Genomic DNA, 144179 nt, shown 5'->3' with positions numbered 1-144179 from the left:
CCGGAATCATTTGGCGTTTTGTGGGGACGGCTGCATCTGCGGTTCCTTCCAGTTTGTGGGGGTGGGGGGAGCCCTGGCCCGTGGCGGCTCCTGGTCCGTTCCCTCTGCGGGTACCGCCTGGCTCGCTGAGTTCCTCCAGCACTGTGTGTTTTTTGTTTGGCTCTGGAGTTGAAGGTGGACACGGGGGGCTGGGGTGGCTCAGCGGGACGGGCAGTGGCTCTGGGGAGTGGGTGGCATTTCGGGTCGAGACCCTTCTTCAGACAATCACAAGTACTCTCACCGACGAGAGTTCAGTTCAGTCTGAAGAAGGGTCTTCTCTCCAGAGTCGCTGCCTGTCCCACTGAGTTACTCCAGCTTTATGTCTATCTTCAATTTCAGAGTTAAATAAGAAACAGAGTGCTGGAGGAACTCAGCGGGCTAGGCGGCATCTGTGGAGGGAATGGATTAGGAGTTGTTTCGGGCCAGGGTTCTTCTTCAATAGGAAGGAACTACTAGTATCTTTGCTGCAGATCAGGCATAATATTCTTCCGATTTAAATCGGAATTCCGATTTTATTGTTTTTCTATTTGTCAATTTTTTGTGCCCGATTATTTGGCGGCCAATCAACCGCTGTCCCCAAGGGCATTGTGTCCAATCACATAATGCGCTGGTCACTCGGCGGCCAATCAGACACAGTCTCTGAGGGGCGTTGTGACCAATCACCGACCTACTTCCATCACTGAAGCAGACGATGGCTGCAGCCAACACAGAGAGAGAGAGAGAGAGAGATGCAAGAAAGCAGCTATGACTTATAATACACAATAAACTGTATTACAAATACACAATCAATAAGTTATGCATTCTTGTACTCTTAATTATCATGTGTAACAAGGTACAGTGACATTCTTGTTTTGTATACAGATCAGGTAGATTATTACCGTAGTTAAGTCCAATCCCTGGTTAAGTACAGAACATATAGAAACAATCCACTGGTTCGTAAGTTCATATATCATAGGAGCAGAATTGGGCCATTCGGCCCATCAAGTCTGCACCACCATTCAATCATGGCTGATCTGCCTCTCCCTCTTATCTCTCCAGCGTTCTCATAACCCCTGACACCAGCACTTATCAATTCTGAGGCTGTGGCCTCTGGTCCCAGATTCTCCCACTAGTGGAAACATCCTCTCCACATCTACATTTTCCAAGTCTTTCATTATTCAATAGGTTTTTATGCCGTCAAATGCTCTCCAAATGTCAAATGAGCCCATATGCACGAGTCGCCAGGTTTTGGCGCCATTTCACGCTCCCAGCCATAAGGGTCATAGATGCCTCCGTCCGGATCGTCCCGTGAACCGGTGTCCTTCTCCTCGCCTGGCTGCCTTCGTGCCCCGGGAGAGGGGGGCGCCTCCCGCTGCCGACCTTGAGGACGCGGAAGGTAAGACCCCCTCCCCCTTTGCCCAGTGTCCACCATGACGGACTCCCTCCTCTTCCTGGTCCCCGGGGGTGAGCAGGAGACGAGGTTCGGACTCCAGTCAGTTACCCGGGTCCGCAGCGGGACACGGCAGTGATCTGCGGCCTGTCGGGAGCTTCTGAGGGGCGGGGGTTGGTTGGCAAATGGTTGGTCAAAGGCCAGAGATGAAAGGAGAAAAAAAAATGAGATAAGGAGGGAAGAACGGAGAAGGGTTTGTCCTGCCCCCGCCTCTTTTCCAGCCTTCTCCCACCCCCGTATCCCCACCCCCGGGAAGGATCCTGACCCAAAATATCACCTTGTAGCGGGGCCTACTGGCGCACGCAGGTGTCGAACCAGGCGTTCGGAAGCCGCGGTCACGTGACTCGGGAGGGGCTGCTTGTTTTCGCGCGGTTTTGCTTTCACGCGGTTAGTTCAGCGCTGACCACCGATGTGGCCGTACGTGTCTAGAGAACCTGTGTACTGAAAACCGAACTTTTGAATAAAGATCCTTTTGAAACTTCAGTTGTCGTTCTTGAGACCGCCAAAACCTATCCATATCCTCCAGAGATGCTGCCTGACCCGCTGAGTTACTCCAGCACATTGCGTCTTCTTTTGTAAACCAACATCTGCAGTTCCTTATGTCTTCAATGGTGCCTGGATTGCTTTATTGTCGCCTGCACAGAGATGGTGACATGCTTGTTCTGCACGCTATCCATCAAATCGCACCATACAATACGAATAAAAGATCCTCTTCTGGATTAGCACGCAGGGAATCACCATGTTCCAGTGCCATTTTGCAACTTCCAAGGCTATGAAGCATTTGATCTAGGCCTAAGGCAGTGCAATTTTTATACCCCACCTTAAGGGCCAGAAACCTAGCGACACTTGATCGATGAAGTAGGGATCGGCCTGGCCCCTTCAATTGACCTGAAACATCACCTATCTGTGTTCTCCAGAGGTGCTGCAAGACCCACTGAGTTTAATTTAGTTTAGAGATACAGCGCGGAAACAGGCCCTTCGGCCCACCGAGTCGGCACCGACCAGCGATCCCCGCACACTAACGCTATCCTGCACACACGAGGAACAATCTACAATTATACCAAGCCAATTAACCTACAAACCTGCACGTCTGGGAGTGTGGGAAGAAACCGGAGCTCCCGGAGAAAACCCACGCAGGTCACCCATCGGAGAAAACACACACCTCCACATTCAGAAGATAGACACAAAAAGCTGGAGTAACTCAGCGGGACAGGCAGCATCTCTGGAGAGAAGGAATGGGTGCCGTTTTGGGTTGAGGCCCTTCTTCACACTGGTTAGGGATAAGGGAAACGAGAGATATAGACGGTGATGTGAAGAGATAAAGAACAATGAATGAAAGATGCAAAAATGTAACTATGATAAAGGAAACAGGCCATTGTTAGCTGGTCTCCGTGGTCGTTGGGGCTGCAACGAGAAGTGGCCTCCAACAGGAAGACCGGGGGCTGTGGTGCCGACTACTCACCTCACCGTCGCGGAGCTGGCCGAGTCCAGAGCGGGTGGAGCTGTGGTGGACGCTGCTGCGGCCCGACCCCCGGAGATTCGGAGGCTGCAACTGCGGGTTTGGCGGACGGCGGCATCGGGAGCCCGCGGGTCCCTGGAGGGAGACCGCTTTTCGGGGCTTCCGCAACGGCGACTTCTCCCGCCCGAGTTGCGGGGTTGAAGAGCTCCTGGAGCGGGGCCTTACATCATCGCCTCGCGCGGCTTGGAATGGCTGCGGGATTGCGAGCGCACGCCGGGGGCTCTAACACCAAGAACCCGGTGCGCGACCTTGCATCACCCGGCGTGGCTTTAATGGCCACGGGACAATCGCCATCGCCCGCCGGGGGCTTTGACTTTGACGTTGATATCGGGGGGGGGGGGGGGGGGGAGTGCAGTGGAGAGAGAAGTTTTTTTGGCCTTCCATCACAGCAATGTGATGGATGTTTATGTAAATTATGTTGTGTCTTGGGTCTATTTGTTTGTAATGTATGGCTGCAGAAACGACATTTCGTTTGGACCTCAAGGGGTCCAAATGACAATAAATTGAATTGTATTGTATTGTATTGTATTGTATTGTATTGTTTGTTGGGTGCAAACGAGAAGCTGGTGCGACTTGGGTGGGGGAGGGATAGAGAGAGAGGGAATGCCGGGGCTGCCTGAAGGGAGAGAAATCAATATTCATCCCACTGGGCTGTAAACTGCCCAAGCGAAATATGAGATGCTGTTCCTCCATTTTGTGTTTAGCCTCACTCTGACAATGGAGGAGACCAAGGACAGAAAGGTCAGTGTGGGAATGGTGTAGATTAGTGTCAATCATGCCGTGAGTCATACTATGGCTCCGCCCACAGGTTTAATAGAAAGCTCTTTTCCTCTCTCTCTCAGACTAGTGCTGTATGCTGAAATGATGTTACTTATGCTGAATTGCTAATAAAAGACTTTGGATTCCATTCACTTTGTGTGAGTCTTGTCAATCCAATAAATAGGAAGAATTAAAGTGTCCAGCAACTTTAGTTCAAGATCAGGTTGGTTCACGCTGGCTGAGTGAAGTTGTTTTGCAAAACGATCGCCCAGTCTGCGTTTGGTCTCGCCGATGTATAAGAGTCCACATCTTGAACAACGGATACAGTAGATGAGGTTGGAGGAGGTGCAAGTGAGCCTCTGCCTGTCGGGGTCCCTGGACTGAGTCGAGGGAGGAGGTATAGCGACAGGTGTTGGATCTTCTGTGGTTGCAGGGGAAGGTACCTGGGGAGGGGGTGGTTTGGGTGGGAAGGGATGAGTTAACCAGGGAGTTGCGGAGAGAACGGTCTCTGCGGAAAGCGGAAAGGGGTGGAGATGGAAAAATGTGGCTAGTGGTGGGATCCCATTGGAGGTGGCGGAAATTTTGGAGGATTATATGTTGCATGTGACGGCTGATGGGGTGGAAGGTAAGGACCAGGGGGACTCTGTCTCTGTTGTGACTAGGGGCAGGGGGAGCAAGGGCGGAGCTACAGGGTACTGAGGAGACATGAGTGAGGGCCTTATCTATAATGGGAGAGGGGAACCCCCGTTCCCTAAAGAAAGAGGACATGTCGGATGTCCTAGTATGGAACACCTCATCTTGTGCGCAGATGTGGCATAGACAGAGGAATTGGGAGTAGAGGATAGAGTCTTTGCAGGAAGCAGGGTGGGAAGAAGTGTAGTTGGGATAGTTGTGGGAGTCAGTGGGTCTGTAATAGATAGTCTATTTCCTGTGATGGAGATGGTCCAAGTAACTTTGAGTGCAGGATGAAAATTGGTGGTGAAGTTGATGAAGTCCATGAGTTCTGCATGGGTGCAGGAGGTAGCACCGATGCAGTCATCATTGTAACGGAGATAGAGTTCGGGGATAGGGCCAGTGTACGCTGGGAACGGGGATTGTTCAACGTACCCTACAATGAGGCAGGCATAGTTGGGGCCCATGCGGGTGCCCATAGCTACGCCTTGGACTTGGAGGAAGTGGGAGGAGTCAAAGGAGAAGTTGTTGAGGGTGAGGACCAGCTCCGCTAGGTGGAGTAGAGTGATAGTAGAGGGAAATCGATGGTTCTGCGGTCGATGAAGAAAGGGAGGGCTTTAAGGCCTTCCTGGTGGGGGATGGATGTGTGGAGTGACTGAACGTCCATAGTGAAGATGAGGGAGTGGGGGCTTGGAAAGCGGAAATAATTAAAGAGATGAATGGCATGTGAGGTATCTCGGACATAGGTCGGGAGAGATTGGACCAGGGGGGATAGGATGGAGTTGAGGTGCGTGGAAATCATTTCCGCGGAACAGGAGCAGGCAGAAACAATGGCCCTGCCAGGGTAGCCTGGCCCGAGTCGGCTGCCTGTCCCTTTTCCGGGGTTACGTCCACGCCCGGGTGGTACTAGAGAGAGACTACGCGCTGTCCACAGGCTCCCTGGGGGATTTTCAGGACCGCTAGGCACCGCGGGGAGGGTGGAATGTATCATTAATAAGGATGGTGATACAGTTGTACAACAGTTTATTTGTTATTTAAGAATATTTGTTTTACTTTGAATTATGGTGGTGGGTTTGTTTGTATTGTTTTGTATTGTACGTATCATTTTTCTAATTGATTAAAATTATTTTTGATAAAAAGAACAAAAAACGGTGTAGCCGAGGCAGAGCGGCGAGGAGAAGGACCCGGCAGGCTGGCCTGGCTCGGCGCGGGCGGGCGGGCGGGCGGCCGGACAGCCACGGATGACCACGGAGGACCAGTGGACCCGCGCACAGGGGAGTCCAAACTCAGGCCCAGAGCATCGAGACCGTCCACATCCTGCAGGCCGGGGTGAACAGTCGGCACCTTGTGGCAACTCTCTTGTGTATTGTGTATGCAAACACGAAGAATTTCACTGTACCTTCACAGTAACATGTGACAATAAAGTATCTGTATCTATCTAACAATGTATCTATTTAATAATGTATCTATCAATCAATCAATCAATCAATCTCTCTCTCTCTATCTCTCTATCCAATAATCTATCTATCTATCTATCTATCTATCTATCTATCTATCTATCTATCTATCTATCTATCTATCTATCTATCTATCTATCTATCTATCTATTAAAGCACCTTTCTACTTGTCCTCATATTCCCATGTGTCGTGTACTCAATTACACATTTGAAACAGCGGTAGAGTTGCATTCGATCCCGACCACGAGTGCTGTCTGTACGGACTTTGTACGTTCTCCCCGTGACCCGCGTGGGTTTTCCCCAGGTGCTCCTTTTCCTCCCACACTTGAAAAACGTACAGGTTTGCAGGTTAATTGGCTTGGTATAAATATAAATAGTCCCAAGTGCGTGTAGGATAGTGTTAATGTGCGGGGTTCGTTAGTCGGCGCAGACTCGGTGGGCTGAAGGGCCTGTTTCGTGTTGTATCTCTAAACTAAATAAAACAAAACTAATCTAAACACTAGGGTGTTGAAAACTGTACTACAATGCTGAGAGCCAAGCGACAGTGCTGAGGTATTTGCTACAATAATGAGTACTATACTATAACACAACGTGCTGGAGTAACTCGGCGGGTCGGGTAGCATCTCTGGAGAAATAGGACGGGTGCCATTACAGGTTGTCAAGGTAGGGAAGGGGTTTTGCAGGTTAATTCAAGAACCTATTCCTGAACCTGGTGGTATAGAACGTCAGGCTTCCATATCTCATTCCCAAAGGTAGCAGTGAGCCTGGATGGTGAGGATCCTTGATAATAGATGGCAGAACCTCCTGTAGATGCCTAGTGACTTTAGAGACACAGTGTGGAAACAGGCCCTTCGGCCCACCGAGTCTGCGCTGACCCATTGACCTTCCTCTCCAATAGCTAAGTAGGAGTGGGCTCACCAGGAGGAATGCATTGAGTCAAGGGAGCAGCCTGCCATTATCTTCTCTGGGGCATTTACAGATGGGCAGTAAATGCTGGCAGTGCCAGCAATGCCTAGACCTCCATAAATATATATGTATCCACCTATTACCTGCCACGCACTGTCCCCCCACCCCCTCCCTACAATCAGTCTGAAGAAGGGTCCATCCCGAAACATCACCTATCCATGTTCGCTAGAAATGCTGCCTGACCCGCTGAGTTACTCCAGCACTCCAGGGTGGCACGGTGGCGCAGCAGTAGAGTTGCTGCCCTCGCAACGCCAGGGACCCGGGTTCAATCCTGACATCGGCTGCTGTCCGTACGGAGTTTGTAACGTTCTCCCTGTGACTTTGTGGGTTTTCTCCGGCTGCTCCAGATTCCTCCCACATTCCAAAGACTTGTGGGTTTGTAGGTTATTTGGCTTCTGCAAATTGCCCCTGATGTGTAGGACAAAGGACTAGTGTACAGGGCGATCACGGTCAGTGTGGACATTGTGGGCCGAAGGGCCTGTTTCCACACTCTATCTCTAAACTAAACCACACACTTTGTGCCCTTTTGTGTAAACCGGCATCTGCAGTTTCTTGTTTCTATACATATTTAAGCATTACCCACCTACCTAGTTTCATTTAGATTCCTAACATCAGGTTTAACATGAACAATACAGGAACACTACATAGAAAACAGAACAGTGCCGCACAGGAACAGGCCCTTCAGCCCACAATGTCTGTGCCGAACATGATGCCAAGACCATCTCTTATCTGCCTGCACATGATCTGTATCCCGACATTCCCTGCATATCCAAAAGTGTCCTTAATGCCACTATCGTACCTGCCGCCACCACCACCCCCCGCAGCACGTTCCAAGCACCCACCACCCTCTGTGTAAAGAAACTTGCCCCACACATCTCATAAATTCATAAATTCATGTGATAGGAGCCAAATAAGGCCATTCAGCCCATCAAGTCTACTCTGCCATTCAATCATGGCTGATCTATCTCTCCCTCCTAACCCCACTCTCCTGCCTTCTCCCCATAATCCCTGACACCCGTACTAATCAAGAATCTATCTATCTCTGCCTTAGAAATATCCACGGACTTGACCTCCACAGCCGTCTGTGGCAAAGAATTTCACCTCATAATTTCACTAAATAAATTATTCCTCATCTCCTTCTAAAAGGTACATCCTTTTATTCTGAGGCTGTGGCCTCTGGTTTTAGACTCTCCCACTAGTGGAAACATCCTCTCCACATCCACTCTATCTAGGCCTCCTTTAAACTTAGCCCCTCTCACCTTAAAGCCATGCCCTCTAGTATTTGATTTTTTCCACCTCATCTACCCTATCTATCCCTTGCATCATTTTACATAGTTCTATCAGGTCTCCCCACAACTTCCAGCGTTCCAGAGAAACCAATCCAAGTCTGTCCAACCTCTCCCTGTAGCGAATATCCTCGAATCCAGGCTTTATTCTGGTAAAAATGCATCGGCATGGATATGCAGAGAATAGAGCAGAAGAGTTTAGTTTAAATTGGCATCATGTTCAACATGGACGTTGTGGGCCGAATGGCCTGTTCATGTGCTGTACTGTATTGATGACTGGCATTAGCCTTATGAATGTTTCAATGGCCCAATAACATCATACTCAGGAATTTAAGCACCAAACTGAACTGAACCAAACTAATGGCAACATCTAAATTACATTTGGGCAGACACGGGTAAAGTTTGAACGAATTTGAACGAATCACGGGCAAATAGGGCTAGTTTAGATGTTGCACCTTGGTGGGTATGGACTAGGTGGGCCGAAGGGCCTGTTTCTCAGCTGCATGACTGTCCAGAAGTTACCACGTTACCCAGGCCTTGTTACTGGCCTTGGTGTTACACGCTTTCCTCGTGGAACTGTTCATTAAAGTTAACTGATTGCAAACGAATCACTTCGCCTCTTGATAACAACATCCAATCTCCAGCAGCGAGAGTCAACGAGGGACACAATCTCCCTTCAAAAGCAGCGCGGGGCTGCACCGAGCTATAGCAGCAGCAGGTGTACGGGATGGGGACGTTAGTGATGCTTCTGTTCCTCTGGGGACATGTCGTTAGGATCAGCACTCTGGACGCCTTTCACCACTACCGGAGCCACGTCTCCGTGCAATACTTTGATTACCCCGAGGAGATTAATTGCTCGCCAACCGACCTCCGAGTGCGGATACGAAATGATTCCTTTCAGGGGATGTCTATTAGACTTTCAATCGTGGGTAAGTCACAGCGACTGATGTGGCCGTCTGTGGTTCAAGCTGAGCAGTGGTTAGACTTTACTCTATGTTTAATAAGGAGCTGCAGGCTTCGCCCTATTATTGTGTGTACAAAATGAACGAGAAACGCTGTTCATTTACTGATACTGAACGCTTTTTGTTTATATAAAATTGAAAACGTTCTGTATAAAAAGAAAAAAAACTACAAAACATAAACGAATAAAGTTTTATTTGTGTGTGTGTATATTATTATATATACATTAAAAAAAATTATTCATTTATATTTTGTACTTTGTTTTTATACTGAATGTTTTCTATTTTATATTTGCATATTCTGCTGCAAGTAAAAAATTAATAGTTCTATTTGGGACATGCCTTTGCTCTGTTAGTGTGTGTGTGTGTATATAAATGTTCAATTTTCTAAAAACACTTGTATATATTTTTTGGTTTTATATATATAAACTTGTACAGTGTGAAAACCAGACCTTTGGCCCAACTTGTCCACACTGACCAACATATCCCAGCTACACTAGTCTCACCCGCCTGCATTTGGCCCATATCCCTCTGCCTGTCCTATCCATGTACCTGTCTAATTGGTTCTTAAACATTGTAATAGTCCCTGCCTTGACTACCTCCTCTGGTAGCTCGTTCCATGCACCTGCCACCCTTTGTGTGGAAAAAAAGTTCCCCCATGGATTTGTATTAAATATTTCCCCTTCACCTTAAACCCATGCCCTCTGGTTCTTTATTTCCCTGACTCTAGGCAAGAGTGTCTCTACCTGAACTATTTCCCCCTTGTGATTTTGTACACCTCTAAGGTGACCCATCATCCTCCTGTGCTCCAGGGAGTGGTGGCTCGGCCTACTCAACCTCTCCCTATAGCTCAGACCCTTGGGTCCTGGCAACATCCTTTTAAATCTTTGCTGCACCCCTTCCAACTCGGCAACATCTTTCCTTAATCTGAATGTGAACATTTTCATGCTATATTAAATGTTTTTTTCATTTATAGTGTTTTAGGGTGTTATGTTTACACATTCTGTTGTGCTGCTGAGAGTAAGAATTCCATTGTTCTGTTTGGAACATGTTACAATAAGTGTTCTAAATATACTTTTTAACTTTGCTCTTTTAAAATTTCAAATGGATGATTTATAATTCCTTTGAGTGGAAGATTGGAATAACTTGCTTGCAAAGGCAGCCATTAATAATGTTTCTGTTCTGCTCCTGAGGAAGAACAATATTAATTGGCAGCATGGAATTATTTTTTAAAAAAACAATGAAAAAGTATTCTATTCGCCTTGCTTGATGCTAAGAACTGTCATTGGGTTGTTGAGAGCATATAAAAGCTTGGCTAAATATGAATAAACTTTGATTTTAGTGTGTAGGAAGGAACTGCAGCTGCTGCTTTATACTGAAGATAGACACAAAGTGCTGGAGTAACTCGGTGGGTCAGGCAGCATCTCTGGACAAAGGATGGGTGATGTTTCAGTCTTAAAGGGTCCAATCCAAAACATCACCCATCCTATATCTCCAGAGTGTTGCCTGACCTGCTGAGTGACTCCAGCACTTTGTGTTTATCTTCAGTATAAAGCAGCAGCTGCAGTTCCTTCCCACACATTAAAATCAAAGTTAAATGGTGCAGTGGTAGGGCTACTGCTTCACAATGACAGAGACCCTGGTTTGATCTTGGGTGTTGTCTGTGTGGTGTTTGCATGTACTGCCTTTGACTGTAGGGTTTCCTCCATCCTAGAGCTGTGCAGTTTTGTCAGTTAATTGGCTTCTGTTACAAATTCCCTGTAGTGTGTAGGATGCCAAACTGGGATAAGATGGAGCTAGTGTATGGGTGATCGATGGTTGGCATGGACTCAGTGGGCCAAAGGGCCTGTTTCCATGCTGCATCTCGAAACTATCCATATCCCCATTAGTGATGTTTAGTCTGCAGTGTCTTCTGTTTTTAGTTTATCATTTATACAGTGGCTAGCTTTTTCTTGCATACTAACCAGTCAGCAGAAAGTCAATGCATGTTTACAATGGGTCCCTCCAGTGTACAGATGCATGATAAAGGGAATAACGTTTAGTGCCAGATAAAGTCTGAGGGTCTCCAGTGAGGTACAGTTGCCTGATAACAGCTGGGAAGAAACTGTTCCTGAATCTGGAGTTGTGCATTTTCACACTTCTCTACCGCTTGCCTGATGGGAGAAGAGAGGGTGTAACTCGTCCTTGATTACGCGGGTGGCCTTGCCGAGGCAGCACGAGGTGTTGATCTAAGGGAGGCTGGTCTGTACTGTGGGCACGGCTTAGTTGCCTTGTGTTACATTTAGAAGCTGGCATAACTTGTAACCACTTTCCACACTAACCAGTTGTGTAGATGGAAGTAAGGTGGTGTCATGAAGCACATTGTCTTTCTCCAGATAACTCTGGTGTACCGAGGGACCTGCGTTCATTACCAGCCAATTGCAGCTTTGCAACCATTCCAGAAACTAATGGATCCCTACTCTTCTTTACTCCATATGATGGCTGCTATGTACATGTGGTGGTGAGTATGGGCCTTGTTGGGTGGTGCAGAGTTGCTGCCTTGACCTGGGTTCAATCCTGACTATGGGTGCTGTCCGTACAGAGTTTGTGTTTTCCCTGTGACCATGTGGGTTTCCCCGGGTGCTTGGGTTTCCTCCCACAGTCCAAAGACCTACAGGTTTGTAGGTTGCTTAGCTTCAGTGAAAATGATAAATTGTCCCTAGTGTGTAGCGGTACCTGGTTGCTGCACTCAGGGGCCTGAAGTGCCTCTGTCTGCACTGTATCTCTAAAGTGGAGACTGACTGGTTCTTGATTAGTAAGTAAGGGTGTCAAAAGTTACAAGACAGTACTGGAGTAACTCAGATACGGTGTTACGAGTGGCGCAGCGGTCGAGTTGCTGCCATGCAGTGCCAGAGTCCTGCGTTCAATCCTGACTGGGTGATGTCTGCATGGAGTTTGTACGCTCTCTCGGACTGTGGGCTTTCTCCGGGTGCTCCAGTTTCCTCCCACACAAGACCTACATGTTTGTCGGTTAATTGGCTTTGGTAAATTGTTCTGTGTGTGTGTATAGGATAGTGCTGGTGATCGCTGGTCAGCACAGACTCGGTGGGCCGAAGGGCCTGTTTCTGCAGTTTCTCTAAAGTAAAACAAACTGGCATTAAATTATTGATCAACCGAGTCTTGTTATTAATCTTGCCATCTATTAATACTACCTGTTGACTCCATCTAGAATAACACAGTCAGCATGGAATTGAGGATTGATGGAATTGATGAGTCGAAAAGGATTATTGTTATAGAACGCATTCCAGTGAACTGTTCCCGGCCACCTCCAATAGATCCAGTGACTAGTAAGTTGAATATTTTGTAATTGCAAACCAGGAAAATGAACTTTCTGTTTGCATACACTTTGTATTCAGTTTAGTGCTTTGACTTCACGTGGGAAGTTTTTTGTGTACAAAATCTTTGCCTCGAGTCAAGAGACAAAATTCCGATGTGTCAATGACTGGTATTTCACTTGATCTTGTTTTTTTTTTTAAAAGCTAACTTAATACTTGACAACCATGTGACAACAATGGAGTAACTCAGCAGGACAGGCAGCATCTTTGGAGAGAAGAAATGGGTGACAATTTGGGTCGAGACCCTTCTGTCGAATCTCTAGCTAGTGCTAATATTTCTAATTGTGGGAGGTGTTTGGAGATGCCCCAATTGGTCAAACCAGTAACATTGTGGGTGGCACGGTGACACAGCAGTAGAGCTGCTGCCTTGGGTACTGTCCTGACTTTGGGTACTGTCTGTGCAGAGTTTTCTCTGGATGCTCATATTTCCTCCCACCCTCAAGACTTGTAGGTTAATTGTCTTTGGTTTAAAAATATATATATAATTGTCCCTAGCCTAAAGGATAGTTGGTGTAAGGGATGATTGCAGGTCTGAGCTGAAGGGCCTGTTTCTGTGTTGTATCTCTAGTCTAAATCCAGCACAGTCGGTGTATGAGAAGCTAGCCAATGCTTGATCTAGAGTAGCATGATTTGCAACTATGTACTCATAGTTAAGCAGTCCAGTTACTTAACACGGACCAATGTTGCTACTCCTACAGGTCTCGTTACTCCAGTGTTTGTGAAGCCAACTATGATCATCGCTCCCAGCGTTGTTCCTGGAGTCGTGAAGCCAGCCAATGTCACCACTCATTTTGGTGCTGTCACTCCCATCGTTGTTGTGAAGCAGTCGAGTGATGCCACTCCAGTGGTCACAAAGCCAGCCATCATCACCATTCCTAGTGCCATTACCCCTGTTGTGAGACCATCTCGAATCGCCATTCCTAGTGCTGTCACTCCCATGGTTGTGAAGCCAGCCAATGTCACCACTCTTGTCATTACTCCAGTAGTGAAGCCCGCCAGTGTCGCCACTCCTGCAAGTGTCACTCCCTTGGTTGTGAAGCCTGCTGGTGGTACTACTGCAGGCATGGTCACTCCGCTCGTGATGCCAAACAATGCCACTCGTCCTGGTGCCGTCCCTCCTGTGAAGCCGTTCAATGTCACCACTCCTGCAGGTGTGACTCCCGTGATTGTGGAGCCAGTCACTGCCATCACTCCTGGTGTTACTCCAGTTGTGAGGCCAGCTAATATGACCACTCCTGGTGTTGTCACTCCAGTCTTGAAGCCAACTACTGTCACTGCTCCTGGTGTTACTCCCATGGTTGTGAAACCAGCCAATGGTACTACTCCTCGAGGTATGGTTACTCCAGTAGAGAAGCCAGCTGATGTCACCACTCCTGGTGCTGTTACTCCCATGATTGTGAAGCCACCCAGAGCCACTGCACCTGGTGTAGTCACTCCTGTGAAGCCACCCCATGTCACCACTCCTGCGAGTGTTACTCCTGTGGTCGTGAGGCCAGCCAATGTGACTACTCCTGGAGGTGTTGTTACTCCACTAGTGAAGCCGGCCAATGTAACTATAGCAGGTGTTGTCACTCCAATCTTGAAGCCAACCTATCCTAGGATCATCACTCTTGTGGTTGTGAAGCCAGCCAACGTCACCACTCCTGAAGTCGTCACTCCAATTGCATGGCCAACCAATGTAACTACTGCAGGTGTTACTCCCATGGTCATGAAACCAACCAGTGTCACTGCCCTTCGAGTCAGTACTTCTGTTGTCATGAAGCCAGCACGTGCCACTACTCGTGGTGTTACTCCAGATGTGAAGCCAGCAGATGTCGCTACTCCTGGTGACGTTACTCCCATGGTTGTGAAGCCAGCCAATGTCACTACTCCCAGAGGTGTCACTTCAGTAGTGAGGCCAGCTGACCTCACCACTCCTAGACTCATCACTCCGATGGACATGAGGCCAGCCAATACCACTACTCCTGGTGTTACTCCAGTCGTGAAGCCGACCAATATCGCCACTCCTGGTGTTACTCCTGAAATGAGGCCGACTAATGTCACTGCTCCGAGAGTCATCACTCCTGTGGTCGTGAAGCCAGCCATTTTCACCACTCCTGGTGTCATTACTCCAGTTGTGAAGCCTGCCAACATCACCATTCCTGGAGTCATCACTCCCGAGGTCGTGAAGCCAGCTGATGTCACTACTCCCAAACGTGCTACTCCTGGAGTGAAGCCAGCTGATGTCACCACTCCTGGTGTTACTCCCATGGTTGTGAAGCCTGCCGATGTCACTACTCCCACAAGGGTTACTCCGGTTGTGAAGCCAACCGACATCGCCACTCCTAGAGTCATCACTCGTGAGGTCGTGAAGCCAGCCAATACCACCACCCCTGGTGTCATTACTCCAGTTGTGAAGCCAGCCAGTGGCACCCCCTCGGGTCAAAGCATAAATGGAGGTAAGATTTGCGTAAACACTTGAGCCATGGTTAATGCCTGGGGTTGAAATACAAATTGCAACTTCCATTATATTGCCAGCAGCCATAATAGATAGAGCATTGTTGCATTTGATTCAATAATATAACTTGGGAATAAGTGAAACCACTACCATCAAAGCAGTCAAATACTGCTCCCATTTGATGCTTTAAGTACGAAAGCCTGCAAAGACAATACTACTGCTGCTAATGGGAATTGGGAAGTAGAACATCTAGATTCTTGTGTGACCTTTATGGCCCAAGTTACTAGCACTGGGACAATGTGTAACATTTAGGTTTTGGCCTTTAATCTTTCACCTTTGAAGTGGCATCACTGGTAGATGTGATGGTCGAGAAGGCTTTCGGCACATTTACCTTTGTCAGAGTATTGGGGGCAGAATTTGGGAGGCCATGTTACAGCTGTATGAAGCATTGAAGCCATGTTTGGAGTATTATATTTGGGTGTGGTCACCGTGTTGTCAAGCTGGAAAGGGTGCAGAGAAGATTTACAAGGAAGTTGCCAGAGTTCTATGGCCTGAGCTATTGGGAGAGGTTGAGAAGGCTAGCACTTTACTCATTGGAGGCTGAGGAGTGATCTTATAGAGGTGTATAAAATCATGAGAGGAATAGATAAGGTAAATGTAGTCTTTAACCCAGGGTAGGGGAATCGAGAACTAGAAGATGTAGATTTAAGGTGAGCAAGGAAAGATTTAATATAAACCTAAGGGGTAACTATTTCTCCACAAGGGGTGGTGCTTTTATGGAACAAGCTGCCAGAGGAGGTAGTTGAGGCAGGTAACATTACATTTAAGAGACATTTATTATGTCATAAGGGATAGGAGTAAAATTAGGCCATTCGGCCCATCGAGTCTACTCTGCCATTCAATCATGGCTGAACAATCTCTCCCTCTTAATCCCATTCTCCAGCCTTCTCCCCATAACCTGACACCTGTTGACAAGTTGGGCCGAAGGATCTTTGACCATAATGGCTTCTTCCCCTCTGTCAGGCTTCTGAACAGCTCTTTCATGTGGATAGGATGGGTTTAGTTATGGGTCAATTATGGGCAGATGGATCTAGAATAGATGGTCCATGTTGGCCGGCGTGGGCTAGTTGGGCTGAAAGGCCTATTTCCACGCTGTGTGACTCTATGGCTAAGATCAGTTTAAGATTCTGTCTGGACTGAATAGTTCAGCTTTGGCTGGTTCTCATTGCATGGTATTCATTCTAACATCTGCAGGGAAACCAATAATATGTGCTGTTGATGTTAAAGACCGCCTGCCCTGTAGTGACATCCCGCTGGGTGAGAAGGCTTGCAACGTCAAAGGATGCTGTTATGACCCAGATGATGAGGCAACTGCTTGCTTTTATGGGAAAACAGGTTAGTTTTAATCTAAATGTGTGCCTGTTCATGAACCAAATGGTGCATTCAGTCTGGGTGGCCTAAAGGGCCTGTCCCACTGTACGAGGTAATTCAAGAGTTCTCCCGTGTTTTCTCCTGATTCGAACTCGGAGAATGTCTGTAACGGGTCCGTAGGAGTTCGTGGATGTCCTGTAGCGGCTCGTAATGCTAACGGTAGGTACTCCGGAAGTCCGGTAAACTCGTGACATTTTTTCAACACTGTGAAAAATGTCCACAAGTAAAAACAATACTTGCATTGAAGAAAAATTTTACTTTTTACTCGTACGAGCCGCTACGGGACATCCACGAACTCCTACGGACATTCTCTGAGTTCGAATCGGGAGAAAACTCGGGAGAACTCTTGAATGACCTCGTACAGTGGGACAGGCCCTTTAATCAACAGTTTTGTACTTGGAATAAGAGGTTCGTGCAGTAAAACATAATGGGAGGTAATTAATGTCATTGAGATTTGAATAGCTTCCTTCAGAGGTAACCACCACTTGGAATAGCTGCTAATTATCCTTGACCACAGGAAATACTTCCTTGAAAGTGGCTTTATGGGTGGATGGGGTGGTCAAAAAGGCTTTTGACACATTGGACTTCATCAGTCAGGGTATAGACATTGGGAGGTCATGTTGCAGTTATACAAGATGTTGGAGAGGCCATATTTGGGGTATAGTGTTCAGTTTTGGGCACCATGTTGTAGGAAAGATATTGTCAAGCTGGAAAATGTGCAGGGAAGGGTTTACAAGGCTGTTGCCAGGATTTGAGGGCCTGAACTATAGGGAGAAGTTGAGCAGGCTAGGACTCTATTCCTTGGAGCACATGTTGGCCTGTATCGATATGTTGGGCCGAAGGGTCTGTTTCCACACTGACTATAATCACTTCTTCCCCTCTTATCAGGCTTCTGAACAGCTCTTCCATAAGCTAGGGTACTGTCCAATTCGCCTCTACCCCATTGCGGACATTGCTCTTTGCCTATGGGACTGGAGTGTTGCATGTTGAGATCTAAATTCTGCGACTCTGTATCTTCCCCTTTGCATTGGCTCTTGTGTTTAAGTTTGAACTGATTGTGTTTATGTATGTGCTGTTTGGATAAAATGCAAAGCTTTTAGCTGTGCCTTGGTACATGTGACGATTGTAAACCTAACTCTATTCTATTCCCAGCGTATATTGACTGTGCAAACGAGGGACTATTCACAATTGTAGTCCCCAAGGTCGCGACAGTGCCTTCACTTGATCTTGCCTCTGTCATGTTGGTGAACGGTACGAGTTCTGAGTGTGCTCCTATGATGAGGACGGCGGAGTTTGTCATCTTCAGGTTTCCCCTCGATGCATGTGGGAGCGTACAAACCGTGAGTTTCTCTCGCTCTCCTTTGTGTGGGGGGGGGGGGGGGGTTGGCATCGCAGGCGGCAGGAATTGAGAGTTCTTGTTTCGTAGGTGATTGGGTCCATCGTGACTTACCAAGTGGACGTGGTGGCAAGGAGGAAAATCCAGAAAGGAGCGCGTGGCTCAATAACCAGGGACAGTACCTTCAGGTGAGACTTGCAATGGACCAAATCCAGCCTTTAGCTTCAACTTCCCAGAAATGAGCTGATCTGAATCTGGGACCAGGATTGGATCTGTGCAAAGCTGTGTTGATCACCTTGTTGTATCTCCAAGATTTAACTTTCATCTTCATGATTTGCTGGAACTCTTTTCCTCATCTGCCCACTCCATCAGATAGACACAACACTGGAGTAACTCAGCGGGACAGGCAGCATCTCTGGAGAGAAGGAATGGGTGATGTTTTGTGTTGAGTTTCCTCTGGGCAGCACGGTAGCATAGCAGAGCTACTGCCTTGCAGCACCAGAGACCCGGGTTTGATCCTGACTGAGTGCTGTCTGTATATTCTCCCTGTGACCTGTATGCGTCTCTTCAGTTTCCTCCCACACTCTAAAGGCGTGCAGGTTTGTAGGCTAATTGGCTTTGTATAAATGCAAAATTGTCCCTAGTGTGTGTGTAGGATTGTTAATGTGCAGGGATTGCTGGTCAGTGTGGACTCGATGGGCCAAAGGGCCTGTTTCCACGCTGTATCTCGAAACTAAAGAGTCTCGACCTGAAACGTCACCCATTCCTTTTCTCTGCCTGTCCTGAGTTACTCCAGCATTTGGTGTATCTTCACAGTGTAAACCAGCATTTGCAGTTGCTTCCTGCATGCTTCATCTGCCCACTCGGGCTGCATTTAATCCTGATCATACCACAACTTTATAACGGACTTGTACTGGTGTTAAAGCCATCTGAGTTCTTGCTTTCCACCTTGTTGGATGTGGCTCTCTGAACAAAGACAGCGCTGGAGTAACTCTGTGGGTAAGACAGAATCTCCGGGGAAAACATGGTTGGGTGATGCAGTCGTTCAGGATAATTTAGGTCACTATAACTTAATGTATGAACATGAGTTCTGATTCTGTAACATTTATAACTCTGTTCGCAGGTTGCATGTGAAGTGTTACTTGAGCAGGAGTGAGAACGTCCCCATAACACTGAGAGTGAACACCCTTTCTCCTCCCTCCCGTGTGATCTACGATGGTGTCCTCTATTTGGAAATGAGAATAGCTAAAGGTGACCGTGCCTTGATTGTCGTCTCCATCTCTAACCCGGTTCTGGGTGAACTTGTCCTGATCTAATCTTGGTCTGTTTCCGCAGACCTGTCCTACACCACCTGGTTTGCTGATGAGGACTACCCGCTAGTGAGTTACCTCCGCGAGCCGGTGTATGTGGAAGTGCGCCTTCTCCACAGGCAGGATGCCAACATTGCACTCGTACTGAACCACTGCTGGGCCACACAGACGCAGGACCGCCATCTTGGCAAGCAGTGGAGCATCCTTGTGAATGGGCAAGTCTAACTCTAGACAGTGGAGCAACTCTTGGTTAATTGAGGGCAGGCTTCTATTAACCCAGTCCTTTCCACTTGCCACTTTAATTTCACGTTCCATGTATTTTGTGTTTTATGACTGTTGGCAGATCAATTTCCCTCCTGGGATAAATGAAGTCGTATCGTAACGATAGTTTTTTTCATCATATTTCGGATGCACTGACCTTCAGCTTGGTTATCTTTAATGTAGTAATTGTCCTACAGTGTGGAAACAGGCCCAACTTCCCACACTGCCCTATCTAAACTAGTCCTGCCTGCCTGCATTTGGCCCATATCCCTCTAAACCTTTTTTTTAAGTTGCGATAGTCACTGCCTCACCTACCTCCTCTGGCAGCTCGTTCCATGCAGTCACCACCCTTTGTGGGGGGAAAAGGTTACCCCTCGGATTCCTATTAATTCTTTCACCTTAAACTCGTATTCATGGTTTCCCCTACTTTGGACCAGTCTACCTTCATTATTACAGACTGCTTTATAACAGATGTTGGTTATAGTGGAAGGAGTGACTGCTAGGTGGCAGCAAAGACAACACCACTAATTTCTAAACAATTGTGTGTTACTTTCACTGATTATATAAACTACTTTTGAAATCCAATCCATGATGGAATATGTGAAGACCTGCAGGAATTTGTTTTATGCTTTCAGTAACTTTCATATATCTCTAGATATAACATTTAAAATGTATGAATGAACATCCCCTTCCATGGTTCAGTGGTAGAGTTGCTGCCTTACAGCACCAGACACCCAGGTTTGATCCTGACTACAGGTACTATCTGTACAGAGTTTGTACGTTCTCCCTGTGACCGCATGGATTTTCCCCAGTTTCCTCCCACACTCCCAAGTCCTACAGGCTTGTAGATTAAATTGCTTCAGTAAAATTAAAGTTGTAATATGGGGTGATAGCTGGACGGCGCAGACTCGATGGGCCGAAGGGTCTGTTCACTCTGTCTCTAGAGTCCACATCTACTTGGTTATGATGTTGGTTACTTGGTTACAGTTAGCCATAATGGACTCCGTTCTCCCCTGGTCTGTTAGAACGTAACTTATCTGAATGTGAATGAATGCAATAAAAACCCTGTACTCCAGAACATAAAGCTGTTTTCTCTTTCTCTAGATGTCCATACTATGGGGACAATTATTTAACCCAGCTCCACTCAGTTGTTGCAACTCCTGAAGTGTTATTTACAGCACATCACAAGTGGTTTGAGGTGAAAACGTTCCAGTTTGTGGATGGGGATACCCGAGCCATACTGAGTGGCGAGGTTAGGATGACGTTTGTGCAGGGCTATTGATCACACAACTTGGGCCATGCCACTTGATGTAAATGTGTGTGTGTGTTTGTTTGTAGGTTTACTTGCATTGCAGTGCAACTGTCTGCCCCTTGTCTGATGTGGAGTGTGTCTCGACCTGCCCTACTGGTAAAAGTAAGCATCTGATCGTGATTCAAATATTCTTGCTAATCTGATGTATGTGGGTTTGGCGATACTTTACTAGACGATGTGTAAGACAAAGATTCCACTGCATTTGCACACGAGGACTTTTACCCGCAAGTAACACCTGAACAGTCCTTCCATAATCTAGGGTGCAGCCTTTATTTTCCACCCATCTCATTGTACACACTGGACTTTCATAAGTGACAGAAGCAGAATTAGCCCATTCAGCCCATCAAGTCTACTCTGCCATTCAATCATGGCTGATTATCTTTTCCCCTCGACCCCCTTTCTCCTGCCTTGTCCCCATAAACCCAAAAAACCTGTGTAATCAAGAATCTATCAATCTCTGCCCTTAAAAAATATCCATTGATTTAGCCTTCACAGGCAATGAATTCCACAGATTTGCCAACCTCTGAATAAAAAAAATTTAAATTATTAAAAATAAAAATCCTCTTAGTCTTTCTAAAGGTACATCCTTATTTTGAGGCTATGGCCTCCGGTCCTAGACTCTCCCACTAGTGAAAATATCCTCTCCACATCCACTCTATCCAAGCCTTTAGCTAATCAGGAAGTTTCAACTAGGTCCTCTTCATCCTTAAACTTTCTCTGAAGCTGTTGCACTCAATGGTGGCAAACTAACATATTCTGCATGCTAGCTTTTTTATTTCTTTTCTCTACCTTTTCAATGTGTTTGGCCTGATTGCATTCATAGCATTATCTGATTTGAGATGGCACAAAAGCTTTTTTTTGCTGTACCTTGGTACACATGACAATATGTGGGTGTTGGAGGTTATGGGGGAAGGCAGGAGAATGGGGTTGAGGGAAGGTATAGGTGCACCATGAATGAATGGTGGGGTAGTCTTGATGGGCTGAATTGTCTAATTCTGCTCCTGGAACTACATTTTACCACTAAGCTAGCTTTTGCCTCTTTTTCTGGCCCACTGTCTTCCCAGTCTGACGTGACTGGTCCTGACCCAAAATGGCGTCTATCCTTTTTCTCCAGAGATACCGCCAGGCCCACTGAGTTACTCCGGCACTTTGCATCTATCTGAAGTGCTCTGAATTTGCTTTCCCCTCCTTGCTCGATATCCAAGCCATCCACCTGTGAATGAATCACTAGTGTTTCCACTTGATTGGAATAACAGTCTGAATTTGCTTCGTAAACTAGCAGGATTTCAGTCGGCTCATGTGCAGAAACCTTTCTCTACAGGACCGGTCAGAAGTTCGGGGGACTTTGTGTCAATTGAAGCCCGTGACCAACGTCTGGTGACTTTGAAAAAGTCCATAATCTTCTCTCCTGAAGAGAAGACTGCTGCAGTGTCTTACCAAGCAAACGGTATGAAATGTTCTACCTATTCCAAAACACACGAGTAAATTTAATGCAGTCTATTTAAGATTTCTCTTAGGTCGAAACTAGCTAGTTTTGTGTGCAAGCTGTTGCCTATCACTGTTTGTGCATCAAACAACATAGAAACATGGCCCAACATGCCCATCCCAAACAGTAGATATTATTGATCTTTCTATTGATAACGATAGATGTTGCTGTACTTCCGATTTTTATTGTTCAGTTGAGCTCGTTACCGATTTCCAAATATCAAGCCATCAATGTTTGCACTTGATGTAGAGGCTATCTTTTTTTTTTTTTTACCTGTATCTTCCTCCATAGTAAACAGGCCAGTTGTATTGAATTGCAAATGCTCTAATTATAGCTTGGACTGCCATATTCCTGAAGGTAGTCACATAACCACATTGCATATCTGCACCCTGACATGGAGCATTTGATGCTGGTGTCCAGAACCACCATTTGAACAACTTTTTGGTAATGCTCATCTTAAGCATTAGGATAAATCGTAGAAACATGGAATAAACTCTGGATTTGAGGGTCCCAATGTGAAATGTCCCCTCTCCATGATCTCCAGAGAGATCCTCTGGTGCAGTCATAGTTACTGCCTTGCAATGCCAGAGATCCAGGTTCAATCCTCACTATGGGCGCTGTCTGTACAGAGTTTCTACATTCTCCCCGTGACCTGCGTGGGTTTTCTCAGGGAGCTCGGGTTTCCTCCCATACTCCCAAGATGTACAGGTTTGTAGGCTAATTGGCTTAGTATAATTGTGAATTGTCCCTTGGACTGTAGGGTGATGTCAATGTGCAGGGATCGATGGTCAGCATGGATTTGGTGGGCTGAAGGGCCTGTTGCTGTATCTCTAAAAACTAAAAATATTCTGCTTGACTTAGTTACTCCAGCACTGTCATGGAGTCGTACAGCATGGGAACGGGTCCTTCGGCCGAACTTGCCCACACTGGCCAACATGTCCCAGCTACTGGCCCACATGCCTGCACTTGGCCCATATCCCTCCAAACATGTCCTATCCATGTACCTGTTTCCTCAAACGTTGTGATAATACCTACCTCCACCAGCAGCTCGTTCCATGACCCCAGCACCCTTTGTGGGGGGAAAAAGTTACCCCTCAGCGTTCCTATACAATAAATGGAGCAGTTGTATCATTATCCTTCCAATGGTGTAGTTATTAAAGTTGGCCTTTCTATCTCTCCACAGATAATGTCGCTGCCAACATCCTCCTTGCTGCAGCTGTGATATCACTGACTCTGGCTCTGATTACTGGACTTGTTTTATGTTGGAACTGTAAACAAATGCACAGATCGTAGTTTGACCGTGAAGTTTGCTCTGATATGCAGCAAGATATTGAGCCCCTTTAATTCAAATGTCGCTGAACGATTTGGAGTTGCTTTCTCCAGAACGGTTACGTCCTTGACAGTTTTGGCCAGGATCAAACTTGGTGTTAGTTGGTTTTTTCTGCTGCTACAAGATGATATCCTTTGGTGTTTTGTATGTTTTTTATATATGATTATTTCTAAGGTGAGTATTTCTGGGGCTTTGGATTTGTGCATCCTGTACCATAAACAAAAAAATAAATTCTTGATTCTATTCACTGGCTTGGCTGCAAATATTTAAACCTTCCACAGAGGAGAGTTTAGTTCTACACTTTTGACTGCACAAATCGTGAGAGGAATAGATCGGGTAGACGCACAGCCTCTTCCCCAGAGAAGGGAATTGAGAATCCGAGGACATGGGTTTAAGGTGAGGGGGGAGGGGGGGGAAGATGAAATGGGAACCTGAGGGTTTTTTTTTTCCTTTTCCTTTGTCTATGAGTATAGAAGCTGAGATGTAATGTTAAAATTGTACAAGGCATTAGTGAGACCAAATCTGGAGTATGGTGTACAATTTTGGTCGCCCAATTATAGGAAGGATGTCAACAAAATAGAGAGAGTACATAGGAGATTTACTAGAATGTTGCCTGGGTTTCAACAACTAAGTTACAGAGAAAGGTTGAATAAGTTAGGTCTTTATTCTCTGGAGCGCAGAAGGTTAAGGGGGGACTTGATAGAGGTCTTTAAAATGATGAGAGGGATAGACAGAGTTGATGTGATCAAGCTTTTCCCTTTGAGAATAGGGAAGATTCAAACAAGAGGACATGACTTCAGAATTAAGGGACAGAAGTTTAGGGGTAACATGAGGGGGAACTTCTTTACTCAGAGAGTGGTAGCGGTGTGGAATGAGCTTCCAGTGGAAGTGGTGGAGGCAGGTTCGTTGGTATCATTTAAAAATAAATTGGATAGGCATATGGATGAGAAGGGAATGGAGGGTTATGGTATGAGTGCAGGCAGGTGGGACTAAGGGAAAAAAGTTGTTCGGCACGGACTTGTAGGGCTGAGATGGCCTGTTTCCGTGCTGTAATTGTTATATGGTTATATGGTCTCTCAAAGGGTGATGGGTGTATGGAATGAGCTGCCAGAGGAGGTAGTTGAGGCTGGGACTATTGCAACGTTTAAGAAAACTAAAGACGGGCACATGGATGGGACCGGTTTGGAGATATATGGGCCAAACGCAAGCAGGTGGGAATAATGTAGATGGGACATGTTGGGCTGAAGGGCCTGTAGCCATGCTGTGATGCTATAACTTTGACTGGAGCAAAAATCTGACATTGTTACAATGGGGCAAGATTTCCACCAAGCAGTGCTTTGTGGGATAAAGTATAATATGTAATGTCTGCTAACAATTGTATTGGTACAGAACTTCAGCATCACAAGCCCAGTTACCCGTCAGTGCCAGCTAGGTGTTCCAATTGTACTAAGATTTGGTAGTTGGGCAGCTTAAACTCAACAGTAAGGAACAACATCTTGTATTTCACTTGGGTAGCTTGCAAGCCAGCAATGTGAACACTGAAGATATATGCAAAGTGCTGGAGTGATACGGCAGACCGGGCAGCATCTCTGGAGAAAAAGGATGAGTGTTTTGGGTCGGAACCCTTCGAATTATTGAATTTTCCAATTTTGGGGGGGAGCCTCTAACCCGCCCCTCTGCTCCACCTGGACTCTCACCTGTTTCTTCCTTCTGCCACTGCCTACATTCCTCTCCTCTGGCTTCACAATCTGCAACTCTTCTAACCTGTCTCTTGCCTTCTGTTCATATCTGTTTCAACCATCTGCTGATCAAACCAAAACATCACCTATCCATGTTCTCCAGAGATGCTGCCTGACCTGAGTAACTCCAGCACTTTGTCCTTCTGTGCAGTAAGGATAAATGTAACGCTAGCTTGATGGTTTCAATCTACTGCACTGGTTGAGCATGTACTTTATTGAACAATCTTCAGGCTGGTGCCTTTGTGTCAGCCAGTCTCTCTTCTAAACCTGACCATTGAAATATCAGAAACATGATTTTAAGATTCATGGGAGTAACTTGGAAACTAGATGCAAGAGTCGGCCATTTGGCCCTTCGATATGATCATGGCTGATCACCCAAAATCAGTACCCCGTTCCTGCTGTCTCCCCATATCCTTTGATTCTGTTAGCCTTGAGAGCTACAGTATATCTAACACTTGAACATCCAGTGAATTGGCCTCCACTGCCTTCTGTGGCAGAGAATTCCACAGATTCACAACTCTCTGGGTGAAAGTTTTTCCTCATCTCAGTCATAAATGGCCTTCTGGCTCTACCAACATCAGGATAACAATTCCTGCATCTAGTCTGTCCAGTCCCTTAATGCTATGTTTTTATAAGATCCCCTCATACTAAATTCCAGTGAATATAAGACAAGTCACCTATTCTTTCATCATATGTCAGTCACACCATCACAGGAATTAACCTTGTGAACCTACACTGCACATCTCAATAGCAAGAATGTCCTTCCTCAAATTAGGAGACCAAAACTGCACACAATACTCCAGGCGTGGTCTCTCCTAGGCCCTATACATCTGCAGTAGGACCGCTTTGCTCCTATACTCCAATCTTCTCATGATGGAGGCCAATGCGACATTAGCTTGCTTCACTGCCTGCTGTACCTGCATGCTTACTTTCAGTGACTGATGTACAAGCACACCCAGGTCTCATCGCACCTCCCCTTTTCCTAAACTGATGCCATTCAGATAATCTGCCTTGTTCTTGCCATCATTGGATAAAACTCATTTATCCACATTATACTGCACCTGCCCACTCACCCAACCTATCCACGTCACCCTGCAGCCTCGTAGCATCTTCCCCTCAGCTCGCACTGCCACCCAGCTTTGTGCCATCTGTAAACTTGGAGATGTTACATTTAATAGTGACTTATCGCATGGACAAAGAACTGGCTTTCTGATAGACACGGGCTCAAGTGGTGCAACTGGTTGAGCTGATGCCATGCGGTACCAGAGACCTGGGTTCGATCCTGACGTCGGGTGTTGGTGTGGAGTTTGCATATTCTCCCTGTGAACACATGGGTTTCCTCCAGGTACTCTGGTTTCATCCCACATCCCAAAGATGTGTGGGTTTGTGCGTTAACTGGCCTCCGAGTTGCCCCTATAGGGTGGTACCACAGTAGAATTGCTACCTTCCAGCGACCCGGGTTCGATCCTGACCAAGGGTGCTGTCTACAGAATTAGTACGTTCTCCCTGTGATCGTGTGGGTTTCCTCCAGGTACTCCGCTTTCCTCCCACACTCCAGACCTACAGGTTTGTAGGTTAATTGGCATCAGTAAAATTGTAAATTGTTCCTGATGTGTACATGGTGGTTGCTGGCGGGCCATGCATCTCTGAATTCTAAAGATGGGGTTGTGTTGGAAGGACAACTGAAGGAGTTTGTATGCTCTCCCTATGAGTCTGTCAGTGTGGGTTTTCCCCTTTAACCTATATTCAGTGGGTTAACTGGCCTCTGCCCCCTAGTGGAGCTCAATGGTAGAATCTGGTGCAAAGTTTCAGTTTAATTTATTGTCACGTGTACAGAGGTACAGTAAAAAGCTTCTTGTTGCGTGCTAGCCAGTCAGTGGAAGGACGATGCATAATTACAATCAATCCATTTACAGTGTATAGATGCATGATCAGGGGATAATATTTAGTGCAAGGTAAAGCCAGCAAAGTCCGATCAATCAAGGATATTGGTGGAACATCAGAGGTAGATGGTAGTTCGGGTCTGCTCTCTGGTTGTGGTAGAATGATTCAGTTGACTGATAACAGCTGGGAAGGATTCGGGCAGCACTGTGACAGCAGTATGGTGAGCCGGGTTATATCAGGACTGCAGATGCAGTCTGTATGGAGATTGTGACTGGGTTTTCTCTGGGTACTCTGGTGGCTTCTCCCCCCCCCCCCCCCCCCCCCACTCAACACGTGTGGGTTTGTAGGTTAATTGGCTTCAGTAAAATTGTAAATTGTCCTTTGTGTATAGGTTAGTGTAAGGGGTAATCGCTGGTCGATGCAGACTCTGTGGGCTGTAAGGCCTGTTTCCACACTCTATCTCCAAGTATAACCAATGAGTTTGTGTAAAAGATCAGTGCAGAATCTAAGCCTGTTTCTGTGCTATTTCACTCTGAGCATCCATGTTTGCTCTGGTCTGTCATAGCTGTACAGCAGGCCCTTTTGCCCAACTTGTCCACACCAAGGTGCCTACCTGAGCTAGTTCATTTGATCCGAGTCTCTAAAGCAGTGCTTCTTAAACTATTTCGCTGTCATTCACCCTTGAGTCTTTATCATAATTTCATTCACCCTCAACTAAATTGTGTTATGTTTTTTGGTAATTTGCATCTTATTCTCCCTTGTGTATAATTTTATGTATAATTAATTTTGTCACAAGAGCAAAAACCATAAATTAACTCATTTCAAGTGTGTTTTATTCAACTTTTTGAACATCCTAAAAATATGTAAAGAAAACTAGAAATGAAATAAAAAAAGTTTAATTGGCATTGGAGTTGGCAAATCATTCGATTAGAATGATAAAACCATTCCAGTGTCTAAGCACTGGGCTTCAGCCCCATCCTACCCTTTCAGGTTATGATTACTGCAGTTTTTTCCTTGGAAAACTAGCTTAAAAAAAACCCATGGTCTTCCCTAAAAGATTATATTACAGTAAATTTGGGAAATATTCTGCTACAATAGGTTGAGAGAAAACATCTCAAATTTCTATCTCCACTGCCATTAAAACCACTAAGAGCTTACTAAACCACTTTAATGGCAATGCCTTTTTTAAGTATAGAAAACACATATATATAAATAATGTCTGAATAAATTCAGTCATTCACCCCAAAATAATTTCATTCCCCCTTGGGAGAACCATTCACCAGTTTAAGAAGCACTGCTCTAAGCCATTGTGGTACTTGCAAAATGTTGCTCTGCAAACTAGCTTCCTACCACAAGGTGGTGGTATTTCACTTTTAATCAGACTTGGTAAATACACTGGGCTAGTGAAAGAAAATGGAATTATTTGCTATTAGTGATGCCAAGAAAAACTCTGCACAAGTCTCTTATTCCAAGGATAATCTAATTGTACCAATTAGAGGCCTGTGCTTGGAATACTCCAGGATTAAATCACTCGCGATTGGGAAATCTAACAGACCATTTGTATGGGAACAAACTGCAGATGCTGGTTTTTCTGAAGATAGATACAAAGTGCTGGAGTAACTCAGCAGTTTGGGCAGCATCTATGGAGAAAAAGGATGATGGCATTGTATGTCGGGACCCTTCAGACCATTTGTGTCAATGCTCAATATCTTATTGAAACGTATAAGATTATTAAGGGTTTGGACACGCTAGAGGAAGGAAACGTGTTCCCGATGTTGGAGTCCAGAATCAGGGGGCCACAGTTTAAAAATAAGGAGTTAGCCATTTATAACGGAGACAAGAAAACACTCTTCACACAGAGTTGTGAGTCTGTGGAATTCTCTGCCTCAGAGGGCAGTGGAGGCCGGTTCTCTGGATACTTTCAAGAGCTTGATTGGGCTCTTAAAGATAGCAGGGGATGTGGGGAGAAGGCAGGAACGGGGTACTGATTGTTGATGATCAGCCATGATCACATTGAATGGCGGTGTTGGCTCGAAGGGCCGAATGGCCTACTCCTGCACCTATTGTCAACCAAATCGCTGCAGAATCCTGTCCGCTTAAAATTTCCACTCCAGTCAGGCAATGCCAAAGCCAGATGAGCAAGTCAAGTCAAGTTTATTCGTCACTTGGACGAGGAGGAGCCATCTTGGGGAGCGGCTGCTAACCAGCAGCTGTCCGTTTACTTCGCTTTTTTAAAAAGCTTTTAGTAAGTCCTGTGTTTCGTCCGTTGGAGAAATTGACTTTTTAATGTGGGGGGTAGGGGGCAATTTTACTTCTAGGTCCCTACCTAGTCGGTGAGGCAGCTTTTTCTCTGGGCTACCCGTCCTCGTGGCCTACCAGCGGGCTTGGAGCGCCATTTCCTGGTGGGGACCGCCCAGCACCTCAGCCTCGGTGGCGGCACGGCGCTGTCGCGGAGCGGAGTGGGCGATGCCTTGTCTGGGTCGCCGCTCTGGATCGACACGCTGGAGCTCCGGTGAGCTGTGTCTGCCGTGTTTGCGGGTCTGCGGAGCGGGCGGCGCCGATTTCAACATCGGGAGCCTGGGAGCTCCAGGACGGCGCGGCCTTGTCGGCTTCGGAAGCCGCGGTCTCCAGCTAGATAGCGGCCGTTCCAGGTGGCCCAGCTGCTGAGAGGACTCTCCTGACACCGGGGCAAGACCACCTGGTGAGAACGGCCAGGAACATCGGGCCTCCATAGAGGCAATTGCGGTGGCCTCAATAGGCCTGACTTTGGGTGAACTTGGGGTTGGGGACTGGACATTGTGCCTTCCCCCACAGTGGTATCCATTGTGGGGGGATGATTTTTTTTTTTTTGTCTAAGTAATCCTGTTAGTCTTTGTCCAAGATGGCTGCCGTGAAGGGAGAGTGGACGCTGGCGAGCTTTAGCTGCCGCTGCTCTCTTTTCACATTGTTTTTGATTTTTTGTTTTTGGACTGAATTCTGTTTTTAATTTGTGTTTCTGTGATGTCTTTATTATTTATTTTATTCTGATTATATGTTTTTTATTCCTGTTAATCTCTGTAAGGTGTCCTTGAGATGTCTGAAAGGCGCCCAATAAATAAAATTTATTATTATTATTATTACATACACATACGAGATGTGCAGTGAAATGAAAAGTGGCAATGCTTGCGGACTTTTGTGCAAAAAGACAAATAAACCAACAACGAAACAAACTACAAACAAAGTTAGTCCCTGGTGAGATTGGCGTTTACAGTCCTAATGGCCTCTGGGAAGAAACTCCTTCTCAACCTCTCCGTTCTCACCGCATGGCAACGGAGGCGTTTGCCTGACCGTAGCAGCTGGAACAGTCCGTTGCAGGGGTGGAAGGGGTCTCCCATGATCTTATTGGCTCTGGAGTTGCACCTCCTGATGTATAGTTCCTGCAGGGGGGCGAGTGAAGTTCCCATAGTGCGTTCGGCCGAACGCACTACTCTCTGCAGAGCCTTCTTGTCCTGGGCAGAGCAATTCCCAAACCAGATGGTAATATTTCCGGACAAGATGCTTTCCATAGCCGCTGCGTAGAAGGGGCTGCAGTCGACCGTAGGGAAGGTGGTTCATGTTCATAAGTTCTAGGAACAGAATAAGACCATTTGGACCATCAAGTCTACTCCGCCATTCAATCATGGCTGATCTATCTTTCCCTCTCAACCCCATTCTCCTGGCTTCGCCCCATAACCCCCCCCCCCTGACACCCGTACTCATCAGGAAAATCCCACTCGTGGAAACATCCTCTCAACATCCCCTCCTTCCAGGCCTTTCACTATTCGGTACGTTTCAATGAGGTCCAGCCCACATCTGTCTATACTCCAGGTGCCAGATGTTGTTGGTTGGGGGGTTTGTACTTCGTCATCCACCCTGGACATAGATACAGGTGGATACGAGGTTGGTCAAAGTTCTCAGGAAGCACAGACGCTTGGGGAAGATGTATCCACCAGAAGGTAGAGAAGCTGCACGGTCCTTCCATATGCTCGTGTACTGTCCCATTCACCTCTACCCCATTGTGGTAATTGGACTGTCTCTGGAACTGGTGCGCTACAATGCTGAGAACTATATTCTGCACTCTGTATCTTCCCCTTTGCTCCACCTATTGTACTTGTGTTTGAACTGATGGTATCTCTGTGTGGTATACCTGATCTGTTTGGATAGCATGCAAAACAAAGCATATCACTGTACCTCAGTACACATGACAGTAATAAACCTGCACCTCATGGCGGATAGAAACAAAGAAAATAGGTGCAGGAGGAGGCCATTCGGCCCTTTGAGCCAGCACCGCCATTCATTGTGATCATGGCTGATCGTCCCCAATCAATAACCCGTGCCTGCCTTTATCCCTTGATTCCATTAGCCCCTAGAGCTCTATCTAACTCTCTCTTAAATCCATCCAGTGATTTGGCCTCCACTGTGGCAGGGAATTCCACAAATTCACAACTCTCAGGGTGAAAATGTTTTTTCTCACCTCGGTCTTAAATGGCCTCCCCTTTATTCAAAGAGTATGGCCCCTGGTTCTGGACTTACCCAACATTGGGAACATTTTTCCTGCATCTAGCTTGTCCAGTCCTTTTTATTTTATTTTTTTTGGCTGGTGCCCAGGGAGTTGATGAGCTGGTGTATGTTGGAGGCAGAGAAGGGAGACCAAAAAAACCAAGCAAAAGACTCCAGTAAGGATTCCAAACCATCACTAGCCTCTTCTCATGCATCACTCAGCCAGGATTGACTAACTGGGAGATCCATGGGCAAACTCCCTCTTTAATCAATAGGAAGATTGCAGCGTCATGATTTCCAGAAATGCCAGCATGTTGGAATTGTGCAGCTTTGAGCCCGTAACTGACTGCTGCAATCTTTTGTGTTAGTCAATAGTGCAGATTCACAGAACCAACCATGTAAGATTGTTAAGGGATTGGACACGCTAGAGGCAGGAAACATGTTCCCGATGTTGGGCTAGTCCAGAACCAGGGGCCACAGTTTAAGAATAAGGAGTAAGCCATTTAGAACGGAGATGAGGAAACACTTTTTCTCACAGAGAGTTGTGAGTCTGTGGAATTCTCTGCCTCCGAGGGCGGTGGAGGCAGGTTCTCTGAATGCTTTCAAGAGAGCCAGATAGGGCTCTTAAAAATAGCAGAGTCAGGGGATATGGGGAGAAGGCAGGAACGGGGTACTGATTGGGGATGATCAGCCATAATCACATTGAATGGCGGTGCTGGCTCGAAGGGCCGAATGGCCGACTCCTGCACCTATTGCCTGCCCAAAGTCTCGGCAGATGGTGTAACCGGGAGGGGGGCCGCTGGAGAGGTCGGGCGCGAGGAGCTTGGGCCGGTAGGAGGGTGAGCCGGCGTAATTCTTCCGGATCTTTCAAGGTAGGTCGCTGGAGGTGCCCCCCCGGGACACAAAGATGGCCGGGCGAGGTGATGAGAGTGACGTCAGTTCACGGGCCTATCTGGTCGAAGGTGATGGAGTGAGGCCCTGCAGGAGCCTGGGGCTCGCCTGGATCAGGAACCGCTCCCGTGGACCAAGCGTGCGGGCGGATGGGCGGCGCCGCCATTTAAGGAAATGGCGGCAAAACACGTGAGTGTAAATATGTGCGGAATTTCACTGCGCTGTTGCACATGAGTGTAGAAGGTCACGTTGAAGTTGTATAAGACGTTGGTGAGGCCGCATTTAGAGTATTGTGTTCAGTTCTGGGCACAACGTTATTGGAAAGATGTTGTCAAGCTGGAAAGGGTACAGAGAAGATTTAGGTGGATGTTACAAAGACTCGAGGGTCTGAGCTACAGGGAGAGGCTATGTAGGCTCGGATTCTATTCCTTGGAGCGCAGGAGAATGAGAGATCTTATAGAGGTGTACAAAATCATGAGAGGAATAGATTGGGTAGATGCACAGTCTCTTGCCCAGAGTAGGGGATCGAGAACCAGAGGGCATAGGTATAAGGTAGGGGGGGGGGGAAAGATTTAATAGGAAACCTGTGCGGTAACTTTTTTACATAAAGGATAGTGGGCGTATGGAACGAGCTGCCAGAGGAGGTAATTGAGGCAGGTACTATCGCAACGTTTAAGAGACATTTGGACAGTTACTGTACATGGATAGGAAAGATTTAGAGGGATATAGGCCAAACACAGGCAGATAGGACTAGTGTAGATGGGACATGTTGGTCGGAGGGGGCAAGTTGGGCTGAAGGGCCTGTTTCCACGCTGTATCATTGTGTCACTCTCTGCTAAAATCCTCAATGTTATCAATCCTTGATGGAGATCGGACATTCCACATTATCTTAAATTAAATGTGACCCCCCCCCCCCCCAACGTTGTAGTCAGGCAGTACCAGATAAACATAATGATTATTCACTCTGGATGTGATCTTGGAATAGTTTGACGTAAAATCCATAACGAGGGTTTACTTTTCCAACCGATATACGTATCCTTAAACCCTTGCCAAAGGAAATCAAATTGACATTTGCTCCTTCTGTTCGAAGAATATCATCTGGTGAACCACCCCACAAATGGACGGCACGATGGCGCAGCGGTAGAGTCGCTGCCTTACGGCGCCAGAGACCCGGGTTCGATCCCGACTAGGGGTGCTTGTCCGCACGGGCTTTGTACCTTCTCCCCGTGACCTGCGTAGGTTTTCTCCGAGATCTTCGGTTTCCTCCCACACTTCAAAGAGGTACGGGTTTGTAGGGTAATTGGCTTGGTCTGAATGTGTGTGTGTGTGTGTGTAGGAGAGTATTAGTGTGCAGGGATCGCTGGTCGGTGCGGACTGGGTGGGCCGAAGGGCCTGTGGCCGTGCTGTATCCCTAAATAAAAATTGACATGGGGATAAAAATGATCCAAAAGGTCACATGGAATATTTGCATGGGCATCGGACTCAACGGAAAGCAAGCTGACATCAGGGCAAACCTCCTGAAGGTGGGATTATTGTTTATATTTTATTCTTTTTACTCCTGTTAAAGGGATAAAACAGCTAAATATGATTTCAAGATTTGTTTTCCTATGGAGAAAGTATAGAAATTGAATCACAATATGTGATCAAAGCCATCATATACAAATAAGGATGTTGGTACCACGATTCATAGATACTTTGTGAAGAAAGAAACTGCCTACCATTAGGAATTCATTCACAATTGATACCAAGAACACTGGCCCGTGCTACTGAATATCAATGGCAGATGATTTATTAAACCTTTGAACGCTGACATTTCCTCTCCAGTTCTTTATTTACCCTTTACACACAAATGAGATCTTTGATGTTTCTGGGGAAGGAAGTTCATTTATATATACTTTGCACTCAGGCTTTCAAGACTAGTCGTTAAAACAGCAATCGGAATGTATTACTGAGGAAGACACAAAGTGCTGGAGTAACTCAGTGGGTCAGGCAGCATCTCTGGAGAGAGAACATGAACCGCTGATGTTTCGGGTCGGGACCCTTCTTCAGACTGTTGTGGTGTGGGGAGAGCTGGAAAATCAGTCTGAAACGTCACCTATCCATGTTCTCCGGGGATAAGGTCATAAGTGATGGTGGAAGAATTAGGCCATTCGGCCCATCAAGTCTACTCCGCCATTCAATCATGGCTGATCTATCTTTCCCTCTCAGTCCCATTCTCCTGCCTTCTCCCCATAACCCCTGACACCCGCACTGATCAGGAATCTATCTATCTCTGTCTAAAAAATATCCATTGACTTGGCCTCCACAGCCTTTTGTGGCAAAGAATTCCACAGATTCACCACCCCCTGACGAAAGAAATTCCTAAAGGAACGTCCTTTAATTCTGAGGCTGTGCCCTCTGGCCCTAGACTCTGCCACTAGTCGAAACATCCTCTCCACATCCACTCCATCCAAGTCTTTCACTATTCTGATGTTGCCTGGCAGAATGAGTTACTCCAGCACATGGTGTCTTTTATTTTGTAAACCTGCATCTGCAGTTCTTTGCGTCAACTTCTTACCAGGGACTCTGACTAACGACCACCCTCAATTCCCACAGGGATTTCTCCGTGAATCATTCGATGACAAACTCGTATCAGACCTGCTGGATTCCCCTACCATCTTCATTGCATAGTGGTGTCAGAAGATGCCCTACAGATCTAGATGGACGATAATAACATGGGGAGTCCAATTTACGAGTCGTCCTTAAATACAGGAGAGGTGCTGGTAGACTGGAGAGTGCCAAATGTTGTGCTTCTATTCAAGACGGGCTGCAGGGAAAATGCTGGGAACTATAGGCCGGTGAGCATCTGTACATCTGTAGTTGGTCGTCAAGTTACTGGAGAGTATTCTGAGGGATAGGATATACAGGCATTTGGATGGGCAAGGGCTGATTAGGGATAGTCAGCATGGGTTTGTACGTGGGAGGTCGTGTCTCACAAATCTGATTGAATTTTTCGAAGACGTGAGCAAAAAGGTCGATGAGGGCAGAGCTGTAGATGTTGTGTACATGGACTTCAGTAAAATATTCCACAAGGTTCCACATGGTAGGCTGCTCTGGAAGGTTAGATCTCATGGGATCCAAGGAGAGATAGCTGAATGGATAGCAAATTGGCTCCATGGAAGGAAGCAGAGGGTGATGGTGGAAGGTTGCTTCTCGGACTGGATGCCTGTTACTAGTGTTTAAGAAGGATCTGCAGATGCTGGAAAATCGAAGGTACACAAAAATGCTGAGTGGTGTGCCTCAGGGTTCAGTGCTGAGCCCGTTACTGTTTGTCATCTACATCAATAATTTGGATGAGAACATACAGGGCAAGATGAGCAAGTTTGCTGATGATACAAAAGTTAGTGGTTTTGCAGATAGTGAAGATGGTTGTGAATGATTGCAGCAGGATCTGGATCGATTGGCCAGGTGGGCGGAGGAATGGTTGATGGAATTTAATACAGAGAAGTGTGAGGTATTGCATTTTGGGACGTCGAACAAGGGCAGGACCTACACAGTAAATGGTAGGCCTCTGGGTAGTGTTGTAGGGCAGAGGGATTTAGGAGTACAGGTGCATGGTTCCTTGAAGGTCGAGTCACTGGTAGATAAGGTGGTCAAAAAGGCTTTTTGCACATTGGCCTTCATCAGTCAGAGTATTGAGTATAGAAGTCGGGAGGTCATGTTGCAGTTGTATAAGACGTTGGTGAGACCGCATTTAGAACATTTTCAGTTCTGGGCACCATGTTATAGGAAAGATACTGTCAATCTTGAAAGGGTTCGGAAAAGATTTATGAGGATGTTGCCAGGACTAGAGGGCGCAAGCAATAGGGAGAGGTTGAGTAGGCTGGGCCTCTATTCCATGGAGTGCAGGAGGATGAGGGGAGATCTTGTAGAGGTGTACAAAATCATGAGAGGAATAGATCGGGTAGATGCACAGTCCTTTACCCAGAGTAGAGGAATCGAGGACCAGAGGACATAGGTTCAAGGTGAAGGGGAAAAGATTTAATAGGAATCCGAGGGGTATCTTTTTCACACAGGGTGGGTGTATGGACATTGTTGGCCGGTGTGGGCGAGTTGGGCCAAAGGGCATGTTTCCACACTGTATGACTAATTTTAGGTAACCTCTCACTAATCCCCCCCCCCCCCTCACCTTTCTCTGGACATGCTGCCTGACCCGCTGAGTTACCCCAGCATTATGTGTCCTTTTGTGTATTAACCAGCATCTGCAGTTCCTTGTTTCCATGTCTTGTACATTAAACATTGATGTGTGAAAATTGACATGAGATAATGTGGAGAATCAAGAGACCGTTTGTGAAGTTCTCTCCTCCCCACTCCCTCGCCATCCCGCCACTTCCACTGCTCCCATCCTTGTATACCTCTCGTTATCACACCTTCCCCGGCCAACAATGGGCCATTGTGGGCTCCACCTTCCTGAGGTCATCTGTTGCCAGCCCTGGTTTGTCCTGGCCTTTTCTCCCCTTCAGTTTATATCTCCCCCCCCCCCCCCCCCCCCCCACGTCTACTTTCAATCTGAAGAAACGCCACCTATTCTTTTCCTCCAGAGATGCTGCCTGACCCACTGAGCTACACCTGCAGTTCCTTCCTACGCACACTGTATTGGACTATTTGACCTCCCATGTTGTTAAGCTGGAAAGGGCGCAGAGGAGATTTACCAGGATGTTGCCAGGATTCAAGGGCCTGCGCTACGGGGAGAGGTTGAGCAAGCTGGGGCTCCTCGGAGTGCCGGAGGATACAGGGCGATCTTATAGAGGTGTATAGTAAAATCATGAAAGGAATAGATCGGGTAGACGCGCATAGAGTCTCTTGCCCAGAGTAGGGAAATCGAGAACTAGAGGACATAGGGAAAGATTTAATTGGAATCTGAGGGGTAATTTTGGAACCAAGCTGCCGGAGGAGGTAGTTGAGGCAGGGATGGCCACAACGTTTAAGAAAGAATTACACAGGTACATGGATAGGACGGGTTTAGACGGATATGGGCCAAACGCAGGCAGGTGGGATTAGTGCAGATGGGACATATTTGCCGGTGTGCACAAGTTGGGCCGAAGGACCTGTTTGCACGCTGTATGACTCTATGTCCCCGTCTGTGGGAAAAGAGTCTCACTACATTGTAAGGATACAAACAGCAAAGCTGATCCTGGACACCATTTAAAAGGCCTTGAAGCCTACTGGAGGTTGAGTAAACACCATGAGGTCTTACACAACTCAAACCAGTGAAGAGGTTACATATCTAGTGCATTCTGCTGCTGGGGTCTCTGGAAGATCCACCTCATTGCTTTTTATTGCTTAGCGGCTTGAATTGTACTCACGATAGAACAGCATCTGCAGCACAAATTAGAGGCAGGCGTATTTAGTTTAATTTAGTTTCGTTTACAGACACAGCGTGGAACCAGGCCCTTCCGCCCACCGAGTCTGCGCCGGCCAGCAATCCCCGCACACCAACACTATCCGACACACACTTACTTGGGGCAGTTTACAGTTTTACCAAAGTCAATTAACCTACAAACCTGCACGTCTTTGGAGTGTGGGTGGAAACTGGAGCACCCGGAGAAAACCCACGCAGGTCACGGGGAGAACGTGCAAACTCCGCACAGACAGCACCCGTAGTCCGGATCAAACCCGGGTCTCCGGCGCTGTGAGGCAGCAACTCTACCGCTGCGCCACCGTGTGGTCAGAATCTTTGTAACACTGGAATCTGATTTTTTTTGTTTGTGGTATTTTAATATTTTCAAAGGTTTATTAGTCACCAGCTGATATGTTTCAATAAATAAATTAATGAATTAGTGATTCAGCGCCCACCTCCCCCCCCCCCCCCTATCTTGAACAAGAAGCGCTGCAATACTTTCAGCAAAACAACAAAGAAAAGTGTTGGAAGAACTTGGCGGGTCAGGCTGTCTCCGCGGAGGGCAATTCAATTGACAGTCGACGTTTTGGGTCAGAGGTTCATAAGTTATAGGAGCAGAATTTGGCCATTCGGCCCATCAAGTCTACTCCGCCATTCAACCATGGCTGATCTATCTTTCCCTCTCAACCACGTTCTCCTGCCTTCTTCCCGTGACCTCTGGGGGGGGTTTTCCGAGTACTTTGGTTTCCTCCCACACTCCAAAGATGTACAGGTTTGCAGGCTAATTGGCTTAGTAAATTGTCCCCAGTGTGTATAGGATAGTGCAAGTGTGCAGCGATCGCTGGTCGGCTGAAGGACCTGTTTCCGCACTGTATCTCTAAGCTAAGCTACAATGTGGAAACAGGCCATTCAGCCCACCGAGTCCACACCGACACGCTAGTTCCATGCTATCCCACTTTCACATCCTACACACTAGGGCCAATTTACCGAGGGCCAATTAACCTACAAACTTGCACCTATTTGGAAAGTGGGAGGAAACCGGAGCACCAGGAGGAAACCCACGTGATCCCAGGGATAATGTGCAAACTCCACACACAGACAGCACCCGAGGTCAGGATTGAACCCGGGTCTCTGGCGCTGTGAGGCAGCGGCTCTACCCGCTGCGCCACTGTGAATCCAAAAGCCAATTGTTGTATCAAGTTTAGTTTAGTGTAGAAGAAGGCCCTTCGGCCCACCGAATCCATGCTGACCATCGATCACCCGTTCACACTAGTTCAACATTATCCCACTTTGTCATCCACTCCATACACACCAGGGGAAATTTAGCCTATAAACCCAGCACTTTGAGTTTGGCTCAGGATTTCAGCGTCTGCAGTTCCTAAGTGTCAGAGCTGTGCAGGATCTGCCAGCTTGGGTTGTACCACCTCAGACGAGGCTGTTCTTACACTCCCCATCCCTTTGGTTGTGTTTGACCCAGGGCAGCGTTGAGGTTGAGGTCGAGGGAGAAGGTCCAGGGCAAAGTCAAGCCTGGAGATGAAGAACGTTGACTCCACTGGAGAGGATACACTGGGGGTATCTACCCAGCTGGCCCACACAGTCAAGGACTCCGCAACTCTCATTGTCCACCACGAGGGTCACCTCCTGAGGTGCCCTTTTAACCTTCTTGAGGAAGTTCTCTCCGCCTCCCCCCCCCCTTGGTCTCCAAATCACCAAACAATAAAGAAGAGGGGACCTCCGGTCACTTCTGGGGGTCTTCTCCGTTGCTGTCGTCGTCGGTGAGGGGGATCTCCGTATCTGCTGGAGGTCCCAGAAGGTCCAAGGGTTTTGAGGCTCCTTGGGTTGGAGTTCTGGGTGGTTTCCAGCTGCTGTGGTCTGAGATGGAGGGGTGGGGCCGGGGCTGGAGATGGGGATGGGGTTGTGGGTGGGGATGGTGTCGTCTCGCCTGCAGGAATAAGGCAGGGTCAGGCATGGCGTCCCAGCCAGGGAGGTTTCTCTGCTGGTTGCAGCTTCTGCCTGGAGCTCTGCTGCCTCCGCCGCTGTTGCCACAGACGGTGGCGGGCGCTCTGCAGTGGAGTTTGTGGGTCTTCTTCAGCGTGTAGACGGGGGAGGAGGGGATGGCTCTGTCGGGAGGAAGGTCAGGGGGCCGGGAGACGCCCAGCCTGAGCTTGACGTTGTGCAGCTGGAGGGTGAGTCCGGCAGCCGCCTCCGACTGGCGCTGCAGCTCGCTGCTCAGCACCGCCATGCGGTGGCTCCGGCGCTTCAGCTCGTCCAGGAAGAGGCGCTCCCGCCTCCGCATGCTCCCCTCCAGCGCCCCGATCAGCGACTCCTTGCGCTGCAGCTCCCTTCGCAGTGCCGTGTTACGCTGCTCCCTCTCCTGCAGCAGCTGCTCCAGCGGCCCGCAGTCTAGCACTACCTCACTCTCTGCTGCTGCAGGGGAAAGGGAGAACGTGGGAGAGGGAGAGAGAGAGAGATGGAGGGAAGGAAGGAGAGGGGGAGATGGAGAGAGAGTTGGAGAGTGAGAGGGATCATGGCTGTCTCTTCATTACATCAAAACAATAACAAGGTTTCCAAGGAATAAAGGTAATGCTAACCTTGCTGATCATTTTGCTTTTAAATTGATTTATCTTTATAACGTTATGATGTGAACTGTTAAGTAAAAATGATAAATAACAAATCCAGTGTTAGGGTTAGGGTCAGTCTGTCGGTCAGGCTTGTCGGTAGGCCTATGGATAGGTATGTTGCAAAACCTACCTTCAGCGGGGCTGCAGATCTGTCCCTGCCCACGTGCGCGATTTTGGCACCGTTGAGAGGGGGGCGGGTTTAAAACGCGATTTTCCCTAGGCTATTCAAATCGAGGTTGTTCAGCCTACTTAGTTGCTGATGAAAAATCGCTGCGAGGTTCATTCGCTGCAGCTATTTTTAAACTTAATTGATTAATTTAATTGTTATAGTAGGTTAAAAATTATCCTCTAAACCCGCGACCACCGACAACGGGACGGATCTCATACAGGGGACAACGGAAGGTAGGTTGTTTATTTTTACATTAAAAAGGGCTTCTTAAGATCCCTTTATACAAAGTTTTATGTTGAGAGTAGCTAATTTGGGGCCCCATTAAATCCCGCAGTATTTTTCTGGGCATATGGGGTACAAATCCACCGCAATGGGAATGTTCCAAACCAGCGCGTGCCACAGAGTTCCACAGGATCCCACTCGAAAGCTGATTTAAATGGCCATTAATTTACAGCAATTGAACACTAAATTCCTTCCATTTGGCCTATATTTAATGTAAATGAGATTTAAAAATCATGTTTTATTGTGAATTCTTTGTGAATGTTATTTGGACACTTAGGCTATTTAAAAATGTTAATCTTTTCTTAAGAAATGGATAGATGTTTAGATCTAGTAATTGAAGTTTGGAATTAGCTACAATTGGGTAACTAACTCATTATATGCTTTAATTTCAGGTCATCCAAGTAAGATTGTTTCATATATGTTTCAGAATGCTTCAATTTATAATAACTGAAAATGTCTTTCAGTTCTCTTAAATTTTTAATAAAGTTATGGCCAATTCACTGTCCTCGATCACAGCTTTTGTGTTAAGTCAATGGAAAATCAATAGGGAACAAGATACTAATTTCCGAGTATGAAAATGGCCAAATTTTTTTTAATACTGAAGATATGAAAGTGAATTAGGTGTCAAATTAAACTTATTTTTGTGCTTTATCTGATGGGATAAATTGCAGACTTGATTTTTAAAATCTCAAAATGTTGTAACATTGCCACTATGGATGCTGTGGAGGATCGGTCGGGCTGTCGGGCCGCTGGTGAGTGGTGAGAGTGGTCGGTCGGGCTGTCGGTAGGCCGGTGTTGCAGCAAACATGCGGGTGGTCTGATGGAGCCGGTGCTATGGGGGTGCTGAAGGCAGCCCGGGCGGCGTGTAGGGCAGTGCTGCTCCCCACCATCATCACTACCAGAAGGGCATGCTGGCCGAGGTGGACACGTACGGAGCCCGCAGCCGGTCCAAAAGCGGCTCCAGCTCCAGCTCCAGCTCCAGCCGTGGGCAGTTCTGGAAGGGGGGGCGAGTTAGGGTTAGGGTTAGGCATTTTCTTGTCAGTGGAAGATGCCTTAGCCTTCCCCCAGCCTGGCACTGTCCCAGTCCCACTATGGCCGTGATCCCCACTCTGCACACTGGCAGTCAGTGGGGTTCAGTAAACGGGGGAACCCACAGGGACTGCCCTCACCCACTAATTAGGCTGGTTCAGGAGCCGGACCTCTGAGGCAGTCTCATTCAAAATACCCACACAATTATATTAATTCTATTATATTTATATAATATAATTATATATGATTACAGTCATAGTCACAAGTCCATAATATATGGTTTAAATAGACTGCAACACGGAAATAGGCTCCCCATTGTGTAATATGGGCATTGGACACTAGATGGTGCTTACATTTTTGATCTAATTTTCTAATCAGTTTAATTATTTAATGTGCAACTTTTGGCACTGACGAGTTATGACTTCCTTCTCAATTATATTTTATTTAAATCCGTGCAAAATTTCATGTAGTCCTAGACATGAAAGTTGATTTCTAGACTTCTAAAATTTCTAAAAAAAAGAATTTCTAGACTTCTAGATTTCTAAAACAAACTGTGCAGTCCACTGTGCGTTCGAGTGCAGACTGGGCTCCCATCAATCAGCTTGGACGTATCAATCCCTCTGCCACCTCCGTGTCTGAAGAAGGGTCTCGGCTCGAAACGTCACCCATTCCTTCTCTCCAGAGTTGCTGCCTGTCCCGCTGAGTTACTCCAGCTTTTTGTGTCTATCGTCGGTTTAAACCAGCATCTGCAGTTCCTTCTCACTCATGTTTGTTTTTTTGTTCAGTTTAGTTTAGTTTAGAGATACAGCGCGGAAACAAGACCTTTGGCCCACCGAGTCCGCACCGACCAGCGATTCCTGCATAATTAACGCTATCCTACACACACCAGAGACAATCTACATTAACGCCAAGCTAATTAACCTACAAACCTGCACGTCTTTGGAGTGTGGGAAGAAGCCGAAGATCTCGGATATAACCCACTCAGGCCAATAGGCAATAGGTGCAGGAGTAGGCCATTCGGCCCTTCGAGCCAGCACCGCCATTCAATGTGATCATGGCTGATCATCCCCAATCAGTTCCTGCCTTCTCCCCATATCCCCTGACTCCGCTATCTTTAAGAGCCCTATCTAGCTCTCCCTTGAAAGTATCCAGAGAACCGGCCTCCACCGCCCTCTGAGGCAGAGAATTCCACAGACTCACAACTCTCTGTGAGAAAAAGTGTTTCACACAGTGAAAAAGGTCACGGGGAGAACGTGCAAACTCTGTTCAGGCAGCACCCATAGTCGGGATCGAACCTGGGTCTCTGGCGCTGTAAGACAGTGGCTCTGCTGCCTGCTTTGTGTAAGTTCGATGTTGATAAATTCACAGAGAACCCTTTATGAGTAGATTCATATATCAAAACCTAAATAGGTCAGCGTGTGATAATTGTGTTGCCTCTCTTCAAGGTGAAGGAAGTTGCTGTCTGAGGCGATGAATTGCTGCTATCAAATGTCACTTGACTTCTTCTACTAGCTCCTGTTAAAACCTCGGGCATTCTTTGCTCAGTCTTTCTTATTTTTCCTCCCATTCTGCCCTTATTTCACTCTCCCTAAATCCAAAGTGGATTTTTTAGTGGCAGAGTGTTAGCAGAGCTGCTGCCTCGCGGCGCCAGAGACCCCGCTTCGATCCTGACCTCGGCTGCTGTCCGTGTGGAGTTTGCACGTTCTCCCCGTGACTGCGCGGGTTTTGTCCGGGTGCTCCGGTCTCCTCCTACATCCCAAACGATTGACTGATTATTAATATTTATCGACGAATCCTGACCCAACTTGTTGGTAAACAAAGAGGACCCAACCCACAGACATGACTGTGACATTTCAGTGTTGGTTTATTTTAGTTTGGAGATGCAGCGTGGCCCACCGAGTCCTCGCCGACCAGCAATCACCTGCGCACTTGGTCTATCCTACTAGGGGCAATTTACAGAGGCCACTTAACCTACAAACCTGCACGGCTTTGGAGTGTGAGAGGAAACCGGAACACCAGGAGGAAACCCACGCGGTCACAGGGAGAACGTATACACTCCGTACAGACAGCACCCGTAGTCAGGATCGAACCTGGGCCTCTGGCACCAGGGTCTACCGCTGTATCTTTCAATTAAATTTAGTTCAGTTCATACCTCAGACTAGTTTAGTTTGGTTTAGAGAAACAGCGCGGAAACAGGCCCTTCGGCCCACCGAGTCCGCACTGACCAGCGATCCCCGAACATTGACATTATCCTACACTGGGCACAATTTTTAGATTTACCTCCAAACCTGCACCTCTTTGGAGTTTGGGAGGAAACCGAAGATCTGGGGGAAAACCCACTCAGGTCACGGGGACGGACGTACAGACAAGCACCCATAGCCAGGATCGAACCCGGGTCCTTGGCGCTGTGAGGCAGAAACTCTACCGCTGCGCCACCGTGCCGCCCTCTTCTTTGTTTCCCAGTTCCTTGTTTCAACTTTGTAATCTTTTGTTTTTTGGTTAACGAATTAAGCGAGATTTCCCCTGAGTGCTCACAGAAATAGATAGCTATGAATAAAATGCTTCAGGTACACATAAATCCTTGGCCGTGCACTGTTTCATGGGTCTTATGGTGGAAAAGGAATTTTAGTCAAGGCAGCAATATTTATCCTGTTCATTCTGATAACCCTTACGTATCGTGTGAAATCCTAGAAGCACAGAACAGCTCGCATAATTTTCGATTGGTGTGTGCATATTGAAGATAAATATGTGAAAAAAGGACATAAAGTGCTGGGGTAACTCAGCGGGTCAGGCAGCATCTCTGGAGAACTCTGGAGGGTCGGGACATCCAGACGAGCGGTTGTAGAGAGGATGTTTCCACTAGTGGGGGAGTCTAGGACTAGAGGTCATACTGTAGCCTCAGAATTATAGGACGTTCTTTCAGGAAGGAGATGAGGAGAATTATTTTGGGTCGGGACCCTTCTTCATGCTGAAAGTAGAGGGGAAGGGGTGGGACAGGAGGTAGGAAAAGGCCGGGACAAAGCAGGACCCAGCAACAGACGACCAAGGAAGGGTGGAGCCCACAATGACCCATTGTTGGCTGGGGAAGAGGTGGCAATGAAGGGATACAAGGATGTGAACAGTGGAACTTGTAGGATGATTAGGGTGGTGGGGGGAGAGAAAGGAAATGCAGGGATTGCTTGCAATTAAATAAATCAATATTCATACCGCTGGTCTGTAAGCTGCCCAAGCAAAATATGACATGCTGTTCCTCCAATTAGTGTGTTTCCTCACTCTGACAGTGGATGGAAAGGTGACGTCTTCAGACTGATTGGAGTCATACAGCGTAGATACAGGCCCTTCAGCCCAGCTTGGCCATTGTGATGGGGGGGGAGGGTAAAGCTGCAGGAGAGGTGGGGGCAGGACAATCCTGGCGAGTGATAGGTGGATACAGGTGAGGGAGAATTTTTAATAGGTAGATGGTTGGATAAAGGCCAGAGATGAAGAGGCGAAAATTCCCGGGATGGCGGGACTGTCATATGCTGAGAGAATGGAGCAGCTGGACTTGTATACTCTGGAGTTGAGATGAGAGGATATCTCATTGAAACATATAAGATTGTTAAGGGTTTGGACACGCTAGAGGCAGGAAACATGTTCCCGATGTTGGGGGAGTCCAGAACCAGGGGCCACAGTTTAAGAATAAGGAGTAAGCCATTTAGAACGGAGACGAGGAAACACTTTTTCTCACAGAGAGCGGTGAGTCTGTGGGATTCTCTGCCTCAGAGGGCGGGGGAGGCCGGTTCTCTGGATGCTTTCAAGAGAGAGCTAGATAGGGCTCTTAAAAATAGCAGAGTCAGGGGATATGGGGAGAAGGCAGGAACGGGGTACTGATTGGGGATGATTAGACATGATCACATTAAATGGCGGTGTTGGCTCGAAGGGCCGAATAGCCTACTCCTGCACCTAATGTCTATTGAAAAGTGTGATCTAAGGGCCGAAGTGGAGTGAATTGTGAAGCCAGAGTAGGGAATTGAGGTGGGAGGGGCCGAGGGAAGGATGACCTTCTATCTTAAGGTTAGGGAGAGGCCTCCTGTGACAGAGTGGAGCCGGACATCTCGAGGAATGCTGAGGAATAGAGGGCTGGAACGGAATAAGAAGCGTTTAGGAAACGAGTTGCCACAATAACTTGGCTTCACGACAAAGCATGGCTTCCGTGTTTACACTTTGCACATTTGATCCAATGGGAGCAGTGAACAGCTCAGATCACAGAGGGTGGCGCTGCGGTAGAGTTGCTGCCTCACAGCGCCAGAGACCCGGGTTCGATCCTGACCACGGGTGCTGTCTGTGCGGAGTTTGCATGTTATCCCTGTGATCGCGTGGGTTTTCTCCGGGTGCTCCGGTTTCCTCCTGCACTCCAAAGACGAACAGGTTTGTCCCTGCTCCAATTTCTCAGTAAAAGGATTAGAATACCTGACAACAACTCATCCTCTCAGTGTTTTTATATTTAGCTGGAACAATACCTCATGCCAAGAAGCAGTCGTGCACTCAAGGAAAGATGCTGTCGTATTAAGTATGTAGGTTAATTGGCTTTGGTAAAATTGCAAATTGTCCCTAGTGTTTAGGATAGTGTTAGTGTACAGGGTGATCGCTGGTCAGCACGGACCTGGTGGGCCGAAGGGCCTGTTTCCGCTCTGTATCTGTACCCAGTGGGCACAAGGGGAAATCCTTACTAGGATTAACCCAGAAGTGTGGATGTGGAGAGGATGTTTCCACTAGTGGGAGAGTCTAGGGCTAGAGGTCATAGCCTCAGTATTAAAGGACGATCTTTTAGGAATGAGATGAGGAGAAATTTCTTTAGTCTGAGGGTGGTGAATCTGTGGAATTCTTTGGAGGCCAAGTCAGTGGATATGTTTAAAACAGAGATAGATAGATTCTTGATTATGGGTCATGGGTTATGGGGAGAAGGCAGGAGAATGGGGTTATGAGGGAGAGATAGATCAGTCATGATCTATAGTCATAGTCAACAAAACAGCCATAGTCTACAAAATAGAGAGAGTACAGAGGAGATTTACTAGAATGTTGCCTGGGTTTCAGCACCTAAGTTACAGAGAAAGGTTGAACAAGTTAAGTCTTTATTCTTTGGAGCGCAGAAGGTTAAGGGGGGACTTGATAGAGGTCTTTAAAATTATGAGAGGGATAGACAGAGTTGACGTGGATAAGCTTTTTCCATTGAGAGTAGGGAAGATTCAAACAAGAGGACATGATTTGAGAATTAAGGGACAGAAGTTTAGGGGTAACATGAGGGGGAACTTCTTTACTCAGAGAGTGGTAGCTGTGTGGAATGAGCTTCCAGTGGAAGTGGTGGAGGCAGGTTCGATTTTATCATTTAAAAATAAATTGGATAGGTATATGGACGGGAAAGGAATGGAGGGTTATAGAAGGGCCGAGATGGCCTGTTTCCGTGCTATAATTGTTATATGATTGAATGGCGGAGCACACTAACGCTATCCTACACACACTAGGGACAATTTCAATTTTACCCAGCCAATTAGCCTACAAACCAGTTACTGTTCCTTTAAAACCATCAGGGGAAGTGTACCATGAATCCACGTTGTGGAAGGATGCAGCATAGCAATAGGCCCTTCGGCCCGCTGAGTCCATGCCGACCATTGATCACCGTTCCACTAGTTCTATGCTATCCCACTGTCTCATCCACTCCCTACACACTGGGGGGCAATTTTGTAGGATCCAATCAACCTACAACCTGAGTTAACCAAACGGCTATGGGATGTGGGAGGAGACCGGAGCACCGAGAGGAAACCCACACGGTCACAGGGAGAACGTGCAAACTCCACACTGGCAGACAGTAGCCAAGTCAGGATGGAACCCGGATCTCTGGCGCTGTGAGGCAGCATCTCTACCAGCTGCGCCACGATAAGGCCCACTTGTTAATTATTGTGAAAGTTATGAGTTGCATCGCTGAGACTAATCGATGACGAGGTTTCTCCCTAGACTCTGTTATCTAATTTCACTGCTGGGTACTGTTTTTCCAGGTATAATTGGATCAGCACCATCATCTGGGGGATAGTGGATGTTTCATTGTTGTCTCTTCCCTCTGTTCAACTTTTGCAGAGAAGCATTAAAATCTACCACACACAGCTCCAGTGAACCAGATTAAAGGGCCTGTCCCACTGTACGAGGTATTTAAAATAAATCAAACTCGTGGTAAGTACGTAGCATGTACGTAGCGGCTACGTCGGAGCTCGTAGATGTCTCGTAGCGGCTCGTAACGGTAACAGCAGGTACTCGGGAAACGCGGAAACTCGTGAAGTTTTTTCAATACAGTGGAAAATGTCCACGAGAGCCCCGAGTACCTACAAAGTGGCTATTACCGTATTTCTCCGAGTTCGAATCAGGGGAAACTCGGGAGAACTCTTGAATTATCTTGTACAGTGGGACAGGCCCTTCACATTCGCTTAAGGCGGCACGGTGGCGCAGCGTTAGAGTTGCTGCCTCACAGCGCCAGAGACCCCGGTTCCATCCTGACTACGGTTGCTGTCTGCACAGAGTTTGTACGTTCTCCCCGTGACCTGCGTGGGTTGTCCCTGGGTGCTCTGCTTTCCTCCCACACTCCAAAGGTGTACGGGTTTGGAGGTTAATTGGCTTCGGTGAAATTGTAAAATGTCCCTAGTGTGTGGGATTCTGTTAGTCTGCAGGGTGATCGCTGGTCGGTGCGGTCTCAATGGGGCCTGTTTCTGCGCTGTCTCTAAACAAAAAGAAAACATCTTTGAATACCTCAGTAGGGTTGGGGGTGGGGGAAAGAGAATCTTAAAGTGCTTCGCAGACGAAAGTCAGAAGGGTAGATGAAACAGCAGCCATTTTGTACACAGCAAGGTCCATCAATCAGTAGTGGGGTGCAGAGCAGGTGATGGGATTCAATACTGTTGACAAGGGGTTGTATTGCCCTGGGCACCCACAAGGTGGCGCAGCGGTAGAGTTGCTGCCTTACAGCGCTTGCAGCGCCGGAGACCCAGGTTCGATCCCGACTGCGGGTGCTGTCTGTACGGAGTTTGCTCGTTCTCCCCGTGACCGTGTAGGTTTTCTTCAGTTTCCTCCCACACTCCAACGACGTGCAGGTTTGTAGGTTACTTGGCTTGTGTATGTGTAAATTGCCCCTAGTGCGTGTGTCGGGTAATGTTAATATGAAGGGCCCGTTTCCGTGCTGTATCTCTAAACTAAACTAAACCGGCTATAGTTCATGTTCATAAGGCACAGGAGCTGGAGAAGCTCTTTGTGTGACAGGGTGGCAGGTGTACGGAACGAGCTGCCGGAGGACCTAGTTCAGGCAGGTACTATCACAACGTTTAAGAAACATTTAGACAGGTACATGGTTAGGACAGGTTTAGAGGGATGTAGGCCAAACGCAGGCGGGTGGGACTAGTGTGGATGGGACATGATGGTCGGTGTGGGCAAGTTGTGCCGAAGGGCCTGTTTCCACACTGTGGGACTCTATGACTACCTCCCAAGGCTCAATGTTTCCCCCACCGCAGCAAGCTCTGCAGGCAAATCCGTGCTCCTGGTGCGTAACCTACCCATTCAGATGAACAGCGGGAGATTCTCTTACCTGACGGGTCATGTTTTGACGACTTTTCCGTCAGCTCACATGTGAGTTCTGCAAAATACAGGCAAGAGCAGAGATCAGACCGCCTGATTCCCACAGGAGTCAAATAAAACGTCTTTGGACTGACTGTCTTTACTTACTTACCTTACTGCCAAGAGACCTTATATTCATGTGTAGGAAAGAACTGCAGATGCTGGTTTAAATCAAAGACTAGACCAAGTGGGACCCGTTGGGTCCCGTCCCCTCAACGCGCGGCTGCGGAGGGAGGGGGGCAGCCTGCGGTGTCACACACACACACACTAACCAACCCCACACATGCACACACACTAACCACCCCACACACGCACACACACTAACCACCCCACACACACACGCACTAACCACCCCACACAAACACTAACCAACCCCACACACGCACACACACTAACCACCCCACACACACACTAACCACCCCACACAAACACTAACCAACCCCATACACACACACGCACTAACCACCCCCATTGATATTATATTAATATTATTCATTCACTCCTTTTACCCCATCCCCCGCCTATCCACTGACGCATAGCCCCCAACTCGCAGGCATGGCTAGAGAGGGAGGTGGGTAGAGGGAGAGGGACACAGATGCACAGAGAGGGGCACAGAGAGGGACACAGAGGGACAGGGAGGCACAGGGGGAAGGGGAGGGGAAGGGGGGGAAGGGGTGGGAGAGGAGGGGGGGAGTAGCCAAGGGGGAGCAGAGGGGAGTGAGCAGCGGAGAGCGAGCAGGGGGGGTGGGGGGGAGCAACGGGGAGCGAGCAGCGTCACTCGCAAGATGGCAGGCACGTAGATCCATTGTGTCATCAGCGAAACACAGCCGGGTTGTCGACTCAGCCCCGCCTCCGGGACTTTATTCTCCTTTTCCCGGTGATTGACAGTGGGTGCCGGAAGGGGTGTTACCTTCATGGTGACAGACAGGCGAGAAGACCGATCTGCTGATCTCATGACTTTTTAAACCTTCATAACCTTTGTAATATTCCACCGATCGGAACAAAACTTGGTGCGCCTGGAGCAGAGGAGAACGGTGAGTAAGGTGGCGAAAACATCCTAGCGATATAGGGTACTGTTTTTGTGCAAAAACGCAAACCGGAAGAGGACAAGGTGAGCGTTTTAGTAATAGTTTCGATAGACACAAAATGCTGGAGTAACTCAGCGGGACAGGCAGCATCTCTGAAGAGAAGGAATGGGTGACGATTCAGATCGAGACCCTTCAGTCTGAAGGGTCCAGCATTTTGTGTTGACCCTGTATTTACGTCTGCTTCAATGTTACTGGCATATGATGACTATGTCCATCAATTAAGGCTTCCTCCTTGAGTTTGTTTGAAACAGTGAACACAGTTCCTGAGCGTATGTGGCCATTTTGTGAAAGTGATCAATTTAAGAAAAGAAGAGATGAGAGGGTCAGGTAATTTCATGTTCATTAGTTTTAGGAGCAGAATTAGGCCATTCGGCCCATCAAGTCTACTCCGCTGTCTGGTTAGCACGCAACAAAAGCTTTTCACTGTACCTTGGTACACGTGACAATAAACTAAACTCAAATTCAACTCAAACTCTTCCGGCAGCTCGTTCCATACACCTACCACCCTCTGTGTGAAAAGGTTGCCCCTCGGGTTCCTATTAAGCCTTAAGTCTAAAATGGCAATGTGTTGTATCGGCATGTTCTGATCCAGATGTCTCACATCTTCCTGCTCTGGTCTCTGCTTCCTCACAACACTTGCCGAGCCATGCCGCAGGAAATTAATGAATTGCTTCAAAGGAGTTTCATAATCAATAACATTGATCATTTTTATGAGGTGTAAAAGTCATTCATCTTGGTCTTGTTGATGAAGCTTTCCTTGTGTGGACACAGAGTCATAGAGTGATACAGCGCGGAAACAGGCCCTTCGGCCCAACTTGCCCACACCGGCCAACATGTCCCATCTACACTAGTCCCAACTGCCTGCGTTTGGCCCACATCCCCCTAAACCAGTCCTATCCATGTACCTGTCTAAATGTTTCTTAGACATTGCGATAGTCCCAGCCTCAACTATCTCCTCCGGCAGCTCATTCCATACACCCACCACCCTTTGTGTGAAAACGTTACCGATCAGGTTCCTATTATATCTTGACCCCCCTGTCCCCATAAACCTATGTCCTCTGGTTCTTGATTCCTCTACTCTAGGCAAGAGACTGTGCGTCTCCCCGACCTATACCTCCCATCTAGTCTGACGCGTTATCTTGATGCATTGCAAGTAATGGTTTCTCACTTATAGTATTAATTTTTAGATTTTACACAGCTTTTCACTAACTCGGTATACATTTACTGTAGAGATACAGCGTGGAAAAAGGCCCTTCGGATTTGGGTTCGTGCTGACCCATACACTAGTTTTATGCTCCGCACTAGGGACAATTTACAGGAGCCAACTAACCGACAAACCCGCACGTCTTTTGAGTGTGGGAGGAAACCGAAGGAAACTCAGGCAGGACACGGGGAGAACGTACAAACTCCGTACAGACAGCACCCGCAGTCAGGATCTAACCCGGGTCTCTTACTCCGCCGCTGTGCCATCGTTCAGAGAGTGACGGCTTCACCACCCACGTTGCTGAATTACAATGAGCTGCTCTTTCTCGGCCGATTACACACTTCATGTGAATGGTGATTTCATGTGAACGTTTGCGGAGCTCGGATGCGGCTACTGGACTTAACATCACCCGGCGGGGTCCCTACATCGAAAGCTGGATCGCCTCAACGTAGAGGGAGACGAGGAGGGAAGAAACAAGGACTTTAAGACTTTTGCCTTCCATCACAGTGAGGAGGTGCCTTGTAGACTCACTGTGGTGGATGTTAAACTGTGTTAAGTGTGTGTTTTGTTATTTTATTCTATGTTATGACTGCAAGGTATACAATTTCGTTCAGACTGAAATGGCTGAATGACAATAAAGGATACTTTACTTTACTTTATTTAGATTTGAGGGGAACGAGGACCTCGTGCACGACTCCCGATTCCACCGTGCTCCCTCATCGGAGGTGGTAGTTCTTCTAACATCGTAAAACATGGCACAGTACAGCCCAAGATCAGGCCCTTTGGCCCACAAAATCTGTGCTGACCATGATGCCAAGATAACACTCTTATGTGCTTGCATATAAGTAAGTAAGTTTATTGGCCAAGTATTCACATACAAGGAATTTGCCTCGGTGCTCCGCCCACATGTAACAACATGACATACAGTGACAGTTACGAATGACTCAGAAAACACTAAACATTAATAATAATAAAACATTAATCATAAAACACCATTGATCAAGCGTGTGAACCAACAAAATACCAGATCAAAGGGAGGCTACAGATTTTTGGCTGTTGAGTAGAGCAACTACTTGTGGATAAAAACTGTTTTTATGTCTGGCTGTGGCAGCTTTGACAATCCGGAGTCGCCTTCCAGGAATATAATCCATATTCCTCCATTCCCTGCAGATCCATGTGCCTATCAAAAACTCTCTTGAATGTTCCTGCCATCCCCGTGACCTTGTGGGTTTTCTCCGGGTGCTTCTGTTTCCTCCCACATTCCAGAAGGCGCGTAGGTTTGTAGGTTAATTAGCTTCTGTAAATACTGTAAATTGTCCCTAGTGTACGGGGACTAATTGTCCCTAGTGTACGGGGTCCCTAGTTGTCCCTAGACATACAGGGCGGAAACTGACTAGTCGGCACGGACTCAGTTTCCGCCCTGTATGTCTAAGGTCTAAAGTCCCTTTGGCCCACTGAGTCCATGCCGACCATGGATCAGCAGTTCACACGAGATCTATGTTTTCCCACTTTCTCATCCACTCACCACACACATTAGGCGCAATTTACAGAGACCAAAGTCTAAAGTCTAGAAAATGTCCCCCAGAGAACGGCGAAAAGCTTTTATGAATCATGTTCTGTTCCTGGCTTGGCAAAGGCAGGCTGAGCCATTTACCAGATTTCCTACACTGATGCAACACTTTATTTAACCGCGGAGAGCCAACAGTAACTGTGTAAACTCTATTGATTTGAGGGAAAAAGCCAATACAAGTCTGGTTCACTTGGCAAGGCAGGAGGGTCGGGTCTGGTTGAAAGATACAGCCTGGAAACAGGCCCTTCGGCCCACCGAGTCCCTGCCGACCATCGATCACCCCGTACACTAACACTATCCTGCACACACCAGGGACAATTTACAATTTTATTAAACCGGTTAGCCTTCAAACCTGCACACATTCGGAGTGTGGGAGGAAACCGGAGCGCCCGGAGAAAACCCACGTGGGTCACAGGGAGAACGTACGAACTCCGTGCAGACAGCACCCATAGTCAGGATCGAACCAGGGTCTCTGCCGCTGTGAGGCAGCGACTCTACCACTGCGCCACCGTACAGCCTTCGGGTTAATGGGAGATTAAAGTGGGGTTCATTTAAGATTAGTGTCAATGAGTTGTTGATGGTGGGCCCAGATTGGGAGGGCCGACGGAACTGCGTATGGTCTGTATCTCTCTGTACTGTGTAACTGCAGCATGCCGCAGAACTAACTCATGTTATCATGTATCTCAACCTGCACTGCACTGGAAGTGTTATAAAGCCAGCAGCTGGGAAAGGCAATGATGCATTCCAGTCACAGGCCGCCTCATAAACCAGAGGGGACCGATAATCATCGGCTGACTTCCCTCCTCTGAACAAAGGGCGGATATTGCTCAGCCTCTGCTGATGAAAATCTCAATGGCCGATTCATACATGCGTCGGCTCAAGGTGAGTTATGAGAGTTTGTGAGGACAGTGCGGAGGTGTTGAAATTCAGCCCGTGTCTGCTCAACGCTGAAGTTGCTGCTGCACAATTGGTGCAACCAACAACTTTACTTTAGGAAGGAACTGCAGATGGACGCAAAAAGCTGGACTTGAGCGCAGCGGTAGAGTTGCTGCCTCACAGCGCCCGACACCCGGGTTCGATCCTGACCATGGGCGCTGTCTGCATGGAGTTCGTGCGTTCTCCCCGTAACCTGCGTGGGTTTTCTACGGGATCTCCGGTTTCCTCCCACACTCCAAAGACGTGCAGGTTTGTAGGCTAATTGGCTTGGTGTAAATTGTGAATTTTCCCCAGAGTGTGTAGGGTAGTGTAAGTGTGCGGGGATTGCAGGTCGCCGTGGACTCGGTGGGCCGAAGGGCCTGTTTCCGCGCTGTACCTCTAAACTAAACTAAAAACTAAACTCAGCGGGTCAGACAGCATCTCTGGATGGAACAAATGGGTGATGTTTCGGTTCGAAACCTTTCTTCAGATTGAGAGTCAGGAGAAAGGCAGCCACAGAGATAAGGAAGGGTAAGGTGTGAAAACGAGAGATCAAAGGGGGCAAAGTTCAAGGAAAATGTAGAATAGGTCATTGTTAGCTGAGGGGAAGGTGACAACGAGGCTTACAATCCCGGGGAAAAAAAATATTTTCAACCAATATATTCAATCTATAAATTCCCCTCAAGATTTTACACACTTCTCCAAGATCACCCTCAGCCTCCTGCACTCCAAGGACTAAAGTCCTGGCCTGCACAACCTCTCCCTGTAGCTCAGGCCCTCGAGTCCTGGCATCATCCTTGTAAATCTTCTCTGCGTTCTTTCCATCTTAATTGCATCTTTCCCTAGCAGGTTGACAAAAACTGGTCTCAACACTCTGATTGCAGCCTCGCCAACGTCTTGTACAACTGGATCGACTGGGCTTATATTCACTGGAATTTACAAGGATGAGAGTGGTTCATAGAAACATATAACATTCTGAAGGCATTGGACAGGCTAGATGCAGGAAAAAAATTTCCCCACGTTGGGAGAGTCCAGAACCGGGGGTCACAGTTTAAGAATTTAGAACTGGGAGGAGAAAAAATATTTTCACCCAGAGAGTTGTGGATCTGGGGAATTCTCTGCCACAGAGGGCAGTGGAGGCCAATTCACTGGATGTTTTCAAGAGAGAGTTAGATGTTAAGGGCTAACGGAATCAAGGGATATGGGGAGAAAGCAGGAACGGGGTACTGATTCTGGATGATCTGCCATGATCACATTGAATGGCGTTGCTGGCTCGAAGGGTCGAATGGCCTACTCCTGCATCTGTTTTCTATGTTTCTATATCCCAAAGACTGTACTCAATTTCCTGACTGACTGATGAAGGTCAACGTGCCAAAAGCCTTCTTTACCACCCAATCTAACTGTGACGCCATCTTTGCATTTGTACTCCTACATCCCTCGGCTCTAGTCAGAGTCATTTAGCATGGAAACAGGCCCTTCTGCCCAACTTGCCCACACTGACCAACATGTCCCAGCTACGCTAGTCCCACCTGCCTGCGTTTGGCTCATATCCCTCTACACCTATCTTATCCATGCGCCTATATAAATGTTTCTTAAACATTACGATAATACCTGCTTTCTTAAACATCACGATAACACTAACCCTGCTGTTCATCATGAAATTCCTGCCCTGGTTTGACTTCCCAAAATGTTAACCCCTCACATTTATCCAAATTAAACTCTGTTTGCCATTCCTCAGCCTGTTTTCCCAACTGACCAAGTAATTAAACTCGGGGATGAGGAAAATTAGTTTAAGTATTTATTTTATACTTGGCGTGGACTCAATAAGCACCTACATTGCCTCAAATTTCTATCATTCTCTGACAAAGTATTGTCGATATAATTATACACTGACACAAAGCTCCCTGTACACTTCCAATGCTAAAACATATTGACTGCTGAATATTTTCCAGAAGTGATCGATTACTTCAGGAATTACACTGTTCAGTACTGTGAGCAAATTCGGGTCCCATGTCTGAGGAAGGATGTCCTGCCTCTGGAGAGGGTTCAGAGGAGGTTTACAAGAATGATTCCAGGAATGCGTGGGTTAGCATATGATGGGTGTTTGACGGCACTGGGCCTGTACTCGCTGGAGTTTAGAAGGTTGAGGGGGGACCTCATTGGAACTTACAGAATAATGAAAGGCATAGATAGAGTGGATGTGGAAAGGATGTTTCCACTGGTGGGAGAGTCTAGGACCAGAGGTCATAGCCTCAGAATTAAAGGGCGATCTTTTAGAAAGGAGGTGAGGAGGAACTTCTTTAGTCACAGGGTGGTTAATCTGTGGAACTCATTGCAACAGAGGGGCTTGGAGGCCAATCAGGGGATATTTTTAAAGCAAAAATTCTTGATTAGAACATCGGGTGTCAAGGGTTATGGGAAAAAGGCAGGAATATGGGATTAGGAGGCAGAGATCAGCCATGATTGAATGGCGGATTGGATTCGATGAGCTGAATGGCCTAATCCTACTCCTATACCTTGTGAACTTGTGACACGTTGTGGGCAGTGGGAAGGCAATAGTTGGCCAGGCACACGTCACATATCCTAGCACACGTGGCATCATACCCTTGTTCCTGGCGAGCAGAGCACCAGGCTTTTCCTGGCAAGTGGGGCCAGGCGCTCCGGTAGGCCCGACACGCCCACCGCGGACTCCGTACTCGGCCCTGAGCCATCGCCGTCGAAGGGACCCGCGCCACGAGAGCGAGGAGGGACCCATGACCAACTGTCAGAGAGTGAGAGGGGGGCGTCGGAAAGTGGAGCAGTAGATAGATCTGTTTGGTCAACTTTTGTAACGTTGTCAACATCAAAATGTGGCGACTCTTCTGTACTGCCTAGGTGAGGTCTTACCGGGTTGTATGCAAAACAAGGCATTCACTGCACCTAGGTACTGGTGACAATAACGTATCGTTGAATCATTGAATTGAATCATTGGATCAGACTTGTGCAGAGGTTACAGGCTGGTATGATCAAAGGATGAAGTGGATTAAAACTGGAGAATAGTATTTAGAGTCTTACAGCACGGAGACAGGCTCTCAGTCCAATTCATCCTTACCATTCAAGATGCCCATCCAAATCCCATTTTCCCAAGGAATTATGTACTTGACCGAGATCCCTCTGTTCTGCCACATGCCCCAGGACTCTACTGTTCATTGCCTAGGTCCTGCCCTGGTTTGACTTCCAAAAAATGGAACCTATCACACTTATCCAGTTAGTCACATTTTACTCATAGAGTGATACAGAGTGGAAACAGGACCTTCAGCCCAACTTGCCCACACCGACGAACATATCCCATCTACACGAGTCCCACATTCCTGAGTTTGGTCCATATCCCTCTAAACTTGTCCTACCTGTATAAGAAAGAACTGCAGATGCTGGAAAAAGGAAGGAAGTACCACGTCCCACTGTCTCCGCCTACTTCATTTCTTCCCCCCCCCCCACCCACCCACATCAGTCTGAAGAAGGGTCTCCACCCGAAACGTCGCCAATTCCTTGTCTCCATAGATGCTGCCTCAACCACTGAGTTTCAATAGACAATAGGTGCAGGAGTAGGCCATTCAGCCCTTCGAGCCAGCACCGCCATTCAATGTGATCATGGCTGATCATCCCCAATCAGTACCCCGTTCCTGCCTTCTCCCCATATCCCCTGACTCCGCTATCTTTAAGAGCCCTATCTAGCTCTCTCTTGAAAGCATCCAGAGAACCTGCCTCCACTGCCGTCTGAGGCAGAGAATTCCACAGACTCACAATTCTCTGTGTGAAAAAGAGATGAGTGAGTTTCTCCAGCATTTTTTGTCTACCTATCCATGTACCTGTCTAAATGTTTTGTTGAACATTATGATAGACTCTACTTCAACTACCTTCTCTTGCAGCTCTTTCCAAACACCCACCAACCCGCTGTGTGAAAGAGTTATCCCTCAGATTCCTATTAAATCTTTTTCCCCTTCACTTTAAACCCATGCCATATAACCATATAACCATATAACAATTACAGCACAGAAACAGGCCATTTCGGCCCTTCTAGTCCGTGCCGAACACTTATTCTCCCTTAGTCCCATCTACCTGCACTCAGACCATAACCCTCCATTCCTTTCCTGTCCATATACCTATCCAATTTATTTTTAAATGATAAAATCAAACCTGCCTCCACCACTTCCACTGGAAGCTCATTCCACTCTCTGAAGTTCCCCCTCATGTTACCCCTAAACGTCTGTCCCTTAATTCTCAAGTCATGTCCTCTTGTTTGCATCTTCCCTACTCTCAATGGGAAAAGCTTATCCACGTCAACTCTGTCTATCCCTCTCATCATTTTAAAGACCTCTATCAAGTCCCCCCTTAACCTTCTGCGCTCCAAAGAATAAAGACCTAACTTGTTCAACCTTTCTCTGTAACTTAGTTGCTGAAACCCAGGCAACATTCTAGTAAATCTCCTCTGTACTCTCTCAATTTTGTTGACATCCTTCCTATAATTAGGCGACCAAAATTGTACACCATACTCCAGAATTGGTCTCACCAATGCCTTGTACAATTTTAACATTACATCCCAACTTCTATACTCAATGCTCTGATTTTTAAAGGCTAGCACACCAAAAGCTTTCTTTACCACCCTATCTACATGAGATTCCACCAGGGAACTATGTACAGTTATTCCTAGATCCCTCTGTTCAACTGCATTCCTCAATTCGCTACCATTTACCATGTACGTCCAATTTTGATTTGTCCTGTCAAGATGTAGCACCTCACACTTATCAGCATTAAACTCCATCTGCCATCTTTCAGCCCATTCTTCCAAATGGCCTAAATCTCTCTGTAGACTTTGGAAATCTACTTCATTATCCACAACACCACCTATCTTAGTATCATCTGCATACTTACTAATCCAATTTACCACACCATCATCCAGATCATTGATGTACATGACAAACAACAGTGGACCCAACACAGATCCCTGAGGCACCCCACTAGTCACCGGCCTCCAACCTGACAAACAGCCATCCACCATTACTCTCTGGCATCTCCCATTCAGCCACTGTTGAATCCATCTTGCTACTCCTGCATTAATACCCAACAATTGAACCTTCTTAACCAACCTTCCATGAGGAACCTTGTCAAAGGCCTTACTAAAGTCCATATAGACAACATCCACTGCTTTACCCTCATCAATTTCCAATAGTAAACTCTTCAAAAAATTCAAGAAGATTAGTCAAACATGACCTTCCAGGCACAAATCCATGTTGACTGTTCCTAATCAGACCCTGTTTATCCAGATGCTTATATATATTATCTCTAAGTATCCTTTCCATTAATTTGCCCACCACTGATGTCAAACTAACAGGTCTATAATTGCTAGGTTTACTCTTAGAACCCTTTTTAAACAATGGAACAACATGCGCAGTACGCCAATCCTCCGGCACTATTCCCATTTCTAATGACATTTGAAATATTTCTGTCATAGCCCCTGCTATTTCTACACTAACTTCCCTCAATGTCCTAGGGAATATCCTGTCAGGACCTGGAGACTTATCCACTTTTATATTTTTAAAAAGTGTCAGTACTTCATTTCTGTGACTCTCATAGTTTCCATAGCTACTCTACTTGTTTCCTTTACCTCACATAATTCAATATCCTTCTCCTTGCCCTCTGGTTCTCTATTCCCCCACTCTGGGCAAGAGGCTCGTTCATCTATTCCTCTCATGATTTTATACACCCCTCATCCTCCTGCGCTCCAAGGAATAGAGTCCCAGCCTACTCAACCTCTCCCTATAGCTCACACCCTCGAGTCCTTGTAATTCTTCTCTGTACCGATCGCAACCTGACAGCATCTTTCGTATACCTGGAGTATTGTGTGCAGTTTTGGTCCCCTAATTTGAGGAAGGACATTCTTGCTATTGAGGGAGTGCAGCGTAGGCTTACAAGGTTAATTCCCGGGATGGCGGAACTATCATATGCTGAGAGAATGGAGTGGCTGGGCTTGTGCACTCTGGAGTTTAGAAGGATGAGAGGGTATCTCATTAAAACATATAAGATTGTTAAGGGTTTGGACACGCCAGAGGCAGGAAACATGTTCCCGATGTTGGGGGAGTCCAGAACCAGGGGCCATAGTTTAAGAATAAGGAGTAAGCCATTTAGAACGGAGACGAGGAAATACTTTTTCTCACAGAGAGTGGTGAGTCTGTGGAATTCTCTGCCTCAGAGGGCGGTGAAGGCAGGTTCTCTGGATGCTTTCAAGAGAGAGCTAGATAGGGCTCTTAAAAATAGCGGAGTCAGGGGATATTGGGAGAAGGCAGGAACGGGGTACTGATTGGGGATGATCAGCCATGATCACATTGAATGGCGGTGCTGGCTCGAAGGGCCGAATGGCCTACTCCTGCACCTATTGTCTATTGTATAACACAATACTCTAGATGCAGCCTCATTAACGTTTTACCTAACCGCAACATGAGCTCCTAACTTTTACGCTCAATACTCTCAATAAATGTGCCAAAAGTGTTTTTGACCACCCTATCTACTGTGAACCTACCTCCAGAAATGCTGCCTGTCCCGCTGAGTCACCCCAGCTATTTGTGTCTACCTTCAGTTTAAACCAGCATCTGCAGTTCCTTACACTGTGTAGGTCCTGCCCATGTCAGACTTTCCAAAGATGCAACACCTCACTGTGGGTGATGTTTCGGGACAAGACCTTTCTTCAGACCCCAAAACCACCACCGGGTGGCGCCAGCAATGGCTGCCTCGCCAACAGTCAGTCTGTCCATTTCTTCTCCGTTGTTTTATAGTATGTGTTAAATGTATGTTTTACTGTATTAGTTTGTTTTATGTGGGGGGGGTGGGGTTGGGGGAAACTTTTTTTTCGCACCTCGACAGAGATGTGATTTTATTTTTCCGTATCGTATCTCCGTCCGCACTGTGGCCTAACATCGAGGAGCTGGCGGCCTACGCCGGAGACCGACCTCGCAGCTCCAACCGCCGGAGCCTGCGGACTTTAACATCGTGAAGCTCGCGGTCTCTGGTTAGAGACCGAATTCGGGAGCTCCAAACTGCAGGAGCTTCGATCGACCTGATCGCGGGGGCTTCAATCGCCCCAACGGATGGTTCGACTGCCCCAACCGCGGGAAAATAAAGAGAGAAGTAGATTAGACTTTTTGGCCTTCCATCACAGTGAGGAATGTGGAGAGTCCACTGTGGTGGATGTTTATGTTAACTTTTATGTAGATGTGTGTCTTGTTGCTTTTATTAGCATGGCTGTATGGTTATTCGAATATCACTGTACCTTAATTGATACATGTGACAATAAAAGACCTTTGAAACCTTTGAAAACGTCACCCATTCCTTCTCTCCAGAGGTGCCGCCTGTCCCGCTGAGTTACTGCAGCATTTTGGATAAATGCACGGAATCTTCCACCCAGGCTAAACTCAACCTCAAGCTCTGGGGAAATCTGTGCTTCCAAGAAAGTTCTCTGATTTCAGCCAGTGAGTACATCAGGCTCTCAAAGTCACCAGATTCTCAAGGTAGTGTTGATGATAATGAGAAACACAGAGCACAGCATGAGGTAAGCTGCCCGTAAGTTATTGACTGAAATTGAGTACAGGCAGGAATGAGCCGAGAAGCAAGAAGCAATGCTGATTCAGTGCGGCATTGCCAAGCAGCAATGCTTCCAGTACATCTCCTTTACACTGAGGGTCACGAGTAGAGTTTAGTTTAGTGACAATAGACAATAGACAATAGACAATAGGTGCAGGAGTAGGCCATTCGGCCCTTCGAGCCAGCACCGCCATTCAATGTGATCATGGCTGATCATCCCCAATCAGTACCCCGTTCCTGCCTTCTCCCCATATCCCCTGACTCTGCTATTTTTAAGAGCTCTAACTAGCTCTCTCTTGAAAGCATCCAGAGAACCTGCCTCCACCGCCCTCTGAGGCAGAGAATTCCACAGACTCACCACTCTGTGAGAAAAAGCGTTTCCCAGTCTCCGTTCTAAATGGCTTACTCCTTATTCTTAAACTGTGGCCCCTGGCTCTGGTCTCCCTCAACATCGGGAACATGTTTCCTGCCTCTAGCGTATCCAAACCCTTAACAATCTTATATGTTTCAATGAGATTCCCTCTCATCCTTCTAAACTCCAGAGTGTACAAGCCCAGCTGCTCCATTCTCTCAGCATATGACAGTCCCGCCATCCTGGGAATTAACCTTGTAACCTAGTGTAGAGATACAGCGCGGAAACAGGCCCTTCGGCCCACCGAGTCCGCACCGACCAGCGATCCCCGTACACCAGCACTACCCTACACACCGGGGACAATCTTACATTTATACCAAGCCAATTAAACCTACAAGCCTGTACGTCTTTGGAGTGTGGGAGAAACTGAAGATCTCGGAGAAAACCCACGCAGGTCACGGGGTGAATGTACAAGCTCTGTACAGACAGCAACCGTAGTCAGGATCAAACCCGGGTCTCTGGCGCTACAAGGCAGCAACTCTACCGCTGCGCCACCTTGCCGCCCCACGCTCAACAACGTGAATCCTTCAGGGACGGATGGATTCAGTGACGTCACTGGGCTGTAAACCCTGTTATCAGTCGCTGTGAGGGAGCGGGAACACTAAAACTGAGGGGAACTGCTTCAAGTTTATTATTGTCACATGGACTGAGGTACAGTATAAAGCTTTATTTTATATGCTATCCAAACAGATCACATTTAGTTCATACGTTCTAGGAGCAGAATTCGGCCATTCGGCCCATCAAGTCTACTCCGCCATTCAATCACGGCTGATCTATCTCTCCCTCTCAAACCCATTCTCCTGCCTTCTCCTCGTAACCCCTGACACCCGTACTAATCAAGAATCTGTCTATCTCCGCCTTAAAAATATCCACTGACTTGGCCTCCACAGTAGTCTGTGGCAAAGAATTCCACAGATTTACCACCCTCTGACTAAAGAAATTCCTCCTCATCTCCTTTCTAAAGGTGTGTCTTTTTATTCTGAGGCTGTGCCCTCTGGTTGTAGACTCCCCCACTAATGGAAGCATCCTCTCCACATCCACTCGATCCAGGCCTTTCACTATTCAGTAATTTTCAATTAGGGGACCCCTCATCCTACTAAACTCCAGCCAGTACAGCGAGTGGTATTTGATATCTTCACCCTGGCGAAAAGGTTCTGACTGTCTACCCTATCTATGCCTCTCATAATTTCATATACTTCTATCAGGTCTCCCCCACAACCTCTGACGTTCCAGAGAAAACAATTCAAGTCTGTACAACTTCTCCCTGTGGCTAATACCCACTAATCCAGACATCTTTATGGTAAACCTCCTCTACACCCTCTCCAAAGCCTCCACATCCTCCTTACAATGGGGCGGCCAGAACAGCATGCAATACTCCACCTTGCAGTCTCTTGTACTCCCATTTCTTACTCTGATGCAGTGCTGTGGTGAAAACTAGCTGGAGATAATATGTCTGTCGTATACCTTTGTTTAGTTTACTTTAGTTTAGAGATACAGAGTGGAAACAGGCCCTTCGGCCCACCGGGTCTGCGCCAAATAACCTACAAACCTGTACGTCTTTGGAGTGCGGAAGGAAACCGAAGATCTCGGAGACAACCCACGCGATCACGGGGAGAACGTACAAACTCCATACAGACAGCACCCGTAGTCGGGATCGAACCCGGGTCTCCGGCGCTGCATTCGCTGTAAGGCAGCAACTCTACCGCTGCGCCACGGTGAATTTAATAATCCTGAACAACTAATAGGAATTCGGAACCGTCACAAACTATGAAGGCTATTCTTGCAGGAAGGAACAGCAGATGCTGATTTATACTGAAGAGAGACACAAAGTACGTCACCACACCTCATCAAGTGTCGTGACGGGTAAATGATATCGCGTAAATGACGCGCAAATGATGCCCAAGTGGGACCGGCCCTCTACACTAGATCTATCGTACAAATTAGGGGCAATTTACAGAGGCCAATTAACGTGAAACCCACGCGGTCACGGGGAGAAGGTACAAACTCCGTACAGACTGCACCCGTAGTCGGGATCGAACCCGGGTTTGTGGCGCTGTGAGGCAGCAACTCTATCGCTGTGCCACTGTGCTACAACTGAGTCTGAGAGAAATGGACGGATGAATTAGAGAGACTAGTTCAAACCCAAACACAAGGGAATTAAAACAAAATATATTCTGAAATTAAAAAAGGGTAGTATGTGTAATGGTGACTACTGGACCTGCGATTAACAACACAACAGTTCAACAACATCCTTCAGGAGAGGAAAGCTGCCATTTTTATCCCAGCCCATCAAGGCGTGACTCTAAACTACCTTTTGAAATGGCAATATCGGGATACATCCCAGCACGGTTTGGGAACAGCTCCGTCCAAGACCGCAAGAAATAGCAGAGAATTGTGGACGCAGCCCAGACCGTCACACAAACCAACCTCCCTTCCATTGACTCCATTTACACCTCACGCTGCCTCGGCAAGAACGAGTCGCACCCTGGCCACTGCCTCTTCTAATCTCTCCCATTACGGAAGGTGTGAAAACGTACACCTCCAGATTCAGGGACAGTGCCTTCCCAGCTGTTATCAGGCGATTGAACCATCCTACCAACAACTAGAGACTGGTCCTGAGCCACTATCTACCTCCATGGAGACCCTCGTACAATCTTTGATCGGGACTTTACTGGACTTTATCTTGCACGAAACGCGATTCACATAATTCCCTTTAGCCTGTATCTGTACGCTGTTTCAGCTCAATGGTAATCATGTATTGTCCCTCCGCTGAATTGGTAGCACGCAACTAAAGCTTTTCACTGTACCTCGGTACATGTGACAATAAACTAAACTAACTAAGCAGCCAACTAACGTCAGTAAACCCTGGTCATGCTCTCATTTCACTCCTGCCGTCAGGCGGAAAACAGTGACCACCTGGTTGACATACAAAGGCCGGCAGTATCATGGAGCCGTGATGGAGGCCATCGACACAAACCCGGTCAATCCCGGCTGACCTCTGCAGCTCCGACCCACTGCCGCCGCCAGGCCCACGGACATTTACGGCCAAGCTGAGACAAACATGTTGTAAACAATTCGGAGTTGGAAGGCTACAAGATCTTATAGAAACTTACAAAATTCTTAAGGGTTTGGACAGGCTAGATGCAGGAAGATTGTTCCCGATGTTGGGGAAGTCCAGAACAAGGGGTCACAGTTTAAGGATAAGGGGGAAATCTTTTATGACTGAGATGAGGAAAACATTTTTCACACAGAGTGGTGAATCTCTGGAATTCTCTGCCACAGAAGGTAGTTGAGGCCAGTTCATTGGCTATATTTAAGAGGGAGTTAGATGTGGCCCTTGTGGCTAAAGGGATCAGGGGGTATGGAGAGAAGGCAGGTACAGGATACTGAGTTGGATGATCAGCCATGATCATATTGAATGGCGGTGCAGGCTCGAAGGGCCGAATGGCCTACTCCTGCACCTATTTTCTATGTTTCTATGTTTCTAAGATGGCGTCTAAATCGTGGAGGCTCCCCAGTAGGGACTCAGTGTGGTCTACAATCTTACACTTAGTATGGTTGTGCCGAACGTATAACAGGATTAGCACTGAACTGTCGGCAAAAAGATAATTTCATTGTAATTAGGGACGAGAGATAATAAAGCACCATTGAACAGTTTAGAGCGGCACGGTGGCGCAGCGGTAGAGCTGCTGCCTTACAGCGCCGGGGACGGAGACGGGTTCGATCCCGACTACGGGCGCTGTCTGTACGGAGTTTGTCCATTCTCCCCATGACCCGCGTGGGTTTTCAGATCTTCAGTTTCCTCCCACACTCCAAAGACGTACAGGTTTGTAGGTTAGTTGTCCTGGGTTTGTATACTTGGTATAAGTGTAAATTGTCACTAGTGTGTGTAGGATCGTGCTAGTGTGCGGGGATCACTGGTCGGTACGGACTCGGTGGGCCGAAGGGCCTGTTTCCGCACTGTATCTCTAAACTAAAAAAAACTGAGCTTCGTCCAAACAACCATCTGGCTCGGAACACAACAAAAACCTCTGATGAAGGGTCTCGACCCGAAACGTCACCCATTCCTTCGCTCCATAGATGCTGCCTCACCCGCTGAGTTCCTCCAGCTTGTTGTCTACCTTCGATTTTTCCGGCATCTGCAGTTCTTAAACACGACCAAACACTAACTTAACTATGAACTGTCTCTGGTTCCTCTAAATACTTTGGCCTTTTTGCACTAGAATTAGGGCTATTAATGTATTGATTTTTTAAAGTGACATTTTATCTGTCAACATTGGGTCGACATGCCTGTCGTGCTTCATCGATCTGCTGTTGGTACATGTGACAATTAAACATTGTTGCCGACAGTCAGGCAGCATGGAAACAGGCCCTTCGGCCCAACATGTCCACACCGGCCCATATGTCCCATCTACACTAGTCCCACCTGCCTGCGTTTGGCCCATATCCCTCTAAACCTATCCTATCCACGTACCTGTCTAAATGTTTCTTAAACGTTATGACACAGCTACCTCCTCAGCCAGGTCCTTCCATTTACCCACCACCCTCTGTACGAAAGAATTGCCCCTCAGGTTCCTATAAAATCTTTCCCTTCTCACCTTAAACGTATGACCGCTGGTTGTTGATTTCCCTACCCTGGGTAAAACACTCTGTGCAACTACCTTATCTATTCCTCTCATAAGTTCATAAATCATAGGAGCAGAATTAGGCCATTTGGCCCATCAAGTCCACTCTACCATTCAATCATGGCTGATTTATCTTTCCCTCTCAACCCCATTCTCCTGCCTTCTCCCCATAACCCCTGACACCATTACTAATGAAGAATCTATCTGTCTCTGCCTTAGAAATATCCATTGAATGATCTGCGTTGGAATGGTCAGACTCATCGTGCAACAGTGAAAGCAACAGGTGTCCTAAACTTCCTGAGGCGCAACTTTCATCATTGTTCAGCTTCTGTCAAGGAGAAGCTGTATTTCACCCTCGTTAGACCTCATTTGGACTACGCAGTTGCAGCTTGGGACCCATACACAGATAAAAATATTTCATCCATCGAACGTGTCCAAAGACAGGCCGCTCGATTTGTTACTAACACCTATGAGAGAGAAGCGAGTGTCACCAAACTTCTGAATTCTCTGGGGTGGAACCCTCTCCAAGACAGACGTGAAGCTCACCGTTTGACCTGTTTTTACAAAATGTTAAATGGTCAGCTAGACATAGATCACAAGACCTACACCAAACCCAAACCAATAAGGAGCAGACGAGAGCATTCGATCCAATTTGTGATCCCAGCTACAAAGACAGATGTGTACAGCAATTCGTTCTTCCCCCGCACAATTAAAGCATGGAATAATCTCCACCAAACTATAGTTACCCAACCAGATGCAACTAAATTTAAAGTAGCACTTTCTTCCCAATAACCCTTTCAGGCTTAATCCCTCCCTTCACCACCTCCAGTTTAAATTCCAGTTGGAATATTTTGGAGGACCAAGTAACCAAGAACCAAGGCTTGGCCTCCACAGCCTTCTGTGGCAATGAGTTCCACAGATTCACCACCCTCTGACTAAAGAAATTCTTCCTCATCTCCGTTCAAAAGATTCATCCTTTTATTCTGAGGCTGTGCCCTCTAGTCCTAGACTCTCCCACTAGTGGAAACATCCTCTCCACATCGACTCTATCCAGGCCATTCGCTATTCACCTCTCGTGATCTAATGCACCTCTATAAGATCACCCCTCAATAGACAACAGACAATAGGTGCAGGAGTAGGCCATTTGGCCCTTCGAGCCGCACCGCAATTCAATATGATCATGGCTGATCATCCCAATCAGTACCCCGTTCCTGCCTCCCCATATCCCCTGACTATCTTTAAGAGCCTTGTCTAGCTCTCTCTTGAAAGCATCCAGAGAACCTGCTTCCACCATCCTCTGAGGCAGAAAATTCCACAGACTCACCACTCTCTGTGTGAAGAAGTGTTTCCTCGTCTCCGTTCTAAATGGCTTACTCCTTATTCTTAAATTGTGGCCCCTGGTTCTACACTCCCCCAACATCGGGAACATTTTTCCTGCCTCTAGCGTGTCCAAGCCCTTAACGGTAGAGTTGCTGCCGTACAGTGCCAGAGACCCAGGTTCGATCCTGACTACGGGTGCCGTCCACACGGAGTTTGTACGTTCTCCCTGTGACCGCGTGGGTTTTCTCCGGATGCTCCGGCTTCCTCCCACATCCCAAAGATGTGCAGGAATTGTAGGTTCATTGACTTCTGTAAATTGTCCGTGGATGTGTAGAATAGTCCTAAGTGGAAGGGGTGCTCGTATGGACTCGATGGGCCGAAGGGCCTATTTCCACACTGCATATCGGAACTAATTTAAACACATCCCAAAGGCGTGTGGGTTTGCAGGTTAATTAGTCTCTGCAGAAATCTACATAACTCTGGGGAGTTATTAATTGGTAAAAAAAAGGCATATGTTATGGTTGCTTTTATTAGTCGGGGCATTGAATATAAAAGTCAGAAGCCATGATGCAGCTTCATTGGACCTTAGTTAGGCCACATTTGCGTGCAGTTCTGGTTGCTCTCATTACAGGAAGGATGTGGAGGCTTTGGAGAGGGTGCAGAGGAGGTTTACTAGGACGATGCCTAGATTTACCAGGACGCATCCCCGGGCGCGTCCTCAGGGCCTGTGCTGCGCAGCTGACAGACGGCTGGACTGACATCTTCAATCTGTCACTTGCCCAAGCAGTTGTCCCCACGTGCCTTAAAACCACCTCCATCGTGCCGGTGCCAAAACACTCCACTGCGGCAAGCCTCAACGACTTCCGCCCAGTTGCACTTACTCCCATCATCACCAAGTGCTTCGAGAGGCTGGTCCTGGCAAACCTCAAAGGCTGCCTACCCCCCACATTGGATCCCTATCAGTTTGCCTACCGCAAGAACAGGAGTACGGAGGATGCCGTCTCAACGGCACGTCACTCCGCCCTCTCCCACCCCGACAACAGAGACACTTACGTAAGAATGCTGTTCATCGATTACAGCTCAGCATTCAACACCATTATACCCTCTAAACTGATCACCAAACTCGGTAACCTGGGCATCGACCCCTCCCTCTGCAACTGGATACTGGACTTTCTAACCAACAGACCCCAGTCTGTTAGGTTAGACAAGCACACCTCTTCAACCCTCACCCTGAACACCGGCGTTCCACAGGGCTGTGTGCTGAGCCCCCTCCTCTACTCCCTCTTCACCTATGACTGCACACCTGTACATGGTACTAACACCATCATCAAGTATGCAGATGATACAACGGTGATTGGCCTCATCAGCAACAAAGATGATTCGGCCTATAGGGAGGAGGTCCAGCTCCTAGCAGCATGGTGCGCTGACAACAACCTGGCCCTTAACTCCAAGAAGACCAAGGAGCTCATTGTAGACTTCAGGAAGTCTAGGGGCGGCACGCACACCCCCATCCACATCAACGGGACGGAGGTGGAACGTGTTTCCAGCATCAGGTTCCTGGGGGTCAACATCTCTGATGACCTCTCTTGGACCCACAATACCTCAACTCTGGTCAAGAAGGCTCACCAGCATCTCTTCTTCCTGAGGAGACTGAAGAAGGTCCATCTGTCTCCTCAGATCCTGGTGAACTTCTACCGCTGCACCATCGAGAGCATCCTTACCAACTGTATCACAGTATGGTATGGCAACTGCTCTGTCTCCGACCGGAAGGCATTGCAGAGGGTGGTGAAAATTGCCCAACGCATCACCGGTTCCTCGCTCCCCTCCATTGAGTCTGTCCAAAGCAAGTGTTGTCTGCGGAGGGCGCTCAGCATCGCCAAGGACTGCTCTCACCCCAACCACAGACTGTTTACCCTCCTACCATCCGGGAGGCGCTACAGGTCTCTCCGTTGCCGGACCAGCAGGTCCAGGAACAGCTTCTTCCCGGCGGCTGTCACTCTACTCAACAATGTACCTCGGTGACTGCCAATCACCCCCCCCCCGGACACTCCTCCCACAGGAAAAACACTATGACTGTATGCATGTAAATAGATTTATTTATTGAAATCATATTCTATGTCGCTCTTCCAGGGAGATGCTAACTGTATTTTGTTGTCTCTGTACTTTACACTGACAATGACAATTAAAGTTGAATCTGAATCTGAATCTGAATCTTGAATCTTAATTAGAGGGTTTCAGCTACAGGGAGCGGTTGGACAGACTCAGATTGGTTTCTCTCCAACACCAGAGGTTGCGGGGAGACCGAAGATAGATAAAAAGCTGGAGTAACTCAGCGGGTCAGGCAGCATCTCTGGAGAGAAGCAATACGTGACATTTGGGGTCGAGACCTGTCTTCAGTCGGGGGAGAGATATAGGCGGTGACATGGAGAGATACAGAACAAATGAAATAACAAATGAATACGCATTAAGGGAACGTGAAGTGAAAAAGTGAAAACAGGAGTAACTCAGCGGGTCAGGCAACATCAGGACCCAAAACGTCACCCGTTTCTTTTCTCCAGAGATGCTGCCTGATCCGCTGAGTTACTGCAGCCTTTTAGACAATAGATAATAGACAATAGGTGGAGGAGTAGGCCATTCGGCCCTTTGAGCCAGCACCGCCATTCAATGTGATCATGGCTGATCATCCCCAATCTGTACCCCGTTACTGCCTTCTTCCCCATAGCCCCTGACTCCGCTATCTTTAAGAGCCCTATCTAGCTCTCTCTTGAAAGTATCCAGAGAATATTTTGTGTCTATCTTCCGTGTTTCAGTTCTCAGCCTCAACGCCACACCTTCCAAACCCTCCTTTCTGTGTTAGGGGTGGGGGTGGGATATCACACTCCTGATCCCAACTGCGATCAGGCCTTGCTTAACCTCACGCAGTTAATCTAGTCTGAGGAAGGGTCTCGACCTGAAACGTCACCCATTCCTTCGCTCCTGAGGTGCTGCCTGGCCTGCAGAGTTACTGCAGCACTTTGTTTAATTTAGTTTAGCTTAGAGATACAGCACGGAAACAGGCCCTTCAGCCCACCGAGTCCGCTCCGACCAACAATCCCCGCACATTACACTATCCTATACACACCAGGGACAATTTACATTTACACCTAGCCAATTAACCTACAGACCTGTATGTATTAAGGGTGTGAGAGGAAACCGAAGATCTCGGAGAAAACCCACGCAGGTCACGGGGAGAACGTACAAACTCCATACAGACAGCACCCGTAGTCGGGATCGAACCTGGGTCCCCGGCGCTGCAAGCTCTGTAAGGCAGCAACCCTACCGCTGCGCCAGCGTGCCGCCCTGTCTATCTTTAATTCATTTCCAGAGTTCACTGCTGCAGGGAGACAATAGACAACAGGTGCAGGAGTAGACCATTCGGCCCCTCGAGCCAGCACTGCCATTCACTGTGGTCATGGCTGATCATCCATAATCAGTACCCCGTTCCTGCCTTCTCCCCATATCCCTTGACTCCACTCTCTTTAAGAGCTCTATCTAACTCTCTCTTGAAAGCATTGGAGAATTGGAGCTGAACGATCGATGGAGCCGACTAATGGCAGCGTTGTCAGACAGACAGTCTCCTCTTCCCCTGCCCTCTACTGATACGGTTTCAGCAGGGAAGCGGTATCAGAGAGCTGGATGAGATCACTGCAAGATTACGCTCACACTGAGCCTCCAGTCTTCTTGGTGCAGCCAGACGGCAATGGTTATGTTTGAGCAGGAATGAAGGCCAAGTCAATGGATATTTTCAAGGCAGAGGTAACATAGAAACATGGAAAATAGGTGCAGGGGTAGCCCCAGTAGTAGCCCAGCATAGCCATTCAATATGATCATGGCTGATCATCCAAAATCAGTACCCCATTCCTGCTGTCTCCCCATATTCCTTGATTCCTTTAGCCCTAAGAGCTAAATCTAACTCTCTCATGAATACATCCAGAGAATTGGCCTCCACTGCCTTCTGAGGCAGAGAATTCCACAGATTCACAACTCTCTGGGTGAAAAAGTTTTTCCTCATCTCAATCCTAAATGGTCTACCCTTTATTCTTAAATTATGACCCCTGGTTCTGGACTCCCCAAACATCGCGAACATTTTTTATTGCATCTAGCGTGTCCAATCCCAAAATAATTTTAAATGTTTCTATTAGATAACCTCTCATCCTTCTAAATTCCAGTGAATATAAGCACCGTCGATCCATAGATAGATTCTTGATTAGTATGGGTGTCAGGGGTTAGGGGGAGGGCAGGAAAATGGGGTTGAGAGAGAAAGATAGATCAGCCATTATTGAATGGCAGAGTAGACTCAATGGGCCGGAAGGCCTAATTCTCCTCGAAGAACTTATGAACATGGGGTGACACTTGTGTACTGCCATGCAAACAAAGCATTTCAATGTACCTAGGTACATGTGACAATAAAGTATTATTCATCCAACACTGTGGCAGACGGGGCCAGGCATTATAAAATAAAAACTAGACCAAGTGGGACCCGTTGGGTCCCTGTCACACAGGAGGCCTGGCCCTCCAACGCAACCCGTTCGCCAACGCAATGTTCCACCACTCACCCGTTCCCCCAACTTAACCCGTTCCCTCAATGCAATATTCCACCACTCACCCATAGCCCCCAACTGTGCAGGGGCGGCTCATTTCCCCTTATATCCCAGCACTCCCTTCCCCTCCTTTCCACCCTCCCTCTTTTTAAACTTAAAAAAAAAAATCAAAATCCATTTCCCAGCCGCTGCCCATTACAATGTTTTAAATAACAGGACTCAGTGTCCTGTCTTTATAACATTACTAGACTAAGTGGGACCCGTTGGGTCCCATGTTCACACGGGAGGGCTGGTCCCCCGACGCAATATTCCACCATTCCACCAATTCCAATATTGGTGGCCAGTGGGGGGGCTTTCTGGAGCGCTGGTATGGGTTCTTGGGGTGGCAGCTCAGTCCCTCAAGCCTGACCTGCTGGCAGTTCACTCACGGCTGGTGGGCTGGCAGTTGACTCATGACTATTCCTTGACATTCCATTTCAAGCAGGGTGCAAGGCCACCAAATTCGAATCCATGTTCCTACCATTTCAAGCAGGGTGCAAGGCCACCAAATTCAGTGCAGTTTCATACCACTTCAAGCAGGATGCAAGGCCGCCAAATTCAAGTGCAGTTTCATACCACTTCAAGCAGGGTGCAAGGCCACCAAATTCAAGTGCAGTTTCATACCACTTCAAGCAGGATCCAAGACTACCAAATTCAAGTGCAGTTTCATACCACTTTCAGCAGGGTGCAAGGCCACCAAATTCAGTGCAGTTTCATATCACTTCAAGCAGGGTGCAAGGCCGCCAAATTCAAGTGCAGTTTCATTCCACTTCAAGCAGGGTGCAAGGCCACCAAATTCAAATGCAGCTTCATACCATTTCATGCAGGGTGAAACCACCATAAAACCACACAAAACACCAAACTCACAGTTCAGTAGACATTCAGTGTGTTCAGTTGATTCACAGCTCAGACAGAGTCATGACCTCTCCCTCCCCCATCATGCAGAGACTGAGCCACACCCACACTTCCGGGTTTTCCCCCCTCCCACCGGAAAAGGTGTGCCTTTCAGGGCGTGATTGACAGGAGAGAGATTCTCAACATTTTTTAAACACTAATAACACTTTTATTTTTCATTGATGGGAAGAATTCTCTGCACCTGCTCAGCGGAGGGGGAACTGAGTAAGACGGCCAAAAATCAGAGCCGTAAATGGTAGCGTTTTATCTAAAATCAAAATAGAGTGCAAACAGGAAGTAAGTGCATTTGCAGTAGTGCCTTTTAACTTCAAGCCAAAGCACCCAAGCCGCCATTTGCAGTAAGTAGTGCCTTTCAAGCCAAAGCATCCAAGCCACCATATGCAGTAAGTAGTGCCTTTCAACTGCAAGCCAAAGCACCCAAGCAACCATTTGCAATAAGTAGTACCTTTCAACTGCAAGCCAAAGCACCAAAGCCACCATTAGCAGCAAGTAGTGCCTTTCAACTTCAAGCCAAAGCACCCAAGCCACCATTTGCAGTAAGTAGTGCAACTTCAAGCTAAAGCACCCAAGCCACCATTTGCAGTAAGTAGTGCCTTTCAATTTCAAGCAAAGCACCCAAGCCACCATTTGCAGTAAGTAATGCATTTTGACGTCAAGCCAAAGCACCCAAGCCACCATTTGCAGTAAGTATTGCATTTCGACATCAAGCCAAAGCACCCAAGCCACCAATTGCAGTAAGTAGTGCCTTTCAACTTCATGCCATCATTTGCAGTAAATAGTGCCTTTCAACTTCAAGCCAAAGCACCCAAGCCACCATTTGCAGTAAGTAGTGCCTTTCAACTTCTTGCCACCATTTGCAGTGTAGTGCCTTTCAACTTCAAGCCAAAGCACCCAAGCCACCATTTGCATTAAGAAGTGCCTTTCAACTTCAAGCCAAATCACCCAAGCCATCATTTGTAGTAAGTAGTGCCTTTCGACTTCAAGCCAAATCACCCGCCACCATTTGCAGTAAGTAGTGCCTTTCAACTTCAAGCCAAAGCACCCAAGCCACCATTTGCAGTAAGTAGTGCAACTTCAAGCTAAAGCACCCAAGCCACCATTTGCAGTAAGTAGTGCCTTTCAACCTCTAGCCAAAGCACCCAAGCCACCATTTGCAGTAAGTAGTGCCTTTCAACTTCAAGCAAAGCACCCAAGCCACCATTTGCAGTAAGTAGTGACTTTCAACTTCAAGCCAAAGCACCCAAGCCATCATTTGCAGTAAGTAGTGCCTTTCAGCTTCAAGCCAAAGCACCCAAGCCTCCATTTGCAGTAAGTAGTGCCTTTCAACTCATGCCACAATTTGCAGTAAGTAGCGCCTTTCAACTTCAAGCCAAAGCACCCAAGCCACCATTTGCAGTAAGTAGTGCCTTTCAGCTTCAAGCCAAAGCACCCAAACAACCATTTGCAGGCAGCGCCTTTTACTTCAAACAAACCATATTTTCATTTTCAAACCACATTAAGGGTACTCACAGTTGTGTAGACATTTGTTCAGTGTTATTCAGAGCTCATAGAGACGTGACCCTTGGCTTCATCCCTTGCAGAGACTGAGTGAGGCACACCACTTCCTGGTTTTATAGTCCCTCCCCCTCCCTCCAGCAGGTGCAGCAGAGAGAAAGGTGATTTTTTTAAAACTTCAAGCCAAAGCTCCCAAGCCACCATTTGCAGTAAGTAGTGCCTTTCAACTTTAAACCAAAGCTCCCAAGCCACCATTTGCAGTAAATAGTGCATTTCAACCAAGCAAAAGCACCCAAGCCACCATTTGCAGTAAGTAGTGCCTTTCAACTTCATGCCACCATTTGCAGTAAGTAGTTCCTTTCAACTTCAAGCCAAATCACCCAAGCCATCATTTGCAGTAAGTAGTGCCTTTCAACTTCAAGCCAAAGCACCCAAGCCACCCTTTGCAGTAAGTAGTGCCTTTCAACCTCAAGCCAAAGCACCCAAGCCACCATTTGCAGTAAGTAGTGCCTTTCAACCCCAAGCCAAAACACCCAAGCCACCATTTGCAGTAAGTAGTGCCTTTCAACCTCAAGCCAAAGCACCCAAGCCACCATTTGCAGTAAGTAGTGCCTTTCAACCCCAAGCCAAAACACCCAAGTCACCATTTGCAGTATGTAGTGTCTTTCAACCTCAAGCCAAAGCACCCAAACAACCATTTGCAGTAAGTAGTGCTTTTCAACGTCAAGCCAAAGCACCCAAGCGACCATTTGCAGTAAGTAGTGACTTTCAACTTCAAGCCAAAGCACCCAAGCCACCATTTGCAGTAAATAGTGCCTTTCAACTTCAAGCCAAAGCACCCGCCACCATTTGCAGTAGGTAGTGCCTTTCAACTTCAAGCCAAAGCAACCAAGCCACCATTTTCAGTAAGTAGTGCCTTTCATCTTCAAGCCAAAGAACCCAAGCCACCATTTGCAGCAATTAGTGCCTTTCAACTTCATGCCACCATTTGCAGCAAGTAGTGCCTTTCAACTTCATGCCACCATTTGCAGCTAGTGCCTTTCAACTTCAAGCCAAAGCACCCAAGCCACCATTTGCAGTGCCTTTCAACTTCAAGCCAAAGCACCCGCCACCATGTGCAGTAAGTAGTGCATTTCAACTTCAAGCAAAACACCCAAGCCACCATTTGCAGTAAGTAGTGCCTTTCAACTTCAAGCCAAAGCTCCCGAGTCACCATTTGCAGGCAGTGCCTTTTTACTTCAAACAAACCATATTTTCATTTTCAAACCACATTAAGAGTACTCACAGTTGTGTAGACATTTGTTTAGTGTTATTCAGAGCTCAGAGAGACGTGACCCTTGGCTTCATCCCTTGCAGAGACTGTAAGGCACACCACTTCCTGGTTTTATAGTCCCTCTCCCTCCCTCCAGCAGGTGCAGCAGAGAGAATGGTGATTTTTTTAAACTTCAAGCCGAAGCTCCCAAGCCACCATTTGCAGTGCCTTTCAACTTTAAACCAAAGCTCCCAAGCCACCATTTGCAGTAAATAGTGCATTTCAACCAAGCAAAAGCACCCAAGCCACCATTTGCAGTAAGTAGTGCCTTTCAACTTCAAGCCAAAGCACCCAAGCCACCATTTGCAGTAAGTAGTGCCTTTCAACCCCAAGCCAAAACACCCAAGCCACCATTTGCAGTAAGTAGTGCCTTTCAACCTCAAGCCAAAGCACCCAAGCCACCATTTGCAGTAAGTAGTGCCTTTCAACCCCAAGCCAAAACACCCAAGTCACCATTTGCAGTATGTAGTGTCTTTCAACCTCAAGCCAAAGCACCCAAACAACCATTTGCAGTAAGTAGTGCTTTTCAACTTCAAGCCAAAGCACCCAAGCGACCATTTGCAGTAAGTAGTGACTTTCAACTTCAAGCCAAAGCACCCAAGCCACCATTTGCAGTAAATAGTGCCTTTCAACTTCAAGCCAAAGCACCCAAGCCACCATTTGCAGTAGGTAGTGCCTTTCAACTTCAAGCCAAAGCACCCAAGCCACCATTTTCAGTAAGTAGTGCCTTTCATCTTCAAGCCAAAGAACCCAAGCCACCATTTGCAGCAATTAGTGCCTTTCAACTTCAAGAGAATGGTGATTTTTTTAAACTTCAAGCCGAAGCTCCCAAGCCACCATTTGCAGTGCCTTTCAACTTTAAACCAAAGCTCCCAAGCCACCATTTGCAGCAAGTAGTGCCTTTCAACTTCAAGCCAAAGCACCCAAGCCACCATTTGCAGTGCCTTTCAACTTCAAGCCAAAGCACCCGCCACCATGTGCAGTAAGTAGTGCATTTCAACTTCAAGCAAAACACCCAAGCCACCATTTGCAGTAAGTAGTGCCTTTCAACTTCAAGCCAAAGCTCCCGAGTCACCATTTGCAGGCAGTGCCTTTTTACTTCAAACAAACCATATTTTCATTTTCAAACCACATTAAGGGTACTCACAGTTGTGTAGACATTTGTTCAGTGTTATTCAGAGCTCAGAGAGACGTGACCCTTGGCTTCATCCCTTGCAGAGACTGTAAGGCACACCACTTCCTGGTTTTATAGTCCCTCTCCCTCCCTCCAGCAGGTGCAGCAGAGAGAATGGTGATTTTTTTAAACTTCAAGCCGAAGCTCTCAAGCCACCATTTGCAGTGCCTTTCAACTTTAAACCAAAGCTCCCAAGCCACCATTTGCAGTAAATAGTGCATTTCAAGTTCAAGCCAAAGCACCGAAGCCACCATTTGCAGTAAGTAGTGCCTTTCAAGTTCAAGCAAAGCACTCAAGCCACTATTTGCAGTAAGTACTGCCTTTCAGCTTCAAGCCAAAGCACCCAAGCCACCATTTGCAGTAAGTAGTGCCTTTCATCTTCAAGCCAAAGCACCCGAGCCACCATGTGCAGTAAGTAGTGCCTTTCAACTTCAAGCAAAACACCCAAGCCACCATTTGCAGTAAGTAGTGCCTTTCAACTTTAAACCAAAGCTCCCAAGCCACTATTTGCAGTAAGTAGTGCCTTTCAACTTCAAGCCAAAGCACCCAAACAACCATTTGCAGGCAGTGCCTTTTTACTTCAAACAAACCATATTTTCATTTTCAAACCACATTAAGGGTACTCACAGTTGTGTAGACATTTGTTCAGTGTTATTCAGAGCTCAGAAATGACCCTTGGCTTCATCCATCTTGCAGCGAGTGAGTGAGGCACACCACTTCCTGGTTTTATAGTCCCTCCCCCTCCCTCCAGCAGGGGCAGCAGAGAGAATGGTGAATTTTTAAAAAACATTAATATCTCTCTGATTTGTCATCGATGGGAAAATTCCTCCGCACCCGTAAGGCGGAGGGGGGCTCTGAGCGATGTGGCCAAAAATGACGGCCGTAGGTGGTGACGTGCTGTCGGAAATCGCAGCACAGTGGGCCAAAAGCGGTCAAGATCAGAGATTTAGTAATATAGATAACAGGCAGGGCCAGCAAGTGCAATTGGATTTTTTACAGTGAAAAGTTAAGTCGGCAGTTTATGTAAATAAAATTGTGATGTCATTGCTACTAACTGCCATTGCAACTTGAACTGATTTTTCTCAAACAGGATTTTCTAAAGTTTTAAATGTGAATAACTTATAAAATATACCATCAATCTGAACGAACTTGATATAACACACCACAGGACAATGGTGATTAAGGTGGTCCATAAATTATAGTGCTATCGTGTACCATTTTGGTGTAATTCAGGGCATCAGGCATGACTCACAGACAGACACACTGACAGACACGCAGAAAGACAGACTCACAAACAAACATGATGAGAGTTTTAGTAATATACTAGACCAAGTGGGACCCGTTGGGTCCCGCCACATGGGATGCCTGGTCCTCCAACGTAACCTGTTCCCCAATGCAATATTCCACCACTCACCCGTTCCCCCAATCCAACCCGTTCCCCCAACACAATATTCCACCACTCACCCATAGCCCCCAACTGCGCAGGGGCAGCTCATTTCCTCTTATCCCCAGTACTCCCTCCCCTCTCCCCTCTTCCCCTCTCTCCCGCCCCACTCCCCCTCCCCTCCCTTTCCCTACTCTCCTCCCTCCCCTCTCTCTCACCCTCTCCCCTCCCCCCCTCCCTCCCCCGCAGGCCGTTACCCCGCTGCGCTCGCTAGACAGAGTGGTGCAGCAGAAACTCACCAGTGCATCGTTTCTGCAGCTGCAGGATCTCCATGTGCAGGCCATGCAGTAGCTCCATGTGCTCCCCCTTCAGGAATGCAACGTTGCGCTGCACGCTCTGCAGCTGCCGCTCCAGCGACGACGTCTCCATGGTTACCGGGCAGAGTCTGGAGGAAAGTACAGGAGGTTCAAGAACAGATCAGGCAAAAGAACAGTGACTTCAGGCTTTATAGATTCAGAGCGGAACCAGGGCCTTCACCCACCGAGTCCGCACCGACCAGCGACCCCCGTACACTAACACTTCCTACACACACTAGGGACAATTTACAATTTTTACCAAAGTCAATAAACCTACAAACCTGCACGTCTTTGGAATGTGGGAGGAAACCGGAGCACCCGGGGAAAACCCACGCAGTCACGGCCCGCCCCGACAAGAAGGGCCCGAACGCCGGCTACGGGAATAAGAACGCCCCATCGACGGAAGGCTCAAGGCGGTCAAAGAAAGGGAGAGATTGAACTTTTTTTCACGTTCCATCACAGTGAGGAATGTGGAGGAGTCACTGTGGTGGATGTTTATGTTAAAATGTATTTTCTAAGTTCTGTTGCTTTTTATAACTGTATAACTGACTTGGCAAATGAAATTCCTCGTATGTTGCAAAACATACATGGCTAATAAAGTATTATTGTATTATATTGTATTGAATAACTCAGCTCAAGAGCAGGCCCTTCGGCCCACAATGTCTGTGCCGAACATGATGCCAAGACCATCACTGCATGTAACCCATATCCCTCATTTCCCTGCATATGTAAGATGGCATTTCTGTTTTTAATGCCTCACTTAGTTTCTAAAAGGAAAATGGATTTAATACAAATTCATCTGTTTTGTAACAAAGGTCCTCCGAAATTGCCTCACATATTCCTCAGTACAAACAATGAATTGCAGATGCTGGCTTATACCGAAAATAACACAAAGTGCTGGAGTAACTCAGTGGGTCAGGCAGCATCCCAAGGACGTGCGGGTTTGTAGGTTAAGTGGCCCCTCTGTAAATTGCCCCCTAGTGTGTAGGGAGTGGATGAGAAAGTGGGATAACATCGAAGTAGTGTGTACGGGCGATCGATGGTCAGGCAGCATCTCTGGAGGACATGGACAGGTGACGTTATGGGTCGGGATCCTTCTTCAGACTGATTGTATTAGGGGGAGAGAAAGCTGGAAGAGAGATGGTGGCGGGCCAAAGCTTGGCAAGTGATAGGTGGATACCAGCTCTTCAGATTACAATCAGTCGGTAGAAGGGTCCCAATCTATAACGTCACCGATCCATGTCTTCCCCAGATGCAGCCCGACCCGCTGAGATAATTTGTGCCTTTCTTTTTTGAAATCTTTTCTCTAAATCGGCCGTATACTAATACTTAAAAAGCAAAATAAATTCTACTTTGTTCAAAATATTAACCTTATGGGGACATCGAAATGGAAATGGCTTTAACAGAGGCTCAGTTACCGCTGACATAGCCACTCTGATTGTAAAATTATCAATTCTGGCAACCTTCCTTGTTCCTTGGTTGCGATTTGCCTCTGATATCTGATATTTTAGTCCACAATTAGACAGCCAGGCAACTTGCCAAGTATGAAGGAAAGGCTGCGCACATCCAGAGCTCTTACCTCCTCATCTTGATCCAATAAATCCCATCCTCCCCTCACCCCCTCCCCACTCTGGGAAGGCCATTCAGCCCCATGGGCCCATTCTATCATCCAGCTAGAACATGATCAAGTTGTATCTCCACTCTGTGGCAAGTAACCGAAGATCTCGGAGAAAACTCGCATCCCTCTAAACCTTTCCTATCTGTGAATGGGAATGGGGGGGGGAATGGCCCCCTCTGAGACGCCCTCCTCTCCCCTCTCCCATCGGGCAAAAGGTACAAGTGTGAAAACGCACACCTCCAGATTCAGAGACAGTTTCTTTCCAGCTGTTACCAGGCAACTGAATCATCCTACCACAACTGGAGAGCAGTCCTGAACTACAATCTACCTCATCGGTGACCCTCAGCCTATATTCGATGGACTTTGCTGGCTTTACCTTGCACTAAACGTTATTCCCTTACCATGTGTCTGTACACTGTGGACGGCCCGATTGTAATCATGTATTGTCTTTCCGCTGACTGGTTAGCACGCAACGAAAGCCTTTCAGTGTACCTCGGTACACATGACAATCAACTAAACTGTAATGGAGTCGTTTCCAAACCAGTCTGGGCAAACTCCCATCATTGAAGAATATTTGTGCACCAGATTACACCAATCTCTCACTTCCACCATTACTGAGATCAGCTTCTAATTCCAGATTTATTTTTATCCGATTACTTGACTTTTAATTCCCCAGCCACCAAGATTTGTCGTAATGTCTCCAGATCAATAGGGCATCTCTCTGCACACCAGCCCAGTTACTCAACTACTGTACACTGTGGATGGCTCGATTGTAGGCACGTATAGTATTTCCGCTGACTGGTTAGCATGCAACAAAAGCTTTTCACTGTACCTCGGTGAACGTGACTATAATGTACTAAAACTAGATAGTAGTTCAGTTCTGCTCTTTCGTTCTAACATACTTTCTATATTAATGCCTGCTCGATGCAAGATCATTATAACGTCCCCTTACAGTGGCACGGTGATGCAGCAGTCGAGTTGCTGCCTCACAGCGCCAGGTCCCCGGTTCGATACTGAATAAGGGTGCTGACTGTACGGAGTTTGTACATTCTCCCCGAGACCTGCATGGGATTTCTCCGAGATCTTCCATGTCCTCCCACACTCCAAAGACGTACAGGTTTGTAGGTTAATTGGCTTGGTATAAATGTAAAATTGTCCCTAGTGTGAGTAGGATAGTGTTAGTGTGCGGAGATCGCTGGTCGGCGCGGGCTCAGTGAGCCAAAGGGCATGTTTCCGCACTGTATCTCTAAACTAAATTCAATTTAATGCTGGGTACCATCAAGAGGACAAGTGTTCCCGTGGATTAAGGGTGGTCTGGTTCGGCAACGTTAACACCCAAGAACAAAGACTACCGCAAAAAGTAGTGAACATTGCCCAGTCCATCATGGGTACTGACCTCCCCACCATCGAAGGGATCGACAGAGGCCGGCAGAGTGGTGCAGTGGTGGAGTTGCTGCCTCACAGCGCCAGAGACCCAGGTTCGATCCTGACTACGGGTGCTGTCTGTACGGTGTTTGTACATTCTCCCGATGACCATGCGTCCTTTAATTCTGAGGTTATGACCTCTGGTCCTAGACTCTCCCACCAGTGGAAACATCCTTTCCACATCCACTCTATCTAGGCCTTTCATTATTCTGTAAGTTTCAATGAGGTCCCTCCTCAAGCTTCTAAACTCCAGCGAGTAGAGGCCCAGTGCCATTATACGCTCATCGTATGCTAACCCACTCATTCCTGGAATCATTCTACCTATATCGATATGCGGGCATTATTTTTGACTTTCACACTATTATTGTCTATTTATTTGTCTGTCTTGTTTTTTAATATATACTGAACTATCATTGTTTATTATGGGTTTTACACATATTTACATATTCTGTTCTGCTGCTGCTAGTAAGAATTGAATTGTTCCATTTCAGGACATATGACAATAAAACACTCTTGATCTTGGAGATGTTTTAATAGAGTGATACAGCACGGAAACAGGGCAGTCACGCTGGCGCAGCGGTAGAGTTGCTGCCTTACAGCGAATGCAGCGCCGGAGACCCAGGTTCGATCCTGACTACGGGTGCTGTCTGTACTGGAGTTTGTACGTTCTCCCCGTGACCTGCGTGGGTTTTCTGCGAGATCTTCGGTTTCCTCCCACAATCCAAAGATGTGTAGGTTAATTGGCTTGGTAAAATGTAAAAATTGTCTCTAGTGTGTGTAGGATAGTGTTAATGTGCAGGGATTGCTGGTCGGCCCGGACCCGGTGGGCTGAAGGGCCTGTTTCCGCGCTGTATCTCTAAAGTAAACGAAAACCGGCCCTACAGCCCAACTTGCCCCATCTACACTAGTCCCACCTGTCTGCATTTGGCCTATATTCCTCTAAACCTGTCCTATCCATGTACCATTAGTTTAGTTTAGAGATACAGCGTGGAAACAGGCCCGTCGGCCCACCGAGTCCGCACCGACCTGTGATCCCCAACCACCTACACTATCCTACACACACTAGGGCCAATTTTACATTTATACCAAGCTAATTAACCTACAAATCTGTACGTCTGTGGGAGTGTGGGAGGAAACTGAAGATCTTGGAGAAAACGCAATATGTAGGACGGAACTGCAGATGCTAGTTTAAACTGGAGATAGACACAGAAAGCTGGAGTAACTCAGCAGGACAGGCAGCATCTGTGGAGAGAAGGAATGTAACGGAGATAGAGTTCGGGGTAGGGCCAGTGTACGGCTGGAACAGGGATTGTTCAACGTACCCTACCCAAAGGCAGGCATAGCTGAAGAAGGGTCTCAACCTGAGCCGTCACCCATTCCTTCTCTCCAGAGATGTTGCCTGAGTTATTCCAGCTTTTTAGTGTCTGTCTTTGGAGAAAACCCACGCAGGTCACAGGGAGAACGTACAAACTCCACAGAGACAAGCACCCGTAGTCAGGACCGAACCCGAGTCTCTGGCGCTGTTAGGCGAAGGCTCTACCGCTGCGCCACGGTACCTGTCCAAAGGGGCTGTCCCACTGTACGAGCTAATTCAAGAGTTCTGCCGAGTTTCCCCTGATTCGAACTCGGAGAATTACGGTAATGGCCGCTCGTAGGTACTCAGGGCTCTCGTGGACATTTTTCAACATGTTGAAAAATCTTCACGCGTTTCCCGAGTACCTGCCGTTGAGGTAGTTGAGGCTGGGACTAGAACACTATTTAAAAGACACCTGGACAGGTACTTGGGTAGGATAGGTTCAGAGGGATATAGGTTAAATGCAGGGGGATTGCTCCAAAAGGCATGATAAATCTCCCAAACCGCCCCCTCCCAGACTGAGCTACACCTCTTCCTACACACAGTCTCAAACATCACAAATTATCAACTTAAATTCCTTACATAGACAATAGGTGCAGGAGTAGGCCATTCGGGCCCTTCGAGCCAGCACCGCCATTCAATATGATCGTGGCTGATCACCCACAATCAGTACCCCGTTCCTGCCTTCTCCCCATATCGCTTGATTCTGTTAGCCCTAAGAGCTATATCTAACTCTCATTTTGAATGCATCCAGAGAATTGGCCACCACTGCCTTCTGAGGCCCAGAATTCCGCAAATTCACAACTCTCTGGGTGAAAAAGTTTTTCCTCATCTCAGTTCTAAATGGCCTACCCCTTATTCTTAAACTGTGGCCTCTGGTTCTGGACTCCCCCAACATCGGGGACATGTTTCCTGCATCTAGCGTGTCCAATCCTTTAATAATTTTATATGTTTCTATAAGATATCCTCTCATCCTTCTAAATTCCAGTGAATATCCTTCAGTCGCTCCATTCTTTCATCATATGACTGTCCCGCCATCCTGGGAATTAACCTCGTGAACTTACTCCCTCAATAGCAAGAATGTCTTTCCACAAATTAGGGGACCAAAACTGCACACAATACTCCAGGTGTGGTATCACCAGGGCCCTGTACAACTGCAGAAGGACCTCTTTGCTGCTATACTCAAATCCTCTCGTTATGAAGACCAACACTGAACACCTGATGCACACTATACCTTGTCTATCCCCCAAGTCTATCACAGCTGTCTTCACTGCCTGCTGTACCTGCATGTTTACTTTCAGTGACTGATGTACAAAGATACCCAGGTCTCGTTGCACTTCCCCTTTTCCTAATCTGACACCATTCAGATAATAATCTGCCTTCCTGTTCTTGCCACCAAAGTGGATAACCTCACATTTATCCATATTTGTGCCCTAAAGACACAGATTTTGCTGAAAATGTATTGTTGCAATCCATCTGGGCTACAGATTCTTGCGTTTTGATATTTAATATGTTTGCTTTAATTATTTAAATTGCATTACTCAACTGAACGCCCGATGCACACTATACCTGGTTTATCGCCCTGGTCTATCACAGCAGCACGGTGGTGCAGCGGTAGAGTTGCTGCCTCACAGCCCCAGAGACCTTGGTTCGATCCCGACTACGGGCGCTGTCCGCACGGAGTATGTACGTTCTCCCCGTGACCGCGTGGGTTTTCTCCGGGTGCTCCCATTTCCTCCCAAACTCCAGAGACGCACAGGTTTGTAGGTGAATTGGCTTCGGTAAAATTGTAAATTGTCACCAGTGTGTAGGATGGTGTTAGTGTACGGGGATCGCTCGTTGGCACGGACTGGGTGGGCCGAAGGGCCTGTTTCCGCGCTGTATCTCTCAACTAAACTGTAAATAATGAAGTAAAGTAATGATTAAATATCCCTGCAACCTCCATGTTGCTACCCATCTTTTCATTAACAGCCTAAAAGCCCTGTCCCACGGTACGAGTTCATTCCAAGAGCTCTCCCGAGTTTGCCCTGATTCGAACTCGGAGATTTACGGTAATGGCCGCTCGTCGGTACTCGGGGCTCTCGTGGACATTTTTCAACGTGTTGAAAAATCTTCACGAGTCTTCCCGTGCCTACCTGCCGTTAGCGAGTCTTCCCGAGTACCTGCCTTTTCGTTAGCGTTACGAGCCGCTAAGAGACGTCCCCGAGCTCCGACGTACCCGCTACGTTCATTCTCCGTGCTTACCATGAGTTTGATTTTTTTTTTAAACTCTGGAGAGCTCTTGGGTAAACTCGTACAGTGGGACAACCCCTTAACACTTGGACAACATCGTCCAATGGGCAGCAGAGTGGCACAGCGCTAGAGTTGCTGCCTTACAGCGCCAAAGACCCGGGTTCAATCCTGACTACGGGTGAACAGCACCTCATATTTCGCTCTTGAATGAGCTCGTACCATCATCCCAGGCTTCAACTTATTGGTGAGTCTCTGCAACATTTTTTGTTATAAACTTCTTGTTATATTTATTTTCTCTTCCTTTATCTTTTCACTCCCAATCTCTTTTTATTATCTCCTATAACAGTTCCCCGGTAGCTCCATAGTTAATCTATGTCTCCATCCGTGACCTCTGCTGTTCCCCTTCTGTCCTCATTCACCCATCGAGTCTCTTGAGTGTTCCGCTTGTTTGTGCTTTTTAATAGGACAGATTTCTGCTGTGCCTTTTGGGCACCATTTTAAATGCTTCCTACCTTATCCTGTACAATAAAGGAGCCAATTAACCTGCAAACCCGCACGTCTTTGGAGTGTGGGAGGAAACCGGAGCACCCGGAGGAAACCCACGTGGTCACGGGGAGAACGTGCAAACTCCGTACAGACAGCACCCAAGGTCAGGATCGAACCCGGGTCCCTGCCGCTATGAGGCAACAACTTTACCGCTGCGCCACCGTGCTGCCTGTACAGCTCGTTCCATATCCCCACCACCCTCTGTGAGAAGAAAAATCTGCTCCTCAGGTTCTCTTTAAAATTTTCCCCCTCTCACCTTAAAACTGCGCCCTCTATTTTTAGGCACCCTGGCCCTGGGAAATAGAGAGTCGCACAACATAGAACAATGCAGCACAGGAACAGGCCCTTCAGCCCACAGTATCCGTTCTGAACATGATGCCAAGGCCAACTCCTATCTGCCTGCTGATAATCCATATCCCTCCGCTCTCCACACATCCAACAGTCTAAAAGTCTCTAAAACACCACCACCACCCCCGGCAGCACATTCCAGGTACTCACCACCCTCTGTGTAAAAGAAACCTGCCCCACACATCTCCGTTAAACTTTCCCCTCTCACCTTAAAGCTATGCCCTTTAGTATTTGATAATTTCCATCCTGGGGAAAAAAGGTTCTGACTGTCTACCCTATCTATGCCTCTTGTTATTTTATATACTTCTATCTGGTCTCATCCTGGGGCGTATTACAGAGAAAAGTCCAACGCTCGCCACCTTATCTATCTATGCCTCTCATCATTTTGTAAACTTCAATAAGGTCATTAGAGTTACAAATGACAATAGACCAGGACAAGCCTAGCATATATGCATTCTACAACCACTACTGCCCCTAGTGTGTAGGGGAATGTAGGGAGTGGATGCGGATTTGGGATCACACAACTAATGTGAATGGGTGATCAGTGTGGGCTTGGTGGGCATTGCCCGATGTGCATGTTTCCATGCTGTAGCTGTTCAAAAACACTCAGCTTACACCAAAATACAGAACATTGCATTGGATGAAAGACACAAAATGCTGGGGTCAGGCAGCATCTCCTACCCGCACAAGGGCGGCACAGTGTCGCAGCGGTAGAGTTGCTGCCTCACAGCGCCAGAGACCCGGGTTCAATCCTGACCGCGGGTGCTGTCTGTATGGAGTTTGCACGTTCTGCCCCGTGACCGGCATGGGTTTTCTCCGGGTGCTCCGGTTTCCTCCCACACTCCAAAGGCGTGCAGGTTTGTAGCTTAATTGGCTTCGGTGAAAATTGTAAATTGTCCCTAGTGAGTGTAGGATAGTGCTGGTGTATGGGGTGATCGCTGGTCAGTGCAGACTCGGTGGGCCGAAGGGCCTGTTTCCGCACTGTATCTCTAAACCAAACTAAACGAAACTCCTCTCTTTCAGCTTCTCCCCCAATATAATTAGTCTGAAGGGTCCCGACCTGAAACGTCACTCATCCATGTTCTCCAGAGACCTGCCTGACCCTGCTGAGTTACTCCAGCACTTTGTTTATTTTCTCCTAAAGCAGCATCTGCATGTTCCTTGCATGAACACTGTACTGGAGTGTGCTGCAACTGCTCTAGTGGGCTGGATGGTGAATGTGAGACGCCGCCTAGCACAGACTGGCTGCCCTGCTCCCTGAGCTACAGCTGATGGGGCTGCAAGGCACTTTGGAAGGAACTCTCCGAGGGCCGCGAAAGGCGCTACCCAAATGCAAACGCCTCCAATCTAACGGGACCCACCACCTCCGTCTGTGGGACCAGGGCATGGCGGTCACTCGGTGTGTTTCAGACCACCACCAGTAATCATAGAGTCACACAGCATGGAAACAGGCCCATCGGCCCAACTTGATCAACATGCCCCGTCTGTACTAGTCCCACCTGCCTGCGTTTGGCCCATCTCTCTCGTTTTCACACCTCACCCTTCCTTATCTCTACGTCCCCCTCTTCCCCAGACGCTCAGTCTGAAGAAAGGGTCTCGACCAGAAACATTCCCCCGTTTCCTTCTCTCCAGAGATGCTGCCTGTCCCGTTGAGTTACTCCAGCATCTGGCGTCTACCTCTCCCCCCCCCCACCCCCCCTCAACCTGTCCCATCCTCAACTGTAATGAACATGAGATCCCACCAGCAGACCGAAAACCCACATCTCGCGTTTGCAATTTAATAGTTGCAAGCGGAGAGAAATGTGGCGCAGAGGGGGAACAGTTGGAGGACTTACCCGGCGGAGAGAGAGTGACAGACAGAGAGAGAGAGAGAGAGTGAGAGAGGGAGAGAGGGGGAGAGAGATAGGCAGTTTGCAATGATCGCAAATGAAGGACTTACTTGGCAGGGGGGGAGATAGAGGGGGGGGAGAGAGGAAAGGAGAGGGGAGGTGGGAGGGAAAGGGGGAGAGAGGAGAAGAGGGAGGGAGGGTGGGAGGGGGGAGAGAGGGGAGGGAGGGTGGTAGGGGAGAGAGGGAGGGAGAGAGGGAAAGAGGGAGGGAGAGAGGAGGGGAGGGGGAGAGAGAGAGGGAGGGAGGGATGGAGTTTGCAATGATCACAAATGAAGGACTTACTTGGCAGGGAGGGGGATAGGGGTGGGGGGAGAGAGGAAAGGTGGGAGGGAAAGGGGTAGAGAGGAGAAGAGAGAGGGAGGGTGGGAGGGGGAGAGAGGGAAAGAGGGGGGGGAGGAGGGAGAGGGGGAGAGAGAGGGGAGGGAGGGATGGAGTTTGCAATGATCACAAATGAAGAGCTTACCCGGCAGAGAGAGAGGGAGAGAGACAGGCAGTGGGAGAGAGAGAGAGAGGATGGGGGGTGGGGGGGGGGGGGGGGGGGGGGGTGGGAGAGTTTGCATTGATCACGAATGACAGACTTACCCGGTGCAGGGAGAGACACACAGACACCCACACACTCACACACAGAGAGGGTGAGCTCCCGGTTAGAACAAAGGCTCTGCGCTGCGCTGCGCTGGCACAGTCGGTCCGGTCCTGTCCTGTCCTGTGCAGCCGGAGGCAGCCGGAGGATACAGACCCCCCCCAAGCTAAGGGAGATGGGGAGGGTGAGAGAGTATGTGAAGGACGAGGTGCCCGACAGCTCATCTAGCACCGTAAACAGTGGGCAACGTGACCGGAAGATGCAACCAGGGTGCATTGAGGGCTGATGTCACCCAGTTACTGCATCGTTACAAATTAGCACTCGGGCAAAATAAACACGCCGGCAGGTTGCATGGGAACAGTTGTAGCCCCGATCTCTCTCCCCCCCCCCCCCCCCAGCCAATACATATTCATCTCTGCACAGTTAAATTGGGGAGGAAACGTGACAGTTTGCAAAAAAAATAAAACCAATCTAAAATCTTTGCACTCACTAGAATCATAACGTCATAAGGAATAGGAGTAGAATTAGGCCGTTCGGCCCATCAGGTCTACTCTGCCATTCAATAATGACTGATCTATCTCTCCCTCCTAATACCATTCTCCCGCCTTCTCTCCATAACCCCTGACATCCGTACTAATCAAGAATCTATCTATCTCTGCCTTAAAAATATCCACTGACTTGGCCTCCACAGCCTTCCGTGGCACAGATTCATCACCCTCGGACTAAAGAAATTTCTCCTCACCTCCTTCCTAAAAGAACGTCCTTTAATTCGGAGGCTGTGCCCTCTAGTCCTAGACTCTCCCACTAGTGGAAACATCCTCTCCACATCCACTCTACACAGGCCTTTCACCATTCTGTATGTTTCAATGAGGTCCCCCCCTCATTCTTCTAAACTCAATCATTGTAAGTTGGGTACCGAGATGATTTGGAGATTCACACACTAAAACTCTGCAATTAAATGCTGGGGAGGATTGACCAGGGTCATAGAGTCGTAGTGATACAGTAGTGTGGAAACAGGCCCTTCTGCCCAACTTGCCCACACTGGCCAACATGGCCCAGCACCACTGGTCCCACCTGCCTGGGTCAGGAAACGTCTGTGAAGAAAGAATAGGCAATAGGTGTAGAGTCTTACTGCACGGGAACATGCTGTCCTATCCATGTATCTGTCAAAGTGTTATAGTGTTATAGTATCTGCGTCATCTATCTCTTCTGGCAGCTCGTTTCATATACCCATGTGACAAAGTTTCTCCTCAGGTTCCTATTTCACCACAAATTTTCATCCTGCGCTCAAATTTACTTGGACCACCTCCGACACCTCCCTCCCCTTTCTTGATGTCATAGTCACCATCACAAGAAATAGACTATTGACTGACGTCTATTACAAAACCACTGACTCCAACAACTATCTTGACTACACTTCTTCCCACCCTGCTTCCTGCAAAGACTCTATCCCCTACTCCCAATTCCTCCGTCTACGCCGCATCTGCGCACAAGATGAGGTGTTCCACACTAGAACATCCAAGATGTCCTCTTTCTTTAGGGAACGGGGGTTCCCCTCTCTCCCATCATAAATGAGACCCTCACTCGTGTCTCCTCGGTACCCCACAGCTCTGCCCTTGCTCCCCCTGCCCCTAGTCGCAACAGAGACAGAGTCCCCCTTTGTCCTTCCCTTCCACCCCATCAGCCGTCACATACAACACATAATCCTCCGAAATTTCCGCCACCTCCAACAGGATCCCACCACTAGCCACATTTTCCCATCTCCACCCCTTTCCGCTTTCCGCAGAGACCGTTCCCTCTGCAACTCCCTGGTTAACTCATCCCTTCCCATTCAAACCACCCCCTCCCCAGGTACCTTCCCCTGCAACCACAGAAGATCCAACACCTGTCGCTATATCTCCTCCCTTGACTCGGTCCAGGGACCCCGACGGTCCTTTCAGGTTAGGCAGAGGTTCACTTGCACCTCCTCCAACCTCATCTACTGTATCCATTGTTCAAGATTAGGACTCTTACACATCGGCGAGACCTAACGCAGACTGGGCGATCGTTTGGCGGAACACCTTCACTCAGCCTGATCTCCCGGTTGCTGGACACTTTAATTCTCCTTCCCATTCCCACACTGACCTTTCTGTCCTCGGTCTCCTCCATTGTCAGAGTGAGGCTAAACACAAGTTGGAGGAACAGCATCTCATATTTCACTTGGGCAGCTTACAGCCCAGTGGGATGAATGTTGATTTCTCTCACTTCAGGTAGCCCCGGCATTCCCTCTCTCTCTATCCCTCCCCCACCCAAGTCGCACCAGCTTCTCATTTTTACCCAACAAACAGCTAACAATGGCCTGTTTCCTTCATCATAGTTACATTTTTGCATCTTTCATTCATTGTTCTTTATCTCTCCACATCACCGTCTATATCTCTCGTTTCCTTTATCCCTAACCAGTCTGAAGAAGGGTCTTAACATGAAACGTTATCCGTCCATTTTTCCCCGAGATGCTGCCTGACCCGCCGAGTTACTCCATCAGTTATGTTTGGTGTAAACCAGCATCTGCAGTTCCTTTTTACTGCATATGAACTCTTAATCACCATTCCCTGTACAAATCCAATATTAGCCCTTGTGAGCCCAATTACTGTAGATGCTGCATTATTGGTTCTACTACCAAGCAATGATTCCTATCTTTTGATTTCCTTTGAGAGAATGGTGCTGAGTTGCTGTGTGAACCACAGCAGGACTCCTGGTGCAGCCTCTCCCACTGGGGTGATTGGGGAAAGGCCCCAGGGCAACAATTTTTAAAAATTCATTTTTGTTCAAAAATTAAATTTCATTCTGGATGGTGAAACTGGGAAGTTTGGGAGTTGGTGGACAATTAACTATGTTTGTAGGTACAGCGTGGAAACAGGCCCCTCAGCCCAACGAGTCCATGTCGACCATCGATCACCCGTTCACACGGTACCCGGACGTGGCGCCGACAGACAAGAAGCCGAAGCAAAGAAGCAAAAAAGGTCCGAATAGAAACGAGGCCGAAACGCCAATGAACCGAAAGAGTCCGAAGACGAAACGCCTACTAACCGAAAGGATGGGACGCCTAAAAGCCAAGGAACCGAAAAGCTGCATCACCTAAAAGCAAACTTACCGAATGGCCGCTCTGTGGAAACGTCACCTACCCGAAAGGCGGCGTCGCCAACAGGCCAAAGGACCGAATGCCGCTCAACAGAAAAGTCCAATAACGGACTTGACGTTGCCGGGGGGCGGGACTTGTCAGCGATTGGTCCAGACCCCTGCGCCTGTGAAGGCATGAACATTGTCCCAAACCTCCGCTCCACCCGACCCATAGCCTGCGTTGGGTGGCCATGGGAGAGTGGGGGCTGTCCCGAGGGATGCACATTTTCAGCCGCTTTCAACTTTCAGGTGGCGTTTCGACAGAGCGGCCATTCGGTAAGTTTGCTTTTAGGCGACGCAACCTTTGGGTTCGTTGACTTTTAGGCATCCCGCCCTTTCGGTTCATTGGCGTTTCAGCCTCATTTCTATTCGGTTCTTTGGCTTCGACTTCTTTGCTTCGGCTTCTTGTCTGTCGACGCCACGTCCGCACACGCATTCACACACTAGTTCTATGTTATCCCACTTTCCCATCCACTGCCTACACAGAAGAGGCAGTTTGCAGACACCAATTCACCTACAAACATGCACGTTTAGCTTAGTTTAATTTAGAGATACAGCTCGGAAACAGACCCAGCAGCACCATCCGACACACTAGGGACAATTTTACAATTCTTACCAAAGCCAATTAACCTACAAACCAGTGCGTCTTTGGAGTGTGGGAGGAAATTGGAGCACCTGGAGAAAACCCACGCGGTCACGGGGAGAACGTTCAAACTCCATACGGAAAACACCCGCGGTCAGAATTGAACCCGGGTCTCTGGTGCTGCAAGGCAGCAACTCTACCGCTGCGCCACTGTGCTGCCCGTCCAAAGGATTTAGTCTGAAACCTGAATCAAAAATAAATGAATGAATGAATGAATAAGTTTATTGGCCAAGTATTCACATACAAGGAATTTGCCTTGGTGCTCTGCCCACAAGTGACAGTTAGGATTGACACATAAAACATTAAATGCGGTAAATACTCAATGGATCAGGCAGCATCAAGGAAGAGGGACTATGTGAATAGATGCTGCTGCACCCGCTGAGTTTCTCCAGCATTTTTGTGTACCATGTGAATAGGCTTATGTTTTGTTCGGCCAGTGCTGGCACAAACAGGAAAGGCTGGTTATCTGAAAGTGTTCAATTGAGACCACATTGTGAGCACTGAATGCTGTACACTAGTTTAGTTTAGTTTTGTTTAGAGATACAGTGCGGAAACAGGCCCTTTGGCCCACTGAGACCGTGATGTATACTAGATTGGAAGGTATTCACTTTGAGTGCTGCATCATCAGGATGGATGGGTTGTGTCCTTGAATGGTGGGAAGGAAAGCAGGAGAGGGAAGAGTGAATGAGAGTGAGGGGAATACCTGGCCATTTCTTCATCGTCATTGGCTCCAAACCTGGAACTTCTTGTCCAAGTGGACAATGGGAGCATCTTCACCAGAAGGTCCACGATGGTTCTGTAAGGGCTCACAACTCCACCTATTGAAGGCCGGTTAATGATGGACAATAAATGACACCCACACTCCCTGGGGAATGAGCAAATGACCCCCCAGAGGATTCTTTTTGACATTCTCAGACTTTTAAAACCTGGTAAAAACACTTGTTATCACATAACAAGACACATAGTGTTGGAGTAACTGCGCGCAGTGCCAGGACAGTGACGCAGCGGTCGAGCTGTTACCTCACGGCGCCAGAGACCTGGGTTCGATCCTGACTACGGGTGCTGTGTGCACGGAGTTTGCACGTTCTCCCTGTGACCATGTAGGTTTTCCCCGGGTGCTCCGGTTTCCTCCCACTTTTCAAAGACGTGCAGGTTGGTAGGTTAATTGGCTTCTGTAAATTGCCCTTAGTGTGTAGGATAGAACTAGTGTACGAGTGATCATTGGTCGAGGTGGACTCGGGGGGCCAAAGGGCCTGTGTTTCCACGCTGTATCTCTAAACTAAACTAAGCTAAGTGAGTCAGGCAGCATCTCTGGAGAAGTGTGTGGGAAAGAAATGCAGATGCTGGTTTACACTGAAGATGGACACAAAGAGCTGGAGTAACTCAGCGGGTCAGGCAGCATCTCTGGAGAAAAAGCATGGATGACGCTTCGGGTTGCAAACCTTCTTTAGATCACTTTTTCACTCGGAGAGTTGTGAGTCTGTGGAATTCTCTGCCTCGGCAGTGGAGGCCGGTTCTTTGGATACTTTCAAAAGAGAGCTAGATAGGGCTCTTGAAGATAGCGGAGTCAGGGGATTTGGGGAGAAGGCAGGAACGGGGTACTGATTGTGGGTGATCAGCCATGATCAGCTTGAAGCGCCGAATGGCCTACTCCTGCACCCATTGTCTATTGTTGGACCAGACCAGAAGAGTCTGAAGAAAGGTCCCGAACCGAAACGTTACTCATCCTTTTTCTCTAGAGATGCTGCCTGCCCCGCTGAGTTACTCCAGCACTTTGTGTCTATCTTCAGCATCTCTGGAGAACATGGATGGTTAGGCCACATTTCGGTTTGGGACCCTTCGCAAACTAATACTTGCACTGATAGTAAAATATGTACACAAATGTAGGGGTGTCTAATTTGCCTTAAATACTTCCCAACAGACAGTGTAACATGATGCAGTAACACAAACTGAAGCAACTCCTCTGTTGTCAGAGTGAGGCCATACGCAAATTGGAGGAACAGCACCTCATATTCCTCTTGGGTAGTTTACAGCCCAGCGGTATGAACATTGAAATCTCCAATTTTAGGTAACAGTCCACCTTCTTTTATTCCCTCTCCTCATCCCGGTGCTACACTTGGATGCTCACCCTTTGCTCTGACTCTTCCCCCCTTTCCTCTAGCGCTTCCACACTTCATCCCATCCTCTGGCTTCACATTTCACCCGTCTTCTCTTCTTATCTCACAGCCTTTTGCCTCCTTTTCGACTCTAGCTTTTGTCCACCCACCTGCCAATAAAACCACTCTCACCTGCATCCACCCACCACTCGCCAAACTTTGTCCAGCCCCCACCTTTCTTCCAGCTTTCAACCCCCTCCGACTACAATCAGTCTGAAGAAGGGTGTCGAGCCGAAACATCGCCTATCCACGTGGCTTTACAGGGACATTCATGCAACCAACAGAACAAATAAATATAAACTATTAATGCAAGAAATGATCCATGATATTGGGTAACCAGAGCATAATCTCTGCCCTTTCCACGATAAATGGTGCAGCTAAATAGGGTACATTTTATAATAAGGGGAAAAAGAAAATGAACCAAAACAAGCCACAATGTGCTGGGGTAACTCAGCGGGTCAGGCAGCATATTTGGAGATTGTGGATAGGTGACGTTTTGGGTCGGGACCGTTCTTCAGACTGCAGAAGGGGGGAGGAGAAGCTGGAAGAGGGGCGGGGGGAGGACAAAGTCTGGCGAGTGATAGGTGGATACGGGTGATGATTGGTGTTGATTGGAAAATGGTTGGACAAAAGCCAGAGATGAAGAGACAAAAAATGTGAGATGAGGAGAGAAGAGGCATCAATTGTGAAGCCAGAGGAAGGAATGTAAGTGGAAGGGTACTGGCGGTCAGGGGAAAGGGAGAAGTCGATTCTAATACACGTGGAACATGGGGCAGAGAGGGTGGAAGGAGGGGCAGAAAAGGGAGGGGGGGTGGGGGGTGTTGTAGGTTAGTTACTTAAAATAGGGGAATTCAAGGTTAATTGAAATTTAAACTATGAAATTCTTTTAAATCAACAAATGGAGCAAGAGATTTTTTATATGTAAGTGAGGTTTATCCATGAAAACACATTCGAGGCATTGCACTTCAATGTGTTAAAATCTATTTTAGGACGTGTGAAAACCAGTGGTCCGTCTGTTATTTCCACGGGAGCACCATCACGCAGCGGGTAGAGCTGCTGCCTTACAGCACCTGAGACTCGGGTTCGATCCTGATCTCAATGCTGTCTGTGTGGAGTTTGCATGTTCTCCCTGTGACCGTGTGGGTGCTCCAATTTCCTCCCACATGCCAAAGATGTGTGGGTTTGTAGGTTAATTGGCAATTTGGTCCCCTAGTGTATATGGAGAGGGTGAGAAAGTGGGATAACATAGAATTAGCATGAACGGGTGATCGATAGTCAGCATGGAATCGGTGGGCCAAAGGGCCTGTTTCCATGTTGTATCATTCAATTCAATTTAATACATTACAACACAATTCAATTCAATACACTACAATTCAATACATTAAGCTGGGTGTTTAGAGATACAGCGTGGGAACAGGCCCTTCAGCCCACTAAATTCACGCCGACCATCGATCACTCCTACACTAAAACTATCCTATACACTAGGGACGATTTAAAGTAGCCAATTAACCTACACACCCGCACGTCTTTGGAGTGTGGGAGGAAACCAGAGCACCCGGTGAAAACCCACATGGTCGCAGGGAGAATGTACAAACTACATACAGAGAGCAGCCGTAGTCAGGATCGAACCCGGGTCTCTGATGCTGTAAGACAGCAGCTCTACCACCATACCGCCACTGTTGGTGTAATTTGCTCAGAGGCCCGATTCAATCCTGACTACGGGTAATTTGCTCAGAGGCCCGATTCAATCCTGACTACGGGTGCTTCTGTATGGAGTTGGTATGTTCTCCCCTGTAACCACGTGGGTTTTCTCTGGGTGCTTCAGTTTCAGAAAGATGTAGAGGTTTGTAGCCCTATTGACTTTAGTAAAACTGTAAGTTGTCCCTCGAGTGTAGGATAGTGGCAGTGTCTGGTCAGCATGGACTTGATGGGCCGAAGGACCTATTTCGATGCTGTATCTCCCAAGTCTAAAGTAGACAGTGAGTAAGGTTATCTCAGTTTACAAGAGTATCTAGATCAGTTGGGAAGGTAGGTCAAGGACCGGCAAATGGTCTGTAACTCTGACAAGTGTGAGGTATGAGAAACAAGGCCAGAACTCGCACAGAAAATGGTAGAGTGCAGGAGAGGTGCTGCAGAACAGAGATGTCGTCTGAAGAAAGGTTCCAACCTGAAGTCTGAAGAAGGGTCCCGACCTGAAACGTCATCAGTCCTTATTTCTCCAGAGATAGGCCATTCAGCCCTTCGAGCCAGCACCGCCATTCAATATGATCATGGCTGCTCATCCAAAATAGTAAGATTTAACGATAACTTACCAGTTTGAAGTTTGATCTGAGTTACTCCAGCACTTTGTGTCCATCTTCAGAGAGATCTGGGAGTTCCTTAGTCTCCCAAATCTCTCTGTTCTGCCACAATGCATGGTTTCTTGAAAGTGGTGAGTTGGGTGAACAGTATGCTTTCATTGGGAAAGGTGCTGAGAGCAAAAGGTGGGACTAGGATATTGTCCGATTCACCTCTACCCCATTGCGGGCTGATGCACTACAATGTTGAGAACCATATTCTCTAGAAATATATTCTGCACTTTTCCCATTCGCCTTTGCTCTATCTATTGTACTTTAGTTGTACCTGAATGTATTTATTTATTGTATCAAATAACTTGATTGAAAAGCATGCAAAACAAAGGTTTTCACTGTATACACATGACAATAATAAACCGAAGGCTAATTTTCAGTACCTTGGACAGAGGTCTTTTGGAAATTGAGCTCATGACACCCTCTGGTGGCCAACTCTGCCATTACATGTGCAGTTTGTTTCCACAATGTAAATGTCTACCTTCTGACCTCCAGAGGACAATGGTGACTATCCTTGTGGCAACAAGAAGTTTATTTATTTTAGTTTAGGTTAGTTTAGTTTGAGATACAGGCCCACCGTGTCCGCGCCGACCAGCGATCCCCGTACACCAGCACTACCCGACACACTGAAACAATTTTTAACCAAGCCAATTAACCCACAAACCTGTACGTCTTTGGAGTGTGGGAGGAAACCAGAGCACCCGGAGAAAACCCCACACAGTCACAGGGAGAACGTACAAACTCCGTACAGACAGCACCCATAGTCAGGGTCGAACCCGTGTCTCTGGCGCTGGACGGCAGCAACTCTACCGCTGGCCACCCTAATACTTAACATTTCCAAATACTCAAAATACTAATCATTTCGTCCTCCTAGTAGGAAAAGGTGGCATGTCTCCAACAGAAACATAGAAACATAGATGCAGGAGTAGGCCATTCAGCCCTTCGAGCCAGCACCGCCATTCAATATGATCATGGCTGCTCATCCAAAATCAGTACCCTGTTCCTGGTTTCTCCCCATATCCCTTGATTCCGTTAGCCCTGAGAACTAAATCTCTCTTGAAAACTCTTACAACCTCGAAAGCTACACCGTAGAAAGTGTCCTATCGGGATGTATCCCAGCTTGGTGTTTGGACATAGAACATAGAACATAGACAATAGGTGCAGGAGGAGGCCATTCTGCCCTTCGAGCCAGCACCGCCATTCAATGTGATCATGGCTGATCATCCAAAATCAGTATCCCGTTCCTGCTTTTTCCCCCTTATCCCTTGATTCATTTTGCCCTAAGAGCTAAATCTAACTTCCTCTTGAAAACATCCAGTGAATTGGCCTCCACTGCCTTCTGTGGCAGAGAATTCCACAGATTCACAACTCTCTGGGTGATAGAAAACAAGGCAAGAATGTTAAATTGTGGTCAAATGGTCATTTAAAGAAAGCAACGACATTTCTAATGTTTTTCTACTTTGTTCCTGCTGGTTAGTCATACTTACTTTTGGGAATGGGAATGCCCAAGTTCACAAGAGAGTGCAGAGAGTTGTGGACGTAGCCCAGTCCTTCACACATGGACCAGCTTCGCCATCATTGACCCCATCTACAATTCATGCCGCCTTGGAAAAGTAATCAACATAATCCAAGACCTTTTATTACCATCTCTCTCCACCTGGCAGTAGATAAAAAGGTTTGAAAGCATGTCCCAGTGATTTGACTGGATATCATTAAATGTTGCAGATTTGAGCAGAGAGGGGATTGTTAGACTGACTAAGTCCCTCTTGAAAGTTAAATCAGTGCTTAGAAAAAAAATAATACAGGGATGAATGAATGAATACGTTTATTGTCATTGCACAATACTGTGCAACGAAATTCCATTACATCTCCTCCGGTTAAAAAAAAATACAAACACGACAACCATTAACACATATGTACACTTATTAGTAAAATAATAAATATTTTAAAAGAGTTTAAAAGAATTTGGCGGCATTTCTTGGAATTATATTTTGCTTCCCCAGTGTTCTCTGTTGGAATTTAGCTCTTTTATCGCACATGGGTAGAAACTATTTTTTAGTCTACCGGTGCGAGCCTTCAGAGACCTGAATCGCCTCCCCGAGGGTAGCAGGTGGTTGGCAGGGTGGGATGTGTCCTGCTTGATATTTGTGGCCCGGCGCAAGCATTGAATAATATTTATGTTGTAAGTTAATATGGCATGAATAATGCAATAACATTTATACCATCAATAATGAAGTTAGTTTGAGTTAACCCAATTATATCCTGCACTCATTTTACAATGTAACATAGAAAAAAGATGTCATCCAAGGAGGGCAGTTGAGCGTTTGTAATGCTCTGCGCAGTTTTTATAATTCCCTGCAGCGCCCTCCTCTCAGCCACAGTACAGCTGGCAAACCACACCAGGATGCCATAGGAGAGGATACTTTTCACGGCGCATCAGCAGAAGGACAGCAGCAGCGGCTGTGAGACGTTTGCTCTCCGCAGAGACCTCAGGAAATACAGCCGCTGATGTGACTTCTTCACGAGAGTGACGGTGATCATTTGCCATTTGAGGTCCTGGGAGATGTTTATTCCCAGGAACTTAAAGCCGGTGACTCTCTCCACCATGTCTCCTTTGATGTACAAGGGAGCAGGTTCCTCTCTCCTCTTCCTCCTGAAGTCAACGACCAGTTCTTTTGTCTTTGATGGGTTGAGTACCAGGTTGTTTTTGGTACACCAGACAGTCAGTTTTTGGACTTCATCCCTGTAGGCAGACTCGTCGTTGTTGTTTATCAGTCCCACCACAGTCGTGTCGTCCGCAAACTTGATGATCCTGTTTGTACTGTGTGTTGGTATACAGTCGTAAGTGTATATTGTATACAAGATGGGACTCAGCACACAACCTTGTGGTGCTCCTGTGCTGAGCGTCAGGACTAGGGAGTAATTGGACCCCATCCTGACAGTCTGTGGGCGGTCTGTTAAAAAGTCCTTAATCCATCCGCATGTGTTTGCATTAACACCCAGATCAGGGATGATTCGTTTAGTTCAGAGATAAGGCCTTCGGCCCACCGAGTCTGCGCCGCCCAGCGATCCTCGCACACGAACGCTATCCTACACATACCAGGGACAATTTTTTACATTTATACCAAGCCATTCAACCTACAACCTGTGCGTCTTTGGAGTGTGGGAGGAAACCGAAGATCTTGGAGAAAACCCACGCAGGTCACGGGGAGAACGTACAAGCTCTGTACAGACAGCGCCCGTAGTCAGGATCGAACCCGGGTCTCTGGCGCTGCAAGCGCCGCAAGGCCGCAACTCTACCGCTGCGCCACCGTTCCACCCAACGCGCAACAATGTGAATCCTTCAGGGACGGATGGATTCGGTGACGTCACTGGGCTGTAAACCCTGTTGATCAGTCGCTGTGAGAGAAGAGGGAACACTAAAACTGAGGGGAACTGCTTCAAGTTTATTATTGCCACATGTACTGAGGTACAGTATAAAGCTTTATTTTATATGCTATTCAAACAGCCAAGCACCCATAGTCAGGATCAAACCCGGGTCTCTGGCGCTGTAAGGCAGCAACTCTACCGCTGCGCCACCGTGCCGCTCTGTCATGTGTTCATACCTTGTATTCAGATGATGGATTATCGGCACGAAACGTTGCCTATTTCCTTTGCTCCATAGATGCTGCCGTACCTGCTGAGTTTCTCCAGCAATTTTGTCTACCTTTGAATTTCCAGCATTCTGCGGTTCCTTCTTGAACAATATTACCCAAATGTCCCTTGTTCTCCATGCAAACTAATGATTAGCTCAGCACAGAATCCTAATTGTCTAAGTGTTTTCAAACTGATAGTTACATATATTCATAATTCTATATTTATGTTGTAAGTTAATATGGCATGAATAATGCAATGACATTTATACCATCAATAATGAAGTTAGTTTGAGTTAACCCAATTATATCCTGCACTCATTTTACAATGTAACATAGAAAAAAGATGGTGTCTCTAGTTAGTACTTGACATCACTCAACTCTACACTTTAGACTTTAGCGATATAGCATGGAAACAGGCCCTTCGGCCCACAGGGGGACTGCTGGACACTGCGGGAGGTTGAATACATCCTTGACAAGGAGTGGAAGATAGTTGTATAATAGTTCATCATTTGTCGTGTATTATAGAAACATAGAAACATAGAAAATAGGTGCAGGAGTAGGCCATTCGGCCCTTCGAGCCTGCACCGCCATTCAATATGATCATGGCTGATCATCCAACTCAGTATCCCATCCCTGCCTTCTCTCCATACCCCCTGATCCCTTTAACCACAAGGGCCACATCTAACTCCCTCTTAAATATAGCCAATGAACTGGCTTCAACTACCTTCTGTGGCAGAGAGTTCCAGAGATTCACCACTCTCTGTGTGAATTATGGTGGTGGGTTCTGTTTTTTTTTACTGTACTGTATATATTATTTTAATATTTGTAAAAAAAAAGTTTTCGGCCCACCGGGTCCGCGCCAACCAGCGATCTCCCCGTACACCAGCACCATCCTACACACAAGGGACAACCTACAGTTTACAGAAGCCAATTAACCTACAATCCTGTATGCCTTTGGAGTGTGGGAGGAAAACGGAGCACCCGGAGAAAACCCACGCAGTCACAGGGAGAACGTGCAAACTCCGTATGGAAAGCACCCATATGGATCAGGTATGGAGCCGGAACTCTGGGGCGTTGAGGGAACAACTCTACCACTGAGCCATTGTGCTGGCCTAAAATCACAGCACCTTGTAGGTAGTAGTGACAGCTGGGCAAATCAAAGGATAGAAGGATATGGACCTAAGGCTGGCAGATGGGACTGGGGTAGATGAGCAAAAAGATTGCATGGAGTCGATGGGCGGAGGTCTCCTTTCTCTGCTGTATGACTCTACGCCAGGTTTGGACATTGTGTTGACATAGTCTATCCTGCAGCTGCACTATAGACAATAGGTGCAGGAGTAGGCCATTCGGCCCTTCGAGCCAGCACCGCCATTCAATGTGATCATGGCTGATCATCCACAATCAGTACCCCGTTCCTGCCTTCTCCCCATATCCCCTGACTCCGCTATTTTTAAGAGCCCTATCTAGCTCTCTCTTGAAAGCATCCAGAGAACCTGCCTCCACCGCCCTCTGAGGCAGAGAGTTCCACAGACTCACCACTCCCTGTGAGAAAAAGTGTTTCCTTGTCTCCGTTCTAAATGGCTTACTCCTTATTCTTAAACTGTGGCCCCTGGTTCTGGACTCCCCCAACATCGGGAACATGTTTCCTGCTTCTAGTGTGTCCATTCTAGATGGACTCTAGATTGTTCATTCAATCTCACATCTGGGGCAAAGAGGGATGTTGAGGGGCTTTGTTCACGGTTCCTGCAAATTTAGAGAGATACAGCACGGAATTAGGCCCTTCAGCCCACTAAGTCTATGTTGACCACTGATCACCCCTTCACACTAGTTAGAGTGTTTCTGAGCAGTGGAGACCCTTGCGGTGTCTTTAATCGGACTTTACTGAACTTTATCTTGCATTAAACATTATTCCCTTTATCCTGTGTCTGTACATTGTAGTCGGCTTGATGGTAATCATGTATTGTCTTTCCGCTGACAGGTAGCATGCAACAAAAAAGCTTCTCACTGCACCTTAGTACACGTGGCACTAAACTAAACGTGATCCCACTTTCTCATCCACTCCCTACACATTAGCGACAATCTACAGAGCCCCCATTAACCTACAAGCCTGCACGTCTTTGGGATGTGGATGGGAACTGGAGCACCCGGAAGAAACCCACGTGGTCACGGTGAGAAGGTGCAAACTCCACACAGACAGCAATCGAGGTCGGGATCGAACCCGGGTCTCTGGCATTGTGAGGCAGTGGCTCTACCAGCTGCGCCAGTCCACCGGCCTTAAGATGGGAACATGGCATTCACAACTCTGCAGCCAAAGACAACACGGACCTAAACTGCCCGTTGGCACTGCCAACCACACTCTATGAATGGCAACAGGTTACTCAATTCTGGGGGGGGGTACGCCAACTCTGGCCAACCTTGCGTATGCCCTCTGTATTCTCCCCAGCTTCTCATTTCTGCCATCTTGTGAATTAGAGTCATAGAGTCTTACAGCGTGGAAACAGGCCTTTCGGCCCACATGTCCCATCTATACTAGTCCCACCTGCCTGCATTCGTCCCATATCCCTCTAAAGCTGTCCTATCCATGGGACGTGTCTCAATGTTTCTTAAAAGCTGCAATAGTACGTGCCTTAATGACTTCTTGAATAAAAAGTGTGGCAACATTTGGCGAATGGTGATGGGGTTGGTGGTGGTTTCAAGACTGCAGGGCTGAGAATGGGTAGCAAGGGTGTATCTTGTGTACGGCATTCAGAATTCCATCACAAACCTGCTCAATGATGAATAACCGCTGGCCTTAATATAGCTGCACTGTAATATTTAAGAGATGATTACAGTACAATTAATTTTCTTTCCCACCTTCGTCAAGAGACAGATGGGCGTCACGGTGGTGCAGCAGGTAGATCTAATGCCTCATAGCGCCAGAGACCCGGGTTCAATCCCAACCCAGGGTGCTGCCTGTGTGGAGTTTGCACGTTCACCCTGTGACCGTGTGGGTTTCCTCAGGGTGCTCTGGTTACCTCCCACACTCCAAAGACGTGCGGGTTTTGTAGGTTAAATGGCCCTTTGTAATTTGTCCCTGGCATGTAGGGTAGAACTAGTGTAAGGGGTGATCGCTGGTTGTCGTGGGCACGGTGGGCTGAAGGGCCTGTTTCTACGCAGTATCTCTGAAACTATTAACAAACTAAAACTAAATGAAATGTCCCCTTGTTCCTATGCCTTCCCTATCTTGGATCCAATTGGTACTAGATCCTCCTCTGGGATAGTACGCAAAGCATCATCACGCTCTGGCGCCATCTTGACCATTAGTTCAGTTTCTTAGAGTCTTACGGTCATAGAGTGATACAGTGTGGAAACAGGCCCTTCAGCCCAACTTGCCCATACTGGCCAACATCTTCCAGCTACACTAGTCCCACCTGCCCGTGTTTCTTCCAAATATCCTTCCAAACCTGCCCAAACCTTGTACTATGGATACCATGAGGTAGTTGAGGCAGGGACTATCCCAATATTTAAGAAATAGTTGGACAGATACATGGATAGGACAAGTTTGGAGGGATATGGACCACCATCCATTATCCTTCACACACAAGGGACAATTTACACGTACACCAAGCCACTTAACCTACAAACCTGTACGTCTTTGGAGTGTGGGAGGAAACTGGAGATCTCGGAGGAAACCCACACGGTCACGGGGAGAACGTGCAAACTCCGTACAGACAGCACCCGTAGTCGGGATTGAACCCTACAAGCGCTGTAAGGCAGCAACTCTGCCGCTGCGCCACCGTGAAACTATTTACACTTTACGGAAACCTGTACGACAAACATAGAAACATAGAAAATAGGTGCAGGAGTAGGCCATTCGGCCCTTCGAGCCTGCACCGCCATTCAATATGACCATGGCTGATCATCCAACTCAGTATCCTGTACCTGCCTTCTCTCCATACCCCCCTGATACGTTTAGCCACAAGGGCCACATCTAACTCCCTCTTAAATATAGCCAATGAACTGGCCTCAACTACCCTCTGTGGCAGTGAATTCCAGAGATTCACCACTCTCTGTGTGAAAAACAGAGTTCTCCCTGTCTGACTTTGGAGTGTGGGAGGAAACCGGAGCAGCCGGAGAAAACCGATGTGGTCACAGGGAGAGCGTACAAACTCCGCACAGACAGCATCCATAGTCAGGATCGAACAGGGGTCTGTGGATTGTAAGGCAGCAACGCTACTGTCGGGCCACCATGGTGCTGTCCTGTAGTGTTTACATTTTCCAAATGGGTGCTCGTATCACACCCTTCGGCCCAACTTGCCCACGCCGGCCAACATGTCCTGAATATACGAGCCCCACCTGCCTGCTTAAATTTCCAAATGGATGCACTTATCGATATTGATGATCCTTGTGATTGAGGCAGTGCAGCGTAGGTTCACGAGATTGATCCCTGGGATGGCGGGACTGTCATATGAGGAAAGATTGAAAAGACTAGGCTTGTATTCACTGGAGTTTAGAAGGATGAGGGGAAATCTTATAGCAACATATAAAATTATAAAAGGACTGGACAAGCTTGATGCAGGAAAAATGTTCCCAATGTGGGGCGAGTCCAGAACCAGGGGTCACAGTCTTAGAATAAAGGGGAGGCCGTTTAAGACTGAGGTGAGGAAAAACTTTTTCTTATGGAATTTATGGAATTCCCTGCCACAGAGTTTAAGAGAGAGTTAGATAGAGCTCTAGAGGCTAGTGGAGTCAAGGGATATGGGGAGAAGGCAGGCACGGGTTATTGATAGGGGACAATCAGCCATGATTACAATAAATGACGGTGCTGGCTCGAAGGGCTGAATGGCCTCCTCCTACACCTATTTTCTATGTTTCTATGTTTCTATGTAACTGTTTTTACCTGATGTGTGGCTGTGCGCTAAATGGATCAATTATTACATGTTGTACAAACCAGTTAAAATCAACATCTGAAGAAGGGTCCCGATCTGAAGCGTCACCCAATACATGTTCTCAGACAGATGCTGCCTGAGAAATGGGCCAACCAGGACACTTCCCTGACTCAGGTCATTTGTGGCCGGCCCTGATGGGCCTTGGTCTTTTCCCCCCTCCAGCTCTTCACCCAACCCCTACTTTCAGCCTGAAGATGGGTCCTGACCTGAAACATCACCCATCCCTTTTCCCCAGAGATGTTGCCTGACCTGCTGAGTTATGCCAGTACTTTGTGTCATCAGGCCATAAGGAATAGGAGTAGAATAAGGCCATTCATCCCACCAAGTCTACTCTGCCATTCAATCATGGCTGATCTATCTCTCCCTCCTTACCCCATTCTCCTGTCTTCTCCCCATATCCTCCGCCGCCCGTACTAATCAAGTGTCCATCTTTGCTGTCTGACCTGAGTTACTCCGGAGATGCTGTGAAGAATATTTAGACAGGTACATGGATAAGACCGGTTTAGAGGGATATGGGCCAAACACAGGCAATTGGGACTGGTGTAGTTGGCTGGTGTGGGCAAGTTGGGCCGAAGGGCCTGTCTCCACGCTGTAAGATTCTATGACTCTCTGACCCGTTGAGTTATGACAGCACTTTGTGGTCTATCTTTGCTGTCTGAGCTGCTGAGTTACTCAAGTGTCTCTTCCAAGTGATGGAAGCCTTCATCCATTGCCATGGATATTGGGCCAGTCAGGCAGCCTCTGATGGGAACACGGTGACAGATGTTCCCACAGTAACGCCCCCGTACCCACCTCCAATGTAACAATAGCCAGATGAACTGTGTCTTTGGAGATTCTGGTTGAGGGATAATTATTGTCCGAAAAGCCATTGAAATTACATTATCTTTCTTCGAAAGAGTTCTCTCGGATTCGCTGGAAGTCTAATAGACAGCCCTTCCGCTAATACATTTGTCACTGGTTGGAGTTTTGTATTAGAGAGTCATAGAGACATACAGCGTGGAAACAGGCCCTTCGGCCCAACTTGCCTACACCGACCAACATGTCCCAGCTACACTGGTCCCACCTAACTGCATTTTTGCCCATATCCCTCTAAACCTGTCTAAATGTATCTTAAATGTTGTTATAGAATTCTGCCTCAACTGGCAGCTCGCTCCATACACCCACCACCCTTTGTGTCAAAAAAAAGCAATATAAACCCTCCTATAAAATCTTTCCCCCCCTCACCTCAAACTTATATCCTCCGGTTCTCGATTCCCATACCCTGGGCAAGAGACTGTGAATTTACCCGATTTAATGATTTTATACACCTCTATAAGATCACCCCTCATCCTCCTGCGCTCCAAGGAATAGAGTCCCAGTCTGCTCAACCTCTCCCTACAGCTCAAGCCCTCGAGCCCTGGCATTTTTCCGATCTATTCCTCTCATGATTGTGTGCACCATACTGGAGCAGGCTGGTGCTGGTGATCACAAATGGAGACATTTGTTTTGTGTAAAAGCCTTACCCCTCAGTTATCCCTCTTTCCCCCCTCACATTAAACCTTTGTCCTTGGGAGACTGATTCAAAACTTGGGAGACGGATTTGAACCCAAAGTTATCTGACGCTGTAGCGAGAGATTTTCCCACTGAACCATCCTAGGGGTTCGGATATTTTCTGGGATATTGAAGTTCTTCATCGTCCTCGGATGCTCTCATTCCCCGTGGAACAGAAAGCCTCTGGTTGATGATTACAAACATCGAGCGATACATCATGGATTCAAGCCCTTTGGCCCACTGAGTCCGCATTCTGTTAGTGACCGATGATAGACACAAGGCGCTGGAGTAACTCAGCGAGTCAGGCAGCATCTCCGGAGAAAAAAGGATGGGCGACGTTTTGGGTCTTTTCCTCTCATGATTGTGTGCTGGCTCGAAGGGCAGAATGGTCTACTCCTGCACCTATTGTCTATTGTCTATTATCGGGACTCTTGTTTACACCACTGGTGTAACTTAGCGGGTCAGGCAGCATCCCTGGAGAAAAACAGGATGGGTGATTTCGGGTTGAGACCCTGCTTCTCAAAGGTTCAAAGGTTCAAAGGTTATTTAATGGTCACATACACCTAGGTGTAGTGAAATGCTTCTTGCCAATGCAGCACATAAAGAAAGAATACAGACATAACATTAATAAGAGATTTAAACATAAAGAACATTCCCCACAATGGTTCCCATTATGAGGGAAGGCACAATGTCCAGTCCCCATCCCCAGTTCACCCATAGTCGAGCCAATTGAGGCCTCCACAGTTGCCTCCACGGAGACCCGATGTTCCAGGCCGTTCTCGCCGGGTGATGGTGCTCCGGCGTCGGGAGAATCCTCACAGCGGCTTGGGACACCTGGAACGGCCGCTTCCGTACTGGAGGCCGCGGTTTCCGAAACCAACAGGGCCGCGCCGGATGGAGCTCCACTACTGGCGATCTCGTCGAGAGATCCCAGGCTCCCGATGTAAAGTACAGTGCCGCCGCCCGCGGCCGGCCGCTCCACAGACCCGCAGCTCCGCGATGTTGTTCCCGGCGGTCTTCAGCTCACCGGAGCTCCAGCGCGGCGACCCGGGCAAGGCATCGCCCGCTCCATGATAGCGCTCCAGCGCTGTGCCGCTGCCGAAGCCGTGGTTCTGGGCGGTCCCCGACAGGAAACACCGCTCCAGGCCCGCTGGTAGGCCGCGAGGACGGGTCGAAACTGCAGCCCGGAGAAAAGCCGCCTCTCCGACCAGGTAGGGACCCTGAAAGGTAGTTTCCCCCTTCCCCCCCCACATCCCCCACATAAAAAAGTCTAGAACTCCAGAAACAAAAACACTTTAACTAACTAAAAATAAAAAAAAGAGATGAAAAGACGGACAGCTGCTGGCTGGGCAGCCATACACAGGACAGCGCCCCCTTTCTCCTGTTAGTAACCATTCTGTAAACGGTGCAGATGTAGCAAAGGGAATTAAGCGGCCCATACCACTTTCATTGGTCTGTTTGCTTCTGTGAGGCTTAAGATAGCCGGAATGATGAAACCGAAGAAGAAATGAATCTGAAAAGCCACCTCTGCTTCCAGCAGCCTGAGTCTGTGGCATTTAGCACAGGTCTGCCTTTATTGCAGTGTAAGTAGTTCAAGTTGGTACAACCCACCTGGTTTCCTGCTCCATCCCTTCCACCGGGTCCAGGGGAGGAGAGGGATTGAATCCATGAGCAGACGGCTGTGCTGATAGATGTTTGCACAGTGCTGCAGCCGGGGACTGATCGGATGCAGCTCTCCAGACTTGCTGCTTTGCAGAACCAGGCAATCCCGACTGAGGAAGGAGGAAACGGCTGGGAAACATGGCGAGCAAGAAGCAATCCGGAGAAACAAAATGGGAACTTGTTAAATGGTGAGAGAACCGTTTCGCTTAGTCCACATTTAGTTTTGAATCTTACAACAGCTGGATATCCAGAAACGGAGTGAAGTGAAGGTGAATTAAGCACCTGCCTTGCTGTTTAAGTTACGTTTACACATTTGACCGTTGCTGCCATCATGCCTTGTGGTTATAAATGTCACATTAGCCTTGCATTTAACGAGGTTTGGTGGTGGGGGGGGGGGGGGGGGGGGGGGGGGGCCGTTCTTCCAAGCGTAATGTTGGTCACTCCACAAAGTCACAGAAAGACATCGAACGAACGAATGAACGATATTTAAACAGAGAGCATTGTGTTTTAGGAAAGGCTGACAGGATGGTTAACTGTTTGAAGGTTCTGGCCCTCTGATCCCCCAGAGAACAAGGTTTTGTCGATGGAAACAAGGTTTTGTCGAGGCCGGGTACAGTGTTTAAGATGCGGTTAACGCTGGTCTGCTTCGAACAGCTGGTCGCAGTAATGAATAGTTTTTCTAGATGCAACTTAAAGGGTATTGGTGCCTAATCGTCTCAGCACTGCAGCTGTTACCAGTTCAGAGGCCGGGCTCAATTGTAATCAAGCGGGCTCTCCTTTCTTTCCTCTTTGCCTTATCATTCCATGTATCAGAGCAAAGTTCGTAAAGGGCCTGTCCCACTTTCACCACCTAATTCACGACCTTTTTCACTCGTGGACATTTTTCATCAGGCTAGAAAAAAACGCCACGACCTACTTGATGCCACGTGTACCTACGACTAGCATCACGACCTGCTACGACCTACCTACGACCTCCTACGACCTCAAAGCAAACAGAGATAAAATGTAGTCGGAGACGGTCAGACTGGTCGGAGATAATAAACATAGACAATAGGTGCAGGAGTAGGCCATTCGGCCCTTCGAGCCAGCACCGCCATTTAATGTGATCATAGCTGATAATCCACAATCAGTACCCCGTTCCTGCCTTCTCACCATATGCCCTGACTCTGCTATCTTTAAGAGCACTATCTAGCTCCCTCTTGAAAGTATGCAGAGATCTGACCTCCACAGGAAATTCCACAGACTCACAACTCTTTGTGTGAAAAAGTGTTTCCTCATCTCCGTTCTAAATGGCTAACCCCTTATTCTTAAACCAGTGGCCCCTGGTTCTGGACTCCCCCAACATCGTGATCATGTTTCCTGCCTCTAGCGTATCCAAACCCTTAATATTCTCATATGTTTCAATGGGATATCCTCTCATCCTTCTAAATTCCAGACTACACAAGCCTAGCCGCTCCATTCTCTCAGCATATGACAGTCCCGCCATCCCGGGAATTAACCTAGTGAAGGTGGAGGGAATGGAGGGAGATCTGGGAACGGGGAGGGGATGGAGAGAGAGGGAAAGCAAGGGCTATTTGAAGTTAGAGAAGTCAATGTTCACACCGCTGGGGTGTAAGCTGCCCAAGCGAAATATGAGGTGCTGTTCCTCCATTTTGTGTTGGGCCTCACTCTGACAATGGAGGAGGCCCAGGACAGAAAGGTCAGTGTGGGAATGGGGGTCCTTGGGCGGAGTCGAGGGAGGAGGTATAGAGTTGCATCTCCTGTGGTTGCAGGGAAAAGTACCTGGAGGTGGGGGGGGGGGGGGGGTTGCGAAGGGAATAGTCTCATCGGAAAGTGGTAAGGGATGGAGATGGGAAGATGTGGCTAGTGGTGGGTTTCCATTGGAGGTGGCAAAAATAGGCAGATGCTGGTTTTATACAAAGAACGGACTCACTGAGTCAGGCAGCATCCCGGGAGAAAATAGACTCTCCTGTTACATTCAGAATGTCTTATTTCTTACCCTGAAACACTTTAGTTTAGTTTAGTCTAGTTTTGAGATACAGCGTTGAAACAGGCCCTTCGGCCCAACAAGTCCAAGCCGACCAGCCGTCCCCAATACCTACACAGACTGGGGACAATTTACAATTTTAACCAAGCAAATTGGCCTGCAAACCTGCACGTCTTTGGAGTGTGAGAGGAACCCAGAGGTCTCGGAGAAAACCCACGCAGGTCAAGGGGAGAAAGTACAAACTCTGTACAGACAGCACCCGCAGTCAGGATCGAACCCGGGTCTCTGGCACTCTTATGGCCCTGTCCCACGGTACGAGTTCATTCCAAGAGCTCTCCCGAGTTTGCCCTGATTCGAACTCGGAGATTTACGGTAATGGCCGCTCGTCGGTACTCGGGGCTCTCGTGGACATTTTTCAACATGTTGAAAAATCTCCACGAGTCTTCCCGTGCTTACCTGATGTTAGCGAGTCTTCCCGAGTACCTGCCGTTAGCGTTACGAGCCGCTAAGAGACGTCCTCGAGCTCCGATGTACCCGCTACGTTCATTCTCCGCGCTTACTACGGGTTTGATTTTTATTAAACTCGGGAGAGCTCTTGGAATGAACTCGTACCGTGGGACAGGGCCATAAGGCAGCAACTCTACCGCTGAGCCACTGTGCCTACCTTGTGTTATGAATGAGCAATGTATTCAAACAGTTAAAATACATATGATGTGTCGATGGAAAAATGGACGATTGTCGGGTCATATGATAAGGGAAATATCATTTCTACTAGACCGCCATCTCTCTGACAACATATTTATGATTATTTATTTAATTATTCATTATATTTGAATCTAATTAAATCCTTATGAAGATCGCAGTTAATATCATCTGAGAAATCATCAACTCTTATGGAGTAAATTACAGACTAGTTTCACACAACTAGATGATGACTCTCTATAAACTCTCCACTATAAACCTACTGACTCCCATGGCTATCTGGACTACACTTCTTCCCACCCTGCCTCCTGTAGGACTACATCCCTTACTCCCAATTCCTCCGTCTACGCCGCATCTGCTCCCAGGATGAGGCGTTCCACACCAGGGCATCTGAAATGTCCTAATTCTTCAGGGAACGGGGGTTCCCCTCCTCCACTATAGATGAGGCTCGCACCAGGGTCTCTTCCATAACCCGCAACACTGCTCTCTCTCCCCATCCCCCCCCACTCGTAACAAGGGCAGAGTCCCCCTAGTCCTCACCTTTCACCCCACCAGCCGTCACATACAACAAGTAATCCTCCGTCAGTTTCGCCACCTCCAACGTGACCCCACCACTCGCCACATATTCCCATCTCCCCCCATGTCTGCCTTCCGCAAAGACCGCTCCCTCCGTAACTCCCTTGTCAATTCTTCCCTTCCCTCCCGCACCACCCCCTCCCCGGGCACTTTCCCTTGCAACTGCAAGAGATGGAACACTTGTCCCTTTACCTCCCCCCTCGACTCCATTCAAGGACCCAAGCAGTCGTTCCAGGTACGACAGAGGTTTACCTGCACCTCCAACCTCATCTATTGCATCCGCTGCTCTAGATGTCAGCAGATCTATATCGGTGAGACCAAACGGAGGTTGGGCGATCATTTCGCCGAACACCTCTGCTCGGTCCGCAATAACCAACCTGACCTCCCGGTGGCTCAGCACTTCAACTCCCCCTCACACTCCGTATCCGACCTCTCTGTCCTGGGTCTCCTCCATGGCCAGAGCGAGCAACGCCGGAAATTGGAGGAACAGCACCTCATATTCCGCTTGGGGAGTCTGCATCCTGGGGGCATGAACATTGAATTCTCCCAATTTTGTTAGTCCTTGCAGTCTCCTCCCCTTCCTCAGCCCTCCTGCTGTCTCCTCCCATCCCCCAGCCTTCGGGCTCCTCCTCCTTTTTCCTTTCTTCTCACCGCCCCCCCACCCCCCATCAGTCTGAAGAAGGGTTTCGGCCTGAAACGTTGCCTATTCCCTTCGCTCCATAGATGCTGCTGCACCCGCTGAGTTTCTCCAGCTTTTTTGTGCACCTTAGGTGATGTCTCTCATTGGACTTGTTATGCCAGCCCATGTTTTCAAAGCTGACATTTAAATGAGTGCCCCTTGCAATGTTTCATAACCTGACTTCAATAAAAGGAATAGATACTCCATTATAGTTCAATCTATATTCAAATTGGATTGAAATGTGTTGTGATTCCTAATTTAATCCAACACAAGATCCATGTGAGAGAGATTTCTGTTTGTTTAGTTTGGGAAGGAATGTGGGTGGAAGGGGATGGGCAGCGGCGGGAAGGGGAAAAATGGGAGCAAAAATCAGGTGGGGAACAGGAGGGGGAATGAAGAAGGGTCCCGATCTGAAACATCTCCGGTCCATGTTCTCCCGGCCATGACCATCACGCAAGCTAACCTCCCTTCCACTGACTCAATCCACACGTCCAGATTCAGAGACAGTTTCTTCCCGGATGTTGCACAGGCAACTGAACCGTCCTCTCACCAACTACAGAGAGGCCCCGAACTCCCATCTACCCCATCAGAGACCTTCAAACTATATTTACTTTGACTTTACAGGACTTTATCTAACACTAAACATTATTCCCTTTACCTGTATCTGTACACTGTGGATGGTTCCATTGAAATCATGTATAGTCTATCTGCTGACTGGATAGCACGCAACAAAAAAGTTTTTCGCTGTACCTCGGTACACGTGACAATAAACAAAACTGAACAAAAACGAAACCTCTCCAGAGATGCAGCCTGGCCCGCTGTGTTACTCCAGCACTTGTAAACCAGCACCTGCTGTTCCTTGTGGAAACAAGTTCCTTATGTCTCGAACATTGCAATAGGATGAGTCATTGGAGTAAATGCTACCGAGGGCTTTGGTGGGATCAAACCTGGAGTGTCGTCTTCAGCTTTGGGTTCCTACACCTTAAGTCAGGATGGAGCAGTCTCGTATTAGTATTAGTTGAGGTGGTCACGTTGAGGCGCAGCGGTAGAGTTGCTGTCTTACCGCGCCAGACACCCGGCTTCGATCCTGACTACGGGCACTGTCTGTACGGAGTTTGTACGTTCTCCCCGTGACCGCGTGGGTTTTCTCCGAGATCTTCGGTTTCCTCCCACACTCCAAAGTCGGTGTTGGTCGGTGGGGGCGCTGCAAGCCGGCAGCCCTGTCAGCAGCGTGTCCGTTTTTATCTACTTTTTTTGTTTTTTTAGTATGTTTTAATGTATGTTTTTAATGTTTCTTTGTGTGTCTTGTGTGGGGGGTGGTGTGGGGGGGGGGGTAAGGGGGAAACCGCTTCGGTCGCCTCCACCCCGGAGAGGCGACTTTTTCCAGCTCGCCTCCCCCGAGGCCTAACATCGAGGATCGGTGCGGCCTTTCCCGGAGACGCACCTGGGGCTCTCAGCGTGGAGTGGGTGAGTCCTCGCCGGGTCTCACCGGAGGGGAGCGCTCCGTTCGCTGGCCCGCGGCAGCCTGAAGCCGCGGTCTGCAGAGCTCCAGCTGGCGCGGTGTCTGCAGCCTGGGATCCCTCGTTGGGGACCCGGGAGAAGAAGAAGCTCCCACCGCCGGCCCGCGGCCTACTCTACCGCGGGCGCGGCGGCGACTTACCATCTGGAGCGGGGTCCCTCGGTGGGGATTCCTGGAGGTGGGCTTTGACCGCCGGCCCTGCGGTCTGCGGTGCTTCTGGCTTTAAATCTTCGACCGCCGGCCTGCGGCCTACACCAACCTGAAGCTGCGGTCTCCAGTGGGCGAGGCACCGTTTCAGGACTTACCTGGACTTTCACTCATCTGGACGCCCACAGGAGGGTTGAGGTCCCGACCGCGGGGGAAAATGGAGGAGGACTGGCCAAATTGTGTGCCTTCCACCACAGTGCTGAATGCTGTGGTGGATGTTTGTGTTAAATTTTGTTTGTGTTTTGTGTGTGTTCTTTATCATTGTACCGCTGCTGGCAAATTCATTTCACTGTGTACAAGTGACGAATAAAACTGATTGTATTGATTGCATTGTAAGATGTACAGGTCTGTAGTTTACTAGCATGGTATAAGTGTAAACATTGTCCCTAGTGCATGTAGGGCGGTGTTCACTGGTCGGTGTGGACTCGGTGGGCCGAAGGTGTTTCCGCATTATATCTCTAAACCAAAGCACCTGTAGAGTCAGGGTTGAATCCGAGTCTGTGCCGCTGTGAGGCAGCAGCACATCCACTGTGCTGCCTCAATCTTAGACTTTAGAGATGCCGCACAGAAACAGGGCCTTCGGCCTACCATGTCCATGCTGACCAGCGATCACCCTGTACGCTAACACTGTCCTACACACAGTCGGGGCGATGTACAATTTTACCCAAGCCAACTGACCTACAAACCTGTACGTCTTTTGGAGTCTGGGAGGTAATCGGAGCATCCGGAGGAAACCCACGCAGTCACAGGGAAACATACAAACTCCATGGTGACAGCACCCATAGTCAGGGTCGAACCTCAGTCACTGTGGTGGAGGTTTATGTTAAATGTATTTTGTGTGTTCCGTTGCTTTTTATTTGGATGACTGAGTTGGCAAATGAAATTCCCCGTATGTTGCCAAACATACTGGGCTAATAAAGTATTACTGTGACTGTGATTGATTGTGATTGTGAGATACAGCGTGGAAACAGGCCCTTCGGCCCACTGAGTCCACGCTGACCAACGAGCACCCACACACTGGTTATGTGCTATCCCACGTTTGCATCCTACACTCTGGGGGAAATTCACAGAAACCATTTGGCCTACAAACTTGCACGTCTGTGGAACGTGAGAGGGAACCGGAGCACCCGGAGAAAACCCACGCGGTCACAGGGAGAACGTGCAAACTCTGTACAGGCAGCACCCGTAGCCAGGATCGAACCCGGGTCTCTGACGCTGTGAGGCAGCAGTTCTATCACTGTGCCACCCTACATATTTTAAAAGTGACCATATAACCTACAAACGTGCATGTATTTTGGTCATGGCAAATAACTGGAGCAGCCAGAAGAAATCGATGCAGTCACTCACGAACGTGCAAACTCCACACAGACAGAAGCCGAGGTCAGGATGGGACCTAGTCCCCAGGAGCTGTGAGGCAGAAGCTCTCCGACTCTTCACTGATCTTCAGCTGCACTCTCCCTCAACGCACCGATCCTGCGCTGAGAGGTGTGTTTTGCCGAGAATTGTGGACGTAGCCCAGACCATCACACAAAGCAGTCTCCCCTCCATTGACTCCATCTACTCCTCACGCTGCCTCGGCAAGGCCAGCAGCATAAATCAAGGAGCAGTCTCACTCACCCCAGTCACTCCCTCTTCTCCCCTCTCCCATCAGGCAAGAGGTACAGAAGTGTGAAAACGCACACCTCCAGATTCAGGGACAGTTTCTACCCAGCTGTTATCAGGCGACTGAACCGACCTAACACCAACTAGAGAGTGGTGCTGATCTACCATATACATCATTGGAGACCCAGGGTCTATCTTTAATCAGGCTTTATCTTGCACTAAACATTATTCCCGTTCTCCTATATTTGTACACTGTGGGCGGCTCGATTGTAATTCATGTATAATCCGTGTGTAGAATGGACAGCACCCACAAAAAGGCTTTGTTGTGTACTTTGGTGCAGGGTGATGAACTCCATTTTGACGTGACCCCTCCTGCGATGTGCATCGGCTGACACTAGATGGCATTTTGTGCCACTAAATATGACATACACTGAAATACACGGAACATCCATTGTCACATGCACCAGTTAAGGTACAGTGATATTTGAGTTACCATACAGTCATACAAGTGAAAAAAGAACGCAATACACAATAAATTTAACATGAGCATCCACCACAGTGGAATCAACATTCCTCACTGTGATGGAAGGCACTAAAGTTCAGTCATCTTCCTCCTTTGTTTACCAGTGGTGGTCGGGACCTTGAACCCTCTGCAGTGCCTCTGCCCACAGCCCGATGTTAAAGCCCTCTCGTCGAGATGATGGAGACTCCGGCATCAGGACTCCGGCGTCCGCCCTCACCCCCACATAAAAACACACGGAGAAACATTAAAACGTACATTTTAGACACACTAAACATAACAAAAAAAACGAAATAACACACAGGGTGCTGGCTACCCGATGATGCCCAGAGTGTGGTCATGAGGGTGGCACAGTGGCACAGCTGGTAGAGCCGCTGCCTCACATCCTGACCTTGGGTGCTGCCTGTGTGGAGTTTGCACGTTCTCCCTGTGACTGCGTGGGTTTTCTACCGGTGCTGCGGTTACCTCCCACAACCCAAAGATGTACGGGTTTGTAGGTTAATTGGTCTCTGTAGATGGTAGACAGTGGGATGACATAGAACTAGTGTGATCGATGGTCGGCGTGGACTCGGATGTTCTTGAGACCCCTTAACATGTTTAGGTAGAAGTGAATTAAAAGTGTGTACTGGGATTAATGGGAAAACATAGTCATAGAGTCACACAGACAAGAAAACAGGCCCTTCGGCCCAATTTGCCCATGCTGACCAAGATTCCCCAGCTGCACTGGCCCCATTTGCCCACATCCCTCTAAATCTTTCCTATCCTTGTACCTATCCTTTTATATCATGGTGCGCAACATGGCGCAGTGGTAGAGTTGCTGACTATGGGTGCTGTCTGTGTGGAGTTTGTACGTTCTCCCTGTGACCGCGTGGGTTTTCCCCTGGAAGCTCCAGATTCCTCCCACTCTCCAAAAGCGTACAGGTTTGTAGGCTAATCAGCTTAGTATAAATGTAAATCGTCCCTAGTGTGTAGGATAGTGTTAGTGTACGGGGACCGCTGGTCGGCGTGGACTCGGTGGGCCGAAGGGCCTGTTTCCGCACTGTATCTCTAAACTAAACTCAACTAATGCAAATTATCAGCTGATTTTCTTGCATCACATCAGTGACGGCTTTTCAAGAGTGTCTATACATTATGAAGGGCTGTTAGTTTAGTTTAGTTTAGAGATACAGAGTGGAAACAGGCCCTTCGACCCACTGAGTCCATGCTGACCGGCGATCACCCACATTCTGTTCTATCCTACACACTGGGGGCCAATTAACCTACAAACCCACACGTCTTTGGAATGCGGTAGGAAACCGGAGCACCTGGAGAAAACCCACGCGGTCACAGGGAGAACATGCAAACACCAAGCCGACAGCACCTGAGGTCAGGATCGAACCACCTGCGTCTCTGGTGCTGTGAGGCAGCAACTCTTCCGCTGCGCCACCCATTGGAAGTGGTCAGATTCTGATGGAGTCTAAATGCAAGTCGTCCTTCTCATTCTTTCTTTGGATTCAAATGACCACGGAATGACCACGGAACGGGTAACGTTATTAGTGTAAAGCTGAGATGGGTCTGCTGAAGGGATTCACTCGGCAAGGGTTAAAAATGCAGCAGTTCAAAACAAACTAAAGCTCTGGTGTAGAACAGCTGAAGATTCCGCCCGTTGACGTTGTAGTGAAGGTGGTTCGCAGTCACTAAAATGCGGTGTCGATTCTCCAGCCGAATACGTATTTGACAAAGACAAAAAGATTTTGTGAGCAGCACCTTTAGATCGATCCGACCAGAGATCACTCCGTACACAGACACCATCCTACACACACCAGGGACAATTTACAATTTAGAGGGTGTCTAGTTTGTTCTGCCAACACACATGCTGTTCGCCAGCTCAAAGCTGCTGACTTTGCATTTCTGAGCATAAGGCGTCGAACTGGATTGGAAGCAACACTATTTCATTTCCAATCCCCCAGACTTTAGAGATACAGCGCAGTAACAGGCCATTCGGCCCACCGAGCCGGTGTCGACCAGCAATCACCCCGTACACCAACACTATCCTACACACTAGGGACCATTTTCAATTTATACAAGCCATCAAACCCCCTATCACACTAGTGTTTAAGAAGGAACTGCAGATGCTGAAAAATCGAAAGTAGACAAAAGTTTCTTATAGAAACGTACAAAATTCTTAAGGGGTTGGACAGGCTAGATGCAGGAAGATTGTTCCCGATGTTGGGGAAGTCCAGGACAAGGGGTCACAGCTTAAGGATAAGGGAGAAATCCTTTAGGACCGAGATGAGAAAAACATTTTTCACACAGAGAGTGGTGAATCTCTGGAACTCTCTGCCACAGAGGATAGTTGAGGCCAGTTCATTGGCTATATTTAAGAGGGAGTTAGATGTGGCCCTTGTGGCTAAAGGGATCAGGGGGTATGGAGAGAAGGCAGGTACGGGATACTGAGTTGGATGATCAGCCATGATCATATTGAATGGCGGTGCAGGCTCGAAGGGCCGAATGGCCTACTCCTGCACCTATTTTCTATGTTTCTATGTTTCTAAAAGTACTGGAGAAACTCAGCGGGTGCGGCAGCATCTATGGAGCGAAGGAAATAGGCAACGTTTCGGGCCGAAACCCAAGGGTGCTGGCTGCCGCACCCGCTGAGTTTCTCCAGCACTTCTGTCTGCAGCACCCTATCACACTAGTTGTAGACAATAGACAATAGGCGCAGGAGTAGGCCATTCGGCCCTTCGAGCCGGCACCGCCATTCACTGTGATCATGGCTGAACATCCACGATCAGTACCCCGTTCATGCCTTTTCCCCATATCCCCTGAACGGGGTACGGATTGTGGACCTTAAGTGGCCCTGACCATAGATGTTAATTTTCCCAGTATAATCAACAGACGATAATCGGGAGCGGGAATCCTTGGATATCATTGAGTCAGTAACCCATCCCCTGCCTGGAATGTGGGAAGACAATACGTAGAGGATCTACACTTGGTGTTATCTTAGGAACTGAAAGGGGCAGAGCATAGAGTCATACAGCGTGGAAACAGGCCCTTCAGCCCAACTTGACCGCAACGACCAACATTCATCATCGTTGAAAACATTAGCGACACAGTGGTGCCGGTTTCCAACGGGAACGGTGACGGACGCACCACACATCCCTGTCCTCCAGTTCCTGCGGACTTCCGCTACTGGAAGTATAGGATTTTGGTGTGTGTGTTCCTTATCATCATTCCTTACAATGCTGTACACGACAGTGATCACAACGTCTACTGAAGTGTGGGTGGCCGTTGGCTCACTAGAAGCTCACCCGCCCTTTGACAGGTCTTGTTTTTGGTCCTGCTGAAATGAGAGAAATAAATATTCATATAATTCAGTAGACAATGGGCAGGAGCAGGTCAGGGAGCGAGGATGGACGTTGGATTGATAGACACGTGCAGGAAGGAACTGCAGGTGCTGGCTTACACCGAAGACAGACACAAAATGGTGGAGTAACCCAGCGGGACAGGCAGCATCTCTGGAGAGAAGGAATGGGTGACGTTTCGGGGCGAGACCCTTCTTCAGACTGAGATTCAGGGGAGAGGGATTCTAGAGATATGGAAGGGTATGGGGTGAAAACGTCAGATCAAAGCAGGTGGTGATAAGAAAATACAGAATGGCTCATTGTTCGCTGAAGGGAAGGTGACATTGAGGCATACAATCAGTAATATTTAATCAGGAGGACAGTAGAGCTCAAAGATGCTATAGCGAGCTGGATAGATCACTCGACGGAAAAGACGTAGTACGGTCAAGGGCAGATTCATGGGTAATTTTCGGCCCCATTTCCGTAACCGGCTTCCGTCTCCGCACCAAAGATCCCATAGCGGAGCGAAGATACTAGAGCGGAGACGGAAGCCGGTTACGGAAACATCCTCGTAAAAATAAAAGTTCTTTGGTAAAAATCTTCTCCTCATTTTCAGAATTATAATTTATTAACACAAACTGTTCCCCCGCAACGTTGATTACACTGCAAGTCGGGTCGGGTTACTGAAATGGATGGATAAAAGGCCCACGTTCTGCTCTGTTGCGTACTACACGTCAGCCCATTGCATTTAGCAGGAGTGGTCTATCTTGCTCCGCTATAGGGTCTTTGGTAAAACTAGTTGGAGAACTAGGAACCTGATAGATAAGGTGAATGACCTTGGGGCATGGATAGGTACATGCAAATACATGCAAACATGCAAATTGTTACCGTTATGGAAACCTGGCTAAGGGAGGCCAAGACTGGATGATGAGCAAAATTAAGTCTCTGGTCTGAAAAAAGGAGGCGTGGGATTCATTTGCCATTGCTTGGCCCACTCATCCAACTGGTCAAGAATGGCTGTGGATTAGTTGTACGGGTTTAGATTGGGTGGCACGGTGGCCCAGCAGGTAGAGCTGCTGCCTCACAGTGCCGGGGACCCGGGTCAAATCCTGACCTCGGGTGCTGTCACAGTCATACACTGAAACAGGCCGTTCGGCCCAACCCGTCCATGCCGACCAAGATGCCCCATCTAAGCTAGTCCCGTTTGCCCATATCCCTCTAAACCTTTCCTATCCATGTACCTGACCAAGTCTGTTGTAGTACCTGCCTCAAGAAGGGTCTCAACCTGAAACGTCACCCATTCCTTCTCTCCAGAGATGCTGCCTGACCCGCTGAGTTACTCCAGCATTTTGTATCTCCCCCCTCAAGCAGCTCGTTTTATGTACCCACCATCCCCGAAATGGAAGTCTCCCCTTATGTTCCCTCTCACCGTAAACCTATCTCCTCTGGAATATGATTCCCCAACATTGGCGAAAAGTCTTTGTGCACTCACCCTTGCTATTTTATACACCTCTCCTGCACCCAAAGTATTCCTCCCACACTTTGTGTTTAGGCAATGATTCCTTAACGCAAGAGTGATCAAATCTTGGAATTTCCTTTTCCGTTGATCCCTGCTTTGAAATTTGGGGAAAACCCAACACCTATTTAAAAATGGATCAAATCCAATTGTGCATGAGTGTACAAGAGTGTATGAAGGTAGAGGAATATTATGACAAGAATATTCTACTGGACGGGCACAGTGGCGTAGCGGTAGAGTTGCTGCTTTCCAGCGCCAGAGACCCAGGTTCGATTCTGATCACGGGTGCAATCTCTGTGGAGTTTGTACGTTCTCCCCGTGACCTGCGTGGGTTTTCTCCGGGTGCTCCGGTTTCCTTCCACACTCGAAAGATGTACGGGTTTGTAGGCTAGTTGGATTTAGTAAAATAATTAATTGTCCCTAGTGTGTGGGATAGTGTTAATGTGCGGAGATCGCTGGTCGGTGCGGACTCCGTGGGCATTCAAAGGATGTCCGTGCACCCTACCTCTGTCAGGTCCAAGCAGTGGGTCCAACAAGTCCGCTCAAGACCAATCCACTCTCGCTAAATCCGCTGGACGGAATTTGTGCAAAGAAACATCCTTTTACCGAAAAGGTGAAAAATATTGTCGTCTGACTTTTTGGAAGTGAAGCACCTTCAGAGTATCTGTCAGAATGTATCGTAGCAGTGATCTCTCACGGAGCGACTCTGGAGAATATCATCGCCACTTTCTTGATTGATGGAAGTCCCTTTTTTTTTATAGAACATTTTACAGCCGAACAAAGTTTTATATGGCAGATATATCCTTCATCAAGTGCATTCACTGCTGTAAAAGCAAGTGCTGGAGGAACTCAGTGGGCCAGGCACTCTCTTCATTGCTTAATTGAAAGATACAGCATGAACTTAGCACAGTACAGCTCAGGAACAGGCCCTTCGGCCCACTATGTCTGTGCCGAACATGATGCCAAGACTAGCACTTACCTGCCTGCACATAATCCATAGCCCTCCATTCCCTGCACATCCATGTCCCTATACAAAAGCCTCTTAAACGCCACTATCATATCTGCCTCCACCACCACCCCATTGGGCAGCACGGTGGCGCAGCGGTAGAGTTGCTGCCTCACCGCGTCAGAGATCTGGGTTCAATCCTGACTGCGGGTGCTGTCTGTACGTTCTCCCTGAACGCCCCTGAACAAGAACGGTCACAGGGAGAACGTACAAACTCCACGCAGCCAGCACCTGAGATCAGGATCGAACCCCAGTGTATGGTGTTGTGAGGCAGCAGCCCTATAGGCATCCAGACCTGAATCACCACCTGTAAATTCCCTCCACAGATGCTGTCTGACATTTAGTTTAGTTTAAAGATACAGCGCGGAAACAGGTCATTTTGGCCCACCGAGTCCACACCGACCAGCGATCCCCACACATTAACTGTGTTCTACACACTCAGGACAATTTACAATTTTTTACTGAAGTCCTTTAATCTTTACACCCATGCGTCTTTGGCGTGCGGGAGGAAACTGGAGCACCCACAGAAAATTCATGTGTTCATGGGGAGAACGTGCAAACTCTGTCCAGACAGTACCCATAGTCAGGATCGAACCCGGGTCTCCGGTTTTATAAGGCAGCAACTCTCCAGCTGGTGATAGTGCCAGTGTGCCGGGATATCGCTGGTCGGCCTGGAACCGGTGGGACAAAGGCCCTATGTCTGCGCTGTATCTCTCTAAAATATAAAATTGCCTTCATTTACCTTAATTGGATTATTTGATAGAAACAGAATGATGTTTCCTAGTAGACACTAGCACCAGCAGATGCTGGTTTTTAAACAAGGGTACAAAGTGCTGGAGTAACTCAGCGGGTCAGGCAGCACCTCTGGAGAACACAGAGAGGTGACGCTTCAGGGCCGGGACACTTCCTCAAACGTCCTTGGTCAAATTTCACTGCTCCTCTGCCTTTAAGATGATGGAGGGTGTATTGATGGTTGGAAATAGTCCCCAGATGATGTTTGAAATGAAATGGAACAATACTGACCAGAGAACGTATGAAGTACGGGCAAGAACGGCCCATTTGGCCCAGATGTGTCTCAACTTCCTTTCAGGAATATGTGGAGGTTGAGGGGGGGATACAAGTCTGTAACATTAGGGGGCATAGTAATAAGCAGGCATTCTGAACATCTTTCCCCAGTTTGGAAATGTTAAAGGCTTGAGGGCATTGGTTTAAGATGAGAGGGAGAACGTTTTTTCAATACAGAGGGTGGTGGGTGCCTGGAACATTGCTAGGGGTGTTGGTGAAGGTAGATATGATAGTGGCATTTAAGAGGCTTTTAATTAGGCACTTGGATATGCAGGGAATCATAAGGTCATAAGTGATAGGAGTAGAATTAGGCCATTCGGCCCATCATGTCTACGCCATTCAATCATGGCTGATCTACCTCTTCCTCCTAACCCCATTCTCCTGCCTTCTCCCCATAACCTCTGACACCTGAACTAATCAAAAATGTATCTAAACTCTGTCTTAAAAATATCCACTGAGTTGGCCTCTACAGCCTTCTGTGGCAAAGAATCCCACAGATTCACCACCCTCTGACTAAAGAAATGTCTCCTCATCTCCTTCCTAAAAGAACGTCCTTTAATTCTGAGTCTGTGACCTCTAGTCCTAGACTCTCCCACTGGTGGAAACATCCTTTCCACATCTATTCTATCCAAGCCTTTCACTATTCTGTATGTTTCAATGAGGTCCCCCCCTCATTCTTCTAAACTCCGGCGAGTACAGGCCCAGTGCCGACAAACGCTCATCATAGGTTAACCTACTCATTCCTGGGATCATTCTTGTAAACCTCCTCTGGACCCTCTACTGGCCCTCCAGGTGGGTTCCCGTGGGTCCTCGATTGTGGGCCGAAGGGCCTGTTCATGTGCTATGGTTTTCCATGTTCAATAAAATTGTGGCTGCCATTTGACCTTGGCTCCATTTTCCTGCGTTAATATCCAGTTGCATTTAGTCCCTGTCCCACTTTCCCGAGTTACTCACAAACTCTCTCGGCTTTTCCCCTTGATTTCGAACTCGGGGAATGTCGGGTAATGTCGGTAGTGAGCTCGTAGGAGTCCGTAGATGTTTCGTAGCAGCTCGTAATGCTAGACGTAGGAACACGGGGCTTCAAGTAAGTCGGGACGTTTTTTCAACATGTTGAAAAATGTCCACCATTAAAAATAAATAGCCCCGAGTACCTACGAACGGCTATTACCGTAGTTCTCCGATTTCGAATCAAGGGGAAAACTCGGTAGAGTTCGTGAGTAACTCAGGAAAGTGGAACAGGGCCTTTAACCTGTCAGCCTGACACTCGAATGAGCGCAACTACTGAACCTCCACCTGTGTCGAAATCTCCAAAAACCTGAAATATTGTCAATAGCAGTGTTTGTTATTTCACAGAGAGGAGCGTTGTGTTCATATCCAATTACATATTTTTCAGAGATAATTATCATTTTGAGCTTCAGTCAATTATAGAGCAATCCAGTCTCATGCAATATGCAGCAGTACTCAAAGCATGCGGAAGGCAATTATGAGTCATCGAGACAGGTCAGGAATGATCAAAGCTTCTTAGATTTTAGTTTAGTTCGGAGATGCAACGCGGAAACAGGCCCTTCGGCCCATCGAGTCCCTGCCGACCAGCGACCTCCACACACTGGCACTATCCCACACAGACGGGGACATTTTACAATTATACCAAGCCAATTAGCCTACAGACCTGTACGCCTTTGGAGTGTTGGAGGGAACCGGTGCACCCGGAGAAAACCCACGCGGAGAACGTGCAAACTCCGTACAGACAGCACCCGTAGTCAGGATCGAACCCGGGTCTCTGGTGCTGTAAGGCAGCAACTCTACCTCTGCGCCACCCCAGGCTTGTACAGGCGTACGGCGGAAAGCACACTGACTGGGTTGCTTCACGTTTAAGAAGGAACTGCAGATGCTGGAAAATCGAAGGTAGACAAAAGTGCTGGAGAAACTCAGCGGGTGCAGCAGCATCTATGGTGCAAAGGAAATAGGCAACGTTTCGGGCCGATTCGGCCCGAAACGTTGCCTATTTCCTTCGCTCCATAGATGCTGCTGCACCCGCTGAGTTTCTCCAGCACTTTTGCCTACCTTCTGGTTGCTTCATGCCCTGGTAGGGCAATTCGAACAACCAAGAACGAAGGAGGCTGCAGACCGCGATAGACATTGCCCAGGCTGTCACGGGCGCGGACTTGTACATCATTATTGGGATAGACAGGAAACACGGCCTTAAGAAGATAACTAGCATCGTCAAAGGCCAAACCTGGCCACGCTCTCTTCTCGCTACTGAAATCGTGAAGATGGCACGAGAAACCGAGGACCTTTGTCTCCAGGTTCAAGAACAACTTCTTCGCATCAACCATCAGGCTCTTGGCACATGCGTAGGAAGGAACTGCAGATCAAAGTCAAAGTCAAGTTTATTCGTCACATACACATACAAGATGTGCAGTGAAATGAAAAGTGGCAATGCTCGCGGACTTTGTGCAAAAAACAAACTACAAAACAGAGTGGAACAGAATCACATATTCACATATTACGTATTTGTGGGAGGAAAAAAAGCAAAAAAAAAGCAATTTTAAAAAGACACAACAGTAGATCAGTAGTCCCTGGTGAGATAGGAGTTTACAGTCCTAATGGCCTCTGGGAAGAAACTCCTTCTCATCCTCTCCGTTCTCACAGCATGGCAATGGAGGTGTTTGCCTGACCGTAGCAGCTGGAACAGTCCGTTGCTGGGGTGGAAGGGGTCCCCCATGATCTTGTTGGCTCTGGAGTTGCACTTTCTGATGTATAGTTCCTGTAGGGGGGCGAGTGTAGTTCCCATAGTGCGTTCGGCCTATGCTGGTTGAAATCAAAGATAGACACAAAATGTTGGAGTAACTCAGCGGGGCAGGCAGCATCTCTGCAGTAAAGGAAGACGCTGCCTGTCCCGCTGAGTTACTCCGGCATTTTGTGTCTATCTTCAGGTTCTTGAACCAACCTGTCCACTTCTAACTACAACGCTCCCTCAACACCAAACTGCTACGCATCTAAATTTGAACAGCTTATTTTGGCTTGGACTATCAGGGCCTGGTTTACCTAGAATAAAGGATAATTCATTGTTTATTTCTTTCTAGTGTTGCTGCATTTAACGTGACTGTAAAGCTGCAGAAATAAGAATGCCATTGTGATAAAAAGGAACAGCAGATGCTGGTTGATACCAATGAAAGACACAAAATGCTGGAGTATCTCAGTGGGTCAGGCAGCTTCTCTCGAGAGTCGTGAGTGAGAGAGTTGTGATTCTCTGCCACAGAGGGCGGTGGAGGCCAATTCACTGGATGTTTTCAAGGGAGAGATTTAGCTCCTAGGGCTAATGGAATCAAGGCATATGGGGAGAAAGTCGGAATGGGATACTGATTTTGGATGATCATCCATGATCATATTGAATGGCGGTGCTGGCTCGAAGGGCCGAATGGCCTACTCCTGTAGCTATTTTCTATGTATCTAAATGGATAGGTGACCTTTTGGGGCAGGACCGTTCTCCAGAATGTCGTTTAGTTTATTGTCATGTGTACTGAGGTACAGTGAAAAGCTCAGCGGAAAGACTATACATGATTACAATCGTGCCTTCCGCAGTGTACCGATACATGATCAAGGGGATAACGTTTTGTGCAGGACAAAGTCCAGTAAAATCTGATCAAAGATAGTCCGAGAGTCTCCAATGAGGTAGATGGTAACTCAGGGCCTCTCTCTAGTTGGTTCAGTTACCCGATGCCATTGTTCTAGTCCCAGTGCATCAGACAATTAAATACTCTGGAATAAATTACAGGAACAAATCAGTGGAGAATTGGGAGTTACCCTGTGAACCAGAACATACTTGATGGGCTGAATGGCTTCCTCCTTTCTATATTGTAAAGAAAATATGAAGAACACTGGTCAGGAAGCCAGTCTAGGACAAAGGCCACAGCCTCAGAATTAAAGGGCGCTCATTTAGAAAGGAGATGAGGAGGAACTTCTTAGTCAGAGGGTAGTTAATCTGTGGAACTCATTGCCACAGAGGGCTGTAGAGGCCAAGTCAGTGGATATTTTTAAGGCAGAGATAGACAAATTCTTGATTAGAACGGGTGACAAGGGTTATGGGGAGAAGGCAGGAAAATGGGATTAGGAGGGAGAGATCAGCCATGATTGAATGGCGGAGTGGACTCGATGGGTCGAATGGCCTAATTCTACTCCTATAACTTGTGAACTTGTGAGTACAATGCCACACTGTTTGGAGTTAAGCTGTGGGATCTTCATTGTCCAGCTTAGAGGGAAAAGTGTGCTTTGTCTAAACAATTTATACACAAGATGTGCGAGGATGATGCCAGGACTTGAGGGCCCGGAGCTATAGGGACAGGTTGAGCAGGCTAGGACTCTAGTGCTTGGAGTGCAGAAGGATGAGGGGTGATCTTATTATAATCATGGGAGGAACAGAATGGGTATACGGACAGAGTCTCTTGCCCAGAGTAGGGGATTTGAGAAACACAGGTTTAAGGTGGGGCGGGGGGGGGGGGGGGGGGGGGGGGGATTAGTTTTAATAGGAACCTGAGATGTAACTCCTTAACACAAAGGGTGGTGGCTGTATGGAACGAGCTGCCAGAGGAGATAGTTGAGGCAGGTACTATCACAACGTCAGAGACAGGTACATGGATAGGGTAGGTTTAGAGGGATATGGGCCAAACGCTGGCAGGTGGGACTAGTGTAGATGGGACATGTTGGCAGGTGTGGGCAAGTTGGGCCAAGGGGCCAGAGGGGCCGAGGGGCCAGAGGGGCCGAGGGGCCAGAGGGGCCAGAGGGGCCAGAGGGGCCGAGGGGCCAGAGGGGCCGGAGGGGCCAGAGGGGCCAGAGGGGCCGAGGGGCCGGTTTCCATACTGTATCACTCTATGACTATGACATCACTAACAAAATTGCCTCCCTCAAACGCACAGGAGTATTGAGTTAGATTTTTGTTTTAGTCTCTCCAGTGGGACTTGAACCCATAGCCATATGAGCCGATGACCCAAGACTATAGCTCTGTGGAAGAGCGGCACGGTGGCACAGCGGTAGAGTTGCTGCCCCACAGCGCCAGAGACCCAGGTTCAATCCATACTCCGGGTCCTGTCTGTACGGAGTTAGTACATTTTCCCCGTGACCTGCGTGGGTTTTCTCCAGGCTCTCCAGTTTCCTTCCACACTCCAAAGACCTACAGGTTTATAGGTTGATTGGCTTGGTAAAATTGTCCCGAGTGTGCGTAGTATAGTGTTAGTGTGCGGGGATCGCTGGTCGGCGCGGACTCAGTGGGCCGAAGGGCTTGTTTCCACGCCGTGTCTTGAAACCAAACTAAAGTTTACTTTGGCATCTTGTTTGGCACCGACAATGTGGGCTGAATGGCCTATTCCTGTGATGTACTTTTACATGATATTGATGGGTCTGTTGACATGAGCACATACTGTAAATACTGGGAAAATTAGCATGTAAGAACAACCGTGGATTGTCACCTTGTCGTGGTGGAGAAGCTTGTGTGGACCTGAGATCCTGAGAGCGATGCCGTCTGGAGCTGTGCTCCTGGTAGGGCGGTAAGGTCGAGGGGTAGGTCTCTGACAAAGAGCAATCCAACCAAGACCTCAACGGTGGAACAGGCGGAGGACGATGGCTGACCTTAGTGGAGCGTCACAGCGGCTGGGAAGGCGGATGAAGGCTGCAGCAGAAAAGGGTCTCCGGTCGTCTTGGACTCCATGCCACTGGATCCTGACCCAGATCTGTCAAGGACCGTGGGGTGGCTGCCTGTGCACCAGTCTCCCCACGTTAAACAAAGTCACGCACAGGCATCCTCCATATAGCACCCTGGAGCCACCCATGGTCAGCCATGACCGAAGGGGGCCTAAGAAAAGATCAACTTCTGAGTATTTCTGAAAGGGACTAAAATGGGCTATGACGCATGTACACGTGAGTGACTTACACTCCAGGTATGTTTATCTAATGAATTCAGGTCTGCTAGAAATCAACGTTGAATCTTCAACACAGCCCGCTGATGTCAACATACTTGCGTCTATTCATATTTAATGATTTTGCAAAGTGATGAAATTGTAAAACATAACCTTGTATATTATGAATGTAATTAATAAATTAATGAAGTTTTAAAGCTTGATTTTTCTTTTAGTATTGATTAAGCTCCTGATGGGAAAGCTGAGTGCATTGTAAACCCAGAAATGGTCTTTTCCTAAAATTGATGTACCGCAAGGAAGAATGAATTTCCGCTGGATTTTATGGTACAGAAAATGAGAGGCAGTGAAAGACCAAGGAGTGCATTAGTCGATCCCAAGTATAATTTGCCCAAAAGACTAAATAACGGCAGATGCACTAGCTATTACATTGGAAGTGGAGAGGAGTTGGCCTCAGGGGCGATGAAAGATCTGCAGTATGACTATAGTGCAACAATGGTATTGGTTTATTAATAGACAATAATAGACAATAGGTGCAGGAGTAGGCCATTCGGCCCTTCGAGCCAACACCGCCATTTAATGTGATCATGGCTGATCATCCTCAATCAGTACCTCATTCCTGCCTTCTCCCCATATCCCCTGACTCCGCTATCTTTAAGAGCCCTATCTAGCTCTCTCTTGAAAGTATCCAGAGAACCGGCCTCCATCGCCCTCTGAGGCAGAGAATTCCACAGACTCACAATTCTCTGTGAGAAAAAGCGTTTCCTCATCTCCGTTCTAAATGGCTTACCCCTTATCCTTAAACTGTGGCCACTGGTTCTGGACTCCCCCAACACCGGGAACATGTTTCCCGCCTCTAGCTAGTCCAAACCCTTAATAATAATAATAATAATGGATGGGATTTATATAGCGCCTTTCTAATACTCAAGGCGCTTTACATCGCATTATTCATTCACTCCTCAGTCACACTAGGTGGTGGTAAGCTACTTCTGTAGCCACAGCTGCCCTGGGGCAGACTGACGGAAGCGTGGCTGTCAATCTGCGCCTACGGCCCCTCCGACCACCACCAATCACTCACACACTCACACACATTCACACACATTCACACACAGGCAAAGGTGGGTGAAGTGTCTTGCCCAAGGATACAACGACAGTATGCACTCCAAGCGGGATTCGAACCGGCTACCTTCCGGTTGCCAGCCGAACACTTAGCCCATTGTGCCATCTGTCGTCCCAACATTAATAATCTTATATGTTTCAATAAGATCCCCTCCAGAGTGTACAAGCTCAGCTGCTCCTTTTTCTCAGCATATGACAGTCCCGCCATCCCGGGAATTAACCTTGTAAACCTACGCTGCACTCCCTCAATAGCAAGAATGTCCTTCCCCAAATTTTGTCACGTGCACCAAGATACAGTGAAGAGCTTTTGTTTGCATGATTTGTTTAGATTAGAGATACAGCGCGGAAACAGGCCCTTCGGCCCAGCGAGCCCGCGCCGGCCAGGGATCCACACACATTAACACTATCCTACACGCACTAGGATTCACATTCACACCAAACCAATTAACCTACAAACCTGTACGTCTTTGGAGTGCCGGAGGAAACCGAAGATCTCAGACAAAACCCATGCGGTCATGGGGAGAACGTACAAACTCCGTACGGACAGCTCCCGTAGTCGACATCGAACCCGGGTCTCTGCCACTGTAAGCTCTTTAAGGCAGCATCTCTACCACTGCGCCACTGTGCCGCCTGCTATCCAATTAAATTAGATATTCATAGAGTGGTACAATACAGCATGAAAACGGAACCTTCTGCCCAACTTGCTGTGCCGAGTCTAAGTCTATCCTGTGATGCTGCACAAATTCCTCTCTGTGACATGATGGCCTGGTTTAACATTGTCCCTATATGTCCTCTGATGAGTTTAGTACTCTGTGGCCATTGAAGGAAGAGGCACCCGGCCACTCCCTCGTCTCCCCTCTCCCATCAGGCAAACGTTATAGAAGTGTGAAAACGCACACCTCCAGATTCAGGGACAATTTCTTCCCAGCCGTTATCAGGCAACTGAATCATCCTACCACAACCAGAGAGCAGTCCTGAACTATCTACCTCATCGATGACCCTCGGACTATCTTTGATCGGACTTTGCTGGCTTTACCTTGCACTAAATGTTATTCCCTCATCATGTATCTATACACTGTAAATGGATGGATTGTAATCATGTATTGCCTTTCCGCTGATTGGATAGCACGCAACAAAAGCTTTTCACTGTACCTCGGTACACGTGACAATAAACTAATCTGCAATCCAGCATTACACAGAAGGCAGCGATTCACGGCATGAAGATGGCCTTGCCACCAGCATTATCAAGGACCAGTCTCATCCCGGACACTCCCTCTTCTCCCCTCTCCCATCAGGCAAGAGGTACAGAAGTGTGAAAACGCACACCTCCAGATTCAGGGACAGTTTCTTCCCAGCTGTTATCAGGCGACTGAACCATCCTATCACCAACTGGAGAGCAGTCCTGAGCTAGTATCTAATAATAATAATAATAATGGATGGGATTTATATAGCGCCTTTCTAATACTCAAGGCGCTTTACATCGCATTATTCATTCACTCCTCAGTCACACTCGGTGGTGGTAAGCTACTTCTGTAGCCACAGCTGCCCTGGGGCAGACTGACGGAAGCGTGGCTGCCAATCTGCGCCTACGGCCCCTCCGACCACCACCAATCACTCACACACATTCACACACAGGCAAAGGTGGGTGAAGTGTCTTGCCCAAGGACACAACGACAGTATGCACTCCAAGCGGGATTCGAACCGGCTACCTTCCGGTTGCCAGCCGAACACTTAGCCCATTGTGCCATCTGTCGTCCCAATTATCTACCTCATTGGAGACCCTCGGACTATCTGTAACTGGACTTTACCTTGTGCTAAGTGTTATAGGCTTCATCATGCATCTGTACACTGTGGGCATCTTGATAGCAATCATGTATTGTCTTTCCATTGACTGGTTGGCTTGCAACACAAAGCTTTTCACTGTAACTTGGTGCATGTGACAATATAATAGGTGGAGAGTGAAAATCTCCCATCTGCCTGCAGAATGTAAATTGCTGTGTGTTGAAGGATTCTTGCAGCTGCTGTTAGTGTCCCTGAGTTATTCTAAGTCGGGTCACACTCACACAATGATGTTGCAGGCGTCTGTATCACAGCTTGATATTCAATAATTTAGTCCCTTGAATGTGCCCTATAAAATCTACAATGCTTAGCAATTGTCTAACTCGTGTCAACCTGTCAATGTCATCATTGAGTGCGGAGAGGATGGGCAGATGCTGGTTTATACCGAAGACAGACACAAAGTGCTGGAGTAATTCAGCCGGTCAGGCAGCATCTCTGGAAGAAAAGGATGGGTGATGTTTCAGGTCGGGACGGGAAGTAGAGGGGAGGGAACTGGAGGTAGGAAAAGGCCAGGGCCGGCAACAGATGACCAAGGAAGGGTGGAGCCCACAATGGTCCATTGTTGGCTGGGAAGAGGTGATAACGATGGGTTATCCGGATGCGAACGGTGAAACTAGTAGGACGATTAGGGTGGAGTAGGGAGGGGAGAGAGGGAATACAAGGGTTACTTGAAATTAGAGAAATTAATATTTATACCGCTGGGGTGTAAGTTGCCCAAGCTAAATATGAGGTGCTGTTCCTCCAATTTGCATGTGGCTTCACTCTGATAATGGAGGAGGCCCTGGACAGAAAGGTCAATATGGGAATGGGAAGGGAAGTTAAAATTTTTGGCAGCCAGGAGATCAGCCTGACCACTCCCTCTTCTCCCATCAGGCAAGATGTACAGAAGATTCAGGGACAGTTTTGTCCCAGCTGTTATCAGGCAACTGAACCATCCTACCACCAATTATGCGGCTGTCCTGACCTTCCATCTACCTCATCAGAGACCCTCTTTTATCGGACTTTATTGCACTAAATGTTATTCCCTTTATCCTGTACCTGTACATTGTGGACGGTTCGATTGTAATCGTGGGGGTGGGACTGCTGATCGAGGGCGCCGATTGGACAAGAGGGACGTCGGTCAACAGGCAATGGGGGCGGCACGGACCTGCGCCTCATCCACAGCCAGGATCGATCCCGGCTCTCCGGCGCTGTCCCGTCCCCACCCGAGTGCCCCCCCCCCCCCCCCCCCCGGGGTGGCCAGAGACGTCAGGAGTCAGATGGGCGCGGTGCCCCCAGGTCCACAGCCAGCGCAGAGAAGCAGCGCTAAATCCAGCTCAACTCTGCCTAACCTACAGTCCTGCCTGGACTTGTGGGAAATATGGCCCAGGTTTACAGCCAGCTCGGAGAAGCAGCGCTGGTGTCCGGTCAGCCCAGGCAGGGCTGTAGGTTAACCCGGCGAGACAGGCAGAGTTGAGCTGCATTTAGCACTGGATTGAGCCTCCGAAGCCTCGCGCGTGTGTGTGAGTGCGCGCATGTGTGTGTGCGTGCGCGCGGCCGCCAAGAAATTGTGTCCCCCCTGTCCACCGGTCCCGTCCATATTTTGATAGCGATTTCCGTGCCTGACACGAGGGGCCATTGACAGCGGCCAGTGAACCGACAAGCCTGTACTGCGCCTCCCTGTGTGTGTACTTCAACCATCCATGCATGCAGCATTTCCACAATATTGAGATTCAATTTCCATTTTATTTATCGCTCCTTGCTTTCTGTCTGACTGATGAAGTCGGCGCGGCTGTCTGTCCGTCCGTCCGTCCGTCTGTCCGTCTGTCTGTCTGTCTGTCTGTCTGTCTGTCTGTCTGTCTGTCTGTCTGTCTGTTGTCATGATAACCCACATGACTAATCTCAGCACCAGAGGATGTGAAGGGTCCCGGAGGCAATGATTCACTGATTCCACGTAACTCCTGGTATAATAAGCCAGCTCCCACATTGTCCCAGAAGACCCCGTCAAACCGAATTCCAGTCTACAAAGCCCGAGGTGGCTGGTGAAAACGCTGGGTCTAATAATAGGCCACAGTGGCAAATGGAAAGGGAACCGCAGGATAATGTCTCTGCCTCAATTATCCAGCACAAATCCAATTTGTCTCGAGATGTCGGGGAGATTGGGCCCTGCTGCACTGACTCACCTCATGCTGTTGAAAAGGTTAAGTGCAACGAATGCAAAGCACCAGATTGTCATCCGTGGAGACCGGGGCAATTCCAGGCACATAGTTCGTTCATGTTTAGTTTAGAGAGACAGCGCGGAAACAGGCCCTTCGGCCCAACGAGTCCGCGCCGACCAGCGATCCCCGCACATTAACGCCACCCCACACAACGCTAGGGACAATTTTACATTTATTCCAAGCCAATTAACCTACAAACCTGCACGTCTTTGGCGTGCGGAAGGAAACCAAAGATCTCGGAGAAAACCCACGCATGTCACGGGGAGAACGTGCAAACTCCGTACAGACAGCGCCCGTAGTCGGGATCGAACCCGGGCTCCACAAGCTCCATCCCTCTCTGGCGCCACAAGCGCTGTAAGGCGGCAACTCTACCGCTGCGCCACCGCGACCGCGCGTATGTCCATTCAGCCAGTGGAGTGAACGAGATGTGAATGTAACGTTCACTCACTGCAAGCTAGGGTTGCCAACTGTCCCGTATTAGCCGGGACATCCCGTATATTGGGCTAAATTGGTTTGTCCCGTACGGGACCGCCCGTGCCCCATATTTGACCGCTACTACTCGGGTTGAGGGGACAGTGAGGTCGGAGCGCCACGTCCGGCCCCGCCTCACCCGTCCCGACGTAGTGCAGCCCATGGAGTGCAGCAGCAGCAGCACCTCGCCCGTGGCCCTGTCGGTCAGCAGTCCAGCCAGCTGTCCGACCTTCGGACCTTCGCTTACCTCCGACACCACCACCCCTCCTTCTCATGGCCGATCATCGGTTCACGGGTTGGACGGGGCGCGGGACTTTGTGCGTGACGTCTCGCGGCCCGGGCCAAAACTCCTCAGCTGGCCCACCGGCTGGGCTTTGTGTGCAGTCCAGCACCCGGGCCTACTCATCATTCACCCAGCCACGGCCGAGTCGGTCAATGAATTGCGGGTAATTTGACCCGCATTTTGACCTTTTGTCCCTTATTTGGGAGTGAGAAAGTTGGCAACCCTACTGCAAGCTGACGTAGCCGTAAGTTAATGTTGATAAATGATAAGAGCAGAATCGGGCCATTCGGCCCATCTACTCCACCATTCAATCACAGCTGATCTATCTTTCCCTCTCAACCCCATTCTCCTGCCTTCTCCCCGTAACCCCTGACACCCGTACCGATCAAGAATCCATCTATATCTCTGCCTTGGTCTTTCCCTCTGGACTCTGCCAGTGAGACGGCAACAACCCTGAGCGGCTCAGTAGCTCAGCCGTTAGAGCCGCTGTCTCACAGCTGGCTGTATAGAGTTTGCACATTCTCCCTGTTCCTCCAAGTGTTTAGATTGGAGATACAGTGTGGAAACAGGCCCTTCGGCCCACTGGGTCCGCACCGACCATCGATCACCCGTTCTGTAATGAGAAAGTCCCGTTTCATAAGTAATAGGAGCAGAATTAGGCCATTCGGCCCATGAAGTTAACTCCGCCATTCAATCATGGCTGATCTATCTCTCCCTCCTAACCCCATTCTCCTGCCTTCTCCCCATAACCTGTGACACCCGTACTAATCAAGAATCGATCAATCTCTGCCTTAAATATATCCACTGACTTGGATATCTGAATCCGAATTCTACAGATTCACCACCCTCTGACTAAAGAAATTCCTCCTCATCTCCTTCCCGAAAGAACATCCTCCCACATCCCTGTGCAAGGCAGAACCAGTGTACGGGTGATCACTGGTCGGCATGGATTCGATGGGCTGAAGGGCCTGTTTCCAGGCTGCATCTCTACACCAAGTATCGATCACTCGTTCTATGTTATTCCACTATTATCTGAATGGTGTCAGATTAGGAAAAAGGGAGGTGCAACGAGACCTGGGTGTCCTTGTGCATCAGTCACTGTAAGTAAGCATGCAGGTACAGCAGGCACTGAAGAAAGTTAATGGCATGTTGGCCTTCATAACGCGAGGATTTAAGTATAGGAGTAAAGAGGTCTTTCTGCAGTTGTACAGAGCCCAGGTGAGACCTCATCTGGAGTATTGTGTACAGTTTTGGTCTCCTAATTTGAGGAAGGACATCCTTGCTATTGAGGGAGTGCAGCGTAGGTTCACTAGGTTAATCTCCGGGATGGCGGGACTGTCATATAAGGAAAGATTGGAAAGACTGGGCCTGTATTCAATGGAATTTAGAAGGATGAGGGGTTATCTTATAGAAACATATCAAATTATATATGGACTGGACAAGCTAGATGCAGGAAAAATGTTCCCAATGTTGGGGGAGTCCAGAACCAGGGGCCACAGTCTAAGAATAAAGGGTAAGCCATTTAAAACTGAGATGAGAAAAAACTTTTTCACCCAGAGAGTTGTGCATTTGTGGAATTCTCTTCCACGGAAGGCAGTGGAGGCGAATTCACTGGATGAATTTAAAAGAGAGTTAGATAGAGCTCTTGGGGCTAGTGGAATCAAGGGATATGGGGAGAAGGCAGGCACGGGTTACTGATTGTGGATGATCAGCCGTGATCACAATGAATGGCGATGCTGGCTCGAAGGGCCGAATGGCCTCTTCCTGCACCTATTGTCTATGTTTCTACAGGGTCACACAGCACGGCAACAGATCCTTTGGCCCAACCATCCACAACAACCAAGATGCCCCGACTAAGCTCATCCCAGATGCCCACGTTTGGCCCATATCCCTCTCAGCCTGTCTTGTCCATGTGCCTGTCCATTTGTCTTTTAAATGTTGTTATTATACATGCCTCATCTACTAGGCAGCACGGTGGCACAGCGGCAGTGTTGCTGCCTTACACCGATTACAGCCACAGAGACCCGGGTTCGATCCTGACTACGGGTGCTGTCTGTACGGAGTCTTTATGTTCTCCCCGTGACCTGCTTGGGTTTTCTCCGAGATCTTCAGTTTCTTCCCACACTCCAAAGACGTACAGGTTTGTAGGTTAATTGGCTTGGTATAAGTGTGAAGAAATTGTCCCTAGTGTGTATGGGATGGTGCTAGTGTGCGGGGATCGCTGGTCGGTGCGGACTCGGTGGGCCGAAGGGCCTGTTTCCGCGCTGTATCTCTAAACCAGACTAAGCTTAAAGAGCAGCGGAGTTATCTTTGATGTCCGGACCGGTAGTTCAACTCTGGAAAAGCATCAGTGAAATTGGATTATCCACTGACAATCATTATGAGTAATGGAAGTGGCCTGGGTGCTGTGTTTCTTAAGCAGAAAAGCATGGGATGAATTACTGCAGAAAGCAGCGCCAATTCCATTACAGCGATTGGCAATGATTGATCGCTTCATGTTGGCCAAATGGATAAACCTTTTAGTCTGATTATTCCCACTGATGTGCAGATTGGTAAATGGGAGCCTGTGTTTGCTTTGCAGGTACGTGCGGGAAGGAAAATTCAAAATGGAGGAAAGGACGCTAACGGCTTTTAACTGGATGTACACCCCCTACCAGCATCGAATAGTGAGCAGGGCAGACCTGGAAGTCCCCAGCAGGTATGGGAGGAGGAGAAATCACTTTGTCTTTCCGCACTTTCTTATTCAATCTTTCCCCCACCAACCTTAATTAAGCCCATGCCCTCTGGTTCTTGATTCACCTACCCTTGGTTAAAGACCGGTGCAGATCCAGAGCCAGCAACATTATGGGGGACCCCTTCCACCCCAGCAACGGACTGTTCCAGCTGCTACGGTCAGGCAAACGCCTCCGCTGTCATGCTGTGAAAGCAGAGAGGATGAGACGGAGTTTCTTCCCACAGGCCATCAGGACTGTAAACTCTTATCTCACCAGGGACTAATAGACAATAAGTGCAGGAGTAGGCCATTCGGCCCTTCGAGCCAGCACCGCCATTCAATGTGACCATGGCGGTGCCATCCCCAATCAGTTCCCCATTCCTGCCTTCTCCCCATATCCCCTGACTCTGCTATCTTTAAGAGCCCTATCTAGCTCTCTCTTGAAAGCATCCAGAGAACCGGCCTCCACCGCCCTCTGTACTAATTTACTGTTGTGTTGTGTCTTTTTAAAATTGCTGTTTTTTTTTCTATTATGTAAATACTGATTCTGTTCTATTCCGTTCTGTATTTTTTTGCACAATCCGCAGGCATTGCCACTTTCATATCACTGCACATCTTGTATGTGTATGTGACAAATAAACTTGACTTGACTTGACTTGAGCCTATGCATTCACTCTATCTATCCCCTTCACTATATACCATCACACCCACCACTCCTCTGAGCGAAAAAGTTGCCCCTCAGGTCCCTATTCAATCTTTCCCCGATCGCCTTACACCTATGTCCTCTGGTTCTTGATTAATGTACCCCAGGTAAAAGACTCTGTGCATTCAGCCCATCTATCCCCTTCACGATTTTGTACACCTCTATAAGATCATCCGTCATCCTCCTGCGCTCATCGGAATTAAAATCTTCGACTGCCCAACCTCTCCCTGCAGCCCAGACCCTCGAGCCCTGGCAACATCCTCGTAAATCTCCACTGCACTTAAAACTACTGTTGTAGAAACAAAGAACTGCAGATGCTGGTTACTGAACAAAAGGACACAAAGTGCTGGAGTAACTCAGCGGGTCAGGCAGCATCTCTGGGGAACATGGGTTGGTGACATTTCGGGTCGGGACCTCTCCTCAGAGTGATTTCTCCTGTTTTTTCTTTGCTACCAGTTTTCTTTCCCCACTCCCCCAACAGTCATGTTGTGATGTCATAGAAGTCGACCATTTGGCCCAATGAGTCAACTCCGCCATTCAATCGGTGTCAAGGTGGGTCCCAACCCGAAACGTCAGCTATCCATGTTTTCCAGAGATACTGCCTAGACATAGAAAATAGGTGCAGGAGGAGGCCATTCGGCCCTTCAAGCCTTCATTGTGATCATGGCTGATCGTCCCCAAATCAATAACCCGTGCCTGCCTTTTCCCCATATCCCTTGATTCCACTAGCCCCTAGAGCTCTATCCAATGCCCCTGTCCCACTTAGGAAACCTGAACGGTAACCTCTGGAGACTTTGTGCCCCGGAGGTTGCAGGGGCATAACTCTCTCTTTTTCTTTTCCTTCCTAAGTGGGACAGGGGCATAACTCTCTCTTAAATCCATCCAGTGATTTGGCCTCCACTGCCCTCTGAGGCAGGGAATTCCACAAATTCACAACTCTCTGGGTGAAAAAGGTTGTTTTCACCTCAGTCATAAATGACCTCCCCTTTATTCTAAGACTGTGGCCCCTGGTTCTGGACTCGCCCAACATTGGGAAAATCTTTCCTGCATCTAGCTTGTCCAGCCCTTTTATAATTTTATATGTTTCTATAAGAACCCCCCCCTCATCCTTCCTGACCCGCTGAGTTACTCCAACACTTTTTGTCTTTGTTCGGTATAAACCAGCATCTGCAGTTCCTTTTAATTACATGTTGTCTTTCTGCAACTCATTTTGTTTTCTTGCGAAGGCTTGAACTGATTCAGAGTCTGTGCATTGTGTGCATGAGTAGGAAGGAACTGCAGATGCTGGTTTAAACCAAAGATAGACACAAAATGCTGGAGTAACTCAGCGGGACAGGCAGCGTCTATGGTGACAAGGAATGGGTGACGTTTCTGTTCAAGACCCTTCTTCAGACTGACGTCAGGGGAGAGGGAGATACATAGATAAGGAAGTATGAAGGTGTGAAAACAGGGCAAAGGGAATGGAGATCAAGGAAAATGTAGAGTAGGTCATTGTTAGCTGGGAGAAGGTAACAACAAAGCAAACAGAGATAAAATGTAGTCGGAGACAGTAAGACTGGTCGGAGAATTGGGAAGGGGGTGGGATGGAGAGAGAGGGAAAGCAAGGGTTACTTGAAGTTAGAAAAGAGAGAGAGTATAGAAGTTGGGAGGTCATGTTGCAGTTGTATAAGACATTGGTGAGACAACATTTAGAGTATTGTGTTCACTTCTGGGCACCACGTTATAGGGAAGATTGAAAGTGGTCAGAGAAGATTTACGAGGATGTTGCCAGGACTAGAGGGTGTGGGCTATAGGGAGAGGTTGAGTTGGCTGGGTCTCTATTCCATGGAGTGCAGGAGGATGAGGGGTGATCTTATAGAGGTGTATAAAATCATGAGAGGAATAGATCGGGTAGATGCACAGAGTTTCTTGCCCAGAGTAGGGGAATCGAGGACCAGAGGACATAGGTTTAAGGTGAAGGGGAAAAGATTTAATAGGAATCTGAGGGGTAACTTTTTCACACAAAGGGTGGTGGGTGTATGGAACAAGCTGCCAGAGGAGGTAGTTGAGGCAGGGACTATCCCAACATTTTAGAAACAGTTAGACAGGTACATGGATAGGACAGGTTTGGAGGGATATTGACCAAGCGCAGGCAGGTGGGACTAGTGTAGCTGGGACATGTGGGCAAGTTGGGCCGAAGGGCCTGTTTCCATACCGTATCACTCTATGATTCTGTCAATGTTTATACCGCTGGGGTGAAAACTGCTCAAGTGAAATATGAGGTGCTGTTCCTCCATTTTGAACTGGGCCTCACTCTGTATTAATGTTGGTGATTAATCGTGTACTCCGATTATGTTCATGAGTCATGTACACAGTTGGAGTGACTTCCAGAGGTCAGTGGGTAGACAGGAACAAAGCTGCCACGGACGATTCTGAAAGCACCAATTAGGTTATATTACATCATGCATGACTATGTATATCAGGATATCAGCATCACAGCAGGTTTTGGGAACAGCTCCGTCCAAGACCACAAGAAATCGCAGAGAATTGTGGACGCAGCCCAGACCGTCGCACAAACCAACCTCCCTCCCATTGACTCCATCTACACCTCACGCTGCCTCGACAAGGCCACCAGCATAAGCAAGGACGAGTCGCACCCTGGCCACTCCCTCTTCTCCCCTCTCCCATCAGGCAAGAGGTATAGAAGTGTGAAAACGCACACCTCCAGATTCAGGGTCACTTTCTTCCCAGCTGTTATCAGGCAACTGAATCATCCTAGTATCACCAACTAGAGAGTGGTCCTGAGCTACTGTCCACCTCTTTAGAGACCCGTGGACTCTTTAATTGGACTTTACTGAATGTTATTCCCGTTATCATGTATCTATCTGTAAACTGTGGATGATTCGATTGTAATCATGTATTGTCTTTCCGCTGACTGGTTAGCACGCAATAAATGCTTTTCACTGTACATCGGTACACGTGACAATAAACTAAACTTGAATGTAGAGAAAATATGCACCGACAGATGCATGGATAGGAAAGGTTTAGAGGGATATGGGCCAAACCCTCTAAATACTGGGTCAATTGGGACTAGCGTAGATGGGACATCTTGGTCGGCACAGACATTTGGGCCGAAGGGCCTGTTTCTGTGCTATATATGGACTCTGATAAATTGGGATTAGTATGAATGGACAATTGATGGTCAGCGCAGACTCGATGGGCTGAAGGGCCTGTTTCCCTGCTGTATCTCTCTATTCTATTTCTTTGAATCAGTTGAGTGGTGGATGTGTTGAAGTCTCAATAGCAACATTGTGGGGACCAGCAGGTTGTGCAGGGCAGAACGTTGGCGAGAGGTAGAGTTGCTGCCTCACAGCGCCAGAATCCCGCCGGGTTCAATCCCGACTGCGGGTGCTGTCTGTACGGAGTTTGTACGCTCTCCCTGGGTTTACCCCTGGAGCTCCGGTTTCCTCCCACACCCCAAAGACGCACTGGTTTGTAGGTTTAATTAGCTTGGTAAAATTGTAAAAATGGTCCCTAGTGTGTGTGGGATAGTTAGTGTACGGGGATCGCTGGTCGGCACGGACTTGGTGGGCCAAAGGGCCTGTTTCTGAAGGGCCTGTGTCTCTAAAACTAAAACTAAAAACTAAAGAGAATTGCTACTAAATGGTGAGATAACACATCTGGAACAGGCCGACAGTTTGTAATAACAATGGCAGGCAAGGACCTCGATGGTTTCTGCCTTCAGCCCATTATCACAAGTTGGATGGAAGAAGAATACGAAAAGCAGGGATGATTTTCTTTGTTAAGCACAAGGACCTGCCGATGTTACATAGAAAACAGGTGCAGGAGTAGGCCATTCGGCCCTTCGAGCCAGCACCGCCATTCAATGTGATCATGGCTGATCATCCAGAATCAGTACCCCGTTCCTGCTTTCTCCCCATATCCCTTGATTCCGTTAGCCCTACGAGCCATATCTAACTCTTTTAGTTCACAAAAAAAGACTCAAAGTACTGGAATAACTCAGAAGGTAAGGTAGCATCTCTGGTGGATATGGATAGGCGACGTTTTGGTTTGGGACCATTCTTCAGGATGAATTATTTTATCTTTGTTTTATTTGTATCCTACCTTTCCCTTCATTCATCAATTTCTGTGAGCTTTTATCTCGTTCAATAGACAATTGACAATAGACAATAGGTGCAGGAGTATGCCATTTGGCCCTTCGAGCCAGCACCGCCATTCAATGTGATCATGGCTGATCATCCCCAATCAGTACCCCGTTCCTGCCTTCTCACCATATACCCTATCTTTAAGAGCCCTATCCAGCTCTCTCTTGAAAGTATCCAGAGAACCTGCCTCCACCGCCCTCTGAGTCAGAGAATTCCACAGACTCACCACTCTCTGTGAGAAAAAGTGTTTCCTCGTCTCCGTTCTCCGAAAAAGTGTTTCCTCGTCTCTTTCCCCACCTCTGCCTTCATAGCCTCGCCCGCTGCTTTTACTCAGTGTATCCATTTGGTTCTCCTCCCATTAATGTCCATGTTCTAAACAGTGAATGTTGGAGAGAGCTAACTTGACTGGTGGTGGGTGTATGGAGTGTATGGAGCGACCTGCCAGAGGAGATAGTTGAAGCAGCGTTTATGAAACATTTGGACAGGTACATGGATAAGAGATGGTTTAGAGGGATAATGGAAAAAATGCAGGCAAAT

At 47.9% G+C, this 144179-nt stretch overlaps 1 protein-coding gene across 1 annotated transcript; it reads right to left on the bottom strand.

Moving 5' to 3' along the window:
* Positions 1 to 38847: 38847 nt before the first annotated feature.
* Positions 38848 to 89735, bottom strand: ccdc92b (coiled-coil domain containing 92B). Its single transcript, XM_033045640.1, has 4 exons — positions 89505 to 89735; positions 79454 to 79599; positions 49480 to 49527; positions 38848 to 40202 (listed from the first exon to the last, which is right to left on the bottom strand). Exons 2-4 carry the CDS (start codon positions 79581 to 79583, stop codon positions 39514 to 39516), a joined length of 867 nt encoding a protein of 288 aa, XP_032901531.1. The 5' UTR covers positions 79584 to 79599; positions 89505 to 89735; the 3' UTR covers positions 38848 to 39513.
* Between the last annotated feature and the right edge of the window lie 54444 nt (positions 89736 to 144179).

Source organism: Amblyraja radiata, chromosome 28 (assembly GCF_010909765.2).
Source record: "Amblyraja radiata isolate CabotCenter1 chromosome 28, sAmbRad1.1.pri, whole genome shotgun sequence".
Classification (NCBI taxonomy): Eukaryota; Metazoa; Chordata; class Chondrichthyes; order Rajiformes; family Rajidae; genus Amblyraja; species Amblyraja radiata.
The sequence above is the reverse complement of the archived record's forward strand: the minus strand, read 5'-3'. Positions and strand labels throughout refer to the sequence as shown.

Coding starts and splice junctions, on each gene's coding strand:
- ccdc92b (XM_033045640.1), bottom strand. CDS start 79,583: ATGGAGACGTCGTCGCTGGAGCGGCAGCTGCAGAGCGTGCAGCGCAAC. Junction 49,528..79,453: donor GCTGCAGAAACGATGCACTG/GTGAGTTTCTGC, acceptor TGTATTTTGCAG/AACTCACATGTGAGCTGACG. Junction 40,203..49,479: donor GTCAAAACATGACCCGTCAG/GTAAGAGAATCT, acceptor TTTCCCCTGCAG/CAGCAGAGAGTGAGGTAGTG.